The sequence below is a fragment of the Sinohyriopsis cumingii genome, chromosome 12, assembly GCF_028554795.1.
Source record: "Sinohyriopsis cumingii isolate HCF-2022 chromosome 12, ASM2855479v2, whole genome shotgun sequence".
Lineage (NCBI taxonomy): Eukaryota > Metazoa > Mollusca > Bivalvia > Unionida > Unionidae > Sinohyriopsis > Sinohyriopsis cumingii.
This window is the reverse complement of record NC_142972.1, coordinates 73,425,430-73,569,608: the sequence shown is the minus strand read 5'-3', so window position 1 is coordinate 73,569,608 and position 144,179 is coordinate 73,425,430. Positions and strand designations below refer to the sequence as shown.

Sequence of the window (144,179 nt, the reverse complement as noted above, 5' to 3'; positions counted from 1 at the left end):
AGAACTTTCTGATACAAGGTTTAAAATCTGTATATGGTATTTTAAAATCAGATGGTTCTTGAGAAAGGGCCATTTTAGCAGCGCGATCTGCTTTTTCGTTACCTTTAATACCAATGTGGCTAGGTAACCAACAGTATATTATATTGTGGGAGACACTCAGCTCGGTATTTTTGACGAGTATGTTTTTCAATAATGGGTTCTCCAGTTTTCTATTGTGTAGTGACTGAAGTACTGATAGCGAGTCGGAGAAGATGATACAGTTTGAAATACGATTCTTTTCTATATGCTGCAGAGCAAGGTCTATTGCTCTGATTTCGGCTGTAAAAATTGATGCTCCATTTGGTAAGCGAACTTGCGTTGTGTGATTTCCACAAACAAAGGCTGCAGCAGCCTTTTCCTCATCCTTTGATCCATCAGTGTAAATTCTGGTGTAGTTTTTAAATTCGGTGAGGAGTTCATGGTAAGAGTTGTGGAAGATAGAAGGGTTTGTTTCGGATTTTTTTCCATCGTGTAGCGTAAAACGTACTTTTGGTTGTTTAATTAGCCAGGGTGGTGTTTCGGAGATGGATGTTTTCTGAATTTTTGAAAGATCTATATTTGTAGTGTCAAGGCTGGATGATATTCTAATGCCAAAGGAAGGTATGGCGTTTGGTTTATTTTCGTATAAAGTTTTGTATTTGGGTTGAAAAACAGCCGAAAAAGCAGGATTCAGAGGGTTTGATTTTAATTTGAGAGCATACTGTGCTGAAAGCATTTCTCTACGATGCGATAACGGTGGTTCATTCGCCTCAGCTAGAAGGCTTTCACACGGGGATGTTTTAAATGCTCCCAGAGCCAGTCTTATTCCCTGATGATGAATTGGATCAAGCATTTTAAGATACGATTTTCTGGCAGTACCATACACAACGCAACCATAGTCTAGTTTGGAGCGAATAAACGTTCTATATAAATTCAGGATGACTTTTCTATCAGCACCCCAGTCAGTGTGTGCTACTACTTTAAGTAGGTCAAGTGCTTTTAAGCATTTGGCTTTCAAGTTTTTTAGGTGTGGAATAAAGGTCAGTTTTCTGTCAAAGATAATACCCAAAAATTTTGTTTCCTCAACAACTGGAATAGGTGTTCCGTCCAGCGTGAGTTTAGGTTCATCGTGGTGTCGTCGTAATTGACAGAAATGCATACATACAGTTTTTGATTTCGAGAATTTGAAACCGTTCGTACTAGACCAATTTTGAATCTTGTTGATATTTTGCTGTAGTTGTCTTTCAATTGTATGCATGTGCTTTGACCGATAACATATGAGAAAATCATCAACATATAGTGAGCAATCCACACCAGGAGTCAAACACTTGGTGATGTTATTAATTTTGATATTGAAAAGTGTCACAGATAAAATACTGCCCTGGGGCACACCCATCTCTTGCTCGTGCAAATCTGAGAGAGTACAGCCCACTCGTACCTTGAATTCTCTGTCGGAGAGGAAGTTGGATATGAAAGAGGGCAGACGGCCTTTTAGACCTAGATCGTGCAGGTCTTTTAGTATCCCGTACTTCCATGTTGTGTCATAGGCCTTTTCTAAATCAAAGAAAACCGCTACTAAATGTTCTTTCTTGATAAATGCATCGCGAATGAATGTTTCTAGTCTAACCAGATGATCGTTGGTGCTCCGTCCATAACGAAAGCCACTTTGGAAAGGAGATATTAAATTGTTAGTTTCCAGGTACCATACAAGCCGAGAATTGATCATTCGTTCCATTGTTTTGCACATGCAGCTTGTGAGTGCAATAGGTCGATAGTTGGTAGGATCTTCACTATCTTTACCGGGTTTGGGAACTGGTATTACTGTTGCTTCTTTCCATATTTTAGGTAGGTTACCAGTAATCCATAAATCATTGAAGAGTTTTAAAAGAGATGTTAAAGATGATTCTGGAAGATGTTTTAAAAACTGGTAATGTATTTTGTCAGGCCCAGCGGAAGTATCATGGGCCTTGTCTAAAGCCTCCATAAGTTCTGATAGTGAAAACAGCTGGTTGTAGCTTTCCGAGTTGTTGGATGTGAATTTTAAACGTGACTTTTCTTTTTGAGTTTTCAATTTTTGGAAGGCTTCGGAATAATTAGATGATGACGAATTTTTAGAGAATGTATCAGCAAGAACATTTGCTATGTCACGTTTTGAGCTAAGATTGTTATTGTTCACTTTTAGATGTCGGAAAGAATTGTGTTTTCTCTTTCCGTTTATTTTTCGGATCGTGTCCCAAACTTTCTTAATTGAGGAACGAGAGTTTAAAGAGGAAACATATTTCATCCATGATGCTCGTTTACTTTCTTTGATTGTGCGGCGAGCTTTGGCCCGGAGAATACGATATTTACTTAAATTCTCGGGCGTCGGATGATTGTTAAATGTTTTCAAGGCTTCTCGGCGTTGCCGTATGGCTTCCTTACATTCCTTAGTGAGCCAAGGTTTTAGGGTTCTTTTACAGTTTGCTGAGGACTTGGGGATAGATTCTTCTGCAATGTCGGTTAAAATAGATGTAAAATGCTGAATGGGGTCGTTAACATTGAAAACTGTATCCTCATTCAGCCTGGTTTTACAGAGTGTTTCGAATTTGGCCCAGTCGGCCTTCTTTAAATTCCATTGTGGAATTACTTCATCAATTGTAGAGTTATGATTTACAAGAAATATTGGGAAGTGATCGCTACTGTGAAGGTCATCAGCGACCTTCCATTCATAGTCCAAAAGCAGCGAAGGAGAACAAATTGTCAAATCGATGCATGTGTATGTACCCGTGCCTGGGTGTAAATATGTAGGTGTTTTGGTATTATATAGACACAGATCGTGTCTAGAAATAAAGTCTTCAACTTTGTGACCTCTCTCACTTACATGATTCGATCCCCATAAAATGTTATGGGCATTAAAATCCCCGAGTAAAACAAAGGGTGCGGGAAGCTGTTGAACAAGATTATCGAGGTCGTTTGGTTCTAGGTTAGTGTTTGGTGGTAAATAAATAGAGCAAAATGTAATCACTCGATGTAGAGTGACGCTTACAGCAATGGCTTGTAAATTGGTGTTTAAAGGAATGAAACTATGAGGAGCTCTGTTGTTCACAATAACAGAAACTCCTCCTGATGCCCTATCAACATTTGGAGAGCAGGTGTTAAACAGGGAGTAGTTTTTAAATGTGATGTTGTCCGTATCTTTCAAGAAGGTTTCTTGAAGGCATAGTACCGCAGGATCATGTTCGTTTAAAAGCAGGAGAAGATCATTGTAATTTGCTTTAAGTCCTCGACAATTCCATTGTATGATAGTGTTTTTCATTATAAATTTAAATTAAAGATTGTGGAGCTAGGTTAGACCTTTCGCAGAGGGAATTTGTTTTGTTATTTCTCTGGAGGAAGTACGGGGGTGAATTTTTTGTTTGTAGGTCTGGAGTTCCCTTGAGCGCATGGAGCAGATTCTTCTGCATCCATGCTCTCGATGTCTCCAAACCTGTTATAAAGTTTGATGGGGTCATCTGACCCCTTCTGTTGCCTGTTTCCATGAGATTTATTTTTGTTTTTTGGTGATTTAGTTTGTTGGGTATTGCTGAATGTAGTTTGTGTAGATGCCGTGTTTCTCTGTGATTGGTAATGAGGGGTGTTTGAGCTTGGTGTTGAATCGGGTGCTTCTGTTTGTGTTTGAGCGTCCTTCGTTGTTTTAGGATTGCTCTTCACTACAGTGGAGAAGGATGGGCCAGGATGGGCTGTTTTCGCCTGTACAAGTTTTCTGGCTTCTGGATAGGGAATATTATTTGTGTATTTTACCCTCTGAATTTCCTTCTCCTGTTTCCAGGTATCGCAATCCTTGGAATTTGCGTGGTGCTCTTTTCCACAGTTGACACAATGCGGAGTTGCTCTACAGTCAGCTTCCTGATGAGAATTTTCTCCGCATCGGCCACATATTTGGGTTTTAGAGCAGCGGTCTTCGTGATGGCCGTATTTTTGACATTTGTAACATCGAAGGGGGTTTGGAATGTAGATGTCAACCTTCACTTGCAAGAAGCCAACTTTGACCACTTTGGGTACAGTTGGCTTATTGAAGGTGAGTACAATGGTGTTGGTGTCCTGCAGGTTATTATTACGTTTGATACGTATTCGACGGACTGCAGTGACACCTTCACTTTTCATTCCTTCGATGATATCTGCGTCGGTGACTCCAGCCAAGTCACGACAGCGAATCACGCCTTTGGACGTATTCAGTGTGGTGTGAGCGAATGAGGTCACTGGAATATCGAAGAAAGTTTTTATTTTCCCGATATTGTCTGACTGACCTCGTCGCTCACATTCCACGAGAAGGCAACCCGATTTCATTTTTTTGACGCTCTTTGGCGTACCAATCAAACCTGTAATTGTTTTCTCAATCACAAACGGAGAGAGTGAAGCAAGGGATTTTGCGGCATCTTTAGATTGTATTACCATGAAGCGTGGAAATGTGTCCACACTACATGGTTCGTCGTCCGAGTCAGATAAAGTTTTGGTACGTTTATTTTGATTTTTTTTGGAAATATCCATTTTGGCTAGATTAAAAATTCAGCACCCGTGCTCCCCACCCGCCAAGGAGCCCAACAAGGGGACACTTTTCAAGTGTCAGGGATACACAGATGCCATACTCAGTTGATAAAATTACCTTTGAATGACCCTGAAGTCGCCAATTTCTAAGGTCGGTAAAATTACCCCCCGATTGACCCGTTAAGCCACCGCCTTCTAGGAAGCCTTCTAAGACTTGGAAAAGGGAAATATAAAGGAAAAGAATATAGGGGCAACGGTGGTATCAAGAGAGATACAAGGAGAGAGAGAAAGAAGGTGAGAAAGTTAATAAAGACCTCCTAGGGCTCGGCGTGACCAGCCGATTTGTCGGAACCGGGCCCATCCCGACCACCCGTCTAAGAGAAGTAGAGGCCAAAGTAGTGTGTTGCAGGGAACTGCTCAACTACCAGGATCCTTTCCTCCCCCGACACGGGACGCAACCCACGGCAAACAGGTTGCCTCTACTTAGTCGCCTTTTACGACACGTAGCGAGGCACGTCGGGCCAATTCTACAACCCCGGACCCGCAGGGGGAGCGTTAAAAGAATTAATAAACATTAATCAGACTACAGCCAGATAAAATACAGTGTGAACTAATGTGTGAAGTACTTCCAGAAATTCCTATGAATGATTTTGGGAATAATGATGTGAAGACCAGATGATGTGATAGTTGCATGTAGAAAGATAGTTCGTGACACACTCAACAACAATTATTTCTGTTACATACAGTAATGTATTAAATTTACATGTACCATTGTGTTATCGCCCAGCAGATACTTGACTGCAAAATATCGACGTTGAAATTCCAGGTAGCATTAGTAAACAAAATCTTGTGTTAGCCTTATATTGGTTTAGTTCATGTGAGTGTTGTTGAGAGCGCGTTAATGGTGGACAAAACTCCATGGACGCTAGGCTATGCTCTAGTTATTCATTCATCACAAGGATTTACTATTTCGGATGTTAATATCTGGATTGGTGATGATCTTTTTGAATGGTCAAATTTAGTTTATCTCGCAGTGTCTCGTGTAAGATGAAAGTCTCAGCCGTGGAGAGTTATCATAGATTTCACAGATAATAATAATCAAGCCGATAATAATGGTGATTATGTAGTAAGAAAAAAAATAGCTAGTTAAAACAATGTGACCCCAAAAATGCTACTTTGATCTCTTTACTGAATATATCAAGACGCTAAAACAACGACAGAAAATTCATTGTGCGAGCTGTAACACAGCAATCTTGTGTCAGTATTCATATAATAATCCAAGACAGTCTACCGTGGATAGAATTGATAGTAGTCTTGGTCACACACGCGAAAATTTGATCCTGATATGTCTTGAATGTAATCGACGTCGAGCCGCCAGTTCACAAACGTGGAGGCATTGGTAATTGTGTATCCTCAGGAATTACTTGTAAAAATTCATCATTGGGAGCAGTTGATTCTAATCTGTAGATTGCAGGTCTACCCGTAGATTTTACAACGCTGGAAGTTTTGTGTGGTTACACTCCAAATGGGATCATTTGCTCTTTTTTGCTATTTTCAAGTTCACCAGGTTCACATAAATATATTAAAGTAACATTACCAAGAACTGGTTGTTTTGAGGAGTCATGTATGTCGTTGTATTGGTAAAAAAACCCAAATTAATCGCATTAATGGATTTCACAGAAATTGCTCGAGTAATTTCATTATTTAACGCAGCTGTCACACTTGATAGTCTTGCAACCCATTCACGATATTCTCTAGTCTTTATGAACTTTGTTCATGCATATTTCCTGCGCATGCTGATATCCAAATAACCATTCATCAAGTGTCTGATTAAATCGTTCAACAATGACATGATCGCAATGAATTGTGGTACGTCCTCGTCTGATATTGACGTTATGTTTTTTTCATCAGAAATAATACTGCACCAAGAAATTTCTTGCCAAGATCAACATGTAGCAGCTGTGGCCATCGTAGACCAGCAAGTTGATAACCGCAGATGCAACGTCAGTTGCTGTTTTAAATGGTAGTGGTTCTGCTTCTTTATACTTACTTGTATTTTCATTTTCGTAGGAAGCTTTATTTTCGAGAACGGACTATAATTACCTTTTGTAGGGTTAATCCCCCCGCTTTATGTGTCCCTTATTATGTCGAATCTGTTATAATTATCAGATATTCCAATATTTTTCTTGTAAAGTACAAGCCAATGCATCGCAACTAAATTTAGAGAAATATGCATTGCGTCTTCATGATTCAATATTAATACTGGTCCAATTATTTTCGGAACGTATTCAAATCCATATACTCCTTAATTTTATAATGTCATGTCTGCAGCTATGCCCTAATTGCTCCTGTTACAGTGGTAAGGTCACATAATGCCGTTGTAGGATTAATAAGGGATATTTTATCATTCGTTTATTTTACAATTGATAGTTTTAACATTACGGTGACTTAAATATTACACCCTATTTATAATCAAGAGTTAACATTGGATAGAATCAATGGGAAATGGCTTACACAAGTATACATTTTGGCAATCGAAAACAAGGATTTTTGCTAAAAATTAAATTACAATATCAAACACATCTATAAATTCCATCTATAATTTTAAAACTTGGCTTAACGTTAGATATTAAAACTGAGAAAATGAAAGCTTGTATGTGGAAATTAAACTTATCTAAGTTTGTTTTCTTCTGCAGATAATAGTTTCAAGGTAAAATGACAAAAGTTTGTTCTGGGAATTATATATGTGTACTGACTCATTCTATCAGAGAGACAGTGTGTATGCCTGTATAAAAGAAACCTAACGATTAAAAACCCATATTTGTGACGTACTTAACACATCATTTATTAGTCTCAATCGTTATTGAAAAGGTCTGGAGACGTGGATAAGTGACTGTAATTTATTACACTATCCAACATGAATAGCAAAGCAAACTTCGGGAACGCTAACACTCGAAAGTATCGTGTATAATGTTTGAATCTAAATGTTCTCGACAAATATTCGGTACCAGCCTAACTCGGAACATAAAAAGAAAAAAAGCGTAATAAATACCACATATCTCTCACAACACAATAGGTGGGTGTAACCTTCCTGAACAATTACTTGCAACTTCATTTCAGTCCATATAAAATATCTAATATATGTTTCTTCCATAAAGTATCTAGCTGATCGCCTACTATACTAGTAGGTAACTAATATAATCCTAGTTCGCTTTACCTATTGTGTATGGATGCTTCTATCCTCGTATATATTACCGTATAACTGCTTTAACTTGTTTACCCCTCCTGTAAATACGATATGAAAGCTGTTTTGTTGTTACCCAGTGTATGTATCCGTTTGTTGGAGGATTCTCCCTACCCAGCTCTTCTTTATTTTCTCTCCTCTACCTTCATATATCCACCACATGCTCTTTTGTCACCTTTCACCGTACCACGTAACGCATTATTTGCATGATAATAGCTTTGTTTGCTTTAGTTAATACAATTTAAATACTAATTTTCCCCAATTATCTTAGTTTTTTAAAGACGTAGTATGAAAGTTGAGCTTTTACTTTTTTAGTCCCCCTTTAGGGATATATTACCCGTTATCGTCTCTACATACCCACATTCCATATCTAACCCCTAATTGACCGTTCCCTGTTTCGAAGCACTTCACTTACAAGTGACGTGAATGAGTCAGTCATGAAGGGTGGAGTCGAAGCATCAAGGCTCTGAAAAAACAACACAAGAAAATGCAGAGGTTAATAAACGCTTTCCAGAATTGGCTGCTGAAGTCAAAGGAAAAGAAGAAGTGGAAAAAATGGAAGATCGAGACACCGAGGAAACACAATCATCGTCTAAACAGCGGTCATTGATGCATTCACCGATAAAAACTTTTAATGAAGAAGGTCGGCCGTAGATCAAAAGAGACCCCTTCCGTGGAGGTCTTATAATTCCCCCAACTGGAGAGATTTAGTGGTCAAAGAACCATTAAAGGATAAAAAGGGTTACAGTCAAGTGGCTATGCAATTTACTGGGGCTAAAAATGCCTTTGCAATGTGTTTACTTATTATAAAATATACTTGATTTGACACAAACTGGAAAAGTAAATATAACACTTAAAGCGATACAAAATGTATGTATCTCCTGCACAAAACAGGAGACTATTCTCCAGCTTTTAAAACAACCACGACAAAAGAATATCATGGATATCCACTAACCTCTGATACTCCGATATAAAAATGCTCGGATCGACCAGTATTTACTCCTTAAACTGAGGCAGAAGAATATTCGTATCAAGCAGTTCGGACTCAACCAAAACGGAAGAGGCATTCACCAGTAAAGGGTATACGCATAAAATATGCAAAAATACAAGAAGAAGAAGAACAGCATGCGCCTACACATTTATACATTAGAAAACTATTAGAATAGATCTAACAACAAGTGAAAAATTTAGGCACAGCCACCGATACAAAGACGTGCGTCCAAACAACAAGGAGAGGGCCTTGGTGGACATCGTGACCCTAACGGCCTTATTGATGAGTTGGAAATACTTGTGGGTGCAATTCGTGCGGGCAATAGTGCACCCCAATATATTAATTAAGCTACAGCGATTTCTCGCCGATTGCTATTATAAACAGAATCACGTATCATGCGATGAGGCATACAATTGTTGAACATATCCATGATATATACAAAACGATAACAATTTTGCAAATATTGAGACTGTACGCATGAAGAGGCTCCGCGTCTTACATAAAATATATTCGTTAGTGCAACATTTGGTTGTGCATGCAGCCTAAAGTGTTACCTCATTGATTAGCACATCATCCACGAAATCAGAATTCAGTGTGACATTTGCATGCACATGTGATCGGTGGTAAATCACGCACACTTGAGATCGAACTTGCATCCTCTCTAGTGTAGTACAGTTGACCTAATATCCGATCCCAACAATTTGGTTATCTGCCTGAAGCTGCCACCGGACCGTTACTGTCACTCTATTGAATGACCCCTATGGGTCTTACTACATATAATTGATCAATGAAGAAATTCGACATGGGTGACCGGCAATGCATCTAAAATTGATATACCTGTGCACAGGCCATCACACAGTAGTGGCTATGCAATATAATCTTAAATTAATGCGGCTGATATTGCACGGTCACCAGTAAGACCAGTTTTAGGTTGCCTTGGCCACATTCCGGATGGTAAGAGGTTTTGTTACGTGTGGGATATCATATCGCACCTGATAATGTGAGAATTACCTTAACAAAGCAAATTAATTTAACTTGAGACGCAATTAGTGGTAGTGATTAGAGCAGGTATGAATTGACATGCATAGTCACAAAGTCCACAGCAAACGTAAGGGATGCAGTATTGAAAATACCATTCTGATCATTTAACTTGAGACGCAGTATTATAAATACCATTCTGATCATATGAACAGTTATTTAGAAGAAATGTTCGTATCATTTGGATAATGGAATTGTTCAGATTATGACCAGTGATCTCTGGGGTATACAAAAATAGCACATAAAAGTATACTGATGGCAACGGATATCACATGTCTGACATATACGTACCATTTTCTGCGGAAAAATACTCAGTTCGTGGGGAAAAAGGAAATGAAGGTCTTGTTAGAAACGTCAGAACCTCATATTCAATAAGCCAAAACGACGAAGAATTTTTATTTCTGCTTCGTGAATGTGTTGTAATAACCATATGTTTCGCAATTTTCCGCGTTAACTTTGTGGATACAATGTTTCGGATTTAGGCTAGCGATAGACGGCGTGATACTGAGTACATTACATAACTGGGGAAGCATGCAAGTCACCACGCATAAACACATATTTTTAGCTGGTAATAAGAATGGCAAAAATATACTTACATTTTTGCATCGTGAATTTCCTAAAAATGTGATTTCTTCATTCTGCAGATCCTAAATATATGTGATGGGTTCTTGAGGCTGCTTACGCATTTTTCGAAATTGTACTGTAATTTCGACTATGTTCCAAGCGCATTCTACTTAGTGCACTCAAAATGAAATGAACGTGAAATTCCAAAGCGTCTTTTTGATTATTACAATTGAAACAATTCTTATTTTCCCACATTATGATCCCAAACACTCAATGACAGAACAGAAACGCACATGTAGATGAGACAAAACATGTCCAAGGCACCCTGCTCAAATCACAGATACATGCAGTTTCTTTGTCAGATGCAACTTGTTGATTTGCCGATACACAATTTACAATAATTCTACTTTCAATATAACATTATTCATGTTCAGTGTTCCAGACAAATTACACATGTATATCTCTGGAACCTAATTGTGAATTTTCATTTGGCAGTAATGTAACTTGCATAAATTTAATCTTAATTACAATTGTATTGACCTGAAACTGATTGCGAAGATATATATATATATATATATATATATATATATATATATATATATATATATATATATATATATATATATATATATATATATATATATATATATATATATATATATATATATATATATATATGTATATATATATATATGTATATATATATATATATATATATATATATATATATATATATATATATATATATATATATATATATATATATATATATAGATAGATAGATAGAGAGAGAGAGAGAGAAAGACACACAGACAGACATACAGACAGACAGATAAATATATAAATAGATAGATAGTTATATATATATATATATATATATATATATATATATATATATATATATATATATATATAGTCGCAGAATTGCAACCGAGTGGGTATTTGGACTAAATGAATAAGACAAACACAATGTGAGAAAGATGGAAATTTATGAATGAATATATAAAGATATATATATGATGTAAAAATACAATGAATCTCTCACGCTCTCAACATACGATTTACTCAGATCACTCTACACAACATTCATTCATCGAAAATAAACCAAAAATATTAAATCAAAATGAAGTACAGATCCAAGAAACCTCATGGACTGCACATACGCTTCAGACAGTATTTTACACAATAAGATATTCACATAATCTAGAATATGAATTCTATTAAGATTCAAAATAATCTTAAGAACACAACTAAGATTCAAAATAATCTTATGAACATAACGAAGATTCAAAATAATCTTATGAATATAAAAAATGCAATGGAACATCAATTGATCCAAATGTATGCTTCTAGACCCCTTGTACAGTCGCACGATTCCTTGGGTTGAGCCACACTCTTATCGACCGCTGGCACCCTTTATGAATCGACCACGAGTACAGTCATACGTTACAAGTACAGACAGCATTCAGCACTTTTTCTAATTTGCTACGTCTATGTCCGTGGCACAGACATACATACATACATACATACATACAGCAGCAGGGACGGCAAACAGACCAGGTTTGTTCCTTCGTTTGAAGCCTCCTACCAAAGAATTAGTTTTAGAAACCAATGTTTTCAAAATTAAAAACTTCTACGGGACGTCATTTTTGCCCCAATAAATAACGGTGACACCACATAGATGTTCGCGATGTCGCTGCGATACATGAATAAAAATTTTAAAATATCTGGTCGTGACCGATCCGTAATTTTTTTTATTATTATAAATTAAAATTATTAGTATATTAATAATGACGTGTCGGAGAACCACATTCTGCTAGACTAGCACGAGAGCGATTAGAAGCAATAAAAAATAACTTCCTGTGAGAGAATCTGTCAAGCGAAAAATAAGGGCCGTTGAAGATGCAAAACAAGGATTTACTGAGTCAACTGAATTATTATTTAAACCTGTCACTGCAACTACTGAGCGAATTCTACTTGGAGATGTTAAAGATGTTGATGTGAGAAAGCGAGGTATTCTTCCAGTATTAAAACAGATTGAAGAACAAACTCGACCTCAGCCTGCACGTGCACCTGTATCTCAACCTGTACCTGTAGCTCAACCTAAACTTAAACTTAAATCTAAATTTAAATCCAAAGTTAAATATAAATCTAAGACTGGACGTAAACCTCAATCTGAAGTTGAAATTGGAGATGAAGAAACACCCGAAGATGACACAGAAATATCCGAAGATGATACAGAACAAGCCGGTGACAGGGTTGCTGCGATTGAAAAATTTACCAAAGATAGCATCAATGGTATAAGAGCGGTTAAAAATATTAACGATCTAGCTAAAATTACTATATCGACATATAAACAACGAGAAGAGGTTTTGAAACCTGAATACGCCGATAAATCCGTAGATAGTGAAACATGGTACAGGTGGATATTTTATGTGTATTATGGTGTTAATCGGTTCAGTAATTCCGATTCTAGATTTATTAATTTTCTTGATAAGATAGATGCAGAATATAACAAATTACAGCGATCTCAATCTTCTACGTTACCAAGGCAGCAACCTACACCACAAGAATCTATTCAAACTTTTAACTTTTTTACCGATGATGTTCTTGATACTTTTGAAAATAGAGATACATTAATTAATACTGCTGCATTTGAATATGAAGATAGACATAAATATGTAAAACCTGAACACATGGGTAAAATAAGACCTAATAATTGGAATCTTGCACTATATTTTGCTGCTGCAAGAAAACCCATTGATGTTAAAGATCTCGGATACAAAGAATTTGCAAAAATCGTACATGATAGAAAACAACAACCCCAGCGACCACAATCTCCCGAGGAAGAATTTCAAGATGCACCAGAGGAGGAACCTTATAATTTATTAAAAGATCTTGGTGCTACCGGTAGCGGTTATAATTATGTCTGCCCTGATACTGTCATCAATGACATATCACGATTGGAGGTTCTCATTGGGGGAGAACGAGCTGGAAATAATTCATATGAAATAATTAACGAGGCAACTGATATTTGTCAGCGATTATTTCGCTTCTGCGTCATGGATGTTCACATTTATAGAAATCTCATCGATGAAATCATCGACGATCACAGCGACTAGTTGTTAGATAATTAATTAATTAAATAAAATGATCGTTCACAAACATCATCGTAAATCAGTACCTACTCGAGTAGTAAATGCTCGGTTGCCCATGTACAGAGTCACCTACGGAGACGGACTTGGTGATGTTGTTAAAGGATTCATCACAAGAATAGCTCCTAAAGCTGGATCGGTTGCAAAACAATTATCAATGAAAGCTATGAGTTTCGTTCGTGATAAAGCCGCTGCTGCTGCTAGTGATATTGCCAGTAAAGCTTTTAGCGCCGTCAAGGACAGAATAACAAATTTGATAAGCAGAAAAAAAAAACTGACATTGCTCCGGTTAAATTACCTAGCACTATGGTGATGCCTAGCGACGTCAGTAAGGTAATAAATGGATCAGCAAATCAAAAATTAGCAGAATTAGTGAATCAGGAAGCCAATAAAAAACTAACAGAATTAGCGAATCAGGAAGACAATCAAATAATAAATACTAGTGCGATATCGGGAAGTGGTCATCGTTTTAGAAGACAATCTTTATAATAATGTTTGCAAGGACATCCAATGATGCATTTGCCATGGATTAATCTATAAGTAAAGATACGTCGGTACATGATTATCAACATTACTCGTACGAAGCAGTAGCACCAAATAGTAACAGTCGAGTTGAAATTCAGGTTCATGATACAACCAGGTATTTTCTACCATCTGAGCCATTTATCGAGGTTGTAGGTGAAATTGTAAAAGTCACACCAACTGGTAACCCTCTCGTTGACACGTTCGCAGATAATTTCAAAGTAGGATTTGTCAACAACGGTATCATGGCGTTATTTAAGAGCGCCACATACATGATTGATGGAAGAGAAATTTAATCAATTAGCGATAATGTTGATATTGCTACGACAATTAAGGGCCTAGCTAGATATTCAGATGATTTTGCTAGATCAGCTGGTCCAAGTATGATGTTTGCCAAGGATAATTCTGATCATCCTGATAATGCACAGTATGTTCGAAGAAAACCAAAAAAATCTACTAATGTGGCTGAGGAGGCTGATTCTGAAACAGCAGTTATATCTGCTAATGCCAATTTTAATTAGGTTTTGCTACACGTAGCGGTATGTTATCAGGTGCTCTTGAAAGATTCTCGTGTGCAATTCCATTATCTCACATATTTGGATTTTGCAGAATTTTTAAGAAGGTAATTTTCGGAGCCAAGCACACAATTGTTTTTTATCGAAAAGGTGATAGCAATGATGCAATCTGGCGAGAGGGTGTTGATGATGCTGCTGCTGATGCTGCTAGTAATGGTAAAGTTGTATTATCTAAGTTCACCCTGTGGATGCCAGCAATGACTCCATCAATATCGGAAGAAAGTAAATTACTCTCATTTATGAATCAAGGTGGTAAATCAGTAATGTCGTGGTTGATAACAACCACCGATAGCAGTACCCCTAACAAAATTAATGGTAATTTTACTTGGCACATGGCATGGCAGCAAGGTGTCTCTGCACCAAGATATATATTTGTTGCTTTTCAGAATATTAATCGGTATCATCAGCAACGTAGTCATATGATATTTGATCAATATGGCGCCAGCGAAATATCGTTGCGAATAAACGAACAGGAACCATCTGAGGAAATATCGGTAATTTTTGCTGATTATTCAGTGGTTCGTGTATATCATCGGTTGTTGAGTTTATGGGGCGAGATCAAACTGTTGACACTGGATTACAAGTATCACAGTTAGATTTTATGAAATTTTATCCGATCTATTATTTTTCACTAGAACATCTTGATTTGGTAAAACAATCTGTCGTTGATATACATTTTAAAGCCAGAATAACTAATCCGAATAATAATGATATTAGAGCAGTTGCAGTTATACTCAGTGATAGAACTATGATTGTTGAAGGTATTAGCGGCCGAATGAGAGTCATTGACGCCCCAGTAGAAAAAATGTGATCTAAATTTAAATCAATCGTGTAATTATAATGCCATACGATTATGATTGTGTGACTCTGACTCATGGTCAGATAAAATAACTCCAATCAAATACAATAAAAATGTGCGGAGCAAAATTAACATTAAAAAATGCTCAAATTCATGGTGGTCCAAATAAATTATCGCTAACTAAAACTCAGCATAAAAATTTTAATAAAGCCAAATCAGCAAATACTGGTGTTCAAATTGATCTTTCCCCGAGCGCCATCAAGGATATGATTAAAATAGGTGTTTTTTTCCCGCTTATAGCTGGGTTAATACCAGCATAAATTGCAAAAGCAGCAATTGCCGCCCCGATAATAGCAGCAAAAGCGGCCGCCGCTGCTCCGCTAATAGCAAAAGGCACCGTATTAGGTGCTGCTGGATATGCAGGTAGCAAAGTAGCAGAAAAAATAACTGGAGGAAAATACGGTAAAAAAAGGACACGGACTAAGGTTGCCAGGTACGCCACCACAATGGTACGGAAAAGACCTTCGACTACCAGGAACACCAGCGTCATGGTATCCAAAAAATTTTCCACGATAACGCCGATGTCAAAAAATTTGATTTATCTAACGAAGCTAAGAATAGGAAAGTGAAATTCTTCAGAGACGTATTTATGCGAGATCAATTACCAGCTCAACCAAATCCTGACGAGACAGGAAATATAAATCTCGATGACAGTGTTGGTTCTGGCACACACTGGGTATCATACGCGATAAATCCACGTGAAATTATTTACTTTGATTCGTACGGGTTAGCGCCACCGCGTGAGTTTCTAAATTATGCAAGACAGTTATATGTTCCAATTTGGTATTCAACGTTACCGACGCAGACCCTAACCGATCCTCCAATATGTGGCAGTGAAGCAATTAATGTCCTTGATGCAATACCAACGTCAATAAAACCATACCATATAGTTGTACGTAGGTAGACGTCTGATAAATTAAATCAATCGCTGATAAATAATGTTGATATTTACGGAAGATCTCTATCATCGCGAACACTAAAAAAAACTCCCGTTGATGTTGATTTGTCAAAGTAAGCAACAAAGGACGACCTTAATAATCTATTATCGGTATCAGGAATAGATCCTGACGAGGTTGTTATTTTTCAGGATCAACATGGAAAATTAAAAACGAGTAACATCAAATTAGCTGATATAATTCGACGAACCGAGTATAGCAAACACGTGAATGATTTTACTAGTATTCAAGAATCTATTATACAAATTAATGAAGATGCTAGACGGGTTAATGAAAACGCCGCTGAAGCTGTCAAAAACACCGCTGAGGCTATTAGAAATATCAATGAGGCCATCAAGCAGATTAATGTAACAGCCACGGAAACTACCACAAGAGCCGATGAAACTATCAGAAAGGGTGATGAAAACGCCGCTGAAGTAAATAAAAAATAACTGGAATTAATAAAAGAGTCGCTGATATCAGAACCACCGTTGATGTTTTTGAGGGAACTAGTGTATTAATTCCAGGAATTATCGAAAAAACTAGCTTTATTAAGATCCCACCAGCAATAACATCATCGCAGGTCAATACTATGATATTTATCACAGCAACTGGATCATCAATGTGGACACCAGAAAATAACACTCTCAAATACACTGCATCAGTTACTGGCGTGTACCGGTTATACGTTTTTTCCAAAACGAGATTTAGAATTTTAACTAAAGAGTACGATTGGAGACATGCCTGCGATAAACAACTCGGCTCTTTAACTTTACTTATGAATAAAGACAAAGAAGAAATTTTTACATTGGACCACGAAAGATTATTACCAATATCGTATTGGTGGTGCATGGAATTTATCGCCGAGTCACCTCAATTATTTACACTATAAAATAATAATGAAAGACGCGTCCGAGTACAGATACAATCAGGCACGCACGTGGCAAGATTCGTTAAAAAACATCATCGACACGTACACGGCAAAAATAAAAAAGTATAAGCGACGATTAGTTATCATTGACGTAGTTGTTTATTCGGTATCAGCAACTGTTTCTGGCGCCGGAATAATATTATCCGCGGTAACAATGATAACATCCGTCGCTGTCACAATCTGCATTTCCGCGGCAACGACAATCGCGGGTGTCCTTAATATTATTGCAAAAAAAAATTATGCTCGTGCACAAATGAAAAATTATCCTCGGATGTGCTTAAATTGTAAGCTGCAACAACCGCGTACACAAAATTAACTTCGCTGCTGTCAGAGAGTCTCAATGACGGAAATATATCTGATTTTGAATTTTCGAAGATGATAAAAATTTATAATCAAGCTGATATTAAAGTTACAGATAATAATAATGTCGGAATTAATGCAACAGATTGTGACAAACACAGCCCAGCGCAGAACAACAATGATCTCCGTAAGCTCGACTAATCCAGAATTTAACATTAATTTTCCGACACCAACTTCCGTTGACGAAATCGCGCTATCACAATTGCGAGTTTATCATAGTTGGCCCAATATTAGATCTAAATCATTTGGCGGATTATTATCAAATAATTCATTTGTTTACGCTGATAAAAATAAACCTAGTACCGATGGTACTCCCGGTACTCCAGATTGGACGGTTGTTGGCTTACCAACAGGTAGTTATCAAATTGATGAGATTAATAATGATTTATCATACAGAATAAAAAATATAACCGGAGATAAAGAACCCGGAATAAAAATATCCGCGCACGAACCAACGTTAACATTGATTATTAAGATAACCTCACCGTATGTCGTCGACCTTTATGTGAGTTCAGTAAGAACCGTTCTAGGTTGGCCTGTAATTCAACCACCAGCGCCACCAGCGCCACCAAAACCTAAAAAATCTGATTATACTTCAGACAGGTAATCTTATCATGATAATATTCCAATTTACAAAAATGATTTGGATAATATAAAAAATATACTTCAAGTAATTTTATCTTCAGAAAAAAGGATGACATGATGTGGATTTTATTAAACCTAATAAACAAATTAATTATGATTTTAAAAAGGTTATTAATTTGCTTGATTTTGTTGACAATGATCATAAGATTTATCTGCAACGATTATTTTTAATGCAACAAGTTCATTATGTAGCGAGATTATCGAGTACGTAGAAATATTAAATCATATTGCATCCGACATAGAAAATTTATTCAGGTAATAATTGATGAAAAAACAGACAATACATAAAATATTTTAGACGCGTACTCGTTAACCGAGGCGACGTTGCCGAATTACAAATTTTCCGGTCATAATGCTGACAAATAAAAAAAATCCGTCAGCGACACCATTGATGAGTTATTTTCTCAATTACTGGCCGCGTGGAGAAAAACATTACCGCCACCAGCTATACTTGAATATAATAATGATCAATATGGGCGCGGACGGCATATTTCACCAGGTGTCGTAAATATAACAAACGTCGTCGCGGTTAATCTTAATTGTGACGTCGTCGAAAACAGCTACAGCGCAGACGCGTCAGTGTCAAATCAGGCTCAGCAGGGATTTATTCTTTATTCATTTTCACCCAAAGAACCTCCTGGATTTTTAATTATACAAGAACCAATCAATCCGGTTTATATACGATGCCATAATGGTTTGCTATCGAGAATTAATTTCAGATTAACCGATCAGTCTGGAAATCTAATTGATTTACGTAGAGAGACGCTAAGTATTAATTTGCTAGTAAAATCTTAACATCTCGACATGAAAATAAACCAGCAAAAAACGGATAGAAAAACGGCAAATACTAGCAAAAACATCATTTTTTTAACTCTCACAATTTTGTTATTTTGAGGGAGGTAATTTCAGCACAAATAAAAAATAGATAAAAATCAGTAAAATATTTTATTTTTTTTTACTCTCATTCACCATTTTTCTTAATTGTCTCGCTCGGGTATTAACCACTTTTCTTGCTTCATATTCGTCAGATAACTCTGAACTGATTTTCTCGATGGCATTAGATAAAGCAACAAAATCTTTAATTTGTGCTTCATTAACTGATGCCAGCGACTGATACATCGCTGACTGAATTTTCTTCGTAAATTTATATTCACCTGGTAGAGCGTATCTACCCTCATGTTTGTTCTGTGCGAGTGTTTCAAAGTCGGCGATGATCTTCTCAGTATCTAAATCGTCCGATAATTTTATTTTTTTGTTTAATTCTTCGATTGCGTCAATTACATTATTGATATTTTCTTCGTTTATTATATACAAATATCATGTTTCTAAAAGTAAAAAAATATAATAATTTTGATGTAATTTTAATTATCAAGTATCAGAGGAATATAATAAAATTCGATCCATTCTCTCAATTTGTACGAAAACGCCGACTTTTTGTTGTTGTTGTTGTTGTAGGATCTAACGCCATTTTTCAGCACAAGATAGGCTATACATGGCGGCCAGTATAACTGGTGGAGGAAGAACCCTGGAAAACCCAGGGAAGAACCACCGACCCACGAGAAGCTACCGGCAGGCTTTCCCACGTATCAACGTTAGCCAAGCCTTGGACTCGAACCCACGCAGACAGAGGTGAGATGGCAGTGATCCGTAACGCCGACTTGGTTATTTTATCTGCAACATATTGAACCGAGCGTGGGTTAATACCAACATATTTTCCAGCGTCGCTCATAGATGTAGATATCATCTCCTCACCAGTTTACACGTTAACTGATTTTACCGCCTTAGGAACTTTTGAGCATCTACCAGTATTTCCTGATCTGCAATTTTCACTCTGAGTTACGACCCTCAGATTAGATAATTTATTACTCATTTTATCTCCATCAACGTGGTCAATTACAAGACCATCTTTTATTGGTCCGTTAAAACACTCGTACACAAATCTGTGGTTAAGATAACTTTTCTTCTCGGGATTTAACGTAAATCTGAGATAACCAAATTTACTAACAGTACCAACTGGATTTTTTGATCTGCAATGTCTAACCACGCCATCGCATGATGCCTCGTAGTTATCAATGATTGGATGTCTCCTGAATATGGAATCCATATACTAATTATTATTTGTCTAAATCAAAGTTTGCCTGAAAACCTATTTAGATAATCCTCTTCGCATTTGATGGCTTTGTGACTGTCATTATTTTTTTTGTTGTCATAATGTCTTTTAAGTTCTCGGTAGCGTTTTCCACCACAGCGTATACACAGGCGAGTTTTTCCTCGTGTACCAACGTTGCATTTTATACATCTGATTGGTCCATAATTACCTTGACGAACAGCCTGAATATGCTTTCCGCAGAATTCACTTTTGCACGATTTTCCACAACAAGTCAACGAACCAACCAATAGCCAATTGCATCGATTCATTATTTATTTAGATATTTGTCTAAAATATAACATGAAATTATTTGACCTTGATGAAGCTGAATACGATATACCTGACGATGATAAGGCAAAGAAAGAGTTTTTCGACGATGGAGCGGTTCACAAGTGGTCAACTTGGAAAACAAATTCGGTCGATAATACCATGACCGATGCAAGAGTAAAAAAAAAAAAAATAATTGATTATATTATTGCCAACCACCGCGATGAGAAATTTATATTTGCAATAAAATTTATCGCGCAAATGTCTGACGAAGTCTGGGTTTTTCGTGATAAACGTGATCCTGTAATTGGTGGGAATAAAAACGTTTGTCTGCGGGTAGCAGGCCCGGATTATTAACTGGCATAGACAAACCGTATTATGCTCGATCTTATCCTGTAACTGCGGTTGTTTATGGAATTTATCTGCTAAATAATAAACCAGATGTTAAAAATCTATCATTGATGAAATTATCTTCGGGGATAATATGCGTAGCTGAGCGAGTAATGGAACATCTAAAAAAATACAAACGTGGATTTGGTCTGACCGATTTGAGATTAACGAAAATAAATACTTGGGCGAAATCAGTTGTTAATGACGCATCAATAAATGACGTCGCCATGTTGTCGAGTAAATTAAAATTCCCAATAACAGTGAAAACATTATCGGGAGAAATTTTATATGAGTCAGCGTATAAATCCAGAGGAGCACCAATCACAATTGTAGATCATAATTCTCACGCTTGGACTTCCGAGTGACAATATTTCCTCGAGATCGTGTTGTTAAATTCTATTGTGAAAATTCTACCGTAAAAAATTTTACCGCAGAAAATTCTACGGCTGAAATGTTTGATTTTATTTACAAAATTAGTAAATTCGATCCGGTATCAGTGTGGTTATTTCGCAGCGAAGATAAATATGGTCAGTTTGTGCGACCTAACGGCGAAATATATAGAAATAAATTACTACATGGCTCAATGAGGGAATTAGCGGAAAAGTATTCAGTAAATTCCGAGCAATTATTAGTTGATTGTTTTACTGTTCCATCTGTCGCTGCTCACGATGCAAGGGAAAAAAATCTTTGGAAACCGACTCGAGGTGAATTTCTCAAAGATGTCCAGTCTAGTTGCGTCGAGTATGGACATGGCGGATTATGGAACACTAAATATGATCACAACAACATGGTATCCGTTGACATGGTTGCATGTTATCCTGGAAGTTTTCTAGGATTAGGCGAATGTGCTAAATATTTTGCTCAATTTGGACATCCCAGCAGCGAAATGACGCGGGTATCAATTAATGGTCCTCTGCCAGAATTTCCAATAACTGGATTTGCTCGTGTTGTATCATTTGAATTTGCTGAAAATCTTCACAAAATTTGCTACGTTTGGTTTGGTAGACATTCTTTAGAACGACGTTGGGTTCACACGGCGTTGTTGCGATATATGTTAGATTCAGCGATGTTTACCTCGTTGATAGTTAGTGAAGCAATTATTTCGTATAAAAATCAGGTTGCCAAATGATGATGACTAAAAAACAGCAAAAAATTTAGGCAGAAAAATAATCGGTAAATTTACCCAAGGTGGCGCCTACGATCATCAACGATATCATTCTAGATTAATCATGGACGATGTTGAATTAGATTTTATAATTGCTGATACAACCAGGAAAAATATATTTTGTAACCGAGAAAATATTTATCTCAATGACGGAACAAAATTAGGTACCGTTGTCAGTTACATTGAAGAAGAATCTCCTCAGTACACTCATTTAAGATCATCGATGTTGGCGTATGTGAGTATAAATTTACTTTCAATGATAAATAAATTTCCCAATTACGCAGTTAGAGTAGCAACTGATTCATTTTACATCGACGATAAGTACTACTCGTTGTTGGAAAATTTAATCAGCGATGGTGCATGGGGCACTTGGAGGATAAAAAATGAGAATATTCTCGATTATTGTGAATCCGCCGACGTCGCGGACAGTGATGAATATCATCGCGGCACAATATCAGAAATTTCTTCATCGCCGTGTGTGTATGATCCAATATCACGACATAAATGTGTCTACGTGAATGGGTCGGGTAGTTCAGGTAAAAGAAATGAAGCAGCGAGGAGTTAATTCGTGTACTTATCACATTTTTTTTAAATATAGCGGTGGTACGTGGACTTCTTCGCGAATGGGAGAAAAATATATTAATAAAGTCACCATTTTCGACGAAATTTGTGCCGTCCCGTTAGAAACGTTAAAACTATTTCTCGATTGGTTAATGTTGAAAACTACCGCTATAATAATGTGCGGCGATCATGGACAACCAAATCCAATTGACGGTGAATCTCCTCATGACTGGTTGAAGAATTTTGTTGATTATTATGAAGAAGTTGACACCGATTATAGATCCCTTGATGCAGCGTTGACTGAGTTTAAAAAATTAATTCGATTACAGCCGAATAAAATTCAATGTGACATAATGAGAGAAGTAATTAGCGAAACATCAATGAAAAACTTCTTAAATTTATGGACACCGGATCATTTGATAGTTGCAAGCAGAAAAATAGTTCGTGATAATCTTCAACGAGAATTATTTCAACTACAACTTGGAAAATTTCCATTATTACCTGTACCGTTATGTTATCGACCAGCAGATACTCGACGACAAAATATTGACGTTGATGTGCCGGGACAAGGAAAAAAGAATTTGGTGTTAAATGATATTGTCGCCGTTGATATCAACGCTGTCGAAGAAGCACTAAATGCAGAAAAATCTCCGTGGAAACTAGGGTATGCAATGACGATTCATTCATCACAAGGATTAACTATTTCGGATACTCATGTTCGGATCGGTGATGATCGCATCGAATGGTCGAATTTAGTTTATTTAGCCGTATCTAGGGTTAGAAAATTATCTCAGTTGAGACGAATTGTTCTAGATGGGATGATAATTAACGACGAAACATGTGAAGATATAATTAAGAAAAAATTATCTGGTTATAAACAAAATGATAAAAAAATAATCGTGAATTTGACCTAGATGTCGATGATGTAATGTTGCTAAAGAAACAACAAAACAATCATTGCTCGGGTTGTAATTGTATAATTTCATGGAAATATCAGAAAAATGATCCTCGACAATTCACCGTGGACAGAAAAAATAATAATCTTGGTCATACACGAGAAAACGTCACATTGGCGTGTTCAGAATGTAACAGACGTGTTATTTGAGTGATTTAGGTGGCAACTGAGTATCCGCGGAAATTATTTGTAATTCTTCGCGATTAAATCCACGTTGAGGAGTTAACGAATCAAGAACATACATTGCCGGTCTTCCAGTTGACCTTGTCACGGTGGATATTTTATGTGATGTAACGCTCCAGACGGGATCCGTCGCTCTTTTTCTGCCACCTTCAGCTTCACCTGGCTTGTGTAAATATCTCACAATGATACTACCTAATACCGGCCTAGTTGAAAAATCACGACGTTTTATTGGTATAATTGATTTTGTGGTTGCAACGGCTGGTCTCATATTCCTTGTTCGTGTTATTTCGCTATTTATCGCCCTAATTACATCTGGTAATCTTTTTACCCACTCGTGAGATCTTTCGTCGGTAATAAATTCCCGTGCATATTGATACCCGAATAATCGCTCAGCTAGTGTTTCATTAAATCGCTCAACAATTGCTTGATCTCGATGAATTCCAGTGTGTCCGCGCCGTATATTGACGTTATTTTGTTTCATTAGCGATGATACCGCACCCAAAACTTCCCTGCCAGGGTCAACTTGAAGTAAATTTGGCCACACTAAAGGTCCTTGTTGATAAATTCTGCTAAATGCATTTGCAACTTCAGTAGCTCTTTTAGTTATTAGCGGTTCTGCTTCTTTTTATCTACTTGCAATATCAACTATCGTTAGCACATATTTGTAGGTTTTACCGTTAACGGTGTCATGTGGCAGAAACATAATATCGGCTTGATGTACCTCATTAGGTACGCTGACGTCAAAGTGTGCATGTTCAATTCGTTTAGGTTTCGGAAGATAAATTTGCCAAACAGCCTGCCTAGATAACCACGATGTTGCTACGGGAATCTTTACATGAGCAGCTTTGGCAAGTTTGCTAATTGCTGCTTTACCTCGCCAAAATCCAATTGGAGAATAATAAATCGATTCCATACTATTAATTACCAGCACCGAATACTAATTTGCTTTTCATCGCAGTATTAATTAACCAGCTAGTTAATTTTTCTCTGATAGATTTTCCGGGGATAGAATTTAACGCGTGAATCAAATTTACGTCCGCGAGGTGCCTTTGTTGTAAATCTTTGCTTCGGTAAGCAATATCATGAGTGAGACATGCTTGATCAATGGCATCTACTGGATCTTCGTTTAATTTTGGTTTATCATCGCTGTCAAGTCTAATATCAAGTCGAGTACCAGGTCCAAAATAGTTATATCCTGGAAGATGTTTTTCTCCAGGATACTTTGCCCAGAAAGTACCAGGTAATTTTGCTAAATTTGCAGCGATGTCACCACCGTGTTTCATTTTTTTTAGACTTTATTTTGGCCAATTTTGTTTGTTTTGTCCAGATGGAACAAATCTAAATTTCTTTGTGCCACATTTTGCACATGCACCTGTCATTGCTGGTCTATTATTGCGTGTAACGAAACGAGTCACCCCTATCGTTGAAGTAAGCGAGCGACATTGTACACAATATAGAACCATGAGTATAATTATATTATGAATGTAATTGATTTTTCCGCCACAAGAAAACGTGAACAAGTAAATCATCACGCGGCATTACCAAATTCCATTAGAATGATAATAATAGGCCCATCTGGGTCTGGTAAAACGCAGTTGTTGTTAAATTTGATAATGCGGTGGTTGAAGTGGGACAAGTTATATTTAGTTGCACCATCAGTTGATGATCAGCGATGTTATGAAGTACTAAAAGATTTTAACGAAAATGCGTCATTGCTAAACGAAAATCACGATAATGTTATTGAATTTATCACTGATATCAATGAAGGACCATCGGTTGATGACCTTGACGGGTATTAATAATTTAGTTGTGTACGACGACGTAATGTTGGACAAACAAGCAAATCCAGCGAGGATATTTTCACGTGGTCGACATAAAAATACCGACGTTATTTATGTAACGCAGAGATACACGCAGATAAGAAAAGTAATTAGAGATAATTGTAATATTTTAGCAGTATTTAACGGCGTTGACACACACACGCTAAGGAATATTCATCAAACTTGGTGTAACGGTGACATGGATATAGTTAAATTTAAAAATTTATTTAGTCGTGCTCAGTTGACTCCACATGGATTTATAACGATAAATTTGCATGATCCACGAACACGATATCGGATCGGTCTCGACCAGATATTTTAAAATTTTTATTCATGTATCGCAGCGACATCGCGAACACCTATGTGGTGTCACCGTTACTTATTGGGGCAAAAATAACGTCCCGTAGAAGCTTTCCATTTTGAAAACATAGGTTTCTAAAAATAATTCTTTCGTAGGAGGCTTCAAACGAAGGAACAAACCTGGTCTGTTCGCCCTCCCTGCTGCTTACATACGTATCGACTCCACGTAGCATTAAATGTTCTGGAAACTCCAGATAGCTCTAAGCAACTTTAGACGGCTTCGGACAGCTTCATACCGCTCTAATCAAATTCACTGTCACATTGACAATCACACTTCATAGACACAATCACATCGACAGTCACATTCAGTTACAATAACAGTCAGCTACAATAACAGTCAGAATCAGCTTCAAACACAGTCAGCTACAAACACAGTCAGCCCTATGGCTGGAGAAGAATGGAGAGTGTATACTCCTTGACGTGATCCAAAAACGACCAGTCTGGTTTTAGAAATTGGTCTTACTTAAATCCATAGGAGAGTGAGTACAAGTCAGGGTGGAATACCCGTGCATATCATGTTAGTCATGTTACCTCGTCACAAGTAATCTCTGTCGCTAGGTACATGTTAATACAGTCGCTTACCTGGAAAAACACATTCACCCTAGATAACGTTGTACGCATGTACAACGAAAAACAGTCGAATAGTTTTAAGACATAACCAAGTTATTTCTTTGCCTAATTCTGTGACACACACACACACACACACACACACACATATATATATATATATATATATATATATATATATATATATATATATATATATATATATATATATAGAGAGAGAGAGAGAGAGAGAGAGAGAGAGAGATAGATAGGTAGATAGATAGATAGAGAGAGAGAGAGAGAGATTGAAAAACAGTGAGACAGATAGACATACATACAGACAGATAAATAGATATATAAATAGATAGATAATTAGATAGTTAGATAGCTATCTAGCTATATATATATATATATATATATATATATATATATATATATATATATATATATATATATATATATAGATAGATAGATAGATAGATAGATAGGTAAAAAGAGTTGTCTTTACTGAAAAATATCTTAAGGGATTAAAACTTCATAAAAGTATACTATTTTCGGTAATAATTTACTGTTTTTATGGTAGGTGGTATTCCTTAATTTTCATGATGTTCTATGAATTATTTATTTTCACTCTAATATATACAAACCTACCTGCAAGTTAATATGACTATGGATGGATGTTTTTCCTTGGATACAATTGTCAAGCAAGAGATCATAAAGGTGTACCTCAGATGAACCAGTAACGGAAACTTTCAGTGAATAAAAGTGTACTCTATAAAGGAAATATATGAAAGGTACGCATATCAGTTACGTTTTACCACAGGTCAATCAACTTTAAAAATCATTTGAAACATTTTGAGACATGAGTGTAATTTATCACATCGTCGTTGCTAACATCTGAAGTAGAAATTAAACTTGACGAATGGCATCTTAATAGGAGAATTGTCTAAATGTCAGATCCCATCTATTTTTAGACATGTGAGTAACATACTATATTATGATTAGAAGTAAATATGATAAGTAAATCATCAAATTGCGAATATAATTAGCGCTGTATTGAAGTTTTCTTACCTTACTTATATGTAAAGGAACATTGCCGAAATTATTATGGAATTGTAACGTCAATAAGTGGCGGGGGTACCAACTTGATTGGAGTCGTTCCAACCTGTATTTGGTATTTGACAACTCAAACACATTTGGGAGAACGTGCAACAGATGTATGCATATAAACATTAAACTGTCACGAGGATATCACTGTGCATGTAACATGACATGTTTCGTTAAAATCAGTAAATAACGTTTTGAAATATTTAAGTTTTGAAATATTTAGTGGAAATAACATCTGTCCAGTTAATGGATAGTATTGAGTTTTTTTTAAGTGATAGAAGAGATTATATAGATGTGAGAAGTGCATCCATCTTGTTTATTGCAGATTAGTGTTAACGTGTTGCAACTTGATTTTGAATAAATAATGTCTGGAAAATCACGAAACACATTTGCACAGCTATTGTGATAGGTTTTGCTGCACTGAAACTTATATTTTGAATGATTTGTTGCCAAAGTTATATTATGTATGAATGTGTTATACCTTATGTCAATTATCAAACAACACACATAAACAAAACTGTATTGATTGAAAATAGTATATAGATTTATACAAAGCAGCTGAATTTTACTTCAAAACAAAGAAATATAAGTTATGAGGATGACAGGTAAATTGATAACCGTTGTTTAAAATAATATTCGTGTTAGTTGTCATTAGGTTGTACACATATGGTCTTCAAATAGTATTTAAAATATATGGATACTTAAGCATAATGTATCACCTGCAATTGTTAATACTTAAGGAATAAAATACCTTTGAAAAGTGGTAAGATTCAGTGCATCCGGATTAAATGTCAAATCCAAACAATCTTAACTCAAGTATGGGGCATGCTTTATGAGAGCCATAAATAAATTGTAACAGTTTGGATCATCGCAGAGGGAAAAACTGATAGTACAAGCAGAAGCTATAATGTGACCATTAAACTTTGCTCAGTTTTCAATGAAGGTCAAAACCTGATGTAGAAATTACGAAACAAACCATATCTTTACATGAGACTGGTGGGCAGAGATAATTCTGAACAGAAGCCTGATAAACTTTGTACAATTGGAAATTAATATGTATAGGTTACTGCATTTGTATGGGAAAATATGAACGCGTTTTTCGAATGGAAATACTGCACGACCTTGTGAGTGCAGTATATCGATCCGACAAAACGAGTTCATATTTTCCCATACAAATGCATTAACCTTTTTATTATATACTCATTTTTTAATTCTACCTAATGATTAATTATGTTAACAAAATACGCTACAAGAAACAAAGTAACCGAATGCATGCCGTATTCCAAACTAAATACACAAGCGCAGATTCATCATTTCACAACAATAAAATTATTACTGCGCACATAACTCCGCCCAGATAAATTTGAACTTAGTCGCGCGCTCGAAATAACTTTCGAAAGGAGATGGCATGTCAAGTTAAAATTGAAATTTGGAGTCAAATTGCGAATGAATGAACATTGCAATAACTTTTCCATTTGATCTGGAATGAATATATTTTGGTATATTTTTCGATTCTACAATATTTCGTGATTATGCACTGGATTTATATGTGACAATTCCACACGAAATACATGGAATTGAAGAAGCGGTGAGGTGACATCTGCAAATGTGTTTCTGTTTCTGGCATTGAATGTCTGAAATCATAATGTGGGAAAAATATGAAGTCTTTTAATTGCAATTATCAAAAAGACGCTATGGAATTTAATGATTATTTCATTTTGATTGCAGTAAGGAGGATGTAATTGCACTTACATTCGAAATTAGAGTACAATTTCAAAATGTGTAATCAAGATTAAGAACATTTGACATGGCTCATGTAATTCGGATTTGCAGAACTAAGAAAGTACATTTTGAGGAAATTCAGGATGTAAATCTGTAAGTATATCTTTTTGCCATTCTTATCACCAGCTAAGGAAGACATTATATATGCCTTGTGACTTGAATGTTATTTGTAAGGACCATTTCTTGCGACTGTTGTATATCTAGCCTAAATCCGAAACCTTCTGTCAAAAAAGTTAATGCCGAATGTGCCAAATCAGCGGGTATGTGGCCGTCCACGAAACATCTGTTTTATTTCATTAGGAAACAAATTTAAACCACCACAACGTAAAGCGCCTACTACGCGAGTGTGCATGATTTTTTTACAAATCAAAATTGCTGGCTTTTGCGTCCATTGTTTGTTTACAATAGAAAGAAGTTCCTTTATGCACGTGAATGCAATATGTGTATTTGCACGCGAGTTCAGTATTGGGTAATATTGCACGATTCTGACAATGCAAAATTATCGGAGAAAAAATGAGCATATAATAATATATAGTTGCAAACATACACTTATTAAGCTTACTCTGGAGTCTTTATAAACAAAACAAAACATAACCAATATAATTATGTAGAACTTTTAATAAGCTCGAACTTTGTTAATAGCCTAAAGCGTATTAAAATGATATCATTAGAGACTTGAGTGTATAATATATATATATATATATATATATATATATATATATATATATATATATATATATATATATATATATATATATATATATATATATATATATTAGGTGTTTATTCTTAACTTCTGCCCATCATCCTTACCCAGGAACTGTTTTTTTCATAACTTTGAAGTGTAGTTCTCGCTCTGTAGCATGAAACGCAACTACCGAATCAATTGACCTTTGACTTTTATGCCTAACCGATGAACCTCAACCTAAGCCTTTGGTTATACGATGTTTCCGTATAGGAAACGTAACGTATGACTCAGAAGAAGTTTGTTTTCATAAGAGAAACACTGATACACTAATATATATATAATTTCGAAACGTTAACATATTGATGCGTATATTATTTGGATAGGGTTTATACTTATACATAATCATTGCATCATTGTACCAAACCAATGGAAAGTTTCCAGAGTTACATAAACGATTAAATCACTATTTCGCTTAACTGAGTCATATAAAATTATAAATGATACTCAAAAGATGTATGCTTTTTAATCCGTATTGGGTAACTCTGGATAAATCAGTCGACTTATGAACTGATTTGGAAGAACAACAACATAGATATGGCTCATAGTACAATTAAAGGCGGGAACTGGCATTATCTGATATTTTGCTCTTCGACGTCAAATCACTGATGTTACCCGAGTCTGGGTTGAGTGAATTCAGCGACCAAGAGAGTGAATACGTCACTAACGATAACTAATATAGCAACGATTACTACAGTTGAAAAGATAGTTTTAGCATTTATATAATGATGAACCACTTCCCAAGTCCAAACAAAGAACAACTATAAATATACCAACAATTCCAAACATTTGAACTTATTGGATTGGACGCTGCTGATGGTAGTTTCAGTGGGTGGAGCGGATTGATGAATCATTTGAACTCATTTGAATCGACTTCGACTTAAAATATATTTTGACATTTATATATTTACAAGACACTCGTACATTGTTGCAGTTTACGACAAATGAAGAGCTTCCTCTTCTGTTGAATGATGTCAGCCTTTTTAACCAAAATGTGCATGTAGTTTCATTTTGACTGATAGAAGTCGTGTTACCCACTTACACAATTTTTCAGCTATTCGGAAGAACAATTACGGATGTCCACATAACGTTGTTATAATTTATGCAACTAAATCGTTCAAAATAGCCTGGTCGAGTATATATAGTGTACCCGGTATGATCCTGTACCTTTTGTGTTATTAACAATGCAGCAACAGGTGAGAAAATAGCTGAACGGATCAATTTGCATCAGCTTTGACCATGATAGATGTGAACCGGCATACATACGTTTACGAGAATCTCCTGGACTTGCTGAATCTTCAGACGTCAACGGTTTAGCTTCTTTGTATCCGCTGGCAGCATCTACAATATTTAACGCGCACTTGCATGTACTTCTTTAGACGCGATCTTGTGGAAGAAACAAAAGATTATCTTGATGAATATCGTTAGGTGTTTTAACACAAACCATCCTCGAAAAATCTTCTTCAGTGCAGCTAGGTAAATTTGCATAAGCGCTTCTTCGGCCATCAATTCTCGAGCAGCCCCCTTATGTGACATTTCTTAAACAGCAGCTTCTCCTTTCAAATAGCATAAAGGACTGGATAAATATCAAGGAATATAAATTTCATCAGGTTATTTGTTCCATTTTCCCCCATGTTGTTTCTCTATTATAACAGTAACATCAACGCCAACAAGTGCTAGTTATAAACTCATATTGGCATTTAGCGCATTAGGCCAATTTTTTTTTTCTCCACATCGAATACTAGTTTAACTGATCAGAGCTCGACCTTTGCGATTGTGAACCTGCCTCGGATTTGCAGTACAGCATTGCAAGCGGCATCGCACATAATCGGAAGATATGATCGTGTTATAAAACAGGTGATAACCATCCGTGGCATCACAAAAGAAAAAACTCTCCGTCATTGACGTTTCTGTCCATGCAGTGCCCAAACAATCCCTGTTTTATAATTTAAAACTCGACTGTTGTTGAATACAGTTTTGAGATAGTTAACGTAGGATCAGTTGTGTATAAATTTCCCGTATGCTGACAATCAACCATGCAGTGATGTATTTAGAATTTACAGTTGAGATGCAGCCTCCGCCAAAAACGAAATCATCCACTTCTGGTTTATTTTCCACAGTGCTTGATGACTTTCATCCAAATGAAGATATCATTCTGTTATTTGACGAAATGATGTATAAACACAATGACAACCTCATGCTAATATTTCCAAGCGATTGCCACAAAAGTACAGAGGATATCTATATCACCTAGAGATACGTACACTCGCCTAAAGTGATTTGGGACGACTGTAACTTGTTGATGATGTGTTTTGTTGATTACGCGTGGTAATAGTTTCATAATATGTTTATGGAGCCCAACCAGGATCTGTTTAATTCCCTTACTATTTACTTGACTGGTGGGCTATGCTAGTATCGAGCTAGTTTTTGCACCATACTCTAAATAATTATGACAACTGTTATGACACAATCTGCCAGTTATGTTGTATGGGGATCGACTCCATACTGCTTCTTGCTATTATCAAAATGTATACGCTATGATATAACCAATAACAAAGGTGTCAGAGATATCTTACAGTAGAGACAAGTTGCACGGGAAGATCTCATGTAATGTTAAACTAACATTGCCCTGAAACATAGACATTGCTGAAGGGTAAAAAAATGAAAACCACCTTGGTCCGAATGAAAACAGAAAAAGTAACGGGTCCTGTTCTAAGACAGCCAAGTGCGCCAAAGATGTTAAGAAATCCACTAGAGCCACACCGAAGACTATCATGCGATTGCCATAGGCGACTTTGGATGTCAAAAAAAGAAAAAAAATAAATCCAAGAAGGCAACTGAGAAATTAGAAAGATCGAAAGAAGCGCAAATACACTTGCTGAAAACATTAAAGAAGCAAGTAGACATCTTCCAAGGCCACCGCCAACAAAGTCACCGAATGAACATTTTACTGAATTTAGTCGTCAGCATATTTTTTTTAGAAATGCCATCCTTGAAGGTCATTTTTGAACCTGCAAGTGGAAAGAACTTGCGGCCTATCAATCGACATAAAATGTACGAGCCAAGAGGGTATTGAGTGAATTTACTTGGTTTTAACCCTGCTCTCGCAAATTGAATCTAATAAACTTGCTCGGCAAATGTTTAATGGTTTATGCAACGACTGTCCACCTCCACCACCAACCGAAGAGCGGAAATGACAGCCCATCCTGGACCTGCATGTACAAGCAAACCTAAAAGCAAGAGCAACAGCTATAACAACTGCCACATGCAGTTGCTCAAACATTTGCACCCCTACGGGGACAACAGTCCATACTTCTATTCATATTTCAAACTTAAGAAGCAGAAACCCAAAGGTTTAAAGGTAAAAAAGAAAGACGTGGTTAGAGCCCAGATAAAAGAAAGCATGACTGTTTGAAGACGTCGATGATTTATACAACACACATGATGAATTTTGAATTACATTCTGTTGTGGGCAAAATTAATACTGTAAAAGCAATTTGTCGCTGCAAACACAACCATGAGCGTTTTCTAGATTATCACGATCTCATTAACGAAATTAGAATTTAATATCTCATTTGTATGCCAATTACCACGGGAAAAGTTAACACACTCGAGATCGAATTAGAATGGTTGCTTGTTTATTTCAGCTGGCCGAATATTCGATCGCAACTATTTGGGTGATTTCCTATTTTCGACAAGGAACTATTGCGTGTTTTCGTTAGACAGTGGCACCACCTGGAAAGCTGTTAGAGTTTCTCAATTAGTCATCAATTAGTACGATTCCGCAGGACAAACGAATTCTAAATACAGGATCAGACTTCGGCAAGAATTATATATTAGTCGCGATTTCCTCAACAGATGTACCCGTTGATCTGATATCAATTATCCATTCCCGTTGATAAAATTAAGGCAGGTTGACACATAGTCATTTTACCTTGTACATCAGGACGAGCACACATTATGCCTCTACGTTGAGACATTGGAAATACAGTGACTTACCTTTTAAATACAATGACAGTGTTGATATTAGTGTGTGTTGTCAACTCGAGAAAACCTGTTTATTGCGATATTATGGACCAATCCTTAGCGATGTAGTTCATGGCTGTTTACATGTGCATCGTAGGTGCACAAAGTCCTCTCTTAGCGCTCTGCACCAAAACTAAAAACACTGCAATGCCAGCAGTTGATAGTATCACATGCGTCGTTGCGGATCAGATGAATAATCTAGGATTAGAAGCGACTCAATGAAATCGCGATGGACTACGCATATTAGTGACATTTGCACAGGTTCCAGTTATACTAACATCAACTTAAACAATGCTAGTCTCTCTGAGTGAATTCATCAACGAACCCCATCAATAACGTACAGCTGATTAAACTACTCCAAATCTGGCAATGGGTGGTAGTGGATTGTCTGCAAAAAGCATTGCACGAATGCAATAGTTTATGAAACAATAACAAAATTCAAAGATGCCCACAATTCCTTATTTTACATGGACACTACTGTGTTGTAGATTGTAGTACACATACTTTCCATTATTATTTATATCAGGTTATGGCCCCTAATCAACCAGATACATACTTACAAGTGCAGGACAAGTTAGTTGTTTTTCTTCCATGCATTCCTTCTTGGAAATCAAGGGAAACAGGGCAACGATAATGATTGCGGTGCCGATGTCAAGGTTGGATTTGTCATGGAAGGCATCATGGCATTGTTCAGCAGCGCAAGTTATTCCATCAATGGAAATAATAACGAGGCAACTCTGGACAAAGTTAACATTTGCCAAAACACGTAGTACACGCAACACGGTAAACGTCGAATGCATTGATATAAGTTATGCATATTTGAAGCGTTTTTGAGACAGTGTCAAATCTGGAGGTCTAATATTGATTCCCCACCCCCTCTGACTTTTCGAATATACTGCGTCTATTTTGCCTGTTGGCCTCCAATCGGTTATTCTGGCCGAAGACGTTGATATACCACCTGTGCAGTTTTTATTGCTCAATTTGCTATGATTTTAAACCACGAAGCATCAGTTTGTTTTTCAGATATAATAGGTCTTTTCCCATTCCGAAATTACAGCAGGTTGGCCTCGTGTGCCTTAATCTCCTGCTGTTGCGTAGCGGGTACAGGATATGTTTCCTAGTAAAAAACTTTCAATGAATAGAGGCGCTCCTATTGGCCATCATGTCGATCCCATCGAAAATCATTTCTGCAAAGTACTTTCCTTATTTGTTTTCTGCTCAACTTGATCATCTCCTTCGTATAAGACGACTAAATAGTCATATTGAAACAGCGGTTGTCGGTGATCTTTACACTGATGACATACCTCAAGGAATACATGTTCACGTTGCAATGTACACCCCAACGCCTCAATTCCGGCAGTACTTGTACACAAATGTGTCATTCAGACCCCTTCGGTATGCACTGTTCAATACGCATTCATCTGGTGACAATTTCTTCTGTAACTATGAGCGCCATCTCGTCAAAGCGCAGATCGGCAGTGGCAGATATCCTAAAATAATATACCAACTTAGTGATATGGCTATCCACTTTTTATTCTACACTATCTGCTAAATTGTGCACATATATCCAGCTGCGCCAACAACACGATGCTAAACTTCATGTGGCCATTTTGTATAAGGTTGTTGCCAATAATGTCCTGTGTACAACGTGCAATAGCAATAAGAACTGTCAAAGCGTTTGATTCGAGTCAGTACTTATCGATCGCGGCGGAGAGGTTGTCTGCCACAACCAACTGGGCTCTTTATGGTTGCTCTGCAACGGCTGACAGCAACTGTCTGACTGACCTCTAAAGGCGCTATTGTATTACCCTCCTTGGAGCTGACTGCATGCTGTTTGATAATATAATTCAAACAAGAGTGGCTCTTTAAATGCGTATTTATGTCTCTCACAGTTAGAAAAACCCTTTTAAATTGTTTTCTTGCCTTTCTTTTTCTTTTTGTAACTTTAGTGCTTCCTTTTTGACACCACATGATGGTAATATTTTATGACCAGCACCAACCCCACGTTGTCATCGCGGTAGGATTTTACATCCCTTACTGATCTAAACATAATGATCGCTGCATTATACACCAACGTTTTCCCCAGCATGTCACTGTTTTTCCCAGTTGCAACAGTATACACTTGATTACATAATATACTCTTTTCTGGTTGAAGCATGATTCTTTAATAAATTAAGTTTTAAAAATTGCAGCACGATCCATCCTTCTAAGGAAGATCGAGTGAGATGGGTTTCGTATGAAGGCAGGAAGATGTTAGAATGCGTTAGAATGGGGGAAATGGCTCGGACGGCTAAGCGGCATCTCTAAATTGTAATTGTAAACTGTCTAATTAATTGATGTCTGTATAGTCTGTTCCCAGCTCTCAGGGATTCGATTTCTCCCACTTTCCTTTTACTTCATTTCATACGAGTCCTCTACAGTTCTCAGAGGGCAATCGTTTTGCTATATCTAACCTAGGTAGCTCAATGTCTGGCAGATGTTCGAATTAGAATATACTGTGTTTGTGTTCCCGTCTTTGTCGGCACACATATTCACGATGGTAACTGTAATGTTAATGGGATGGGCGTAAACATGGAATATGCAATGAAGTGGGTGAATTTTATAGCTAGCGAGTGGATGGGCCTTATTGTAAAACTTACAGTGTGAACCGGTTTCGCGTGTGTACGTGGGAAGATTCGATGATCATGGCCCATTTATATATTTAGCTTTTAATTTTTATGAGAACTAATGCTCATAGGTAAATCATTTTGTCTGAGAAAATATGAACAAGTGTTTTCGGATCAATACTACACGAAATTTCGGACTGCCAGTATTTGACCGAGAAACGAGTTCACGTTATCCCATACAAATGCGGTAACCTTTTTATTATATACCCATTATCTTATTTTACCTAAGGCTTACTTATAAAATAAATAAAACAACAGTAGATTATTAAATACACAATCACAATATTAATGCGCACATAGCACCACTCATCGACTTTTGAACTTAGTCTAGCGCTCGACATTAGTCTAAAAGAGAATTGTCGTTTTGGGCAGGATGGACCATTTTCATTCAACTGCATGTATATTTCCGTTATGCCATTGACTGTTTGGAATTATATATTGGGATACATATGAAGATTTTCAATTTTAATTCTGAAAAAGATGCTATGAAATAGCACGTTCAATTCATTTTGTATGCAGTAAGGAGAATGTTATTGCGTTTGGAAATGTACTGGATATTACATTTAATCAACCAAATCGTAAAGCGTCTACTACATCAGTGTACATGATTTGCTTACAAACTAGTTCATAATACACTATAATACTATTGGGCACAGGTGTCGTGTTTTGTTTAATTGTGTTTACAAATCAGTTCATAATACAATATGCTACTAATGGGCACACGTGCGTGCAATATGAAGGTGTTCAATATCGTATAATACTGCACAATTTTGAAAGCAAACATCCTACGAACAGTAAAGACAATGTGCCCCTTTTCTTACATAGAAAAAGGCTGAGGAAATAAATACATAAGTTAAGGTATAAAATATACTATTCCTACATCACCGACCTCGAGACATATAAGTTCTGCTTTAACAGCCGATGCGTATTAATTTGCTTTACTTTCATCAAATGTTTGCTTGGATGTCATGCTAAATTAATTTTTAATTTTGTTTCATGTTTATTTTTATATTTGTTACTATTATATTTCTGAATTAAACGACACAGTAACTGTCTTCGAACTATAAAATAAATCGAGAGCTACCATTTCGATATACATGAATACCCTGATTGAACAAATATATTATCGATCAGAAAATGAGAACATATATTGACTTGAACGAAAACATTCAAATCTTGTCAGTAAATAACTTAACGCAAACGATAGTTGTTTAATAAAATGGAAATAGATTCATGATCAAAACAGAAGGTAAATAAACACTATAATTTTAGAATTCAATATTTTACAATGTCGCATATATTATTTCATTGCTTGGCTGCAATATATCCGCAGTTTGCCCTGCTATCTGATAGTGGGTAATACGATACCGGTCTGTATTCTATTGAAAATGCACTTGCGTGAGTTTCTACAACGATACTGAAATATTCGGTTTGAGGTTATCTCAGTCCCATTTTGGTCACATGCACCGTGCAATTTATCATCAAGTTTCACATGGTGTACACAGACAGCATGTAGTTTGGTATAATAATATACCGTTCAGGATTACCTGTATGCAGTAATGCTACTATACTTTGCTAACTTGCAACTAAATGGAAACATGAACGTAAAAACCAGTGGGAACTTTCTTAAAACTCTCCTTTTTTAATTTTCTTAAATGACATGACCACCCCTTGTAGATTGCTGTCTTGGTTTAAGTGACACATACATTTGTATCTTATTATCACACAATCTGCTTGAAAAAAAAGACTTATTAACAGCGATTATAAAAAACATGTAACGAGTCTAGATTCTTAATTCTTTTATATATATATATATATATATATATATATATATATATATATATATATATATATATATACATATAAAGAGAGAGAGAGAGAGAGAGAGAGAGAGAGAGAAAGAGAGAGGGAGAGGGACAGAGACAGAGAGATAGAGATAGAGACAGAGGGGAGAGAGAGACAGAATCAAAGAGAGAGAGAGAGAGAGCGAAATAACCACGTTCTCTGCACAAAACTGTGACTTGCTCGGGATATGTCACGTTCCTGAAAATATTTGGTAATACGTGGTGTTTTCAGACGCAGCGGGTCTCCTCATCATGTGAACAGCGTTGCCGGGATTTAAAGTAAACCTGACATTTATATCCTCGCTTTAATTCGTTTAGCACGTCAACCAATTGCTGCAGTTTTATAACAGGTTCCGATATTTAATTTTCTCTCTTGAAATTTCACTCTCTAATTATCGAGTTATTGAATTCATTTCTGATGTGAATTACATAATATACGTTTATTATGATGATTTGAAAAACTTCACTGTGCGTGGTTGTCTCTTGGAAGAACAGTTCGATGTGGACAGCGCTGTATTAAAGATTATTGTGGACAACACGCTCTTGTAATTCGCCGTGGAGAATGCCCTGTCTGATATACTGGTTATGGTATTGGAGTTAAATCAGCAAAGAAACTGTACCGAAATTGTTATGGTGATATATTTCGTTGGATTACATGGAATAATGCCCGACTAGCAGCCGCTCAGTTGGCCTAAACTGACAGTTATTTTGAATTTTTTAATTAAATAATTATAGTTTATTATAGTATAGAGGACGAATTTGTGAGATTATTCCACATCACACCTGTACTAATTAGATTCTACTTTGTTCGGATAATTTCGCACCCAGTAAGATTACCATATCGATTTATTTTTCACGAATACATCAACAAAAGTCGAGTTTCTTGATGATGATGCAGCTTATGTGTGGCCGACGTGGTATGTATTTGTTGTTGCTGTTGTTGAAAGGTTTAACGCCATTCTTCAGCACACGATAGGCTATACATGGCGGCCAGTATTAATTGTGGAAGAAGAAGCCGGGAAAACAATAGAAAGAACCACCCACCCACGAGCAGCTACTGGCAAGCTTTATAATATTACACACATTGGCCGAATCGGAGACTCGAACCCACGCAGACAGGTGAGATGGCAGTCATCCGTAACGGAGAACACTTTAGACCACTCGGTCACTCGGGGCCCTCACGTGGTATGTTGAGCAGCATCTAACAGTTCATGATGCAACAATGACAGATTCGCGTGCAGCTATGGTCATATATGTATTGTCACCGGCAACTCATGATCGTATCAGAATTAATTGATTGTTGATTATCGTGATATTGGTTAAATAAACCGAGATAAACACGAACCTCAGATCACGAAATAAAGTACGGTTGTCACGATATAAAAATAGTTTAACATTGCCGGGATTATTAGTTGTGAAAAGAGTTATCAGTATACCGCGGTTGTGTATGGAATTTATAAATTACAGCCCTCAATCAAAAACAAACCTGCACCAATGCAAGTCTGAGAGTTAAATTGTGCTCCAGAACGAGTTATCGAGCATTTTACAATTATAAATAATGGATCACCGTTGACATCAAAACATCGTGCTCCTATTAATCAATAGAGTAACCATTTTTTTTTTACTTGATCAACTCTCAAGGATGTGACTACGCTTGAAAGTAAAATAAAATATGAAATTAATATTGAAAATCATCAGCGGTGATATCATCTACGATTCCAGTAACTATATCAAAACGGGTGTCGTGTGTATTTGGTTTAGATTTGTAATGCAGCTTTAACAATTTTCCAGTCATATCGCTACGGTGTCTGCAGTGTGTCAGTTTAAGGTGATGCCTAGCACTGGAGCATAATGCCGCAGACATTGTTGCATTATGTCCCATCCAGTCACATTATCCTGACACCAGCCTGATCAGCCCTAACCTCTTAATGCTGAGCGCCTAGTGACGCAGCCATATGTACCACTTTTAGAAGTCTTTGGTATGACTCAGCTGGGGTTCGAACACACGACCTCCCGCATCGGGGGCGGACGCTCTAACCACTAGGCCACCGGAGCGGTAAAACTGGTGTCGTCGAACTCAACGAACATAATGAGCATTCATGTTTATCCACGCTAACGTTTCCGAGATGATGGCGAGTCCAATTTTGCTATGGTGATATTTGTAAGGCTATCCGCGATATAGTCAGAAACAATATAGCGTCGGGGTGGTTGTTTCAAAATTTGATTTCGATCAATTTGTACTACCGTGTGGTACTTGTTACCGAACACAAGTGCATGATCAGCTAAGATCAACAATAAAATACACACACTATGAAAAACTAATCGATGATTTAACCAGTGAGTCCTTAACGGCAGAGTCGGTGGTGTCTCATTTTGCACAACAAACTAACCAATGGCATACAGCTCCAAATGTGTTCAGGATGATATTGCGCGATGATGTGAAAATTATGGACATTGGAATCTCTCAACTCAACATAATCCAACCATGTTCGTTTAGATCGATATGGTAACGTGTTATCCAGCAAGTTTTCTTAAACATGGTGAATGTGCCCCATGTTTGGCAATTCTACACATGAACTTTTCAGGGTACCCGTTAACAGACTGTTGCCTGATTTCGATTTAACAGGATTTGCATTATCAATAGCTTTGAATTTGCAATTAATGTTCATCCGTTCATTCATGTTTGGTTTGGCAGTTACTTTAATCAACCGAGCGACGACGGGTCAGCGAAAAACCAACGAAGATGGACTCCAAAGGTGTTGTTGCGATTTATGCTTGATGTCGTTACCTTAACAAAACTCACAATCACTGACGCGATTATGTGTCACTAACACCCAAAATCATCCTTGATGCCTGTCGCTGTGTTCGACAACTTCACTTTCATCGGGTATGTTAAGGACATCATTCGAAAGGTTATTGGTAGATTTACCATGGGTGCAGCAGCGGATTATTGGCATCAACGACACAGACCCTATTGTGATCCTCCTGAACTATATGTTATCTTCACCAAAGCCACCAGCAAAGGAACGTTTGCGGGAACAAGGAAATAAATCTTCGCCTGACGAAAATTTACTCGAACATATTCCTGTATATTACGATGGAGATTCTCCGCAGCACAGACATCTAAGAACATTGATGATTGTAAACGTCAGTATCAATGTCCTTTCGATGATAAATGGATTTCACAGTGATGGTGTTCGATAAAAACTTTTAGCACTGACACAATTCAACTTATCTGTGCTTACGTTAGTAAATCGATGTTGCTGTGTTGTACACGTGTTTAATCAAGATAATGTATGTGCCGATCCACTAACTAAATCGCGAACAAATCAATAATGATGGATAAACACATAATCTCACAAAAAACGACACGAACAAAACCATTAGCTCTGCAACGCTGTCTAAAAATAATTGTAGCGACAAAAACAGGCACAATAAGACCTCTCTGTGTGCGCCGAAGAATTGTTTAAAGGACGTATCACTGCAACTAAGGAGATAGCTGCTGCAACCGTGGGAACATAAACAACTCTTGAAACTCTACCCAAAGAAATACTAATTAAAAACCAACCACATAAATAAACTGCCACCACCGATAGCTAAAGCGACTGATAAAACTCATGCTCAAATCGAAGATGTTAAATATATTGTTGAAAAAATGTTCAAACCGAGATTAAGAACCAAGTATTTAACCAGATTGGTTACTTGCAAATTAAAGGTAATCCAGTTACAGTTGCTGAGATAGGATACAAAAAACGTCAGCAGTTGCTTAAACCAAAATATAATACTATTTTAAAAATCAAGAGGATTCATTTCGTATACAGAAAGTGTATGGGTGTTCCTAGCGAGAACAAGATATCGCCGATGGCAGGTTATCATAAGTTATACCGTTGTCACATATATTAGGGTTTTCCTGAAATATCCTCTAAGTCATATTTGGTGTTAACACACACAACTGATCTTGTTCTTCGTGGTAGCTACACCGAAGCAATCTAGCATATGGAAGGTACTAATGCAAATTCAACGGTTGGGCTCGAAGGAACAGTAACGTTGACAAAACTGTCGTTGTGGAAAAGCGAGGACGACACCCCCATGATAGAAGAATAGTTATGTCGTGCGGTGGTAAATCAACCGTATGTGGCCATTAATAACCGCCGACGAGGTCGGAGGAACTGCAGCTAGATTATTCACATGGCATATCTCAAGTCAACAAGGAGTATCAGCGCCCAGGTATGCGTTCAGACGTTTGAAGATACATGACGGTTCAAATAACATATAGGAAGCACAATGGTGTTTGATCCGCTCCGGGAAGCGATGCAACTCTGCGAATAACGGAGATCAGGAGCCATCTGAGGCAATGCCACTATATTTTACTCAAAGCCTTGCCTCACAAGCATATCACCGACGGATGTTGATTATGAAATGGGATCATAACGTCGACACCCGATTACAAATATCTCATCGAAATTTCTGAACGCTGCACCACATTTACACTATTGAATAGATGATGTGAATTGTATTAAGACAACCCATCGGCGACATGCATTTCAGAGCTCGCATTGGTGCGCTGACGACTGGAGCTGCTGGATATAGAGCCATTGCTGTAATAATGTCGGACAAGACAAAGACGATGGAGGGTGTTCTTGGACTAATGAGAGTCAGTGACTAAAATGTTTTTCCACCCGGTACGATCAACTGTTTGTACCAAGTCTTATTTATTCTTTAATTTAATTATCATTTCAGTACATACAATGCACAACCAAAACTCGTAGCGCGTGGGTTTCCAAGATGTCTGGCGTGCCATCTTTGGCACACGTGCCTTAGTTTGCCGACACCTTGATATGCGCTCTTAGCGCGGAAATACGTCATTTTGTAGTCTAATAGACGGGTTAATGTGTATTGTGCCACAGCAGGGATGATTGTGGCATTGATCCATTTTCTCTAGTAATGACCTTCTTATACCGACAGTTACTATGCATCTGCCTGATGAACAATTATTGCAGTTTATCACCGAAGACGACCATACTGGTTTGCAGTAAATTATTAACGTTATGATTTTGTAGAATATTCTTTATCGAATGCAATGGCGTTGAAATATAGGTACCGATATACACTATACCGATACAATTTTTTGGAGTCTCAATTTCAAAATGTATTCGTTAAAAAATTGAAAACGTTTTCCAAGCATATTACTTTGTAACATGTACCATTTTGTCTAAACACAAGAATATATATTATAATGAGTTAATTACGTCATTTGAGACGCGAACAGTAATAGCAAAGTATTGTTCATAGCCATACATGGCTATGAACAATACTTTACTATTACTGATTTGTTTCGTTGCATAATCTATAACCTTTTAATAATCTACAACCTTAAGTGAAAATGTTTGGCAAATACAATTCTGTTTTAAGCATTTGAATTACATATTCGAACAACCTTTTAAGTAATGAAAGAGATTTACCCTTGGACGTATGAGCAGTGACGCACTTCATTTTTATTGGTTTCGTTTCTAATTCTAAGAAAGTTATTGGAATAATACATTTTGGGTTTGTATTTGCTTAGGATTATTAACGCCCACTTGAATCAGCCGCGAGTTAGCCTGTCAAGGTGATATTCCCAAAGTGTTTGAGGCTAATGTTGAATAAATGACGCACCATTTCAAATCCGACAGTGTAACACATTATATAATACTTGTAGTGACTTATAGCCCGCTACATTTGATTTCTTATTGTTTTAAAGTCCAACGCGTTTAAAATGTGGACATATCAAGCGATCTGAATTTAAATAATAACTCCATAATTGTAATTACTAATGCCTTAGCTGTAATTTCGAACATGTTAGTTTCTAACCACTAATTCGCCGCTTCTTTGACATGAGGTGTCTGTATTACTTGGTTCCACATAAGTAATGGCTACAAACATCCTTACTCTGAACATCATAATGAAATACTGGAATTTGTCAGTTTGAAGATAAATTGGTAAATTGGTAAAAACAAATTACAGTGAGATGAACCTAAGAGAAAGCACAACAACAACAAGGCTTAAAACATTACCCTATTTAAAATTGATTACCCATGCGAATCGTTCAAATTGTCATTGAGTAACTTTTTATGAACTTTTGTTGGCGGGTTGTGTATTCAGTGTCGCCCTTGCCATGTACAATGTACAGTGTATAATTGTAGTAGTAGTAGTATAAGCTGTAGATGTAAAGTAAGTGTGGCTGTGTACCTATTGACATATATGCCTTATCATGTACAAAACTAATTGCCTTGGACGGCATATATCTCTCCCAGGTTAACATTTTAAGTCTGCACAATACATTCCTGATAAGACTAAATATCTGGCTGGGTTAGGTCAACTTCTTTGCTGCGACTAGTAGCTGTGTTTATGCACTTGCAAATTTCTCTGCATTGATTGGTCTTTTCTTTTATTACAACAAGGCGTCTGATTGAGGAGATTATGCAAGTAGCATATAGAAGGGAGCGGAACAGTTAGCTCAAGACGCTTGCAGTGCAAAGGATTTATAGACGTTTTGTAAGTATCAGTCTCTGTATATGATTTTAAAACAAAGTGCATGCATTTGGTATGGCATATTTTTAAGATCAATACCAGTCTTATTACCTGAATGTAGAGGTCTGTGACTGTCTATGGGGTCAGTGCATGACGACATAAATTAGTAGGTACCGCCAAACCAATATATAACAGTCTGGGACTGGCAAAATTAATATTGTATTATATTCATTAACGCATTTGACTGCATCTATTTTTGAAACACTAAAGTTATTACGATAATCCGTGATGAATATATGGGTATCGTAACGACCTCTTGATGAGAAGGGTTCGCGGTCGAATCCTGCACTGTTTGAACACGTAGCTCAGAGTGAATTCTTTAGATACAGTAAATTTTAACAGAAACAAATCGTACAGTAAAAAAATATAATATAGGCAATGAAAGGAATCTTGAACAATTCCTGAAGTCTACCTGCTCGGTATATTCATCATATCTCTTTATCAGGTGTAGTAAGTAAATGGGAAAACAAATAAAAATTATGAAATATATGACAAGGCCTGGTACTTTAATTAGGTGTCTGTTAGTTGTAAATGACATTCCTTTTGTAGAATATTATTGACTTTACATATCGTTTCACTCTTGAAGTAGTCAGATTGTAGACTTTATTAATTGGAAAGCAATTATGTTCATTTCCTGCCAATGTCACGTATTTTCAAATTACATTTACATGTTCTGTTTCATGCAATTCGACATACTTTATAACAACGTATCAACATGAGTGAACAAATCTATTTCTGAAATAGATTCAACAACATATACACTATTGGGTTCAAGCATTGTTCATATTCTATTGTATCAATACATATTTTATATGTTTCAAATGTTTCTAATTTAGGTAGACTTTTAAACTTTATCTAATATTTTTATTAAATCTAAAGAGACTATCTAGGGTCTCAAAAGAAATATAACATGTTATCTTTAAAATAACATGAACGACGTTAATGGCGCAAACCTCAAATGCAAACCAATTTAGTTGCTTCATGCATTTTATCTTGTTCCTTTACGTTATCATTTTGTCACTTAGGAGCTAAAAGATTTGCATGTCATTAAATTTAGAATACGCTTATTTTATATTAAAGGGCATCATTTAGGGTCTAAACATAAAACACAACCATTCTTTTGTATAATCAATATCTTCAGCTGTACGGACTGCCCAATATATGTTAATTGCTCTGTTTTATGCATTTCCTAAATTATTTGGCAATTAAATTGTGTTTGGTATATTTTAAAACCTCAATATAGTTTATTTTGATATCAGAAGTTTTAAAAAGGAAATTTAAACTGAAGGATAGTATCGACGGTCTTAATTTTAAGTGTAAACATTATCTTTAAATAAATTACAGCTCCGAGGTTCATACATCTTTCCATTTTTCTGATTCGCGAATATTTTCAACATTCATTTATCGAGTAATATCTGTTGTTATTTAATAAGTTAGCTAATTTTCTGGACACGGATCAATTTTTACAAAATCATATTGTTCAATAGGGGACACTTTTTAATGGTTATGTCACTGACAAAAAGTAACAGACATAATCCAAAAACACTTTTCCATGCCCGGCTTTAACGTATAAGTTGTCACAGGAGCCTCTTTAAGTTTCGTTATTAATAGGTTCAGTTACTTTAAGATATGTTTTTTGCTGATGTCCCTAATTCCAATGAACCAGCGTTAAGCGAAAAAGATTGCGACGACGAGTTTTTCATTATATCTTACTTACAATACTGGATATATGTGCTGAATTTGTCAGATTATCAATTTATAATGATCTTAATTAGCATAAAACTTAATTGATTTCCTTCATTTTAAACCCCGGTAATATTATATGAGTGATGTGTATGTTGTTATCTAATTAATTTATCACATTTATGAAGACAAAAATCAGTGAAAGCAGAGCTGTCTTATCGCAAGGGAGCGATGTCCACGACATATTTGTATTATTTATGCACGCGATGTTGCGTAATTGTTTGTTGAGGTAGGTGGAGAAAAGAACGGTGTTTATGCAACAACAAGAAAATGTGGAGACCAGCTTGCTAATCAATGTTTATAATTCATGCAACCTTTGCCCAACGATACTTAGGTTTCGTCCAAATCTGTGTCAAGTTAAGCATGATTATTACAACTTGCTTCTTTCCTTTTCAATGCTTGCTGTTTGACTAGAATCTTCATATATGGATCAATTAAGAATTTAATTGAATTAACAAGTTTTTACAAAATAAATACCAACTTTACCTCATGCATTAAGCTCAATTACATACTACTTTCTGATCATAATTCCACACTCAGTTTAATACAAATACAAAACCTTCACTATGGCAGTAGCGTTATATCCTAATTTTTAACTAATTGCTTACACAATCTGGGAAAATTATTTCGTATAAAAGTAATGTCATTTCACTAAGTTTCGGTTGATTCCTTCGACAAAAAAGTTCTTATTTTAGGAAGCATTGTGTCGCTAAGATTTTTGTACGTGTGCTGTCCATTACGAGTTTGCAAACACCACTATATGTTTTCCACAGGTGCGTTAGTGGCCCACAGTTGGCTACCTGTACCTTTCTACAACACATACATATCGGGGAGGATCGCAGCAATGCATTTGTGATTAACGCCTGGCGCATGTACACGTGCATGACCGTACATGTCGACCAAGCACTTCTTGAACTAATCTAGGTGTTCCAAGGGAGAATAATGACTCAGGAAAAAAGTGAAGTGACGCGACTTTGGAAAATCTTTACATATGTGCCAGTTGTTCATACCGGTGCATGTATGACCACAGTATGTGATATGTATTTTTGACTTGATTGTTGAGTGTTGTTGATTGATTGTTGAACCTTTCCATAATTAAGGCTAGCGTTTTGCTGTGTATCTTTTTTGTGCTCATGTTTGTAAATTACAAATATGTTGTTTCTTGATATTTATGTACAAGGTATAGGTTTTGTTTAGAAACTTAGACTGTTTTGGAAGAGAGTTTCTGGCACACAAGATTAGGATTTATTTAAAGTGTTAGTCAGCACAATGATTCATTCCTCATTAAGTTCAGTCTGTAAAATTGTTTTCTCTTGTTTTCAGATTCATTTGGATATAATCATTTATTTAAAAATGAATCGTTCAAACTATATATTACTTATTTACGTATTGGATCGAAATACGTTTTTGGGAATTGATTCAGAAACATTCTGGGTTATATTATTGTAAGACATCAAACTGTTGGCACATCAATATATTCAAGACTAATGAAATTTAATACTTGAATGTATTTGGACTTGTGATATAGCTTTCAGAATTATTTGTTTTTTAGTTCATAATACGTACATTCCTCTCCATGTTTGTGTATCTTAGATAAATAAATATAGTTGTTGTTTTTCATAAACTGCTTAGATTCGATTCTTCATTTACTTAATTGAAGACCATGGAGTAGAAATATACTTTGAAGGCTCGTTCTGGATCTAAATCTATTTAAATCAAATTCTCATCTAAACTGGAGAATTGTCCTTTAAGTCCTAATAAGGACGTATAGCAACTTTGGAAATGATGATTTGATTGAACGTTCCAGATAATAATATGATCCCTATGAAGTAACGACTTTTTTAAAACAGCAAGAGAAAACGAATATTTTCATTCAACGTTTGTTGGAACATAACTGTTTGGATCCTAGTGGTTTGGGTTTAATTGGTAGGTATGTATCTGGTTCATTGGACATTGAAAGAAATGTAGATTAAAAAAGAAATAAAAAAGATAACAAAGGTTCACCTTCAGAAGGAGATTATGGACTTACAAATTCAGCATGAGGTAAAGGAGAAATAGATACAAATACAGAGAGAGGAAAGGGGAGACAGGGATAAACAAGAATGGCACATACATAAGGAGAGAGAGAGAAAGGAGAACACTGCAGAGAGAACAGAAACAAATGCAGCTGCAGAGAGACAGATATGGAGAGAGAGAGAGAGAGAGAGAGAGAGAGAGAGAGAGAGAGAGCAAGATAAGAATTACAGTTCAAATAAAAATAATTAGAATTGGCAGGCAAAGAACACACAACCCATTTACATGCAAGTTCCAAATTTTATGTTACCAGCAACATTTGATTAGTAACCCTTTTCGAAAAACAAATAGTAAATAAAGCCTTGCCTTATTTTGAGAAAAGTTTTTAATATTTGTGAGCTGCCCAAGAGAGCAATGGACTTTATTATTACAAATTATATTTAATGGCATGGCTTTTATATCCAGACTTGATTGTCTGTAGAACAAAGTGCTCATTTTGATGTGGTTAAAGAATGTATACTGATGGTTATGAGTTGGTACATGAAACATAGCGACAAAGGTTAATGACTCGTATATACGGAACTGGACAAACCTATGTTGAAATTGCCCGGGAAAATAAACATCTATTTGATAAGAGGTGTTCAGGCAAAACTGTTGATAACCTTAGACAGATCATATGAATGGAAGAGTCCAAGAATTACATCAATAGTAACGACAGGACTCATCTTGATTAGATCAATATGGAAACTTTGTAAAATTCTGCTCGTTCAGAAGCTGCTTATTCGTTGACTAAAAAAGTTTCATTTGTCAATAAATTTTCCTCCCCAGCAGTGTTTATATTGGTAAAGAACCATTACAGTCACTAACGGGTACTTCCAAATCTAGCTTCTGATAATACGAATCAGAGGCCTAAATCAAACGTTACATGCAGTAATTGAAAGAAGTAGCGGCAACATTGTATGGCTCTTATAGGTTGATTAATAAGATGCATATAAAGCTATTACACATGCTTTTATTTCTATGAAATGATTGCTACATTTTCGTATTGAAATAAATACATTTGTTGGGTCAAACATTCGTCTGATTGTAGTATGTACAATTATGAACCATTCGTTTCGAAAGGAAGCGTATCAATTTGTGTTGATTCTGCCAAGCTTATCCCTATTAAAATATTAATAGACACATGAGCATCTCAGATTTGACTTATATAATGTACTTAGCCTTTAAATGAAAATTCTTCTAGTTAATGTATACTTGTTATCATGGATTAGGATGTATCATTGTTAATTGTGCTCTGCACTGTGTCATTTGTAATCAGATTTAGTCACATAACCCGTAACTGTGGTAGTATTGGCTTCTTGACCTATGTTTGTTTTGTAAAAAATGCTTCCATATGAGATAATTGAGACCACCTGATATACCCTCTGTTGCCGAATGATCAGTGAATAGAAAGCTCCATCACAGACCCACCAATGAGTCGCTTCGGAAAACATGAGACTTACAGTAATATAAAACTAAAACTATAATTCAGACGTTGCATTGCTAGTTATAATCATGCACACTATCTGGAAAATTTTCTCTTAAATCCATTTCACTATTACTCGACCAATTTAATAAAACAACGTAAAAAGAAATCATAACTACAATGAAGTATTGGCTTCAAAGTTGCTTCATCGTTTCTGATAACAGTGCAGAAAATGCACATTTGACTTGTTAAGCGGCTTGTGTGTGCTTATCTCCACCCGATGATCTTTCGTTGTAAGTTTCGTTTGTCATTGGAATGTTCACACATTTGAAGTCTGCTTGAATAAACTATGGGATTTCCTTCCTTTGCTGCACCAATGTAAATGTCTGAACTATCTTGCCAGTTTCCGGCCTAATCATATATAGCGACTTTGTGTCGACAGTCATGTTGGACAAATAGCTGGAGGAGGAGTGCTGTAAATGCATTCATGCACCGTATGAATAGTAGTTTAGTTTTCTCTCACTGTATTTCTTACAGCAAAAATCAAGATTAGCATGCTGCCGAAAAGTTCGGCTTTGAACATGTGTCGATAGTAGTATCGGCGGAAGTTCATTACTCGAAAAAAGCAGATTGACAATGACATTAAGACTGAGATGTTGCAACGTATTGAAGTTAGGATCCTGTACAAGAAATTATGTTGCCAAACTCGAATTTGCCTAGGTGCTCTTTGTGTTTTTGAAGCTGATCTGTATTATCCCTCGCACGATGCAGCTCGGATAAGATCGTCCATTCAAAGCAAATGTTGTCATCGTTTCTCATGGTCCACGTTTGCTTCGGCAAAATCGATTAATCGGCTTTACTCCGGTATGACACTGTCGATCGCTGTTGCCAACACGCGAAGCGATCCAATGCGATTTTCAATATTCCTAAAAGTGTATTCTGCCTTGGTGTACGCTTTTGCATCGATGGTTTTCCAATGCTATTGAAGTGTTTCTTTGCGCAACCTTATCTAATTGCTTGATCTTTTCCATTTTTGTCTTATGTCCTCATTTTAATAATGTTTTACATGTATAACGAGAATATAATTTGGATGCTAATAGATGATAGGATTTCTTGAAGTCCATATAAAATATGAATGCGTTATGGTAATTCGAAAGAGTAAACCAGGATTTTGCAAACAGAAAACTCTTCATTTTGAGAATCATGTCAAACTTCCTTTACAAAGACGACTAGAATTTGCATCAGTTCGGTATCGCCCCAAATGTGGGGAGATACTCCATCACTGAAGGTTTCGCCAACTTGAATGATTCCATCCTTTGCAAATTGATTCCAACACCATAAAACGTTCTGGGGAACTTGCATATGTCCGGTATGGTTTTGCTTCATTTTTTTTTTTTGACGTGTAGTTGGAAAATACATTTTAATAATTGCGCTTTTCTGCTTCTGTGTCGTTGTATTTAAACCTGGAATAATGTTCCTGTGATTCAAGCAGAGACTGTTGACACATCAGTACATCGCAGGCTATAGCAGACACATCATCGCCTTCAACTGTGGAGGTCTTTGAGACTTGAACTGAGTTTTGATCAGAACGTTTTATTACTAAGACTCGTGTCTTTAATTCTTGGAAATGTTTGGATTTGATTCACAATACATTAAGTTCCTTTTTCCTCATTCTTCAGTTAGTGTTCTAGGGAAATAAATTATTTGTTTCATTTTACAAAGCTTGCTGTGTTCATTCTTTTGTGTTACTTATTTTAAGAGCATAGACCCGTGACAATGTCTTTCTGGCTCCAACTGAATTGATTTTTCATTAATCTTCAGATTAAGTTTGATTATTCACACGGTATATGTCTGGCCTCTTTGAGGAATCTGCATTGCGAATTTAGGTGAAAAAACAATTCAACCTTTTAGTGAAGTTACAAAGGCACCAATGATCTTGCAATCTAATTCCCTAATTAGTTACGCTCATAAATAATATTTTAAAATAATGATACGTATTAATTTATGAAACTTTGGACACCTTATTTTCATTCTCTGTAATTTTCTATTATAATATCGCAACTAAATGTTAACAATCACCACTCTGAGAGTTCTTATTAAAGCATTTATGAGATATTTTTGGCACGCTGCTATCTAAGTATTTGCACTTCATTTCTTACAGACATGTTCTACTCAGCATTAACAACACTGATGTTAAATTATAACCCCGTATGAACTGCTAGGGTGCCAAACTACACCCTGGAATACTTTGAATTTGTGTCCAATGTTAGCAATTCTCAAAATATTTATGTATTCCTGTTATCAGGTTCAGTAAATGACATTGATAATACATTGTCATGTTTGACTCATGGTGAGAATATATGCAAATAGACAAAAGAAAACAAACAGACTGTACACACATACAGAGAAAATTGATACGATATCAAATGTAAAGTGTAGCGAGAGAACATTAAATTCTTAACACAAACATACAATCATAAGTATATACTATCACACCTTAATAACTTAAAAGAAATTTCATTGTTTTTGCCCAGTTTTAAAAGCATATATATGTAATGTATCTCTGTTCCTTTTCCATACATGACCATGACGTTAAATTTGTATTACTGTCATGCTATCCCAAACGAGTGATTTTATAAGGCTAATAGAAAAATATAACTCGAAAACACTTGTATTTACAGACTCATACAAAAATAAATTTCGAAAGCACCACAGAGGTTTTCTTGTTCCTGTTTCTTGTCTTTGTTATTTTCTTCACATGAACGGATTTCGTTCCGTTTTTTCTGCTTGTCTTACTTTGCTAGCACGGGTTTCTTATTCCATAGCTTCTTCGTATGCTTCTGAAAAATCCCGTTTTCTCTTTTTGTATCAGTTTATAAGGATACTCTGAGACACTTATCCTTCATCTTGTCAATAATACAAGCTATCTTATCTTTCGTCTAGGAACATATTGTTTCCTTTCATTGAAAGTTCATTTCTTTGACGTTTTTGGCGTTCTGCAGAACAGCGTGAGTTGGGCAATAAATCTGTTCCAACATTTAGGATTGTATGGCAATTATATAAATTTTACAACAGAATACTTTTGAGAATTGTATAAAAGCAATGATCCTTTATTTAAAATGTATTTTAGAACTTGTTAAGTATTTATAGACTGATAGAAAAGCTGACCTGCAACTCCGGAGCGCTTTGGTGAAAGCAATGAATGCACTTGGCTAGTCAGGCTACATTCTCTTATAGTATGGCATCGAACGCAAATATGATAGTATGACGGTGTATCTATGCAACTGTAAAAGAGTCTTACATTTAGTATTGGCTACATGTGCTTAAATATGTACTCTACCCTCCATCTCCAAGACCGCCTGCCTCAAGTTCTGGCGAGGTCATCACAGACCAGGGGAAACAGCTGCAGCTCTGGGTTGAGCAATATCTCGAGCTCTATGCAACGCAAAACGTCTTCACCTACACCGCCCTGGACGCCATCCCTTACATGCCAATCATGGAGGAACTAAACACGCCGCCCACCCTGGAAGAGCTCAAAAAGGCCGACGACTAACTCGCTTGTTGGAAGGTCGCTTGGAGAGACGGCATCCTGCCTGAAGTCTTCAAAGACTTTTTCAGACTATCACTTACATATGAGCGATCTTGACTATGTTGACATATATCTCCTCGCTTATACAGGCAGTAATGTACAGCAATGCTGAACAAGTTGTATGTCTCTGGTGTATCATTTTCTTCATTTTCAACTTTCTATTTTCATTAACACTTCATATTTCGATATCGAAGACATTTCATTTTGCGAATGTTTATATTGTGTGATCAAATACAACAATCTCATTCTCTCTCACTTGCTCATCATTGTGATTGTCGAGTCAAAATCACAGCTGCCAGAATTTAACCCTGCATAAGGGCTACGATTACAGTATAGCGTAATCGTAAGGCATCTGATTTTAAAACAAGGAATTGAAGACGAAACCGTAAAGCAATGACTACATTCGTCATGTCTAACATAACAACATCACAATCTGTGGTGAACAAACGCCGAGTCAATTACAATCGATCACTTAATATAAATGACAAAGAAAAAGTGTAATTTTAGAAAGAATGTTAATATTTAAAACATAACACTTGCAAACCACAGAGCACACAAATGAGAACATACATACAAAATGACTTTGTTTTTGTAGTTCAAATATATTCACTTTTCTTAGTGCTACTGTAGGCAGAACCCTATTGATATGTTTCCATATAAATGTCGGAATAATGGGATCTATTAAATGCAAATAATTTATGTTAGTTCGATAGTAACGATACCTTCCTGACACATGCATCTCCTCTCTCTCACACCCTCTCTCTCTCCCTCTATGTATATATATATATATATAAATATATATATATATATATATATATATATATATATATATATATATATATATATATATATATATATATATATATATATATTTATTTATTTATTTAATGTAATTACAATGGTTTCTAAAATATATCACAAATAAGCCATAGTGTGTCAAAGTTACATCAGTAACTATTCGTTAATGTCGTATTGTATTCCGGCAATGAGACAATCTCTCTCTGCATCTCTCTCTTTGCAACAATTTTGTTTCAATATGTTTTATCAATGTTCTTCAGGCATCCATCATAAAGGAAGGAAGGGAGATGGATGATTCGGTAAGCTAAATTTCTTGATCATATGCTATCACTATTCAAGTCAATTTCGTGCTCAACATTACTTGTGTAAATCTAATGGTTCATTTCCCATTTTGAAAATGCATTCTTCTATCAGATATGCTATTATTTCGCTGAGAGGTTGTGACGACTTTCCAAACTTGGTTGTAAGGGATCAGCCAGTATATAGATGAACAGTAAGCATTCTGGCTTGCATTGTTTAAAGTCTACTTTGATACAGATTTGTAAAGAATTCGCTCCAAAATAGGCAAGTACTTTCACAGACTCATAAGCTCTAATTTGTAACTTAATAGCAAGGGACATTACCAGAGAAGAATACACAAGGTAGCAATGAAAATTTATCATATTTTCTTAACTCGCTGTTTTTTAATGTTGAATGCAACACTAATTATCGAAATAAAATTATTTTAGTCGACGATAAGCTGACATTATTAAAGTTGGCTGAATATTGCAGATAATTCATAGGCGCATGTTCTTAGCGTAAAAATAAATCTATATTGGTAAGTTGGTGTCATTTGTAAAAAGTAATATCCTTAACTTGAATTTAACTAATTATCTTATTGCTGTATAATAAAATTGTCTGATAAGTCAATTGATCGACGTCATCTGGAATTCATTTATTTCAATAATGCATTCAATATAATGACTCTCTTTGTCAACACATGGGAAGACGCGACTATTGACAAACTATGTTTAAGTGGAAGGAGTTACGACAATACGAGGACAGTGTTGGCAATAGTTGTTTCAAGTGAGTAGGGTTGCTTTCCATACCACATAAAAAGGTATGTAATTCATTATCACAATGGAGTGAAACAATATCTAAGAAAAAGTCACCAGACAGCAGGGCGTGACTGTCTTTGTCGACTTAGTTCCTTGATATTCCTTCAACTCCATGGCATTAAATAGAAGCTCAACATCTTTGACGGCTATTGAGGAGCCAATCTGGTCTAGTAGCCGCTTATATAAATGCTCGTTAAATAACATATGACCGAATATTCGTATGCCAATAAGACGTCCGTAACCTGCAAACTTTATGATGCTGTTATTATTTGGAATGTAAATTATAAAGATTGTGTTGGATTCTGATCAAGATCATACGAGGCTATGAAGCGCTATGATCCCGATTGTTAGTGTCTTCCTCAGAACAAAACCTATAAGGCAGAAGTTCCTGTGTCTATTTGAAAGGAATTAGTTATACATAATCTAGCATCCAATTAAATAATTCTAGACTATTCTTTCAAAATGTAATGAATTGATAGCGAAGAAGTGGATCCAGTCATAGTGCAGTGTTTAAAGGACCAAAAGGCTGAGTTAAGTCACATTTTGCAACATGGGGGACTCATAATTTATGAAAATGAAAATGATTTTAACACTCAAATTAAGGAGTACTATACGTAAGGAGGGTTCATTATCAAATCAGCTTTTATTCCCTCCTAAACGAGAATTAGTTTACAAATGGAGAAAGCAGGAATAAAAACAAAGTGAACATTTCACACTGATGATTTCGGACGGTAACCAGAAGGTCACTGATACATCTGAAACTAGCATAGATGAGGACGAAAACATAGACCGGAACATAAAAATGGCATATTAGCTTTGCAAATAACTCTCAATTGTTTTTAAAGAAACGTTGAAAAAGGTGAATCGTTACAGTGTATGTACATTAAAGAAATGACTTTGCCTTTAGAAGTAGTACTTATAAGTAAATAAACATGGTGGGATCTGATCTGGGAAGAACTGATTTCGACAAATGTTTAGTCTTCACCCTGATCCTAAGCCCTAACCCTTAGAATGTAAAAGCTCATTGATGTGCTAAAGGTGCTGTTACAGCCAAGTACCTAATCAATATTGCAAGTATAGATAAAAAATATGTGTATATTTCCTTTGACAATATTTTTAAAAGGTTGAGTCAAAATATTAACATATGTACAAAGTAAATATTATGGCAGAAATATAAATCCTTAAATGAGTTACATTAACACTTATAATATCCTGGTTTCTTTAGGTGATAGACAATGGCAATACAGATACCACTGATCAGACGAAAGATGTTAAAACCGATGGGTCAGGGCAGGCAGCTGTTCAGGAGAAAGGTGCACGTTTCTTACTCTTTGATTTTTTTACTCGCTTGCTAAGATGTTATTGTTGTCCTGTGTTAGCATTTGGTGAGATTATGTTGTCACATTATACGGGGCTTGTGGTCTTACCTAGTTTACGCTAGACGCACATGGAAGCAAGTGATTTTCATTCCTGCCAAATGGAGCAAAGTAGGTGGAATATATATATGCAATATATTAATTATGAATCAAATAATATGAAAGCTAATGACATTACATCTACACTGTGTGGAATGTTACAAATTTACATAGTTCGATTCAACAAAATTATTTTATAACTTTGCAAAACATGGCATCCTCGAAAATAAGTTACTCTTCACTTAGTGATAAATATCAAAGATTTAGTACTGCTCTCCTACTTGAAATATTGAAAAAAAGGGAATGATCTTTTTGCTGGTTCTATCAATATACGTATAACTCCAAAGTAGTATTTGCTCGTTAATGGAATATACTTGAATGTAATTATGAACATTCCTTAAAGTTAAATGAAATTTAGGCTGGAATGCCTTAGTTGAAACTCAATGTTAGATATACATACATATTAAATATGCACATAGGTTCATTAAAAAAACACGAAAGTACTATGTTACTATACGCAACAATTATATTTTACTCATAATACTAATATAAATGTGGATCGTTGTAGGCTATCAACTCAGTAAAAGGCAAAGCCAATCATACGTTCTTTCTTTATTTCGGACAAACGGCAGCCATTGGAGTTAATACCAGAAAAAATGCTGAACCATTCAACTTTAGCCAACAAAAGGTTATTTGTCATATCCTTGAACAAAATATCCCGAAGATTTAAATAACTTTCTTTTCATAATATATTCGCTTCCTACCAGGCATCCGAGTACTTATTATATTTTAAAAGCATCGGTTAATCTAAATGACATTTTATTGACCATTTGAAATTTGATTTTGCCGTGATCCAAACATATGAACGATATATACATACGGAACATGCTCAATATATAAGGAAAATTAAAACCTCATTATATTAACGTTTTTTTTCTTAATAGCAAACAAATTTCACTCTAGAATAATTCCAACGGTTTTCACCTTCTCCAACATCTGCTCATATATTATAGTACATCATATGGATTTCTTAAACATTTTTTATACCAATTTTATGGCTTCATATGCAAGTATCATTGGCATTACCTCTCAGTTTGTTCTTAAGATAACCATTACCAACTTCGTGGGCATATCTGCATTGATTAAATGTGTTTGTACGAGGACAGTACATTATAAAAGGTCGAGTGAAAAACGGAATCTAATCAGAGATGAAAACTTTGATATTAATACAGATGATTAGATAATGAAAAGAGAAAAACACAGGATAGTAGGGCTGGGATGTGTTACAAAAGAAGATATATATATATATATATATATATATATATATATATATATATATATATATATATATATATATATATATATATATATATATATATATGATTGCTTGGAGCTGTGAATGTCAACGTTTGACAGTTTGTCTAATACCGTTGTTAGAAAACATTCAACGTCAATCTATATATAGATTGCGTATTGCGCCTAAAATGGCTTGAAATGGTAATTAATAAAAATGGAATTTTGTGGAGGACTCATTTGCCAACCGGCAAGGGTGTGCCGTGTAATTTACCTTGTTTGTATTGTTTCTGTATACCAGAAAACAGGAAGAGAGATATATCATGCCAGTAAATCTGTGCCAAGTGTTGCAAGAAAGCAGAACTTGAAGATACTCGTATATTTGACCGAATAAGTGCTTTATAAATAAGGCCTAAATGGTTATTAAACTGTGACGAAAAAAAATGAGACGACGTATCTAAAGTATACCCCTTAACTATGTTTCAGTGTGCTGTATTTAGCATTTTTTAAACGCATTTTCCAGAGAAAAATTGTGTTGATGTCGGTCCCCTGAAGGACGCATCTATTGAAAGCTAAAATCATATCGGCGATAAAGGGCATCAGCGATTGTGTTAATTATGCCTGGCGCATGTATTGCATTGAATACATTAATTTCAGGCAGAAAGATAATAATTTTCTGCGTGCAGCGTATGATTTTCTATTGTCTTTGAAAAGCTACCTGTCTTTCGTTTTCAACTGTGGCTTGAGATTCGGTGTGGATGTAGATCCATCTATTAGCCGATAGTTCTTCCAACTGCATGCATAACTTGGTACACTTCTGGGCTAGTACTATTTTGATATGCGCGGGTTTGATCATCAAGACCGTTTGATTCGTGTATCTATAGGACCGAACAGTATCCCATCTAGCCAGATTTATATATGCAGTCCAATACGTCAGAGAGCTGATAGGTAAAATATAAACAGTTACATCGTGTTACAATTGTATAAAAATCATCAAATATTCTTGCATCTCATTTGTTAATCTAATTAGGACTTCAGTAAGCCGTCTAATGAAGCCTTGTTTGGCAAAATGTCCCCCCCCCCAATATACAAATAAAGTAAAGGATTAGTACGATTGATTGCAACTTTCTTGTCTTTTGGCCACGATTGTATGCTATATTTAGTGACTGACATTCTTATTTTATAATGAACATATCAAATAGCTACAGTTTCTTTACGATGTTCGATTATACCTTAAGATCATTATTAAGTTGAGGTAAACATGTCACGAGACGTTACGTTCAAGGTCCATTTTTTAAATTAAGAATGTTCTATATCGAAATTGTTTACGAAGTTGATGGGGAAAATGAACTTCACTGTTTACATCAGAATCACTCTTCGCGATATCAACATCCAAAGTGGAATCAGTGCGATAGTTATGTTTAGTGTTAGTTTTAAACGGTTTTATTCATTTTAATTATTTACTGGAATTTTCTGACTAAATCACTTTTATGGGGCTATTGTGAATTCATTCATGGACATTCTGGATTATATCATTTAGATACATCAGGACTGTTAGAACATCAACACTACCCCGGGCTATTGACTTATCAGTACATTAAAAATTGGAACTAATTCAGAACACCATTACAATTCATTGGGAACTCTATACGTGTCTTCACTTTTTATATCATTTTTAGGGCTGTACTGACAACAATATCTGATGACACTGACAATTTTCTTATATTTCTTCAGATTATTAGTAATAAAACAAAATCCTCCTTACATTAGATGCATGCACTTTCATCTTTTTATTTTACTTACTGCAGTTCACTTTCATCTTTATTAATGCCTCACTTTATTAGGCAATTTAACGAAATAAAATTAAACATTGTTATCTTATTGACAGAAGACGATAAACCTATTATAGGAGGAAAGAAAATTATTGGATCTGTTTTGGGAAACATTTTTAAAGATGGTCCTATAAAACTTCGCACAAGAGAGGATCGCGACAAGTTGATGTCAGCTGATAAGACGACGGAAAGTAAGGTGGGTTGAAAAGGTGTTTTTAATATCCCATCAAGTCAATACATGTTCTAGCAAATATATAGGTTATGCCATTATATTTGCAGATACCCAAAGCACATTTAAAGTACAGAATGGCCCAAATGAATATATATATATATATATGTATATATATATATATATATATATATATATATATATATATATATATATATATATATATATATATATATATATATATATATATATATTAGAACCTGTGTCATATATGTGATCAGTGTTGCATAATGACCCTTGTGCATGTTGGAATACGAAATAAGAAGCATGAACATTTTCAATGTACTCCACTGTATTTTATACTATGAACTGTGTTTACTAAATATCTATTCATTAACTGTATTGAGAGCTGATATGAAATTTTCAATGGGACAAACCAATTGCCACTAGAAGAACTGGATCGTTCACTGGGTTTATCTTGCGTAGGAACACTAATGGTTTAATTTCCTTTTATTTCTTTTTATTTTGTATTGCGAATACTGTTTTTGTTATATTAACTGCCCTTCTAATGTATTGCACCCTTTTGTAATCTGCATTTGTATTGCATGTAATTGTTTCGCTTGTCATTGATTATGAAAAATATCATATCTTTACCTTTCTTCTTTCTTCCCTTTTGAACAATACTAATTTTCCAATTCCGATAAATACATTACGACTTTAACGATGGATTCTAGTCACAGAAAAACCTTAGAGATAAGTATAAACGTTACAATTTACATCGTTGATGTGTCTCGAACAATCAAGTCAACGTAAGGGATGGTCCTGCAGCTGATGTCCATAGCCTGTCTCAAAATTCGTTTGCTACGAATATGGTGGTTATGTTCTAGATACGAGTTTGATCAAACTTCAAATTATGTTAGATATGTCGAGAATCAGAAAGGTATATATATATATATATATATATATATATATATATATATATATATATATATATATTGATGAGATGACTTTTAAAACGATTTCATGGGTGTGTTGCCAACCTTGAAATGAAACTGATGTTGAGTAAAATTTAAATAAGGGCTTATGTGCTTATTATACTTGAAGTATTATACATTGTCCAGCATCCATACATATTAAAGGGGTGATTTCCATCTCGTTAAATGAGGTTATTTTCTCTGAAGATCATAGTTCTGATACGATTCTGACTAAACTTGGAAATCGGGCCTATATTATCAAAATTGTCGAACTGTGTAATATGGAGTAATGTGAATGCATATTAATGAGGTGATATTAAGCGTGATCGACTCGGCTTTTTCAATTATGAAGACATTATTTTTGTTTCTATCGTACTTAAACTCGGTTTGGATTATCAATTTCTAAGAGGTGTATTTTGTTTACAGAGATTATTGCGGACTTGGCGGGTATCTTGCATCGCTAGTACTCAATTTTTTACCACTCCAGAAGTCATATTGCTGATCCTGTCCTTGTCACATTTAAAACATGGGCTTACATTATAAAGCTCCGCAATGAGTTTGATGAACACCCATTATTCTGACATCGACAAAGTAATTAATTTTAAAGTTCAACAACTATACAAATGACATTAGTTCAGTTTGCTTCCTTCACAATTTTGGTAAGATGTTTTATTTATCAGTATTAATAGCCCTGCTTTAAATTTTGTACAGAAATATGACAGTATATCCATATATGGGTATGTTCACTTTTAAAGACATGTTTCATTTATGTTATACCCAATGGCTAGTTACCGTTTTCAATAGTGAGATTTGTAGTTAAATGTTCATGAGTTCAATTTACACCCAGGAGTTCCAAAGTCGGTTGTCTTTTAAAAGGCACGTCGCTCTCATTTGCTCGTAACGAAATGGTCAAGAATGTGCCTGACGTGCCGTTAAAAGCGAGCAACCAGACAATCATTGAAGCATATATAAAGGAGAAATATATGTTAAGTTTTAAACAATGTACTATTTAACCAATATTTACTTACACTGTTAAGAGTGGTACACACTAATCATTGCGACATAAATATGAATGTATGAGTAAGATGCAGTAATACACGAACAGTATACTTCTATTTATTAGGTGACAGATGTAAATAGCAAGGACGGGACGTTTGTACAGGACTCACCTAGGACCTTTTGGACAAGAATGTCTGGTAATTGTATAGATGGGCTTGGTGAGAGAGCTGTAAATAAGATAGGTACCGGGAAACACTTATGACCTTTCTTCTCTTTTGTTTTATTGGTTTAGTTTCTTCTATTTGTCCTTTTTAGTTTTTACCCATATTAGCAAGGGGAGATAATTGTTTCTGCTACTTATGGGCAATGCTGTCATACAAGAATCATGGGTTATCTTATGTTTCTTCGTGAAAATGACTTGTTTCTCCTGTCAGAACAAGGGCAAAATAGTGGGAAATAAGTACAAGTTAATGCAAATACGTCCTTAAGTATAATGTTTAAAAGTATCCTTACGACAACTTCTTTGCTAAAGCATTATGTCCAGTACTATGAAAAAACACCCAGTTCAGAGTACGAAGGTATTACATTTAATCCAGCAAAATGTTACATGATTTTGTCATTGCAAAAAGTGTAACCTTTAATATAATTTAGGATAATTGGTAATAGATATCAAGACCGTAGCCCATTCATACTACATTTACCAGATGGAATATGTAATAATTATACTTACTTGTACTTCCGATAAATATAAAACATTCACAGACGTATAATTTGGTAGCCATTGACCTAATAACGAACGGAAATATACTCACGTTCCCAAATTGTATGTGTGAATTGGGAGGAATATTGTGGTTGAAACGGAAAAGTAGACATACGTAATTATTCACGTTTAGATGCAGATTTATTAAAATCCACACACATACTAGCTAGAATAAGTCTTACTTTACTCCTTGACGATGAAAACTGACAGCAAAACAGTTATGCTAATCAAACTGCTAATATAAAATATGGTGTGATAGGATATTATTTGAATAAAATGCATGTACGGAAATTTGAAAATAGAAATCAGATATATTAATAATCTAAAACAATCGAACATTCTTCAATCTCATTCTTGAACAAAATGTCTTTAGTTTTCTACTAACTGTCCGTCGTCAGATACTCTGTCCATAAGGTCATCCCTCCATGAACATGTTAACCTTTAGTAGCCATTATGCAACCTACTTGTAAACGTTTGTAGCGATTTCAAATTGGGTGTTCCCACGCCTTAACATTTTGGTCGTATTCAACACTGAGAGCGCACACCACGTCAGTGGGAAACCATTGACACATGATAACAAAATGAACTGAATTACTTAGAAAACATGAAGAGCCCCCGTTTGTATAATAAGGTTAATAGTTGCTACTTACATAGCGTCTTAATTGGCAAATTACGTGTGTCTTCATTTCTAAGTCTTAGATGTGTTATCACAACTGAGATTGAGACATATTTGGAAGGCATGCGGTAATGTCAATAGCGTGGATACAATTTGGATATTGATACGTGTGTATGATGTCTTTTGTCCAGTCATCTTTAATTTAATTCCACATTTCAGTGTCAACACATATGATTTGTTAATATTGATCTTGAGTTGAACTTGTTTGTGGAAATAGATTTTTACTAGGCGACGTTGATGGCGGTTGGTCAATTGATGTGGCCTGTAAAGTGATCTCAGTACATGGACAGCATTACTCTCTCTCTCTCTCTCTCTCTCTCTCTCAAACTCTCTCTCTCTCTCTTTCTTTCTCTCTCTCTCTCTCTGTCTCTCTCTGTCTCTCTCTCTCTGCGTGTATGTATTGTGCATAGTGCACTGTTTCATTTATTTGTATTTGTCGTATGGACTTGTTCAATTCATTGAGTGTGCATCTCATGATAATGTTGTAATGGTGGATAATTAACGGCACTTTTAGCAGGTACTTGGCTTTATAATGCCGTATCCATGGCTCGTAAGTGCCACAAATGGCGATATAGTCATACCATTTACCAATCGCAATAAAATATATATTTAGTGTCAGTTTTCTTTGTTATTTTCTGCAGCGAACGCTCATATAAAAAATAAGCCACTCATAGCAAGAAGGAAAAAAAATATCGGGGATGGTGTGGGCAACAATGGTGAAAGTGGTCCAAACAAACTACACACAGCAGGGGCGCCTGTGGAACCAGTGTCATGTGATACGCCAATAGAAAAGAAGGTGTGTTGTAAGGTTATGGGGATAGTATATTTCTAGTGTACCATCATTATAAATAATGTTCTGGCAGTTGCATGGGGTTCTGACCTTATTTGGTGTGATTGCATAGATAGCGTCATAAAACTTTGAAGGCTCTACCATGACAACATAAATTATTTAAAATAGGGAATTTTTATTATAATCACATACATTATCGCTCCCAATAACCAGTAATTAGACGAGACTGACCATCGGGTAAGAGTGCATAGTATAAAGAAAATAAAATAAACTCTTAATCTCTAGAACCCTGTTGAATCATGCACTGTTTTAATTTTTTCGTAAATACAGTATTACTACTTGTGGCTGACAGGTATGCACATTCTTGAACGAGGATGTTGTGCTTCCGTCCGTCCATTCATCCATCTCAAAATTGATGTAATCGGACGCTTGATCACTGCCTTGTAAAAATAGCATCTCTGCTTACGGGACACTTGTAGCCAAACGTTATATATAGAGTCATAATGTTTGCGATATATGTTGCATCAAGCGCTTTGGGTACCTTCTAGGGGTGCAAAAATTGAGTTGATAATATGTAATAAAATCAGACAATTGTAATGATCAGCCATTGCAGTTGACTTGGTGTGTATACTTTGTTAATACTCATCCCCTTTTGTTTTATAAACTGAATTGGCAGGTCAATTAAAGCGTTTCCTAGAAACAGACTTATGGCTTTCAGTAATCGTGTTTCTTTCCCCTACACGATTCCACATGAAAAGATGGCGCCTATATTCTGATCACCTCGCATTCGATAGCTAATTAGTTTTCTAAAATGCAAATATCGCCTTGTGTATTTTAAAAATTACCTTAAATTCAGTGCAACATACTGTAGTCAACATTCCGTTTATAGTAATTATTTTGCCATCATCAGTAATGTACTTTTTGATATTGGATTATCTCTTTGCATTGTGTTCTACAAAATGTGTTTTTGTTGCCAAATTAGATGTTAATTTCGTCAACCAATCATGGTCATACTTGGCATTGAGGTTTATGGCACCAATGTAAGTTTTGATATATGACTTGAGATCCAGAGATTTCAATCAGTCGTCTTGCGTTTGACTTCCTGATCTTGATTAGATATCTTTTTAGAAAACGTGAAATATGACTTGTATTATAAGTATTCCTTATTTTCCATTCATTTCTTTGGGTACATATTTTCGATGTCTTCAACAATTGTGATATAAATTTAAGTATTTTAAGCCATAACTGGGGTAATATATGTTTAACCAATACCAAGAGAACACATCTCAATAGATATGAACGCCCTATCTAAACCTTGCACTATATTACGTGTTAGACCTCCCTCTTTAATTAATATATCATGCACGTCCTCATGTACTACACCCTTATTGTCAACAATGTTACTCTAACGCAGCATATCAATATCGACGGTTTAAACCTTTACAAAACGTATAATTGATCTGGCTAGTCGTTTGCCAAGTCCTCTCTATATTATGCTCGACATAGCGATCACAGATGTACCTTTAATGTACGCTTTGGTTAGATTGACTGTACACACAACCCTCCGCCTGTAAATATTTCCACACCCTATAATAAAGTCAATGTCGACATCTCCTGTATTATGTCAAAAGTTTAAGCCTTTTTCATAACATTCAACGTTAAAGGTAGAGTTATATTATTAATTACAGGCTTTTTTTTGTGTTAGATTAAGCTCCGTATTAAACTATTTACCGAATGTGTTGGCTTCCTATTCGTACTTTATATCTAGATAGAAAGGCAGATCAGAGAACTGAAAGTGTCTCATTAATTTCCCATTTTTAAAATGATTAAGAAGTATATTAATCATATTATTTTAACTGGAAGACACACTTCATTGCTCAAATAAAATCATTCGCTGAGTAAAACGTAAATGAAGAAAGTCATGCTTCTTAGCATCCGTCCGTCTACGGGAGACGATGGCGTAGCTCCAAAGTAAGCTTTTGTTTATCCTTCTTTCTAGCTCTGTTTTCAGCTTGTTTTATTTTTCTGTCTTCATCTGCGTTTATGTGTTCCTCTGCGTTTCGAACTCCCTGCCTGACAGCTAGACGCCAGCTGAAAAGGTTCTTTGCAAAGCTCTCCCAGTGGTTGACATTGATGTCTTCATATCAGTCTTGCAAACATCTTTGTAGCGCAGATGCGGTCGTCCGGTTGGTCATGCACCTTCTGCTAACTCCCCATATCACAGCCTGGGTCCATTCTCTTGACATGGCCAAGCCAGCGAATGCGCCTCTCGCTGATAATGGAGAACATGCTGTTCATGTTGGCGCGTTCTAGAACCTCAGTGTTGGGTACTTTGTCCTGCCACTGAATGTGCTGTATTTGCCGCAGACATATCAGGTGGGAGCTGTTGAGTGTCCTCCCGTGTCTTGCATAGATGGGCCATGTTACGCTGCTGTAGAGAAGTGAGCTGAGCACGCAGTTTTTGTAGATACCCAAATTGGTCTTCTCGGTGAGGTTGGGGTTGTTCCAGGCCATCTGGTTAAATCTGGCCATCGCTGCTGCTGCCTTTGCAATCCTTCCGTTCACCTCAGAATAAATGGAGAGTGAGCTGGGGATGTTGGACACAAGTTATGTACAGATCTCGACAACTTCCAAGATGTACCCATCGATGGTGACAGAGGGAGGGGAGTCTGCGTCCTGCGCCATGACGTTCGTTTTCTTCACACTGATGGTCAATCCAAATTCCTTACAAGCATGGGAGAGGAGGCATACCATATTCTGTGTGTGATGTCAAGGCTGCATTCACGGATGAGTACCTCTGCGACTTTAGTCTTAGCACGGAGACGGGTGATTTTGAACAGCTTGCTGTCAGCCCTGGTATGAATGTACACTCCCTCGCTGAAATCCTTGAGTGCGTACTGGAGATGGCAAAGAGCGTCGGCGCAAGGACACAGCCTTGTTTGACTCCGCTAATAACTGGGAAGGCTTGCGATGTTGCGCCATTGATGCACACTGTGCTGTGTATGTTCTCGTGGAACGACATGTGGACAGCAAGCAGACGTGAGGGGCAGCCGAGTCCACTCCGATTAACCAGGTCGAACGCCTTCGTCAGGTCTATCAAGGCAACGAAGAGGGGCATTTGCTGCTCGCGACGCTTCTCCTGCAGCTGACATAGTGAGAAGATCATGTCTGCAGTTGACCTGCCGGCTCGAAATCCATAGTGGGACTCTGGATAGACGCGGGAGTCTAGGATCTGCAAGCGCGCCAAGGCAACAGGGGCGAAAGTCTTTTCGACGATGCTAAGGAGGGAGATGCCCCCGTAGTTGTTGCAGTCGCTACGGTCTCCTTTGTTTTTGTACAAAGTGACGATGATGGCGTCAAGCATGTCCTGTGGGATGTATCCCTATTCGCAGCAGAGGCAGTGGAGTATGTGTTGGAGCTGAAGCAGTGCTGGTTTTACGATATGGATGACTTTAGGCGGAATGCCGTCGCTTTCAGGAGCCTTCACATACGCAAGGCAATTGAGCTTTTCCTAGCTCATCCATGGTTTGCTGTGTGTCTAGCTCCTACATGACAGGCATGTCTGCAATGGCGTACATGGCAGTGTCAGTGACATTGTTTTGGGTTGCATATAGCTCGAGATAGTGCTCAACCCATCGCTGTTGTTGTTTCCCCTGGTCTGTGATGACTTCGCCCGTCTTGGACTTGAGGGGGGTGGTCTTGTTGCTGGGGGCGGGGGGGGGGGGCTTGTCGCCTACTTGATACCCTCATAAATTCCTCTTGCATCCCCGGTGTCGCAGTTGTCTGTATACTGTTGCAAATATTCATCAAGTAGGTGTTGGCACAGCGGCTGGCGGTCTTCTGGGCGTTGTTTCTTGCAATCATGACGGCTTGTAGTGTTCTATGGCTAGGTGCAGCCTTGTGTGTCAAGAGGGATTTCCTCTTTGCCTCAGTCACGTGCTCCATCTCTTCCCAGTTTGCCTCATACCAGTCGACATTCTTTTGCACCCTCTTCCCGTAAGCTGTGATGGCTGAGTTGCTCACAGAGTCACGGATATGGGACCCCTTGGAGTCAATGGTGTCTTCAGGTGTCACTTTGGTGAGGGCTTCCTGCAGTTTGCTGATGAAGTGCTGTGTTTTATCTGGGTTGCTTGAATATCAGGTGTTGATGCATGGGTGACCCTTCTTGGCGTAATGCAGCTTTTTGGGTAGTATTCGCACCTTGCTATTCACGAGGGAAAGGTCCGTATCGCAGTCGGCACTGTGGTAGCTGCGGATGAAATGGACACTGGGCAGATCCGCACACCTGGTGATGAAGAGGTCTAGCTGGTGCCAGTGGCGTGAACGTGGTATCTCCATGACACCGGGTTGATCACCTTGCATTTGAAGAAAGTGTTGGTCACACATAGGCTGTGGAAGCATCACATCTCCTGCTGTGTCTGACCATTCTCGTTGATCTTGTCCCTTCCATAAAACCCGAGACAGGTTGACCAGGCCTCATGGTCAGCTCCCACTTAAACACTGAATTTTCCTAATAGTAAAGGCCTTCATTGTTGGGATTACTGGATATTGCCTGATTCAGAGCCTCATAAAACTTTTATTTCTCCTCGTGGGTGGAGCAGAGGGTTGGGGCGTACACGCTGAAGATGTTGACCGGGCCAAAGGATGCTGAAAGCCAGAGGAAAATGGTTATCTCATTACCTGATGACGGAGGTTCAATGAAGGCGATTATTGTGTTCTTTACGGCAAAGCCTATACCATGCTGCCTAGGTTCATCCGAGGGCTTCCCCTGGCAAAATAACGTGTAATTGACTTCCCTGATGGTGCCGCTTACAGACAGTCAGGTCTCCTGGAGGCAGGCATGTCGATGTTCAGTAGGGTGAGTTCTCTGTCAATGACGGCAGTCTTCCTTGCATCGTCAATTTGCTTTTGGTCAGCGTTCAATCCAGGACACATGGTCCTGATGTTTAAGGTTGTAATACGAACAGGTTAGGTCCTATTAATTCTTATTTTAGTCTTTCCTGATGCAGAGGTTTGTGTTCCACTTGTCGCGATGGTTCTGTAAGCTCCACGCACCCAGTGAAGCAGACAGGCCATGTCAGGCCATAGCCTTTCCCATGAGTGGGTATAGCCACAAGGCAGCATAGGTTTGGAATCGGAGTTTTTTTTCTCCTTCTTCAAGGTGGAACAATCAATATTATCTACGTATTTCCAAACAGTTTCGATCCATTTACAATAAAGGATTACTTTCAAAAAGTACTTACATAGTTTTAATTGTGTATTCTGATCCCACTATGTTATATTCATATTTGTAAATTACTGAGTTAATCTCAACGTGTTATTTCCTTTGGTAATAGATCATATTATTAAACCCTAAATGAAGCTGAACAAATTTGTTTTTAATTCCTTCCATATTTTAGGAGCAAGAAGGATCGAAAGATGACCCATGTCTAAACAGTATTTGTGAAGTTGAACAGGGGAGTGACTTTATTGAGGAATGCCTTGACATGGTAGTATTAACATAGATGAAACTCATCATTAGAATAGGTTTCAAGTATAAACATCGATTCATCCAGATGAAGTCTAAAACCATAATTTTCTAATGTTGATATCTGTCAGATTTTATGTACGACCTACATAGAAACGTTCTTGTGATTGAACGCACTGAATCTTTCATGAATAGGTATCACACAGATAAAGTGTATATTAGTTTCCAAAAGTGCCACTACACGATCAAAGCATTGTCCTAATTTATTAAATTTCCTGTTAGTTTACGTAATTTTAGGAGAGGAAAATAACTTTTGAATGGGATATATGTAAACGCTTTTGTACAAATAGATATTGTTCAGCGATTACAGTCATCATTATAACTTTGACATTGAATCAATTGTGTAAGTTTTTTTACAAGTCGAATGGTGTGGCCTCTAAAATGACTCACAGTTATACTACATCTCTTAATCTAAATACAATAAATGAGATATGATTAGAAATAATAATTAATAATTTAAGATACAACCAGTTTAAAAGAAATAGAAAAGCGCGTTCCATATGTTTCAAGATGACGCTGTTGATTTGTTAACGCGTTAAAATGTCAATATTGTTTTCGTCCAAAGCATTCAATTTTTAATCCATCTTTTTACAATTGTTTTATTGAGTACTTGTTTGAGGTTCTACATGTAAGAGTAAATATTTACCTTCAGACCAATCAAGGTGTTGTCCGCCCCGAGGCAGCTTGCATTGATAGTATGAACTACGCTGATGTAGCAAATCTGTTGACGAATTTAAACATGAAGATTACATCACCTGAAGATGATAAACTTAAACTAAAGCAGCGCATGTTCAGTGGACAACGGATTCATTCATTTAGTCAGAAGGTATAACATCTCATTTTCTTCATAAGGCAATCTTTGTGCATTTTAACTAAAACTAAAGATGGAAAAAATCAAAAGCGCTTAAACGAAATGTGATAAAAAAAACGAAACGAATTATGAAGAATACTTGTAGTTTTTTATATTCACTTGGCAAAGTAACCCATTCAATATAATTTGCATTATATTGAACCCTTGATTGTGTCGTCTGTCTATAAAATGATTACAACTTATATGCAACCGTTATTCAAGTTAGTCTCCAGCTGAACCAAATCATACAGTTAATAAAGTAGGTATGTTATTTTTTAATTATGTCCTAAGTGTGATTGCTAATTGTAAACAAGTTTAAAATGAATTTTAAACGTTTAAGGCAATCATATAGCAGCTTATTTAATTGCATGAAATACACTTGTGTACCGCCTTCATATCCAGCAAATTTTATGAAAAACCTCTGGCATTAGCTGTCAAAGTTGATGCAGTTGGAAAGAACAATTGTTGCGCACACACGCTGCCTGGTTTCACATAAAAGAAACTGGACCATCTACCGTAGTGATGATTAAGTATTCATATTAAAACTGTGCAACTGGTACCAAAAGTTTTACAACTGTTTGTAACTTAACTTATGGCTAGTGAATGTCCACTTGCCCTTTAGCCCTAACATTCTTGGGCCTCTGTCCTAATACTAGTACTTGTTATAACTACAAAATCCTTTGTCCTACACCATCTAGGTTGGTGTTAATATAACCTTTATGAGTTAAATCTGGCAAATTATCTTTCGCGCCTTCACATTTGTGTGAGAACAGAATTGGGTCAGTTGTCATCAAGCTAGTTGACATAAAAATCCCTGACTATTGATCGTCAAATTGGCAACTTTACAAAACACCTGGGCAAACGTGTTCATAAATTAACGACTGTTATGGACCTTTACAAAGGTGGTTAGGTGCTACACTGGGGGAGAAAAAGAGCACCTCTTATCGTCACAACATATAATGTGTTTATCAGCATGCGTATATCGCACTGTGACAATGTAGACCACGAGATTTAGTCCGGGTTGAATTAGATTACGCAATTTAGGTTGATCTCATCTCAGAATGTCCACTTTAACAATGCTCTTGCCGTTGCCTCTCGGGACGTGTAAATAATGAACGTCCAAAGGTATATATATGTATAATTATGCAAATAAAGTGCGTAATTGCCATTTAAAGTTAGGTATAATCAAATGCTAAAATGTGCCACCAATTACTGACATAATATGTGTTGAACCCTTACATGGCCTGTATGACTATTACTATAGTGCCGACCATATCTACATTCCGAAAGTCTCATATATACTTTCTGAAAATGCCGAATGCTCATTCCATTACCATGCGATAAGACATGTAATACTGAAAAGAAAATAGATCCAAACAAATCTGAGACAAGAGGCAATACGAGTAACATTCCAATACGCCATGATTAGATGTACATAATGATGAAAGAGTTAAAATGAGTGCAGAAGGAAAATTATGTATATGAATATCAACAGGACTCATCTCACGTACTTTATATTAGACAGATGTAATTATATCATGCATACTTTATATTAGACAGATGTAATTTCTATATTTGCTTCCATGCACAAACTTTACAAAACTTTATTGAAGTATCTGTTTACTTTAAAAAATGTAATAAATATGTTTAAATTTAAATTTTAGGCGAACAAGATTACAATTCAGATGAAAACTTTCCACAACAGAGTCACTAATATATTTCAGGATCAAATGTTAACCGAAAAAATCCATTACTTCACTTTAAACTAGGTCTAAATCCTACTATAAATATCGACGTGGTAAGAAATGCAAAATCTTAAGATGGTAAACAATTTCCAATTACAATTCATCAAATGTGGGACAACAAATGATAACTTATTGTGACTTGAGCACTTAATTCTCTTCGTAATTATCAAACACTCCATGAGCAATTCATTCTCTATTCATATATTTTTCTCTATGGTTTTATTGTTGCCCTTCAATTGATACTTAAAATTAATATTTCATTTATTTACAATTCATAGATTTCTTCTATATTATTTCAAGATTATATGGAATTTAATTCAGCAATGCTATATGTTAGATGCTGGGTCTAATTGCATCATCTTTTAAATCTGCTCATTTCTTTTGGTTTCTTTTTAGTTGCCATCCAATTATATATATTCTTTCACTTCGAACCTAATGATTCGGGAAAAGCATTTCGTCCTTGCCTACTGAATATAGTATTAAATGATAATATTTAATGTAATGCAATATATAATTTCAACGTTTTATAGTATGATTATTTATCATACATTATTCACTTAAATTAACATTATATATATATATATATATATATATATATATATATATATATATATATATATATATATATATATATATATATATAACTCAGACGATATTCTATCTCTCATTAACGATAATACAGAATAAATTCCTAAACTTTAAAACTATTGGATAATTTTATCACAGGCAATGAATTGTAACATATAATATAATATACGTTAAATTTGTACATGCTTATACGGTTTTTATACGATTTCTTCTGTAAATTGGACTGCATATTAACATGTCACTTCCGTATTGTGACGTATTATGATAGTGATAACATCCACAGCTAATCAAACGGCAGTAATTCTAAATCGCCATTGTTATAGATAATGCATAGGTGGGTTGTAACATGATAACCGGGTTAGGGTCAGATTATAACGCAAAGCACCAATGATGGTAACAAAAATACAATGTTTATTTAGGAATGATTCATTGGAAAAGAGTATGTTCAATTCGTTCTCATACAATATCTAAATGTTGGAAAATTAGCATAATATGCACGAACCAGATAATGTAATGTAATGTAAGAAAATAACTTTAAATATTACAGAGCTTTACGATACAAAGTGATTTCACGCAATGAGATCAAATGACTCAGGTAGAAGTCAACAAATTTCACACAAATAATAATACATGACATGGATCAATTCTTTACTCAAATAGCAAAATGTTGCATTTCAATCACATAGTGAAATGTCTGAGTTGTTCATTCAGATAAATAAATATGATATATCGTCTCAGCCCCAACGACATGTCTGGAATTTGAGGAGCTACCACCAATGGTCCTCCTGTCTGAAAAAGAACCGTTCAATCTTTTGTTCTCTGCAGACCCGTTAATGAAGCTTCTTCATGACAACGTCGTCTCCGTCAGCAGCACATTGTGTATAACAGAACCCAAATTAGCCAACGGCTAAAAGACACCTTCACTCCGATGCATATATTGACTTACAGCATATCACTCCTTCACTCTTCCAGTACAACGCTTGGCTACCAGTAAAAACAACCATCAGTAAATCACTGGTCAGTCAATCAATCAACTGAAAATATATCCAAATCCATGTGCTACAAAATACACTGTACTGTATAACAACATTTAATGACATTATTGACTGCAAACTCGAGTTAATTCATTTATACAAATTATATTATTAAAACAACACAAAACGATAATAAGTTCACGAGTGAACCCTGTGTCTGATAAGAATTTAACAGTAATAAATATCCTTTAAAAATGTAACGTTATTTAAATCGTTCTGTTAAATCACATGCAATTACATTAGGAAATAGATTTTAACAGTGCAATATACGAAACAAGTCAAAGTTAACCAAAAGTGCAAAAATAAACCTGGTAGTTCAATACTTATATCCTATAATACAAATGGAAACTAATATATAATTTACATATCTATACAGCTTGAGATCGCTAGTCGTTAAAGTAGACTGCTTGCTGACAATACTTTTCCTAATGTGACATTTTGCTCTACGGTGAGGCAATTTATACACCGAATATGTAGCCCTACATTTTCTGTGCGCTTGATGAATATCGGTTTTCCCATCGTATGCACTTCGCTCGTGCAGCATATGATGAACTGAACTAGCGGTTACGGTGTAATACTGAGGAAGGGGAACAGCTCCTTCCAGGACAGACTTTATTTTTGTTTAACTGTTATGACCTGAAGCACCTCAGTCATCAGGATTCACAGTCTGGTTATTAATGGTCCAAAATCTGTTTCATATCAGACTCAAAGTTTGCATTCCGACAACTGTTGTAAGAAACTTTAAGACTAAGAACAGTCGACTAGGGATGATTCGGATTACCTAACGTTGTCCACGACCCATGCAAGCAAGCCATCATGGATGAACGAACAATATTAATTAATTTATTTCTTGGTTATTGACCTAATTATCTGTACATACACACGTGCACTCTCCCACCTCCTTCCACTCTCACCCCCATATATATATCAAAAACCATGTAACATGTTACAGGTAACATTGTACACGATCACAAAAGTCTTGAAAACTGTATTCTATCATTTGCTCAGTTCATGTCAGCGTTGAGTAAGTGTTATTTCTGTTGCTGAAATTGGTAGGTTTGTTACTCCAAGCTTCACCGCTCCGGTGGCCAAGTGGTTAGAGCTTACGCCTGGAATAAGGGAGGTCGTGGTTTCGATCCCCGGCCGAGTCATACCAACAACATACAAAATGGTACCAACAGCTGCCTTGCTTGGCGCTCAGCATTAAGAGGTTTGTGTTAGGACTGGACTGCATGATGTCAGGATAATGTGAGTGGGTGGGACATCATGTAACATGTCTACGGCATGATGCCCGAGTGCTAGACATCACTATAAACTGCCACACTGCAGACATCGTAACGATATGACTGAAAAAGTGTTAAAGATACGTTAGAAATCCAAATCACACCCACACATCCACACACCAAGTTTCATAAGTGGTGTAAACAAAACAATCATGAAAATTAAATGTTTATAAGTTGTCTTAAAATAAACAATATCAGATGCCACAATCTTTGTCTCGAAATAGTTGATTGCTTGTATATTTCAGTATAAACATGAATTATGGACTCGTATGTTATTTGAAATTCATATGATCTTGTAGTCGTGGCAGATCTGCTATACACAAAATCATCATTATGGTCCTTTTTCTCTACATAATTGTTATAAACATCGTCTTTTATTCCCCTTGTTTCTTTTTTTTTTGGTACTCAACGGCCTTGTTTTCTTGCCGAGATATTTGCCGTAATTAGGTTCGTGTAGCTTGCGTTCTGATAAAGAAATGTCTCAACCACAAATATCGATGAAGTTAATGCGATTTGCTTCTGGTATGTATTGATGACTGTTAAATGTCAGTGTGGCATTCACAAACGTTCTACTGCAAGTATATAACAACTTGAGTTTATGTGTATATGTTTTCAATTCAAGATTTTAATACATTTCTGGTTTACATGAAAATTATACTGATTAACTAGGAATTGATTCTGTGATAAAATTGACTAGTTTAAATATATGTGTGTGTGTGCGTGTGTGTGTAACGTGCATGATGTTTTGTTTTCAATTTAATATTTGGGGGTTTGTCTTTTTCACCTGACGTCAACTACTGAAAGTCAATACATATGTCTGTATCTGAACTAGATCTTGTTTGCTCGAATATATTGATCCTATGCTTGCTAGTTGTCGACGTCGATATAACGCTAGCTTCAGGATTCACATCAAAACATATAATTTCCTTCATTGTAACACTAAATTAATCTGCTTCGTTTTGCCTACTCTACACCTATTTTTTACATTTTTAGTTTGCATCCACCACTTGTTATGCGTGTCATTTGTGGTAGTGTACAATTGCTGACACATCAAATTATCCCACCTATCTCAATAACTAAATTTTAGTTACTCATTGACGTTATAATAATAATTCTTCGAAATATGTATATGCATTCCTGTACCAATGTGCTTGATTTTATATCATGGTTTGAAATCTTTAAAATTAACATTTCTTTGTTAATCTTATATGTATTCTTCGTGATTCAAGTATGAATGGCTGTTTTATGACTTTTAGAGGTAAATATTTTGTCCTGAACTTTAATTAACTGCTTGCATGCTTGTGTACATTTCGCGATACATTCTTGTGAATAAAAGTTGTAAGTCTTTAAAATGTCATGGTGATGGAATCAACATCTATTGAACAAAAGTTTGGTTTATTATCTTTTGAGTTGCATGTCTTTTTCGCATTGTTTTAATGTGGTTCTAGCGAATTTCATATTCTATTTATGTCTCTTTTAATATCTTCTTTCTCATGACATTTAATACATTGGCATTTCCAGATATTCGTAGATGATCCCGTATCACATGTTTTATGTCTTTTGGCTTTATTGTTTCACTGCTATATGTCTAGAAAAAGTTTCCCTATTGATACAGGAAAAGTCCTCAATACAAATATTCATTAAATGTTCAGTTTAATTCCCCACTTTCTAATCCGATGCTTGTATCGTATGTATCATGTTATACTATCTATTAAGCACTTTACTTTTCTGTGATCCTTGATCCATATCTGCTCTACTATCTAGTTTGCAGAATGTATGATTCTATGTTTCTCAGCTGACAAGATACAAACTTTCATTCTGTTAACTAATATCGGAATAAAATTAACAACATGCCTTATGATATATGTGAATAACTTACTTGGAAAACATCAAACCAAATGAATATAATTATTACTTTTTAACCTGGATTATATGTTAAGCTGGAGTTAAAGACATCACTGAATCGCTTTTAATATCATGTTATTAACAACAACGTTCAGTATTCCTTATTTTCCATTCTTTTCTTTGAACATATTTCCAATGTGATCAACAATTGTGATACAAATTTAAGTATTTTAAGCCTGAACTGGGGTAACATATGTTTTACCAATACAAAGAGAACACAACTCAATATGTATTAACGCACTATTTAAAATGTGCACTATACATTGCGCGTTAGAGCTCACTCTTTAATTAAACATCCTCGTGACAACATCTTTATTATCAACAATTAATGTGTTATGACAATCGTTTATCACAATGTATTCGATAACACCATCAGTGATACATAATAATTTGAAGTAATTGTTGAAAACGCCAATCATACGATTAAATGTCTCATTATTAGCGGGAAACATTTTTTACGGTCTCTAACATATATCGAAACTCTCATGTCACTACACACAGTCCTCTCATCAAAACATAGTCTTAATTCATATTGAAGGTAGGACTAGTATAACATTAACTCATCTAACTGACATATGGTAATGAATGACATATACCATAAAAGGAATCCTAACATTAGTCTGAATTCCGAACAGAATATGATCAATAATAAACTTGATTAGTCTCTTCGTCGTATTGAATTTGACTTACATGGACCTTTTCTTCTTTCAGTATTACTATTACTAAAACAAAATCTGTTGAACTAAATGGTTGTTTTAAAAATGCTTGTACTATGTTAGGTCATTTTCTTATAATGACGTGCAGCAATGTAGACTTACTGCTTACACAAATTTACTTTTAAACCTTTTCACAAAAGATTAAAAAGGTACTGAATGAAAAAGTGGAGAACTACAAACGTTTAAAGAAGAAGCTGCTGGAACTTAACTCCGACATAATTGCAACTGTTAAGAATGACGCCTTTAAGGAGAATATGAGTGAGGTGACAGAACTGAGGTTCCCACACTATGAAGAGGAGTTAGAATCAATTAGGACAGTGCTCCAGGACATGACAGAGGACTTTGAAATTGTTGTGTCTGGTATGTCTTCCTGTTTTCTAGATATGCGTGACAGATATAAACTGAGGCTACGTTATTATGTTCTTAGTTGCATCATCAAACACATGCATAATTCTTATCCCCAGTAAATCGCTATCCGAAACCTTGAAATGGAGTTATTTATTATATACTATGGACTGTCACAAATGTACGAAATCTTGTAAAAAAATATGATAGAGCAATAAAGAAAAATTTAAAAGGTATCTATAAATTATCGCAACATATCGAAATCTCCAAAGAAGGATTTTTTAAAATGTATTTTGATGTATTTACAATATGTATTTACAATATGTAAATCATTGTAGTCACACAAAAGAGAATATGGACTTGTGCATTTAATCTCTAAATATAGCAGAGAATCCGAGTGTATTTTGAACGACTAAAACACAATACCGATCAATATTATTACTCTGTAAAAGTGATTCCACTGTCTTGTTTAAATATCTCGTTTCTTATCATAATATACACATCCTAATAAATCGACCACTTTGACCTTGCAAGTTCTGACATCTTTGGTTGATATTTGGCATTAGCGATTCACATTTGACTTATCACGTTTTGTTAGTCATATTTATAGCACATACCAACTCGAGGTGGTAAATCATTCGTGTATTACTGAAACAAACCACGTAGTTGCAGCACATCATCAGAAAGAAATATGGTAGTAACAAACAGCAATGATATGTTAAATATTTGATATTACTTTTAATATTAGTTAAGATATATATATGTATATATATATATATATATATATATATATATATATATATATATATATATATATATATATATATATATATATATATATATATATATATATATATATATATATATATATTTATTTATTCATGTTGATCTCAAAAATAATCTTCATTAGATACTTCCAGCATCAAATACATTGTTCATTTTCAACCATTTTGTTGTCAAGCTTTGTTTATTACGTGAAGTACCATTTCAGTACATTGATCGATTTTCTGTAATCCAGGTGTCGTTGAAATATTATCTGCAACCTTACGAATCATGTTCTTATTACAGGCGAAACAAGTTCGGGAAAGAGTACATTTCTAAATGTACTTCTAGGAGAAAAGATACTGCCATCGCACCATCTGCACACAACCGCAAGCTTGTGTCGTTTACACAATAGTGAGAATAGAAGGATAGAATGCATCGTGGAAAATAGAATTATCGACAGCATAACACTGACTGCCGATTCCAGTGAACTAAGAGAGAAGTTAGAATCAATAACAAAAAAGTTACTTTCAAATGACGGAATGGATGAACCCCTCAAATCCATTGACATATATTGGCCAATATCCTCATTGCACGTAAGTTATTGCATTGTTGGTGTGGAAACATGTGTGATGACTTCGTTAGGTAGCAGACGTGCGCTTAAGGCGTGGGTGCCAACAGCGTCAAAGTATTAGCATGTACTAAATCAGTGATAGATGTAAGGAGATGCATACACGTTCGTTACTTTGCGCGACTTTGTGTACACACACACACACACACACACAAACACACACACACACACATATATGTATATATAATGAGGACTTTGTATAGCGCCTAATCTTTAGAAACTCAAATCAATTTACAACATTAGACGACACGTGACGAAAGATATATAATGATATGATTACCAAAGACAAACATCATGAAATTAGAAAACAGAAAATATGCTGAAAATATATAGGTAAGTAAATATTATTAGGTCTTTAAGTCTGTTCTTGCAGTCGAAAGAGGTGAGATTTAAGATGTTCTTGAATGAGAATGTGGCTTTGTGTTTAGCTTCAGTAGGCAATGTGTTCCAAGCTCCTAGGCCCTAGTATGCAAAAGAACTTTGTCCATATGACTTTATTTTCATAGAGTGAATAATGAGTATACGAATGTCAGAAGAGGGGCGTAGTTATCTTGCTGGTATGTGCACATGGCTGAGGTCGGATAGGCATGTTGGACTGGAGGCCGTCAGTGAAACGTAGCGCAGAGAAACAATTTTGTGCTTGATTCAGGATCGAAAGGATAGTCAGTGTAGGGTACAGGACATGGTGTGTGTGCTTTGATTGGGGTACTCCAAGGATGATCCGAGCAGCAGTAAATACATTTATGTTATATATATATATATATATATATATATATATATATATATATATAAAGATAATGGAGATGATGCACAAAAAAAAAAATAAGGACAATAACAATATCAGCAACAACAATACTACTACTGCTACTAGTATTACTACTACTACTGCTAATAATAATAATACTATTGTTCCTTTTATTTTAGCTTTTATTATGTCTTTATCTTGTCCAATATCTATAGGCAAATTACATGTAGATTGTGTACAATTATTACGTTATGTGTTTAATTATTGTCTCATTTATGTCGATGCCCCCGAGAAAGCGCCCTGGCTCAATTTACACCAGATATATAAATTATCCTTTCTAATGTAAATGTTGTTGGCGAAATCATTTATATCACGGAAACACTATGCTTGATCTTTTTATATTTGGTTATAATTTAAAAAAAATACAAAATCTATGAAAATTCATATTTCTCTTGCTTTTGTTGTTTGTATATTTCAAGCTTTATCTTCTACCTTGAGTAAGAGATCTATGAACGTTTATCACTTCGCACTTTTATATCTCTATCATCAGTAGCGCTATTTTAGATATAAAAGCAAACCAAGATACAAAGATTGATGTAAGCAGTCTACGTTGGCGTATATGGATAAATGATACCAGGATTCATTCTCCAAAATATTGAAACCATTGTCAATAAACAACATAAAATATGAATTGCTATGAGAGACACCAAAATTAGTAAACTTAAAAACACTTAAATGCCAATGATTATATCAATAAGGACCTTATTTTAATTGTAGGTTAATATTACTATATTATTGTTGAGTGACAAGATGCATACTTATTTTGCACTTTTTGCTGATTCCTTTAGGAAAATGTTGCGCTTGTTGACACGCCTGGAATTGGTGAACGTGATGCTCTGACGAGGCAGGTTATTGAGTATATTCCCAAATCTGCTGGGCATATTTTCATCATTGATAGCTCTCGCGCTGGCGGAGTGCAAGATTCTGGGGTACATGTCACTCTAACTCTCTCGCTTTCTCTCCATCTCTCTGTATATATATATATATATATATAATCTGTAGTCATTGCTGCATTTTGTGTCCGTAAGGTTATTGTTCATTTTACATCGCTAGGATTTATTAAAGAATACGAGACTGTCCATCTTACGAATACAGCAAGACTGGATTCTCCTCTCCTTCCTAATCTTACAATGAAGAACCTTAATGTTGTTCTAGGGTTTAACGCCATTTTTCAGCACAAGCTATACATGGCGGACAGTATAAGTGGTGGAGGAACAACCCTGGAAAACCCAGGGAAGAACCACCAACCCACGAGAAGCTACTGGCAGACTTTCCCACTTACCCAGGCTAGCCGAGCCTTGGACTCGAACCCCCGCAGACAGAGGCGAGATGGCAGTGATCCGGAACGTTGAGCGCTTTAGACAACTCGGCTTCTCGGGGCCACTGAACCTTAATGTAGTTTTGGTATCAATGCGCATGTTTTCGTAACCAACATATTATCCAAATATCCACACGTTTTGATATTTTAATGTAGTCAATTTGCCAGGAATGCAAATTGACGTTAGGAAAATCTATACAATATAAGAAATTCATCACAAATTGGTCGGGGAAAATCCAAGTTTAAATACGATGATCTTTGTCCTTTTCCTTAAGATATAACTAAATCAACATTCATGTTTATACTCAAGCAACATCTCAATGAATTACAAATAAAGTACGTATACGAAACCGCCTAATCAGAACTTACATACTGCAATGTAAACACATACACGGAAACCAAAAGTGAATATTAGTTTACTGTTTTCCATTCATGCTTCGCAATTACGGGAATATTCCGATTCTGCCAATAACTAGGGCATGAATACAAGTTTAAAGTTGTTGTGGTTAGGCAAAGAAAATAATATTCCTGTATAGTTAGTAATGCACGAAAGGTATAGTAGAAATAAGTAAATTCAGATATTGTATTTAATGCATCGAAACGTACTAGTATCCTTTTTGTAAGCCAGAAGCATTCAGCACTATTTATACTTACAACCGTAATTCTGCAGTTAATAGCCAATTTGCATTGATATGGAACTGTGCCTAGTGGGGTATTTACATTGCTAGCACATGGTCGAGACACAGATTTAGGTGTTTTTATTTAGCTCTTGTCAAGTGTTATAACACATTAAATGAAAAGATTTGCTTTTATCTGATGGTATACTGAAAACGAGGAGGACATACTGGTAAGAAGTGCTGTGTGTAAACAGACCAACATGAAGACAGTGCGGATATTATGTTCATGTTGCTAAGGAAACTGCGGATTATTGCCTAAGCAGGCATCCCATGTATGATTCATCATTTTAATTGGCATGAACCAAAAATGCTATTAACCTTGGAATTGAGCATATAAGGAAGATTTGACATGCGATCTATATTTGAACACAGTCAGTAAAACAGCCTTTAAAACGGAGGAGGGGGTGCGTCAATTTCAGGATATTTTCATTGACGTGTTCTAGATAGGAAAAGGGAAGATTATTTCCTAAAAATCTCCTCTCTAATTGTCAATTAGGAGAGAAAACAATGCAGCTCCCGCATTCTATATTCTCACACAGTACGTTGACGCTTCCAATATGGATATGTAGATGAGTCCCCTTCTTCTTCTAAATCTCTGGATGCAATACTCCTTTGAAATGATTGTAAAATAACTTGCATTGTTGCATTAATCGATTAAATGCCTGAAATATGCAACAGCAAGTACTTCAACGAATAAAGATATAATATAATATAATATAGTATAGTATAATATAATATAATATAATATAATATAATATAATATAATATATAATATGATGTAATATGATATAATATAATATAATATAAAACAATATAATATAATATAATATAATATAATATAATATAATATAATATAATATAATATAATATAATATAATATAATATAATATAATATAATATGATATAATATAATATAATATAATATAATATAATATAATATAATATAATATAATATAATCTTTTCCAATAAACTTACTAAATAAAATATATTACATTTTAATATAACATCACTTAACATGCAATAATGGAATTATCTGAATTGCCCTCCGAAGACCACACTTAATGTAAGATGACATTGTGGTTTTATATACATCATAACAGCTGATCTGCACGTACATTTGTTTTGGAAGCTGCTCCCCTCGTTTGGATCAAAGACAAAAGAGAGAACACTTAATAACGTGGGTATGACATAAAAATCAACATAAAAGCAACAAACTTACTTTCCCCAGATTATAAACAAACAGTGTGATCAGACGACTGTTTTATGTGTGACTGGGTCTATTATATCAATTGCTGTATGAAAAAAATAGGTCGGACGTAAGTCATCATATGGAAAAGACAGTGTAAGCCAGTGACTATTAATTTACTTTTCCAACACTCAAGTTTATTATCGGTGTGGTTGATTGTGTGTAGGTACATGTCGTATGGTGACCGTCGTGCCAGTTTGTTTGTACACGAAACGAGTGTCTGATCAAAAGTGCACTTTTACCTGTCTTTTCTTATGCTACAGCTTAAAACACGTACCCGCGCATCCACTCCACCCCACACAACCACCTACTTGTTATATATTATGCGCCCAAATTTGCAAACTAATTTCATATTTTTCGTCGCGTGAGAACCATGATGTCGTGTAATACGATAGTCTCAATTTTTTAAGCAAATATGTCTGACCATCTGTTCTAAGGGAATACCTAGCTAATTGATGAAAGTCCTAATGAGTCTTGAAAATACTACTAAAGTTGAAGCCTCAGTTCAACTAAAGAATATATGTCTGTCTAAGTTTCAATCTGCTTTACAGACCTTGTATTCGTGCCGCGTATATACTATATTATCTAAAATACAAAATCCCTAAAATACCTTTTACCTAAATTATTAAAATATATATTTAATTATGTGTAAAGAAAATTATTTTATTTTATATATATGCTATGGCCTAACACGGTCTGTGTAGGTGCTTTAAACCCTGTACATTTTTATGTATTATTCATATTCATTTGAAAGCCATCCACCAAGGTTCGTATTATCAGGCATTCCCCGTTTAGACAACACAATTGTCCTGCAACAGTCCCGATATGTATAAATGTCTACATTTTTCCATTCTTCCAATCTAGCTAAAGCTTGAAAAAACTGAAAGAATCTGCGAAAGAAAAGGCAATCTGACATAAAGAGTTAATTAAAGTATTCAATATTTTAGCTTTAAATGACATTCATTCATTTCTGATTTAGAATTAAGAGCTGCGTCTCCAATTTCAGCTACGGAAGTGGCTCATAAATATTTTGTTTCTAGGGTCTGCTCATACATTAGTGGTGTGATACATTCATTAAATTCCGTTAGTGACTAATCTAATGACATCATTTGCATTGGCACACTGGGTGATCCTAGAAGGTATGAAGAGAGGCCGTCTCTCATTTTTGAGGTGATGTGAGAATGAAAACAATACATTAGCTACAAATAAGGCTCATATGAATGTTGATCAGTTTAGGTAGCGTTACTGATAAAAAGTCCATACCAGATGGAGATGAATTATAGCTACCATTGAGGGTTATATTATTCAGCATGACATCATTAGAATTTATGTTTGAAATATTATCTTTTCGTTTTTGATCTGTAATTATCAGAATCACTTTAATTTCTAGTTCTCTTAAATTAGTTATCAGTTAATGATATTCACGCCTTTCTGAGAGCATAAGATGATCCTTTTGCAAATTTATTTCAACATTACACTCAGAAGATTTAATATCAGATAAAACATTTAGCCATCAGCATACAAATTAGAAACAATAGTTCATGTTTGCAAAACTGAATCATTGATAAACCTAAATAGCAATGACACTAAAGAATATCCACAAGTATTATATTATTTAAGACAAACATTGTTCATGGCAACTTTTGTTCTTCCCTTTAAAACCAATTGAATGCACACTTATACAGCTTTAAAAGCCAAACACGTAATGACCAATTATTCCAATCGTAAATTAATCTTTTACGACCTCAAGAGCAGACGTCTATTTTCAAGTTTGGTGATACGTTGTCACTCATACCAAATCGGTAATTAATTATTTTAGCAAACATAACACTGCCTACTATAAAACAGACTGTGTTCATCTACTTCCATATTGCGGCGTTGTGAACACATTTCTCAAAACCTTTGACATCACTATTACGGTTAATATTGGTTTTTCTTTGCCCACTACATTATGGGACCAATGTATATCGATACTCGGATGCTACGTAAGTAATTTATCTTTGGTTATTGAAGGTAGATTACAATAGTTTAAAGGTAGTTTACAATAGTTTAAGTGGAAGTTGACGAAATTTGGAGATTTGTCCTAATACAATACCATTTATGATGCATGATTAACACAACGTGACCTTTCGTATCACAAGCATCATACATTTCAAAGTGAGGGTTCTGATTGTTATAAGTATGTTTTCATGCTCAGTGCCTGTAGAGATTTCAACATGTTCCAATTGTTAATAGTGACATTTGGCCAGATCATTATGAATATTTGATACCAGAAACTGCCAACAGCCCCAGTTCTGTTGTTTTTCTTCCCATGGCTATTTTGTCCTTTGATAAGGCAACTTTTTTAAAATTAATTAATATCCCTTATCTGTAACCCTTACTAAAACAAGAGCAGAGTGGTAGATCAGATAATTATGTAGCTGGGCCTTGGTACAGTAAGCAACATTGATTTTTAGTTTTGTAAAGATTTTAGCTTTATTTTACACAGCATTGTACTTCCCGTACTTGGTGTTTGTGTGTCCTTAGAACCCGAAGGTTAAAGATTGGTGGCAGCGGTACGCATTCCAATACTTATGTGTGAATTATTTGGAATTGTTCAATACGTTGTAATTATGATTGATAATTTTGAAAGCTGTTAATTCAGCTAATCTATGTGTGATATTAGCAGTGACTGATTGTATTGTGTGTTGATTGCTAACTGCAATGTGTGTTCCACTGTAAAGGGTGTATACGTGGAAACCGATACATTCGTAGATAATAGGCTAGTCCAGTGACTGTAAATACACTGATAGAACATACAGTACGTACTTATTGTTTGTCTCAATGTCGGTTGCTGGTGACGTCGAGGTGGACGAAGCAACGGCTGCTTCAGGACGACCACGAAGAAAAGTGGCAACACAGACATTGATGGAGTTTAGAGATATTGAGGTTCCGGAGTATGACGAGGAACTTAACCTTGTGCGAATGCAACCATCCAAGGAAAGAAAGCGATAACTTAGTGCAAGGAAAAAATGAAAGAGAATTGGAGTTAAGACAGAAGACGTTTGAATGTGAAATACAATGAGAGAAGTTAATATTAGAAATGAAGCGTTTACAAATTGAGTTAGAAAAATGAAAAATATAAAGAAAAAGCGACGGAAAACATCTTCAATTCCATTCAAATTGAAGCTTCAGGTATATATGACCATGAACAAGGAGAAGATATTTTGACATTCCTAGCTTGAGTTTGAATCAATTGCAAAACATGCTAAGTGGTCTGACCAGTTGAAAGTAGTACAGCTAAGGAATCTTGACACGTGAGGCTAGATATATTGCAACTCAAGCTTGTGGTGATTACCTGAAAATCAGGACAGGACTGATTGATAGCTTTTGGAAATAAGCCACATGAACACCTTACTGCGTTGGTGAGCGTAACGAATAATACCACCGACACGTTTCGTGGTCGGATGGTTAGGATTGATCAGCACATAACGCATTTCATGGGGATCGGGACCCAATTATTTGTCTTCGTAAGAAATTCTGTTTGAAAGCATTGCCACAAGACCAAGCACAGTGGATTATGAGGAACAAGTACTCTAGTCCAGTTATAGATGCTGTGAAAATTATATTGCCACCAATGTACAACAGCAATGACAGAGTAATAAGTTTCGTCAAATGTAAATGTAAATTGTAGCATGACAAATATTCATAACTTACAACAGGAAGCGAAGCGAACATCGACGAATGACCAGTCCAAATAGAATGATATGCAGTTTTATAGCTGCAAGCAATGGGGAAATATTGCATGGTATTGTCCAACAGATGACAGGAAACATGGTGGCAACCCAGGAAGTTTTGTTTTCTTAAGCCAACAATGGGTCAAAAGGCTGATTTCGGAAATAGGATGTGGAAATGGTATCGAAATCATGTTTGTCAAGAACAATGGGTCCAAATTGACCTCAATAGGAGAAGATCTCGTCGACGAGAGTTGCATGCTGGAGGCGCTCAACGTTGCGTTATACACAGCAGTGGGTCAGCCATTTACCGCACAGTTGGCTAGGGTAAATATCGACAGTACGTATTACAAGGACAGCTCAAGTCGGTTTTGTTTCAATTTTAGTCGCTGAAGCCATTTTTGGGATCGATATACTAAGAATAAAAGAGGCAGATGTTGTTTCGAGGTCAATGGTGAAAGGACTCGACAATATGCGGACTGTGGAAAATACTTACTAATGTGAGGTTAAGGCTAATAATGAACTTGTCAACAACAGCAACGAGACAGAATATACTAATTAGCCTGATGACATTGAAGTTGACAAACATACATCAGTGAATGCGGACATCTTGTCAAAACTACAAATTTCGGATATTTAACTGCAAATTATTAGAGCGAAGTCCTTTTCTACTCGTTAAGATGCGGAGGATGAGCAAATGACAATCTTCTGCGAGAATGAAATTTTGCGGCGTAAATGGCAATATGCTGAAGGTTCATATGGAGGGGAGCAAATTGTTGTACCAGCAAGTGTACACTGGCTAATGATCGACCCCATGCAGGTCACTTGGGTTTGGAGAAAACAAAATATATGATTCTCCATACGTTCATCTGACCTGAAATGTTTTCTGATGTAAAAAGATATTGGACATTGTGTCATGAATGTCTAATGACACCAACACGAACTGCAGGTGAGAAAGCATCAATAGTCTGCCCACCGGCGATAACATAACCATTCTCAAAAATTGCAATGGATATTGCAGAACCGTTACCTAGAACAAAGTCTGGACACAAATACATTCTGGCGTTGGTTGATGAGGCAACGAGGTATACTTAAGCTTTTACTTTAAAGGATATAGAGACATTGCTACGTGTAGCTACGGCACTGATTGAGCTATTTAGCCGTGTTGGATTTGAAGGGTCATATTAGCAGACAAAGGGAGGAACTTCACTAGCACCGTATTGAAATAGTTGTATGACTAGTGGGTTTCCGTGGAGGTACAACAACGCCTTATTACCTACAATCGAATTGGACAGGTATAACGTTTGAACGGGACATTGAAGTCAATGTTGAGGATGTTCTGTACATACAACACTACTGAATGGGATGAGATGTTACCATTTTTGTTGTTTATATAACGCGATGTCCCACTCGAGGAAACTGAATTTTCACCCTTTGAGATGTTGTATTGTTGGTCAGTTAGGGGGCCATTGCAGATTTTACAAGGCCTGTGTACGGGAGAGGAGGATGTAAGGAAGTCAACTGTGGAATATGTTGTGAAAATGCGTGAGAAGTTGGCTTATATCGGAGCTTTTCTCGAAGATAATTGAATCGCAAAAGAACATCTGGCATTGTATGATCGTCACATGAAGACAAGAGCATTTAGACCAGGGGATGAAGTCCTTATTATACGTTATCAAGTTCTTTGAAATTGAAGGCACAGTGGCAGGCATATTATCGTGTGGTCCGAAAGGTAAACGATGTTAACTCTCAGATATATGTACCCGGTAGTCGCGGTAGTTTAACATACCATGTTATCAGACGAGAACGATATTATGGATATTGATTTTTCTCCAAGAGCAGGTGACAATGATGCAGATGTTAAGCTGTGGATCATCTTGTCGAGGGATGAACGAGAGGGTATTATTAATCTTTGCAACGAATTTCAGGATGTTCCAGCAAAAAGGCATGATCGAATAAACATTTTAACTCACAGTTTCACGACAACTTCGTAAACACCAATTAAACAACGGAATGAGGTGAAAGCAATATTGGATGAAATGCAGTAGCAATGCTTCATTTAGCCCTCAATCAGTCCATGGAGTTCGCATTGTGTACTAATTGACAAGAAAGATGGAACTTTCCAGCTATGTGTAGTTTACCGCAAGCTTATTAATATCACCTTATTCGACGCGTATCAAATCCCACGAATTAACGATCTATTTGAGAAGATTGATTATGGAAGTTACTTGAGTCTGATAGATCTAACTAAGGGTTCCTGGCAATTTTATCTAGCTGAAGATTCGAGGAAAAAATATGCATTTGTGACTCTGTTTGGGCTTCCTGAATTTAATGATGTGCCCTTCGGTATTAAAACAGCACCCACCATTTTCGCCCGACTCATCCACATACTGGTGTCCGGAATACATAATGTTGCAGCATATTTTGACAACATCATTGTGTCAAGCAAAACTTGGTCAGAACATACACAATCTGCTTATCTTGCTGTGACACGTTAAAGCGCCAGTCTGGGGCAGCTGATATCGATTGCCTCGTGCATATACTTTGAAGAGGACAAATTAAGAAATACGACAATAAAATTAAAGAAATGCGTGAGTTTCCATAACCATCAACGAAAAAGGGAACACGCTCATTTCTTTGAATGGTTGGTTGCTACAGAAAATTCATCAAGAACTGTGTCGTAGTAGCTGTACCACTATCTTCCATGACACAGAAAGGAAGACCAAATATACTCGTATAGACTGAAGACGTCGTCCGATCCTTTAAAGTTTTCAATGATGCTCTTACTAAGACCCAATTCCTTATTACACCGAATTCAAGCAGGGAATTCATCGTGCAGACTAATGCTAGTGACACAGCAATTGGTGCTGTTCTAAGCCAGACAATGGACAATGTAGAACATGCGGTGGTCTATATGAGTCGGAAACGTCTTCCGCGAGAGCAGAAATATGCAGCGGTTGAGAAGGAACGTCTTACGATCGTGTGGGCAATTGATTCATTAAGACATTACCTGTCATGGACAATATTTGAAATCGTGACTGACCACAACCCATTGACATGGTTAAATCAAATGCAAATCAAGAATCAGCGTCTAATTGGATGGTGTTTGGCACTACATACTTAGAATGTTATTATAAAACACAGAAGCGGCAAACAGTATGGGAATGCAGATGGATTATCACGCATGTAACTGAAGTATGTAGGAATTAAACGACAAATGATACTCGCGTGCGTAATCACTTCAACGGTGCTGAGAAACCAACTGGAATAGTTCAGGATTCCTGGATCTTTCAAATTCCAGTGTGTTTTGCTTTTGGAGTTATAAGGAATTTATGCGGATATAGACGGTAACCAATTTGTTGGATTTCCCCTATTCTGGATAGTCACTGATGGAATGTGAGACAATGTTACGGAGGCTCTAGGCTCTATGCATTTTAGTAGTAACGTAAGCTTTATGCAATTTATATCATTTTACTGATGAATCAAGCCAGCCAGTTCTTTTTAAAAGAAATATATATTATTGTATCGAAAACTACGTTCTCTTTTAAAAGTGAGGTGTTATAAGTATGACTTCATTATCAGTGCCTTTATCGAATTTTAGCAGATTATACTTGTGAGTAGTGACAGTTGGTCAGAACATTAATCCCAGCAATCCGGATAGTTGATACCATATACTGGCGTCAGATCCAGTTATGTTGATCTTCTCATGGCTAATTGAGCCTGTACTGGTCATGCTCTTCGATAAGGCACAAATGTTAAATTAATTAAGATTACTAACCTCTAACCCTTACTAAAACGAGAACAGAGTGGAAGAGCAAGCACTTATGTAGCTGTTTTTTGGTACTGTAAAAAACACTGGTTTTTCGAATAGTGAAAATGTTAGCTTTAGTTTATGTAAAGTTATTGGACCCATACTTGATGCTTGTGTGTCCATTAAACCAGAATGTAACACTGATCAAAACAGAACTATCAATCTTTGTGTGTAGATCATAATACGCAAGTTATTTGCAACAGTAAAATATTTATTTGGTGCACGCCAAATGCACAGAAGAACGATAACAATAACTAACGACGTATTCTACAATATACCCTTAATACGTTCCCTCTGGCACAAATTCTACAATCTACTTACCATTAATGTCGTCACAAATTCAAGACCTATGTAAACATTTATTACCGGTAAACATGATCACCACCCCATTTGGAAAAAAATATATTATTACAATAAATAATCAATAAATATATTCATTACATACACGACACATATCTAATGGCAACGGTGCCATTTTTAGCTGTTTAGTGAAAGGAAAATTATTATCGATACAACAAATGTGAACCACAATTGTCATTCAAATCCTGGAATCAGAAGGAAAATATGGTGACAAGAGTTTCGTTGTGAACTAAAATAACGAACAAACAGTTTAAACGTGTCAGAGTCAAAATGCTCCATTGATAACAGAAAATAACAATTTATCTTCTCAGTGTGTGAATCAGATGCGCAGTGTGTACGGCAAATTCCTGGTCAATCAATATAACCGAACACATACAAAAATGTATGCTAAATCAATCGACAGAAAACAGAGAAAAATATAAAAAAGCAGCAGGTTGAGTTATGGAGGTTTGGGTAGAGTTGAATATCATCGCAAAAATAGTGCACACAAATTATGACACAAAAGGACCAATGATATGGTGTTCACAGAGGAAGATGGCAATAACATTAAATTCGACATTGATATCACATGACTGAGAATATATAAATAACTGAAAACAAATTAGCAAACCAAGACCATGTATAGGGGTACATCCCATAATGAATGCACCTGAGAGTTTATATAGCTCAGATACAAGGAATTTTTCATTCCGTACTTGTCCGGTTATGATAGTCATCTATTCATCAAGATAGTGATTAGCATTATACAATATATGGCAATATAAATCATGCCGAACAAAAGCAAGAAATACATCGTATTCAGCAAGTATTGCATAGTTCCTACACTTATCAGAGAAAGATAATAAATAACAGGACAATTCGATGTGCTGAAATGTTTATATTCACCGAATATTATATATTATAATTGTCTGTAATGTTTGATTTAATAGCTTCAACATACACTGAAACAGCTTAAACATATTCAGTGAAAATATTTGACGAATAATAAATGTACCTATATGTGTACATTGATGTATTTGAAAGGGTTTAATGAAAACATATATAACCAACATACAGATTTTACTGATCATCATCAACATTCAAATACCATTATCCATTACTAATGTGTCCGTATTACTAAAGAACATCTCAAGCGGAAACCTTAGCAGATCGAAATGATTATTACATCGGGAAATATGCTTTACTGTTTTGTGCTGTTTCCGCGTAATTCATAAATGTATGAGTGAAAAATTGGCAGCTAAACCCTTTTCACAATTATAGTAAACCCGGTTTAGTACATGATTCAGCTGCATTCGGGACTAACAGTTATATCCAGATATATTTCGTTTACTAAAATGATGTATATTCATTGCAAAAGAAAATAATTGGTTATCAGAAGAGCACAAAGCTGAGAGTATCAAACTGTTGAGACAAACTGAGGCAAATGGTGGTAAGAACGATTCATTTTACACTATTAAATAACAGTGAATTCGGCAAATAGATGGATATATTATGGATAAAATATAAACTATTCACTTATATTAAACTGTTTTTAAACCCAAGAAATATTTTAAATCAGAACCGCAAGACATTGCAATTAAGAAAAACATTTTATGGTGGTTTTATAGTTTAATATTTTTCAACCTAGTCAAAGCACGGTTAATAGAAGTTGAAAAACAAACATAATGAAAAAAATTGATTTTGACAGTCTGCTACGGATTCTTTATACATTCATTTTAAGACAGAAGACCATCACAATGGCAATAAAGATTTCATCGTATTATGTGACGCACAATGATTATCACTCATACATAAAGAAACAATGTTTATGGATGTGTATGGCTTAATGTCTTAGTTTCATTCTTTCAGGACCGTCTTTTTAAAACAGGAATAGAAGAAACATAAAAGAGAATTTTAAACAAACTCTACAGTAATAATTTGTTTAATCACACAGAGAATTAACAGGAAGTGAATTAATTCGGGTCATACAATCATTCATTTTGTTACATCATAATAAAAATGTAGTTCTAGTCATTGTTTCGAGAAAAACAATTTTTGTGACTGAAGCGTAACTATTTTAACTTACGAGCATGTACGAACATGTATGTGTAATTCTGTTGCAAAATTTCATTTCGTGGCTCTCTAGTTCAAAATGTGTGCAATCCATATGTGTACACGATCTGTGATAAGACCATTTTGAATAAATTTATTCCCCAATACCTTTCTGATTACTTCTCAAATCATGTATGATGCAACAGTTATTATTATACAATTCGTAAACATATCCGTTACAAAGGTGTTTTTCATATTTACTATAGTTTATATATATATATATATATATATATATATATATATATATATATATATATATATATATATATATATATATATATATATATATATACGGCTTATGCCCTCTTGTCTAAATTAATTTACGCTTTAAAGACTACCTTAGTATCCATTTTAACGTCCAACGAGTTAGCTATGCGCTGTTCAGTTAACTATAATCCAGTTCAACACCAAGTAGTACATCCCCCTTACTAAACTTCATCCGTTCGAAATATCAGTATACAAATTCAGTATAAAAGTCTACTTTGTTAATGCTAGCACATATCCTGTGGAACTTGTTTTCAGCTAGTGCGATGCGTGGTTATTTGGTTATTTGGTTTTTTGCATGCATATATATGTGTGTGTGTGTGTGTATGTATGTATGTATGTATGTGTGTGTGCACTTGTATGGTCAGCCAGTGTAGTCCATTTTTAATAGCTCCATTCTAAACTTTCACTGTTTTGTTTATTTTTGATTATTTAATGTAAACTATGGTGAATATTAACTATCCCATCTACTGTTTAGGTCACTGTTTGGTGGGCTTGAATCGCGGTAGAGAAAACGTTGAGTATATGTCGAAATAATTCCTGTATTTAAAACATTGTTTCAGTTCACATATGTTCTCATCTATCAACTATTTTGTTAGCTCTGTCATTACCATCCGTTTCAAGAGTACAAACACTTCCTGCATTTAATAGCAAAATGTTCAGCACCATTAACTGTAAATGGATAATAATTTCATGGATTTTATATTCACAAAAGGAACAAACCGACATTAAACTATCATCTCTTGAATAGGATGATAATGACAGAGCTAGCAAACCTAAATATGGTACCAATTACACCAAACGCCAACGGTAAGTCGGTATGAGCATTCTAATGGTCCGTATCAATCTTGCGAACATGCCTATGTTGTGATCAGCATTATCTCATCATGTCCTTAAGTAAACGTCAAAGCATTGGATTTGGCCGGGGAAAAAAACAATATAGTTATGTTTGTACATCAGAGTTAATCTATTAGAAACGTAAAGAAGACATGTGTTTCATAGAGATACTACAAATAAATATATTTTTACAGATCAGAAAATTGATTGAGGCGATAGCAGTATCTGCCTCAAAAGATGACCATATAAAAGACCTCAGCAACGCTATCTTCGTGTGCAACAAATGGGACCAGGTCAAAATAGCGGAAAGGGATGTCGTGCTGGAGAACACCAAACAAAAATTAAGGAAACAATGCGGACAGTTGGGCGAATGGCAGATTGTGCTATTTAACGCTGATCTGGTGAGAAGTTGAATTTTGTAAAATTTATTATCAAACGTGGATGACAACTTTTAATAACATTGCCTTACATCCTTGTCATAAAAGTGTATTTCAATGCAACATTAATCATTTTATCCTTGTAATATATACAATTTAGTATGGATATATTTATAAAATAGTCTAGGGTATTGTCTGGAGTTGTTGTCAAAATATGTGTGTGGAGATGTCTTAAATGATTTATACAGGATGCGTTCTGTCATTATTTATGGTAAATTTTACCCAAATCAAGACAAGTGTTTGAAGGGTGTAATCACATAATTTTGCGAGCGATTGTCATCTTCACCATTGTAGCTCACCTCCGATACCGCTCCTGGATAATAGTGAGTAGAAGAAAAGTCGACGTTCCCTTTTGCAATGTGATGGCATTTTTTATAAAAGAGGTTTAAATATCATACAGCAAAATGTGTTCTGCAATCATGTATCATATCTAGAAAGCAAATTCTAGCGTAACTAATGCTGCTTAAGTTTACATCCAAACATAAGCGGAAGACACACTACACTTGTGTATGAAAATGAGGTGTTGTTACGAGTCTAAGCTCTTAAAATAAATAACATAAGAGAGTGAAATACAACAAGCTTGGTACAATTTAACCAATAATGTATTTCCTTAGAATACAATGTGAAAATGAGAAACAGAGAACTTATGTATTGCGAATTGCGTCCCAAAATGATCCAATAATTATAAACACAAGTCCTGATACATTAGGGTACTGAATACAATTCAGTAAAAGTCCCGAAGAAATCCTAAAAGCTGTAATCGATGACATTTCTGTGATAGCTATTAAAGTGTTGATGTGTCAACGGTTATTTGTTGAATCACAGTAATTTAATTCCAGGTTTTGAATTTGTTGTAACATCCAGTGAATATTTTTATCCAAGAATTATATCAAAGCAATTGTTTATGTTCAGGGAAAATAATCACTTGTATTCAATAATTTGAATAAAACGATTCCAGACAAAAACTACTGGTCACAAAAATTAATATACAACTTGAAAGTACTAGATGTTAAATCACGAATGACGAAGTCCTCACAATCACAACATTATATAATTCTCTACTTGACCTCAGGTCACAATTAACATTTTCAAAAAAAATATCTATAGGAAAGAAATAAATCCTTCTACAATGATCCCAATGTTTACAAATTCAAAACCATAACCATTAAAATTTAGTTAGGAAAGTCCAAAAGCCTGACCAAAATAAACATATTTAGTTCTTCTTTTAATAAATATCATGAAATAAAGCCCATACCCATAAAGGATACTTTCGCTATATATTAGTTATTTTCATACAATAAAACAAAAACAATCAATCAGGTCAAGAAGATATGAACTCAACTTTAGACAAGGTAATGTCCAGCATTCTATGTTACATTACAATAACATTGTAATGAAATTTAAAAACATTAAAACTAACAAACAAGCAATTAAATTATATATACATAACATTATCCACCTATTTTATGTATTTATGATCTTGCTTTATTGTCGCGTGCAAAAATCAAAGTTTACAAGTGTCGTTTTTTTTTTGTTTTGGTTTGCTACGTTTGCATTTTCAACAAAATAGGCAGGTATATGTAATGAATACGCAGAAAGTCTTTCCTAGCGTTAACGTCGTACTATGAGATTCACAAACAAATTAAGTGAATCTAAACCCACAGAAGCAATTGTTTTCTTTTCCAAGATTGAGATGGTTTAGACGAAAAGTGTCTGAACTTGTAGAAACTGAATAGGTTTATTCGTGACTGAGTAGAAATTGAATAAAAGACGATCACTAGAAAACAAACAAACGTTTTCGTTAATGAAACATTACACAACTGGAGAAAGGTGTTATATTTCTCAGACAATGATTCATACAAATAATATTTTAGTATAATATTGGTTCATATTGCTAATGTTTGTGACATAAACAAATAATTGCACATACAAAAGGGTGAAGGGCATACTACATTTTTCAAGTAAAATCACCAACATAATACTAATGGGGTTTTAATATAATATGTGTTGGCATATAAACACACAATCACGCATACTAAAGGCGGGTGTTACTATTTTATTTTAAAAGCAACCAGTATTATAATAAACATACAACTTCACATAAAAAAATGTTAGTGTATAAAGTTGTTTTCATACAATCAGAAAAAAGCCTTAACGAATGAGGTGTATTATATTTGATCATGTAACCAAACTATTACACCTACAAAATGAGTATTTGTTTATTGAAACAATCATTTATGTTCACTGAAACAAACACATAGACACACAGACACACACAAAGACATTTTGTGTTATTTTGAAATATAAACACACACTTAAATATGCATATGGGGAAGGGGATTATTTGCTTTCAAATAATTATTTTCAGAATGCAAACACACAAGTACAAACATACAAAATAGATGTGGGGTATAGTGTTTCAAATATTTACCTTCAATTCCGCAATTACTCAAATCATTTCCGGAGATCATTATATTTGTTTCGGTATATATACTTAACTGTTTTATTATTCTTTTAATTTTCATAAATATTAAAACACTTTGCACATCCATTTTATGATTTTCACACAAACACAAATTTACGCATACAACTGTAGTCATTTTTGTTTTAACACATCGCATCGGTGCGTCATAGATTTGATCCATCATAACTGCTCACTGTCTTCTGATCTTTATATCTCAAATTCTGGTCTTCTCAATCAAGAATCGCCGACAAGTATTTCTGTGATCGTAACTTCAAAACTTCGTCCATGGACGTTGAACCTATAGGACTAAATTGTCAATATGGCATTACCACACACCATATATAACCGACTGCCTCTATGCATTATATTTGATTACGATATTTTCAGCATTCAATTTAATAATGCGACTAATTCGCAGGGGAATTTGTCATCATATTTAAATCTGATCTTATATACGAATGATTGGGCTTGGATATTTAGCTCTAACGGATAAAACTTATAATAATTGCTCCCTGACATATTCGAGTCAGTTACATAACATGTACCATTGCCACTCTTATGCATATTCTTAATATTAGACTGAATGACAAAACACATCTTATGTATGCCTAAAATGTGGTCCAGATGCAATAAGAATCAGTTTGTTTATTTATTTTACTACTGATGCATCACTAGGTGAAGAGTCTTTTTCTTTCACACATCACAGCCACTGGCAATAGTCAAGCCCAAATATGTTGTCTCCCCCTATTTACACACACTTTTTCGTTTAAAATCTTGTGTTTGCATAAAAGCGATTGGCATGACCGCAATTGCTTTTATACATAACGTCCGTTATGTATGAACACGTATCCTTGTATGAAAATATGCATCTCTGTGCAATGTATATTAAAGTACACCAAAATGTGTGTGTTCAGAATGCATATCTCATAATACACTGGTCAACAGTGAAATCATTACTGACTTGAAAAGGCCCTAATCTGTAGTATTTTGGTGTGCCGAACACGAATATAACCGTGAAAAATTTGTATTGGCTCTCGTTTTGAAGATATTCATATACCTCATTTTCTATGTTTCACTGTGTAAATTTCTCCAGTAGGACTGCAGCAACATCCGGAATAATGATGTAACATTGCATAATACCATCATGCTCACATCATCCACAGTTGATTGCATCATTTTCTGATGCAATGCAATACTAATGCCATGCGGCTGCTGAAGTAAGTTGACGTCAGCAGTGTACTATACATGTGTAGGCCTATTATACTAATGCCAGGCGGCTGCTGAAGCTGACGTAAGCAGTGTACTATATAAAGCCCAATCAGATAGGTTCAGCATTTAAAATATTTTAGACGTTGTGCGAGACAGTTCAAGCTACTGTTACATAAAACTTATTATTTTATCCATTTACGTACAATAAAGAACAGTAATGCCTCGAAAGTGTGTTAATACCGCGGACAATTTTTGCTATATTTGTGGGGAAGTGACATTTGCCAACCAGAAGAAAGTATCAATTCTCAAGTGAAGAAGGCATATCATCTTTACTTCGGATGCAAGGTTGGTGACCAAGACAAGCCTTGGGCTCCTCATATATGCTGTGCTACATGTACAACACAGCTTTCACAGTGGTTGAATTGCAAAAGGTCATCAATGCCGTTTGCAGTCCCAATGGTGTGGAGAGAGCCAAGCAACCACCTAAATGACTGTTACTTCTGCTTGGTTCCTCCTCTTTCCGGCGGAATAACGAAGCGAAAGAAGTCGAGAATAGTCTACCCAAACATTCCGTCTGCATTGAGACCAGTTCCACATGGTGAGGGACTTCCTATTCCAGAACCTCCAGCAGAATATTCTCTTGATTCATCTGACGAAGACAAAGGTGAGTCGACCTGTTCTTCTCCTGGTCCATCAGCATGCAGTGATCCAGATTTTCACTGTGGTGCATCATCAACCCCACACAGAATAACACAGGAAGATCTAAATGACCTGATTCGTGATTTGGACTTATCAAAGAACAAGGCAGAATTGCTAGGATCAAGACTCCAACAATGGAATCTTCTAGAAGAAGATGTCACAATTACTGCATATCGAAAGCGCCACCAGCAATTGGAGCCTTTCTTCAGAAAGGAAAGTAATCTGATATTCTGTTCCGATATTGAGGGCCTCATGAATGCTTTAAAAATCACTCATGACCCACAAGAATGGAGACTATTTGTGGACTCTTCGAAACTGAGTCTCAAGGCTGTGCTTTTGCACAATGGAAACATTCTTCCATCTATTCCAGTAGCGTATGCTGTCCACATGAAAGAGACATACGATAACTTAAGGCAGCTACTGAATTCCATTGAGTATAACAAGTACAGCTGGCACCTCTGTGGTGATTTGAAGGTAGTTGCCCTTTTAATGGGACTGCAGCAAGGATATACAAAATACATGTGTTTCTTATGCGAGTGGGATAGCCGAGCAAGGGAAATGCACTACATGAGGAAGGAATGGACTCACAGGCAGAATGTAGCCATTGGAGAGAAGAATATCCAACACCCAGCTCTGGTTGAGGCTCAGAAAATCTTGCTACCACCCCTTCACATCAAACTAGCTTTGATGAAGAACTTCGTGAAAGCCATTGACCGGACTTTGCCAGCATTCCGATACCTGCATGAAAAATTCCCTCGACTCAGCGAAGCAAAGATTAAAGAGGGAGTTTTTGTGGGTCCTCAGATTCGAGAGCTTTTCAAAGATGACCGGTTCAACAACTTGCTGGAAGGTGACGCGAAACAAGCATGGAATGCTTTTCGCCTAGTTTCTACAAACTTCCTCGGAAATGTTAGGGCAGAAAACTATAAGGAACTAGTAGAAGACATGTTGATGAAGTATAAGAAACTTGGCTGCAATATGTCTCTAAAGATTCACTTCCTTCATTCCCATTTGGATTTCTTTCCTAGCAACTGTGGTATTGTTAGTGATGAACACGGCGAACGTTTTCATCAAGATATCGCAACAATGGAACAAAGATACCAGGGAAAATGGTCCACTACAATGCTGGCTGACTACTGCTGGACACTCCTCAGAGATGCTCCCGAACAGCTGTACAAGAGACAGGCGAAGAAATCTAAGATGTAGTCAATGACTTGATTTTTTATAGGTAGGCTATTACAGTTGACCTTTTACTATTGGAATGCATTTCGTTATGTAAACATTAATTTCTTGCAGATTACAAAAAAACTAGAGCCAATTTTGCAATTTGACTGTCATATTCGTGTTCAGCACATAAAAATTGATAAGAATTGACTAATTTTATTTCAGTAACATGACTTTTGTAAAAATTTGTTGTCCAGTGATATCTAATGTTGCAAGGTTCTTAAAGGTATGGTGTTATATTTCAGTTCTAACAATTATGAACGAAACAGGAGACACATTTGTTTCCAATATATTATAAATAATGACGACATTTAAGACAGTCGAGACAATAACATCATCAAATGATTATAACAGGGAAGCGAACAAGGATTCGTGCACAGAAGTACAAATAGTTTCCCTTGGAATCAGCCTTTGACGAGAACCCGATATTGTTGGTTCTCGCGATCATATAATATATCAACAGCCATTATTTTATTTTTGAAATTGAATAAGTGGTTGAATGGGCAGTTATTGAAATACACTATATCCACAAATTACATCGAATACATTTGAGATTTATACAATGTTACCTTACATAAATAGAGCGTGTGAATTAAGGAAGACTGAAAGTCATTAACTAGTTTCCCACCTCTTTCGCCACATTCATATGACCTGCTGAAATTGATTTTTATTAAAGGTGATATATATTTGTATTTGAACCCAATGGATTTGGTCTTTAATAAAAAAATATGTGGTCCCAAATTATTATGATCATTTTACAATAAATAGTAGCATCAAAGCCAGCTGGAAGAATTTGTAACATTGCTTTTGTCTTTAAAACAAAACAAAAAATGAAAGTTATATGTTATGATGATAGAATCAGACATAAAATACCTGTTTTAGTTACCTTATCTTTTCTGAAAAAATATTTTCTTTACATATATCTACCTAGCTCTATGCGCAACAATTCTAATTTATCATAGTTTATTATTTATACTATATGTACTTGTAGCTTAAATGATAGCAAAACGATGATTGAAATCTTCCAGGAACTGAAGCTTCTAGAGTGGAAGGCCAATCCAACGGATGATTTCAAAATCATGCTGACAAGCCTGGAAACTCTGATGATTCGAACAATAGGAACCCGATTGAGAAACACGTACCGGTCAGGAAAGTTCTACACCACCGGTTGCTTTGCTTATAACATTTATTTTTATTTTTTATTTTCATCATCATCATCATAACCATGATATTAATACTTTTAGTAAATTCATGGCTCATCTAGAGCACCATCCATATTTGTTTATATTGATGCGACTCTATTGTCTTAAACAAAGTAACAGATGGAAGCAAAAGCCAAAAGAAAAATTATTTTTTGATTGACTCTGTTTCCATACACTATTGACTTATATACACATCCACATTTATCCAAAACCAATAGCGTTAAAAATGGGTAAAGTAAAATGTCATCCTGAAGTCAAGATATTTACAAAATTATGGTTCCATTCTTCAAGGTAAACATTAATATATACATATATCCCCAAATCATCTACCCACGGTATGGTTACTTGGTAGCGGCCGCGAGATCATGCCCATACAGCTTACCATGTCTAAATTGGAAATTGAATACAAACCCGAAAACACAAACAACAAGTCTAACCACTATAAAATGTGGTGCGCTCCACACCTGCTAACGTGTCTCCAAGGTCCACATCACATGTCTATAGTTTCAGGTTTACGTTTATCCTTCACAAATTAAAGCTATTAAATAATTAACTTTGCAGGAGAGCTTTGCAACCAAATGATGTTCTTAACTTAGCGGCGTGTTGCGTATCGCGATCAAGATCTCGGTCGCTGATCAATGTAACGTATTTGTTCTCTTTCTGATCTTTAGTAATAGTGATTCTCATTGCGATATAGAACTGGAACTTATGTATATATATCAGCGCTGTAGTTATACAACATCGTTAGAAGGCTTGAATATATACTTTGTCATGAATGTTCACTTTTATATGACTTTACAAAGCCAGGTGGAAGTATTAAAAGGCTTCTGAATTTGATGAATGAAATAGTGTTTATCACAGATGCTAATCTGTTAATATTAGTATCGGAAACCACAATAAATATGAAGCATGGGATGCGTTTTCGTATTGCCAACATTCGATCAATGGAATCGAAGACGAAGAGGTTATTATAATTGGAATACATTCGATATTCATATCTGACGAAGGCACCAGAACAATGTAATTTCAGTAGTAAAGTAATACAAAAATATGGTGTGCCCTGTTGCACAACGAAACCTACATTGTAAATACAGTTTGATATTTCATATGTATTTTAATGATAAGCAAAATTGTTATGACATAATGCTAATAACTGTTTACAGCACAAACTAATTTTTTTATCATGAATTATTTTTAACAGACCTGGAACCATGCTTGAAATAAAAAACAGTATTATACGAAAACTAAAACACTACTATTTTAAGGTTGGATATAACACACTTGTTTTGCTGCTTATATAGACATTGGTTAGTGAATTTTGCAAGTATGATCAAATGTAGTAAGTACCTAATAATTACGTATCTTATGATACTTTGAACATAGGTTTGATTTTTTAAAATTAAGATTTTAAACTTTATATTGAGCCCCAAACCCTTCCAGACCTAAATATCTCTCATTGCGATATATGTTATATGCAATATACTTTGAAGTGCCTCTCTTTGTCCTTAATCTCGTAATGTAATCTTGCGAAAACAAAACTTTCACCATTCGTACGAGTCTGTATTTGTTCAACAAATGCCAACATAATTACACTATAGCCTTGCAAGATCGATACCTACATAAGCCTCAAACCTCTACAATCCAAAATAGTATTGTTCCAAATTGTCTTTGGGTCAGTTGTGTTTTAATTGTCAGAAATTGTAAACCCTAATAATTTCAAAACGAAACAACACTATCAGGGTTAAGAGTAGACAATTTAATGGTAAATCTTCATTGCAAACATGGTTTTCAATGCAAGTTCGTTCGAACCTCCATTTTCATAAGGGCACCAAAAGTTTATTGCAATAGTAAATCCTTATGCGTTATTGTTATAATAATCAATATTGTAGTATACATATATTTAATGCATACTTGGGATGACATATTTAATAATCGATTCATAGTGATTTTGCGTCGAAAACTCTATCGCCAAATATTGCTAGAATTTATGTCTTGAAGCATATTGATGTGTCATGTAAGTTTGTTGTAGTAAACACTACTCGAGTAAACTGAAAAAGTAAAGAAACAAAATATAATCGTCGTCCTCCATTGTTTGTATTAGTCAATTGTATTGCTATACTGTACTGTATTGCTATACTATATTTAATAAATGGTTTTAGTAAACGGCCGATGGATCCACTTTAAAAAAGTAAAGTTAAGCGCACATTATTTTCTTGGTGACCACCGGTGTCTTACTAATGGTATAGCTATTGATATGTCAAGCGCACTATGAATATACATTGTTCTCAAATGATTATAACATTTGATAATATTATTACAATGGTTTTACGTCCAAAATTGTGCCAATACTTATGGTGACAATAGTGGTTTTCTTACTATATATTCTCACGATTTGCTTCTGCTCCAAAAAACGTACAAAATAAACACACGCGCATGCTTTAATAAAATATAGAGGTTCAATACTTCGTCATCTTTTGAAACGACCTGATTATTATAATTATGCCATTTTCCACTTGCAATAACACATTTTAGCATTTTTGTCACATTATGGTAATAATATATGATGTATTAGTAATTCTTGTCCAGACCAATCATATACATTACTGTAATAATAATACGTAAGTGGATTACAACCTCCAACAAAATTGATATTTCATCCCCGATTTCAGTCCTTCGACATAGAAAGGTTCATTACTACCACGTTTTTTAAGGTCACTGTCATTAATCATATGTTGGAATCACTATTGCCAGATTACATTACTAACTGATTACGCCCGAGATAGTTATTATTTGTACATATTTCACGGACATACTTTCATTTATCAAACTGCAATGGTAAACACGTTTTGCAATGACTATTGTCATTCATTTGCATACCTGGTAAATACACTATTTGAATATTGACGAACGTTAGTATAATAGTGATACAGCAGTGAAACTCATTTGTTTCACTACTTGGAAACTGTGGATCACATCATTGGAATTGAGATATGATCTTCTAATCTCAGTGCATTTGCGTGGGATATTGTATTGGTAAACTTGCATATTGGTGGCCCCACAGCAAAGCAGCATGTTGTTTAGATTGCACAGTAGGGACCAATAATATGAACTTATTACAATAACTTATTTCTGTAACGAAAGGAATTGATTTGTCATCTTCTCAGCTTCCTAAAAATTAATGCAACGGTATCTAATATAGATGGAATGATTATTTGAATATGCTTGCATTTGTTGATTTCTAATTTGAAAGCTAATGAGATTTCCTCGGCTCATGTTTTTGATTTTGCTTTATAAAATTAAACTGTTTATACAATAGTGGTTTCCATTGAACATAAATCTGAACCACTTTGCGAGATAGATAAATATTCTTGCGATATGAATTTAGATTTTACCTCATCTGGAACAAAGCAGTGACGTATTCTGACAATAGAGGTACTTACAGTCAAAAGTAACTTGTATGTTGCATTTTATTGTTTTAGTTTGAAAAACTGAAGTTTTATTTTATTTATAAACTAATGATCCACATTGCACAGCGATTGCTGGTTTCGTAATACCTTATCATCCATTGTGAAACTATGTCACGTCCAAATATATTGTTTACTTCTAAGGACACACATTGGTAACAAGTCAGTTCTGCACATATTACCTTTGCATCCATTTTGCAACTATGTCACGTCCAAACATATTGTTTACTTCTAAGGACACATATTGGTAACAATTCATTTCTGCACATATTTCGTCTGGAAGAGAAAATGATTATTGACTTACCATTATCACAGGCTCAGCAGGTAGCAAAATGTCCACGCCAATAATTGATCACATTGAAATTGAGATCATTATGCCAAAATATATGTTCTGTATGTGCCTCAGACGCATTTATGTTTTTATACTTCATCTTCAGATGGCTTCACAATTTCGCAATGGAAGTGAAGGGATTACTTACCGTACAAATGAGTGCCACGGAGCTGTCCAAAGAAAAAGTACAGCTGGAAATTAAACAAGCAGGACTATACCTTGATCTTGCTAACAAGGAATTGGAAAAGGTATGCATATTATTAAACATAGTTAAAATTGGTCGTGAATACAGCGAGGGCACTGGGACCAATGAATGTAATGACTATAGAAACATATTAATTAGAGGTGTTTAAATAAGAGTCATTTGGATTTATATATCACTTGATATTCATTTTAAACTGGATTTGCTAAATGAATAATAACATTTATATTTCATGGTTGGTTATTACTTCTCTTACTATTACATTTGTTTCATCAAAATTTAAGTATGTATCACCTCATCTTGATAATTATTTTGAAGGATTTCAATGTGTCAATGGGAATTCCCCATCACATTTAGAATCTATACAACTGATAAAATGAAAATACATTTAATCCCATTTTAACTCAATTCACACTTTTTACTACTGTATATGAATGGTTATGTATGGTGTGACCGAAAGAACAGGAAAACTATTAAAAACAAAACGCGCGACTAAGGTCTGAAATAAAACCTCTTTAATGAAATAGAAAAGCCAAAAGCCAGATATAACGATTTAAGTATGAATAATTGCAAATTCAGATCTCAAATATACATATCGGATACCACTATCATTTATTCTTTATTAAACAGTTATAAGTTATCTTAAAATAAAAAAAGAAACAATCATCTCATGAGTTTATGCAAGACAGCCTAACGCTCATATAAATCTAAATCTATTTATGTGTTCATTTTCCGTTGGCACATTACTAACACATTATGCAAGAGCTGGTTTAATATGTTTACCTGTTTGACATATTTGTACAGATCAAAATAAACATAAAATGAATCTCTTAACTACACGTACACATGTAGAGTGATGAAAAATAACAGTTGTTCCGGAACCTCTTCTTTCCTCAGTATATTTGTTCTGATTAATAATTTAGCGAAACCTTTGAAAGGGCAAATTAATTCGTGTGGTTTTATTTTAGGTGATCCATATTGGAGTGAATATGGAATCAAAGCAATTTTAAATATTACTGATGTTCAGTCACTTGGGAAATTTTTGAAGACACATACGGACTTCAGTGCGTACTCATTAATATTAACGACATCGGCAGCTCCAAAACTAGGGAATAAGAGTTGAAGTTCATAACTTGTGGTGTACTTTGACTCCATATATTGCAAATGTGCGAATAGCAACACATTTTGGTGATTCAAAAAAAGAAAACAACTCAAGGAATCACTGTTTTTGCTATCCGGCTTTACCATATATACCCCTAAAGCGACATTTGAAAATGTTACGAGCATTCGTTGAGTCTTGAACTAATCATTTCTTCGGGTTAACATAATACAAGGACAAACTGGTGTTTCATGATGTCTTGGAAAATATGAATTAATAGTCCAACAAAAACCCCAAAAGAAATGTTTCGTATGTCCTTGTTCGCTTGTTTCGTTTTTATTTCTATTATTACTTTTCTCCAATTTTCTTTCTGTCTTTGGGACAACGCAAAGTACTAAGCGAGTCATTATACCACCATTACAACTGTTATGAGGAACAAGGAAGAAAATATCCGTGATCAAAACTATTTTCATATAAATGAAAATATAATAAAGAACATCATAACCACCATTGAATAACGATATATGCAATGATTTGTTGAAGTAGAAAAAACAATTATATTACCTAGTCTTGATGCGTCCGATATTTGATGACATTGACGTGTCTGGCAACAAATCGTTTTTATTGGTTCAAATTAAGATCATTATAGATTTTGTGGATAAATGAAACAATATTAATGCTATTTATTAACATTTGAATAGAACTAGTCTTGGATTTTTAGTATGCGACTGCCGAAGTTAGAACAAGTAAATGTTTAAAATTTGATTTCATGCTGTTGCGTCATCTAATCCAAGTTTTAGTGATCGTCCAAACATTCAACTATCTGGCCAATCCGTTTAGGAAACATCATACATTGTGTTAGCCTGGGTTTAAACACACATATGGACAGTCACATGCTTCCCATTTGCGTCGAGAGAACACACTGTGATAATCAAGCGTATATAATGAACGAAGTTACCTTCTTTTAAATTAGAGTATCGACTTGAATATAACGGTGATTTGAATAACTCTTCATATTTACTTAACAATATATAGTGTTTCGATTTCTCTGTCAATTGCGAGTCCGTGACATGAAACTAGAACATATTCATGGAAGATTGAGAGTAAATGAATATTCGATATTAAACAATCCAGAGAATCCGGAAAAGTCAATAAAAACTGATATCACATAATGATTTCTCTAAAGAAAACATGATGGTTTATTACAGGTAAGTAAGAATGTACAAGAATGTACAAAACTGAGCCGGGTAATCAATTAACGCGTTGAGGAAAGGAGCCGTCATTTTTTTTCTTCTTATACTAGTATATTCCGCAAGTGAACTAACACTACACCCTATAAAGGTAAAAGAGCACAAACAAACGGTTTCTCCATCCCTTTGTTATTTTGGACATTAATGAAGGACATCAGCCTACATTTGGTCCTAAACATTTATTATAGTTCTGAAATAACATGTTCACATTATATTTTAGAGGTAACGTGTTCGCACTTATTGTCGTGATGTTTGTCGTTAGAAGATGTAATGATATATCCAGGAATCTGTATTCGTTGCAAAAGGTTTTGCTCCATTCTTTTACATATGTCAGAGATATCGCCAGTTATTTCCATCATTCAGGGGAATACAGCATATGATAAAATGTATGTGATAGGGTACTTCAATACTTAAAAAAATATATCGATATCATCTGGAGAAAACACAAAGGCATAAAAACTAATTGCTCCGCTTAAGCAATACTTTGTATCAATATTACTCTTACAACTCGTATCCACAAGCAACTCAAGGCGCAACTAGTCGCAGTGTTTTAAAAGAAAACATCAGGATTTCAAATTTCAATCACGGGGTTTGGTACAGGACGGATTATACAAGCATGTTTACTTTTTCAAAATTCCTTCAGTTATTCCTATTAGTACTGAAAAGTAAGATAATAATAATAATAATAATAATAATAATAATAATAATAATAATAATGATAATATCAATAATAATAATAATAATAATAATAATAATAATAATAATATTATTATTATTATTATTATTATTATTATTATTATTATTTCGTTTTTTCACGAAAGGTGTGATCTTGTCATATTGATTGACTAAATGTGCAAGCGTTATTTATTACAACTCATCATGCCCTTTGGAGATAAGATTGATTATTTAAATCTTGCAAAATGATTGTCATATGTTTCAGAACGATAGCAGATATGTCCTGCTCAGAGATGACATTTAGATGAAAAGTAATGTGTATGTGTGTGTGTGATTTGGATTTTCAACGTAGCTTTAACAATTGTGCAGTCATATCGTTACGATGTCTGCAGTTTGACAGTTTACAGTATTATCTAGCACTGGGGCATCATGCCGCAGCCGTGTAGCACGATGTCTCACACAATCACATTATCCTGACACTTGCCGACCAGTCCTAACACTAACCTCTTAATGCTGAGCGCCAGGCGAGGCAGCTGTTAGTACCATTTTTGTAAATCGTTGGTATGACTCGGCCGTGGATCGAACCCACGACCTCCCGCATCCGATGCAGACGTTCTAGCCACAAGGGCGCCGATGCGGTCAAATGAAAAGTAATTAAAGTTAACCGAAATAAATATGCAGGTATTCAGATAGCTATTATTATTATTATTATTGTTATTATTATCATTATTATTATTATACTTTTGTGTAGTGCAACGAAGTTGAGGCAATGATTGATCAAGAAGCAGAATTGCTTTTACAAGGGCTGGAAGAGTATTTAAAAAGTTCAGATGTCCAAAGAAAACACTTCAACTGGACGAACTGTGCCCCGGACCTGAGTAAAGTGGAAGAAGATGGACCTGCACTAATCATCGCACGGCTTCAAGATGCCATTATGGAGTGGGCAACGGCAGAAACTGGTCCATTAAAGCAAGCATCCGTCAGAGCATCATATAAATGCAAGGAAATACAAGCTGAAATTGACGCAAGAATCATGAACTTAAATAATCTTGAATTCGGTTTCAGCTTCTTAAAAAGTTCAGGCCGATCTGACAGCCGTAGTTCAGATGAAAGTGACAACCTCTTTGGCAGGGGCATTGCGATTTGTCCTTCCTCAAATCCCATTTGGATAACTGTTGGGCTTGTTGTTCTTATGGATGGTATCATTCCAGTATTTAACTTGGCTATTAATCCATTTGCTCAAGGCAAGAAAAAAAGCATCGCAATCATGACTAAAATGACAGAAAATGCTATATATACACTAAAATCCAAAAATCATCTGAAACAATTCATAACTTACTCATTTACAGTTCATTATAGCAAATGGCTTAATGAATTGAAAGACGACGCTGAACGTATAACAGAATCAACTCGTGTCTATATGTTACGTATAGAGAAAGACTTATATATGAACATGGTCAGACTACAAGTGTTCAAGCCATTGCAAGACACATTACAAAAATGTTCTAATAGTTTACACGAACTAGAAAAGGACATTTAAAGACCCCACCTATATCCTTGCCAATGCCATGCATGATTTTACCCGTTATATTATCACAAGCTACGTCAAGCTGCATTTGCATTTTTGTGTTCAGACTGGTACTATATTTTATCTTTACATAGAAGTTCCAACGCATAATTGACGTTTGATTATCTACTTTAGTTTCCTTACAAAAATGATACAATACGTGTGTTTAAAACTGCGAGGCAAAACTAATCTAACGCCGGAAATACAAATTAACATCGAAAGGCCTACTAACATCTTTCGTCTTTCTAATATGATAAAATTCAAATTTGGTGCTCATATATTAACATTGGCATTTCAAGCAGCTTGAACAGTGTGTCCTAACGATGGGAAGTAAATTATGTCAATACAATACTGCGCATAGCTCTATGCCAATATACTCGACATAGGCATATCAAGGCACAATATGTAGAACTATGAAACATTGGGGGCGATTCATCGGGTCGGCAAAGCAAGACACCGTAATAAGGTTCCGCTCTACAGATTACATTACGCATTTTCATTTAAATTACGTTCTCTAACACTGTTGTCAAAAATAGTGATTGGTATATTCACCTTTAAGGGTTCTACTTATTACTTGCATAACTAGGCCACAAGGACCTATACTTCATTCTCGATACATGGAGCTTAATGCTGTCTGTTTTTCTTCGTTAGCTCAGCAGCACTACTACCCTGACAATATAATGTGGCACAGTCATAAACCCGGGTTTATTCTCCATGAAATATACTGCGCAATATCAGTCACCTGTAGGTCACACAACACTATTTGTCCTGCTTTAATGACTGTTAATGTTCTGGATAAAGGTTATGCAGTATAGCAGTCGACAATATTGTGGTGTGAAATGTTTTCTTTATATCTGTCACTAAATTCCCAACAGTAGTAGATTTCATATATGTAATATAGAATCAAGCACCCCTAGTCTTCGTCTAACCATACACAACAAGCTTTTCTCCAACCTCCAGGCTTGGTCAAGGTGATCTATGAAACTATATGTTAATATTCTTGGAAGGTATTGCATCATGCTTAGTCCTTGGAATAACTAACCTAGTTATTTCATATTTGTGTATCATTACTCTAATTCTCATTCTATATCAAGATTATTTAAACATCAAACACGTTTATTAAATATATTTGAGCTTGATTGTTTGTTTTTTGTTTCTATGTTTTTTGCGTTAAGTGTTTAAGGTCCAAAGCCTTCAGAGGGTAAACATATGGTAATGATACTTGAAAATCATCATGCTTGCTATCGTTGCTAACCTACCTTTTTCTGATTCTAAGGTTCGTCAGTTTGATTAGAAAATGAAAGCATACGTAGCGGGCTGATGAGCAGGTACATATATTGTATTGGAATCTATTGATTTAAGTAGACTGTACGAGTCGTTTTGTTGGATTCTGGTTGGCTAATGTGTAGTATACAACACATATTACCTGTTTTAACGAATAATGGATACGGATAATGTCTTCTTGCAGATCTAATAATTAACTCTGTTAATTCAAAAAAACTGCACCACATTTTAACTATGAAAATGTTTTCAAAATAGTTAGCTTAGTAAAGGAGATAATTATAGGTATTACGTATTTATACACACTTTATCCTATGTAGTATCTTTATTAAAATGTACATTTTCGTTTTAAAATCATGTTTTGGAATTAGAAATTTGATTATAATGAACATGTTTTATGTAGGCTCCCGAGATCAGGTACATATGTTGTCAAACAAACCACATCATCAAACATAATTATAATAAGCAAAATATTAGATGAATTAATTCACTAGCTGCAAGGTACATATGTGAAATGAATGAGTACAATGATGAAACGAATGAAGGATAAATACATGGATCGTAATTAATGGATTGTGTTTGTAACTTTAGACCAGACTTCCATCGGGCAAGGTCTAATCTGTTTATCAGCACAAGAGGCAATTTACTTTGATTCTGATGTGAGATACTAATGAGTTCTTGTGCAGTCTTTTTTAAAGTTGACAGCATTATATATTGACAGGTGCTGTTTAATGTAGGTACGTTTAACTTGGTTTGCTAAATACCTACACTGATTTGGCACTTGTAGTTATTTAAACATAGTTGACTGTTTTCCGTCACATTCTTTAAATACGATCGATATATTGCTTTGCGAAAGACATCATGCGGTAAACGATTACTATAATAGACGTTAAATGTGCATTTTTATGCTTGTATTTACTGTTTATTTTATTTTTTTGAATACTTATGTTTGTGAATATAAGCTGCATTAATGTTGGAAATGCAAGATAGACAAGATATAATGTAGAATTGAAGAATACAATACTTATATTATTAGGTGATTACATCAATGAAATACAAATAAAAAAGTAATCAGGTCAAACTGAACTATCAACTCTGTACAAAGTCAAATCCAGTAAACAATGTTACATTAAAATAACAATTAATGAAATAAAACATTTAAAACTAACGCAAAAAACAACTAAATTAAATATAAATCACACTTCCCCATGAAAAATACAATATATTTATATAATAAAGCTTTAGTTTTGCTATAAGTCAATTATAGATGTGGTTTATAAATGAAGAACTTTAGAAGAAATCTTACGAATGGCATAAAGTATACATGAAATAATATATTTATATACAAGTGAAATTGTATCTGCTATTAAATAATTGTTTTCCTTGATGTGACTGGTGTGTCCTCTAATAATAAAATCCACAGAAATAATCTCGTATTTTTATTTTTCGTTTTCCCGATGAAAGTAAGGAGATTAATATCACAAAGCACCATGATCGGAAAAGGAGCAGAACTAGCGCAAGCTTCAAAAAGTTATAATCAAAGCCAAACATTCCTACTCGATTGTTGAATAATTCATTTGGTGTTTATATAATTTCTTAAACAAATAGCACACTGAATGATAAACGCCATTTTTATCTTCTTGAATCAATACAGCTCCAACCCCAATATCCCTTACATCAACATAAAGTAGAAACGATTGGCGGATACTTGGAGCTGTAAAAGCTGGTGCCCTTCTACGTATGGCCTTTAACTTATCAAAATCCGCTGACATTTTTCTGACCAATGAGACTTGGTTTCCTTGCTCAAAACTTGTTCCGGGGTTTAGCAATTATGGAACAATTAAAACCAAGTGCCCAATAATATCCAGCCATACCCCAAACTCGCATCAGTTGCTTTATACTGTTAAACACAGAGTTCCGATATAGCCTTGACCTTAGGATATATAGGTGTAACTTGTCCATGTCCCGCGATATGTCCTAGCAATGTTAGATGAGCAAGCCAAAACTCACATTCGGACAAATTAATTATCAAACTTGCATCAGTGGGTAAGTCAAAGAATTTACAAATTATCTTCTTTCCAGGTGTCGTTGTTGATGATGAATTCATCTATGTAAGCATCACAATTACGTAGTACAGATGGAATCATGTTCATTAAACGTTGAAATTTACTTGGCGAACCCTTCATCCCACACGGCATCACTTTATGTTGATAAAGTCCATATGGATTCACGAATGCCGAAACTTCCTTTGCTCATTCTGTCAGTCGAATTTACCAAATCATTTGAGAATGTCAAATATGGTGACATACATTACATTTCCGATTTTATCAATGCTGTCATCAATTCTTAGTAATAGAAATGAATTTGTTTTAGTCACATTGTTCACCTTTCTTTAATCAAAGCACATGCGAAACGTATTATCCGGTTTCGGAACAATTATACATGTTGTGTTCCAAACACTTTTACTGGATCTGTTAAATCATTATCCAGCAAATACAGAATTTCTTTTCTCAAGTTTCCCTGTGCGGGTGCTTTTGCCCAGGTGTGGAATGTACAATTGCAACGTAATGGTATATTTAATTTTTTGTTGTAGGGAAATATGTAAATCAGTGCTCATATTCAACTAATACCTGTTTAAGTTCATTCCTTTCTTTTTTGTTGCAAAGGTGAAAGTTTCTGGTCCCGATTCTTCATAATTTCTGAATTCTTAAGATTTGTTACTCTAAAATCAGTAGATTCCGATAGAATTACTTCGCTAGAATACAACCGGGTGGGACAAATACCAATAAATTCATTACATGATTAACCTTGTAATCCTTTAATTTATTTACCTCACTGGCGTACTATGTTTATAACGTAACTCATTCATTTTCTTCTTAACTTTGTAAGAACCGTAATACCTAATCTTATATAAATTTCGACGGATGATCATGAGATACAGAACTCAAACGTTTTCTTCTATGTAGTTCTGCCGAACCATAGCTTAAATTTTTACTTGGATTGCTTAATGCCAAATTCATGCATAACTGGCTGGAAAGTTCCGGCTATATTATTTGACGCATGGGCAGATTGGACAGATTTGGAAAAGCTAAATTAAGTACAAACTTTATCACTTCTTTTACTATTGCTTTAATTTTAATGTTCTCAAAATGAATTATCTCTGGGAAACCGTTTGAGGAACACATTATTGTTAACAAGTATTGGTAACCTGACATGGTCTTAGGGTAGGGACCAGACAACCTACCATTTTGTCTCCTAAATAGTCTCCAAAATGCAGAAATATATTGCATATGAGCCTTAGGTATCTTCTGATTGGGGTTTCCTACTTTTTGACAAATAGGACAAGATTTACAGTATTTGCAGGCATCATTTCTAATATTTGGCCAATATAAGTGATTCAAAATCTTGTGATAAGTCTTAATAATCCTTAAATGACCAGCCAAATGAGTTTCATGGGCCAAACTAAGAATTTACTATCTGCATGGTAGTGAAACTAAAATTGGATTGTGCACTGACCACTCGTCACAAATATATACCTCGGGAGATCTCCATTTTCTCATAAGAATCACAATTTTAATCAAATAGCAAACATGCACTTATGTGGCTTCCGTTTCACTAATGGCCCTTTGAAACAGGCATAATAGCTGAGGATCATTTTCTTGTTGGAGGACAAGTGATTGTCGTTTGTCACCCTAATTAGACTAAAGAGAATGAGTAGTTAAAAGATGATCACCGTGATAAATACCCTTTGATTCATCTAAACAAGGAGTGAAAACGACCTGATAAAAGACCTGACCAAGACATGTGTCAGCTAGCTAAATGAATACTTTCCTGATCATCATCATTCTCAAGAACTTTCCTTATCATAGCTCTAGTAAATGCACACTTTGGGCATAAATCAGGAAACATTTTTTCAATATGTTTGATTTTCTGATCCAAAAACTATTCTCAGTTACGAGTTGATTAACCACAAGCTCATTTCCAGCTAGGGCATTGCCTAGTAATAAATAAACTCCCTCCATGGGTAAAGCATACTGTTCCGACTGTGGCGGTTTTTACTAGGTCGCCCTGGTCAAATGCTGAACTATTTTATATTGTCGAAAATTATTATTATTATTGGATTGGCTGAGCATGTACAAAGAGTTCAAAATAGTGTGTTTGGTTCATCCTATGCCGCACGTGCGAAGTTCTTTCGATGGAAAGAACCGACTACTTACATACACGTATTGCGATATCGTCTGTATATAAATCGATCACCGTAAGACAAACTATTTACATTACATAACGTCTTTTCCGTGAGCGGTCCACTGAAAAAATTGCACATTGTTTCTTTACAGCAGAGTACAATGCCGCCTACGCAAACAAGTGGGAGCATATTAAACAGTGTACTACAAAGGAAACGAATCTGAACTGACACAGAGTAGGATTCCATACCACGGATACAGGAAATATTTATTTATAAAGGAAACGACTCTGAACGAACATGGACTCGTATATTAGACGATGGAAATATAATCAATACTACACTAAAACGAATACGACTTGGAATGAACACGGTCTATGATTCAAGACAACTGATGCAGAAATTAGTATTATGATACTGATTCTTTTGGGGTGATTGATTAACGTCTCGCGATACTTTTGCAATATACACTACTTAACCTAGAACGGCAAGTAAACTGTTTATATTTAATCAGTACATTACAATATATATATATATATATATATATATATATATATATATATATATATATATATATATATATATATATATATATATATATATATATATATATATATACATAACTTCATATACATATCGAAACAGGAAACGACTCGGAATGAACATTGACTATAATTCAGGATAAAATATAAAGGACGTTTCATATGTTTGAAGAAATATATGTAAAGGTATACTCCTATGGAAATGACTCTGAATGTACAGGGCTATGATTCAATAACAGGTTGCAAGAAGTATAACTGAATAACTAATCGAGAGATGCAACTCATAACAAAACTAACAATACAAAATGATGTATACGATAAGTATAATATAATACTAGAGATGAATACAAGTTGAGGATACAAATCTAAACATAATTAACAACATATTCTGATGTATATGGCACTATTTAGATAACGAAAGGTAAAAAATGATGGATGAACAGACAGACTTAAAAGCTTCTCAATTTTAATAATTACTGAACTACTGACTACAACTTTCCTAGTCTATTTGCAAGCATGCAAACACCATACAAAATATCTAAATGATATCGTATGTTAGCCTTATAATTATTTAAACGTTTCTTAATATTCTCAACATAAAAGATCTGCTACCACGTTACCATAACTTGGAACTTGAATTTAACAAATGGACCACACCAGTAAGAGGCAATTTGCCAGACTTTCACTAAATTTATAATAACCAAAACCACGCAAACAACAAACAAACTTGTGCATTATAAATATTTACTTATTTACACATTTGTACTTAAGACATGCTTTCAAAAATGCAACACTATCGCGCAATGCTATGACTTAAACTTCCTGAATATATCTAAACATTTACCATCAATAATTCATGTCCATATATACTACACCGTTTATTTTTCCAATGTTATAATCTGAACTTGTTCAATTGGTAGTTATTTATATAAACTATTTATTATCAATGTTATAATTTGAACTTCTTCAATTGGTAGTTATTTATATTTAACTGTTTATTACCAATACTATAACTTAAACTTGATCTTCTTGAATTCATATTTGTATATAATTACCAAAGATATATTCGCCCAGAGTGGCCGAGTGGTCTCACCTATGTCTGCGTGGGTTCGAGTTGAGGATTCGGCCAATATGGGTATGTGAGAAAGCTTGCCATTAGCTTCTCGTGGGTCGGTGGTTCTTCCCGACACTTTCCAGGGTTCTTCCTCTACTATCAATATTGACAGTCATGCATAGTTGACCCCACAAAGGAAACCAAGAACAACCAATACTATAATTTGAAGCTTCTTGAATACTTAGTGCACATCAAACTTGGAGCACATGTGCTAGAATGAGCAGCTACTAGCTCATGCAATAACTGATCAACTCTAAGCTGAACGCCGAGTGGTCTAAAGCGCTCCCGTTACGGATCACTGCCTTCTCACCTATCTGAGTGGGTTCGAGGTGAGGATTCGGCTGATATGGGTATGTGAGGAAGCTTATGAGAAGCTTCTCGTGGGTCAAGGATATTTCCGAAGTTTTACTTGGCTCTTCCTCCACCATTTATACTGGCCGTCATCTATAGCATATATTGTGCTGAAAATTGCGTTAAAACCCTACAACGATAATAATAACAACAACAACAGCCGCGACCAAGTCACAATACGTTACCCATATCTTATTTTGAACCAGTCGGATAGTAGCATTCGATGAAAAGTTTCATCAGATATAGAGAACATGTTTAACATAAATATCAACTAAATTTTGTAGTCAATAAGCACGGTTCGCTATATGCTAGATATTTGAAAACGTAGACATATTTAAACATATCAGTGTGGTACAGCTTTTACAAAAAACAAATAATACTCACCAGGACGAAGGGATGGTACAGTATATATACTCCTTAAATTAATACAGATAAATATAAATGGCGTGTTAGTCGTGACAATTTATCCTTTGCAAAAAGCTTAAAAGCTTGGGATCTTATGTGTTGTCCAATCTACATCCAGACTGAATTATGAAGGAATACGTTCTCTCTTTTGCACAAATACGAAAAGTACAAGAGAACGTAATGGGACATTAGCAGAGGCATTATGTTTATAGTTAATTAGTTATACCAGCTGTATCTTATTATGTCACTCTCTGTTATGATGGTTTAATGTGGTGAATCCAAGCTGATCATATACACATATCGTGCGCTTTTTCCCCGGGGTGGGGGTAAATGTTATGCATTATCTGGATTACATTGAAATATGTACAATATAGTGTTGTAGTCAAAGCAAACAAAGTCCCAATTAGACACAATGCGTACAAAATGTAACAGTGCAGGACAGCCAAAAGAGCGCTGATGTGGTGCTGGTTCCATGCAGGGATTGCAAAATTGCCAAGAATCACTAATATATTTGATTATAAGAATGATTGATTGATTGTTATTTTTGCGGCGCACCATCACAGTTAGGCTGTTTAGCTGAAAGGTTATTTGTATAATTATTTAAAAACGGAAAACATTCTTCTCGCGACATATATTATAATTACTTTAACCAAAGGATTGGCTGATAAGAGCTAGACAATGTTGTTTTGCCTATTTTAAGTTTGATCGGTTATCAAAAATGTTTGCCTGTTCGATTTAGACTGCTCTAATATGCCAATTAGCAAAGATGTCCACCTGTCGCTTTCATATGTTTGACACCTTTGGCATGGAAGGTTTGTATAAAGTTGCACCAAAGCTGGCCAGTCAGGACGATAGTTTTAAGACTGGCATTGATAGTTTTCGACCTTCCACTGTCATGGTGTGGTTTAACTTCACCGACCTGCTTTTTAGGTGTACTAAGCATTCCAAATTAAAATATATATACTAGACTTGCTGGGTACTGATGTGTAATTAGGTTCGCTTAGTTTCTCGAAGAGGTCGATTCATATCTTAACGTGCTCTTTCCAGGTATGCGTGTATCAACGCGTTCAATGTCTGTCAAACATTTGCTCTTAAGACGAACGGACGATGCAACGAGCTGACCAAAACGAAGGTAAGGCTTTAAACTGGTAAAGACATTTATCAGTTACGAATACCGTACTTCAAGAATACAACAAAACTTATGACTTAGAGAGATTATGTTAGGGAGTTTAAGAACATTTTTATTACGGTACTAAAGTGGTCTAATTATTTCAAAATCGTTTACAACATTCTGCAGAACTATGGATGCAGGTGATATATAATAATAATATTGCAAAGGGTTGTAAATGCAAACCAAGTGAAAATGTTCAGTGTTCTGTAAAATGGAGGTATGAACATGGACTTAGCTTAAATTTCCACAGTATTTAATAAGTAGCGGCACATCAAATATATATAATTGAGCTAAAACTATCAATAAAAAAAGGAACTATAAAATGAGCTAAATGTTTATTTTCGGATCTGTTGATACCGAAAATGATTGCGAAGAACCAAATATTTTGTTTATACATCTGAATCATATCTAGTAAATAACCTTAAATATACTTAATGATTAATGTAATATTATAAATGCTGTTCTTCTTTCAAAGACTTGAATAATTTAGCGCCATAGTATGTAACAGTTTGCAAAGGATATTATCAATATATATAGATATGCGTGTGTGTGTCATTTGCATTTTTAACGTAGCTGTAAAAAAATTCAGTCATGCATTAAAAGAAACACAAAAAACAAAAAACAAAAAATCTAAACAAACTCTTATATAGCGATAAAGCTGGGCCTGGAATATGATGAAGTAGATACAATTCTTTAGATAATGGACATATTAAAAAAAGATGTTAATACGAAAGTTGATGACGATTGTGATCCTGAGCCTAAGCATGAACCTAAGAATGATTCAAAGGCAGCGTCTGAACTGAAGTGCAATGGCATCATCATGATGCATGTAATCACAATATGAGGTCTAGTCTGAAGCAATAGAACACTCAGCTCCCCCCCCCCAAATAAAAACGTAACCACATATTGAGCCGCATGCTGATGCAGACTCCCGCAGCCACAACCTGATTTGTTCCGCAAATCTGCATTGATGAGCCTGAGCCAACGAAATAGAAGATGGATGAACTCGGTCAAATTATACATATTCAATACCAATCAGCGCCTTTACATAATAACAATACCAATGCTTGGGTCGGATATAAAAATGAACATGATAATCAAATACAAAATGATGACAAAATGCAGCCCAGAAGTAAAATTCAACCAAAAGGAGACATCCAACCAGAAGGAGACAGCAGCAGGGCGGCGAACAGACTCTAATAGGTATACCCTGAAATGTCATACCCTGGAATTGTAAAAAAAATATTACCTATATTTGGTACCAACATGGAATCGGTCCGCCCTGCTGCTGTACAGGTTAAAATATGTTATCAAGACCGATTCGATATCTTTTTCGAGGGTCATGTAAAATTATCGTTATAAATCCACATGGAGATAACTGAGCTTGACTAAATAGATTTCTGAATTTAATAATATCCATGTGACCGCTGCAACAAGTTTGGTGGATATTTCTCAACGTGTGTGTATCTACGCCATTAAATACAGCTAGAATATTACAATTATATCTAATTACGAATTTGTGTTTATCTCTGAGTAACATAAATAACATTAGTATTTTATATCTTCCACGAGAAAATCTTCTTGCAGGATTTGATTGTTTGTCTAACATCACATCGTCATACACAACTAAATTATTAATAAGTCCATGAATATGATGGTGCTTCATCAATATCAGTAATAAATTCGATAACATCATCGCAGTTTTCATTCAACAGTCTCGCATTTTCATTAAAATCCTTTAATACTTCATAACACCGCTGATCATCAACTGATGGTACTAATAAATATAATTTATCCCATGTGAACCATCTCATTATCAAATTAAGCAATAACTGTGTTTTTCCACTATCAGATGGACCTATTACAATATTCTAATATAATTCGGTAGCGCGGCATGATCTTTAACTGGTTCTTGCTTTTGTTTTTTGTAGCGGAAAGATCAATTACATTCATGATATAATTATATTTATGGATTTGTATTGTGTAAAATGTAAAGCGCTTTCCCAGACAACTGGTCTAACTACGGTTGTAACGCGCAATACAGATCAGCTGCTACAGGTACAAGTACTCGATGTGGCACAAAGAGGTTTAGATTTATTTCATCGGTCAGGGACAAAAGCCAGTTAAAAGAAAGTCAACAGGAAAGTCAATTAAAAAAACAAAGGTCAGTGATATTGCAGAACAATTAGGGAAATTACCAGGAATTCCTTGGGCTAAATATCCTGGAGAAAAACATCTTCCAGGATATAATTATTGCGGTCCTGGAACCGACTTGATATTAGACTTGACATTCATGATCAACCAAAATGAAACGAAGAACCAGTAAATGCTATTGATCGGGCATGTTATGGTCAAGATATTGCCTATCTAAGTAATGATCTACAACAAAGGCATCTCGCGGACGTGAGATTAATTCATACATTACATTTTATTCCTAATAAATCCATTAGAGAAAAAATAGCTAGTTGGTTAATAAATACTGCAATGAAAGGTAAATTAGCATTAGGTGCTGGTAATTAATATTATGGAATCAATTTATTATTCTCCAATTGAATTTTAGAAAGGTAAAGCAGCAATTAATAAACTTGCTAAGGCTGCGAAAGTACAAATTTATTCCGCTAAATTATGGTTATCTAAACAGGCAATATGGAAATGTACCTGCCTCCACCTAAACGAATTCAATATGCACATTTTGATGTTAATGTTGGTAATGAAGTTCATTCAAGGTGATATTATGTTGTTTATTACCGCATGATATTATTAATAAAAAAACATACTAAAACGGTCGTTGATATTGCAAGCAGATATAAAGAAGCAGAACCATTGTTAACAAAAACTGCCATTGGTGTAGCAGATGCTTTTAAAAGAATTTATCAGCGAGGATCTCTACGGTGGCCAACTTTACTACAGGTTGGCTGATCCAGGAAGAGAATTTTTATGTGCGGTATCATTTTTAATGAAACAAAATAATGTTAAAGTACGACGAGGACATACTGGATTTTATAATGATCAGGCAATTGTTCAACGATTTAATGGAACACTTGTTGAGCGGTTATTCGGATATCAATATGCGAGGGAATTTATTCAGAATATGAGATCATACGAGTGGGTGGCAAGATTACTAGATGTTATATCCGAGCTAAATAATGAAACAACCCGAGCGTTAAATATGAAACCTATTCAAGCAATTACAAATAAATACATACCAATAAGACGATGTGATTTTTCAACACAACCAGTATTAGGTAGTATCATCATGAGATATATAAACCAGGTGAACTTGGAGGCGGCAGAAAAAGAGCGACTGATCCTATTTGGAGCATCACAACACATACAATATCCGCCGTGACAAGATCTACTAGTAGACCAGCAATTTATATATTTGATTCACTTGCTGCTCAACGTGGATTTACACGTAAAGAACGACAATTAATTCCTGCTGATACTCAATTACGACCTGAATCACTCAAATAGCATCTGCTCCTTTACGTCGATTACTCTCCAGACATGTCAACGTGACATTTTCTCGTGTATGACAAAGATAGTTATTTTTTCTGTCTACGGTGTATTGCCTTGAATCATTTTTTTTAATATTTTCATAACTTTACACAATTACAACTCCAGCAATGATTATCCTGCTGTTGTCTCAACGACATAATAAATTCAACATCAATATTAAGTTCGTGATTATTTTTTTTTGATCATATCGTTTGTAGCTAGATCAATTTTTTCTTATTACATCGTCGTCGAAGTCATCATTGATTATTAATTTATCTAGGATCATTCTGCGTAATTGAGATATTTTTCTAACTCTAGATACCGCTAAATAAACTAAATTTGACCACTCGATGCGATCATCAACGATCCAAACAACTGTATCAGAAATAGTTAATCCCTGAGATGAATGAATTGTCATCGGATATCCAAGTGTCCACGGAGATTTGTCCATATTTAGTGTGTATTCGGCATCATCAATAGCAACTGTGACAATAATACAAGATTTGGTTTTCCTTGTCCCGATACATCAACGTCAATATTTTGTCGTCGCGTATCAGCTGGTCGATAGCATAAAGGAACAGGCATCATTGGAAATTGATCTCAATGTAACTGAAATAGTTCTCGTTGAAGTGTGTCTCTGACTATTTTTCTACTCGCAACTATCAATCATTTGGTTTCTATGATTGCAAAAAGTCTTTCATGATTGTTTCTGAAATTATTCTGCGCATCACCGTACATTAAAATTTATTCGGTTGTAATCGAATTAATTTGTTTAATTCGCTTAATTCTGCATCAAGTGATCTATAATAAGTATCAACTTCTTCGTAATAATCAACACAATTCTTTAACCAATAATTTGGAGATGTTCCATCAATTGGACTCGGTTGAACGTGATCACCGCACATAATTCTAGCAGTATTTTTTTAAAATAATGACCAGTCAAGAAATGTTTTTAATATTTCCAACGACACAACACATATTTCACCCCAAATAATGACTTTATTGATACAGTTTTCTCCCATTCGATCAGAAGTCCATGTACCACCGCTATATTTGAAAAAACTGATAAGTACACGAATTAACTCCTTGCTGTTTCATTTCTCTCGCAAGTCTATCTGTCGGCGTTAACACGATCACGTCAGAATTTTTAAATAATTATATTACTCGTGTTGTTTTACCAGAATTACCTGGCCCGTTAAGGTAAATTGTGTTATGTCTAGATGCTCGATCATACACGGATGGTTTTAACGAAATTTCTGATATTTCATCGAGATAATAATTATTCCTAATTACAACATCAGCTGATTCGCAATAATCGAGAATATTTTCGTTTTTGATTCTCCATGAACCCCATAATGAACCATCACTTACTAAACTTTCTAACAGTAATGAATGTTTTTTATCGATATAAAACGAATCCGTAGCTACTCTAACTGCGTCATTGGGAAATTTATTTATCATCGATTGTAAATTTATAGAAACATAAACTAACATCGAAGATCTTAAATGAGTATACTGAGGAGATTCTCCATCTATGTAACTAAAGACTGTTCCTAAATTATCCCCACACGGCAAGTAAATATTTTCTCGATTACAAAATATATTTCTCGCAGCAGTATCAGCGATTATAAAATCTAATTCAACATCGTCCATAATTAATCGTGAATGATGAGTTCGGTGATCATATGCTTCACCTTGAGTGAATTTACTAATTATTTTTCTACCGATATCTTTTGCTGTTTTTTCGTCATGTTCGGTTGGCGGCCAAACATCAGCTTGTTTTTTATATGATATAATTGCTTCACTAACCATTAATGACGTTAATATTGAGCAATCGATCATATATCCCAATAGTGCTATATGAATCCAGCGTCGCTCCGAAAAATGTCTACCAAACCAAATATAACAGATTTTATGGAGATTTTAGCAAATTCAAATGATATTACACGAGCGAATCCAGTCAAAGGAAAATCAGGCAACTGGCCATTTATTGATACTCGTGTCATCTCGTCATCGGGCTGTCCGAATATTTTAAAGTTATCAACACATTTGCCTAGTCCTAGAAAACTTCCTGGATAACACGCGACCATATCAACGGATATCATAACGCTGTAATTGTATTTAGTATTCCATAAACCGCCGTGTCCGTATTCGATGCAACGCATTTGTACATCTTTTAGAAACTCATTTCTTGTTGGTTTCCAGAGATTTTTTTCCCGAGCAGCATGAGCAGCAACCGATGAAACCGTCAAACAATTAAGTAATAATTGTTCGGAGTTTATAGAATTTTTTTTGCTAATGTTTTATCTCCATATATAATGATTCATTTCTGTATAAATCACCATTAGGTCTTACAATTTTTCGCTTTGCTGCTCGGAGCTTTTAAATAACCACACTGACACAGGATCGGATTTACTTATTTAGTAAATAAAATTAAATATATTTCCAGAAAAGTCTGAGGAATAAAATGTTACAACACGATCTCGTGGAAATATTGTTACCGCGGCAGTCCATGCATGTGAATTATGATCAATGATTGTAATTGGTGTTTTTCTTGACTAATTTACTGATTCGTATACAATTTCACCTGATAGAGTTTTCACTAGTATAGGAAATTTTAATGTACTTGACAATTCAGCAACATCTTTTATTGATGTTCCATTTTCCGCGACAGATTCAGCCCATGCAATTATTTTTCTACGTCTTAAATCCGTTAAACCAGATCCACGTTTTGTATTCGCAAAATATTCCATTACTGGCTCGGCCACACAATTTAACGAAGAAAATTTCATTGGAGCAAGATCCCTAACATCGGGTCTATTATTTAGTTGATAAATTCTATAAACAACTGCAGTTACAGGATATGATCGTTCGTAATACGGTTTATCAATTCCAGTTAATAGACCGGGTTTAGAATCACCAGACAAAATAGCAGTTTTTTCCACCAACTACAGGATCACGTGTATCACGAATAATCCATACATCATTATCAATCATTTGCGCGATAAATTGTATTCTAAAGATGAATTTCTTATTACGCTGATTACTACCAATATAATCGATTATTCTTTTCGTCCGCGTATCATTCATTGCATTATCAATAACACATTCGTGATGCATACTTTTCTATGTAGATGCTCCATCATCATAAAACTCTTTTTTGGGACTATTAACGTCATTTAGATCGTGTTCGGCATCATCAAGATCAAATGTATTCATGATATATTTTAGACAAATATCTAATATAATAATGAATCAGTGCAAATGGATAATGGTCGGTCTGTTGGATTATTGTAGAGAATCCTGTATAAATGAATTCTGCGGAAAACATTTACAGTGTATTCGTCGATTTTGCCCGGGACCAACTCCGTGCATGCTTTGTGGTGCTGAAATCCGAGGAAAAACTCGGCTATTTGCAGATTGTGGTGGAAAACGCTTTAGAGAACTTAGAGGATATTATGACGAAAAATAATGACAATGATAAAATCATTAAGTGCGAAGAGGATAATCTAAATAGGTTTTCATGCAAATTTTAATTTAAACAAATATTATTACTATATGAGCGAAGTATTTTTGAAGCATGCAATCATTGAAAACAACGAAGCATCTTCCAGCGGTGTGGTTGGACACCACATAACAAAACAAAAACCAGTCGGTAATGTTAATAATACTGGTTGTCTTATATTCAGTACTGGAAACAATGTATTCATGTCATCGCTTTATATACGAGTGTTTCTTCGGATTAATCAGAGATGGTCTTGTGATTGATAATATTGACGGAAAGAAATTAAATAATACTTGATCTAATCTAAGGGCTGTCACACAGAGTGAGAACTGTAATTTTTTAAACACCGGTTGTAATGATAAGAGTGCCAGAGCGATTAAATCAACACATACTGAAACCGGTGAAGAAATGATATTTCAGTCAATGTATTCGGCTGGGAAATATTTTGATATTAATTCAAGTTCGGTCAAACGTGCTGCAGATAAAATAGCTAATTCAGATTATCTTTTTTTTTACTTTTAGAAACATGATTTTAGCATAATGGATGTTTGAAATATCAACGATGTAATTGATGCTATTGAAATATTAAAAAATCGTTGAAATAAAATTATCTGATGAATTAATGATTGAAAAACTTATTTCTGATTTTGAAATACTAGTACAGAATAAACACGAAGGAAGATATATTCTACCAGCCGATTACAGATTTATAAAGAAAATTCAGTCAGCGATGTATCAATCATTAGCTGCCGTAGATGAAACACAAATAAAACAATTTGTCAATTTATCTCAAGCAATTGAAAAAATTAGATCAGAATTATCTCACGAATACGAAGCAAAGAAGATAATTAATACTTGCGTAATGCAATTAAGAAAATACTAGACGAAAAACGATAATTAAAACAAATAATATTTTGTTAGCTTTTACTGATTTGTATCTATTTTTTGTTGTTGTTTTCTTACGACTAGAGGTTGAAAATATCTTCACGATACAAATCTATAGATTGAAAATATCTACGATTTTAGAAGTAAATTAATATTTAATGTTTCGTCCCTTAGATCCAATAATTTCCCATACTGATCTGTTAATCTGAAATTCATCCTTGATAGCAGATGATTATGACATTGCAGATAAACCGGATTCATTGTTCTTGTACGATTAAATATCCAAGTGGATCTTTTGGCGAAAATGAATAAAGAATAAATCCTTGCCGAGCTTGAATTGATATTGCTGTGTCAGTGCTATAACTACCTTCGACGATATTATAACCAAGATTAACTGCAACTACGGTTGTTATATTTACTATTTCTTGTTAAATATACTGTCCGCCTCTCGTTTGGATCATTATTTTGTCTAAGTATAGCTGCTGGCGGTAGTGGTAATATTTTCCATGCGGCTAATATTTCAAGAAATAACTCATTAATGATGTTATTGAAGGATTTTCTTAATTCGGATGAGTTACATCCGGGAAATTTAAAATTTGGCAGCGACTCCGTTGTCAGCGAAAACGGGTCTAAATATTTCAGTTTATTTACTGATTTTTCATCAATTATTACATAAATTAATCGCTGGTGAAAATATTCCATGTTGGATGCGAGCTGATATAATATTTCTACGTGTTTGCGTTTGATATTCTCGTTGCATGAATCTGATACACCAAAAACACACTATTGAGGATACTGTCGTAGCAGCTGTAGTTGGTTTTTTATGTTCTTGATTAATTTCTTTAAAATATTCAGTAATATTACCTAGTTCAACAAATGTACCTCCTCTTGTTCCTGTCATTGGTCATGTTTGAACTGTCTCACTGTAAAAACTCCACAATATATCTTCTTTTCTTCTGATGATATCATTACTATCTAAAGTAAGACTTTTTATATCAAGTAAGTGTTGTTTGTAACCTGGATTAATATCGTGGTATGATTTGATGTCCGTAGTATAATCAGATTTGTTAGGTTCTGGTGGATGCGGTGGTGTTGGTGGTTGAATTTCTGTCCATCCTAGAACAGTTCTTATTGAACTCTGATAAATATCTATAGCGTAATCCGGTGATTCTATCTCGATGACCGAGGTTAAAGTTGGTTCATGAGCGGATAATTTTATTTTAGGTATTTTTTTGCGGTGATATTTTTTATTCTGCGTAATAATTCATCATTGATATCTTCGATTTGATAACTACCGGTTGGTAGTCCAATGACGGTCCAATCAGGAGTATCGTCAGGTTTATTGTTATTAGCAAATACAAATGAATTATTTGATAGTAATTTACCAAATGATTTTGATCTGATGTTTGGCCAACTGTGATACACTCGTAATTGTGCTAGCGCGATATCATCTACGGGACTTGCAGTTGGAAAATTAATACTAAATTCTGGCTTAGTCGAACTTACCGAAATCATAGTGGTTTTGTGCGGAATTGTGTTTGTTGCAATCTGTTGAAGTAATTCCGACATTATTGATATTTGTAGCTTTCATATCAGCTTGATTATAAATTTTAGTCATCGATGAAAATTCAAAATCAGATATAATTCAATCGTTGAGACACTCCGATAACAACGAGGATAATTTTCAGTACGTCCGTTGCTGTGTACAATAGGATTACGTACTGGGATCATTTTTCATTCGTACAAGAACATATTTTTTTGTTGCAATAATATTAAGAACACCTGCAATCGTTGTTGTCGCTGAAATACAGATAGTCACGGCTACAGGAGCCATCACTGTTACCACGGATAATATTATGCCGGTTCCAGCACAGCTGCGGACACTGAATTAACAATTACGAGAACAGTACTAATCGTCGTCGATATTGTTTTATTTTTCCCGTGTATACGTCAATGATATTTTTTCAGCGACACTTGCCATTCACGCGCATGATTGTATCTGTATTGAGATGCATCATTAACTGAGGTACTCATTATTATTTTATTTTATTTAGTAAATAATTGAGGGGATTCAGCTATAAAGTCCATACACCACGAAAACGATGTTGGATTTGTTGTCTTATCAGTTTCTAATGTAAATGTGTCTTTGATTCCTTTATTTAATAGATCAGTTAAAAATCCGAGAAACCTATCACTGGGATGTCGCCATTTATATTCTGCAGCAATTATTCTAAATCTCACAGAACTAAAGCATATAACTTGTAAACGCCTGTAACAGCTGCAGTGTATTTGATAGTATTATTTTCTTGTGTCCATGTTGAGGATCCACTGGATGTCGTATATACGATATTATTCACCTGTGATGAGGTTATTCAGGATGGAACTTTAATAAAAACAATTTTTTTTTCAATAATTCCAGGAATTAGTATTCGAATCCCTTCTGACGTGTCAATGCTGGTCTTAATATCAGGTAGTTTTGTATTCATTTCATCGGTTTTTCTAATATTTTCATTGATTTTTTGCAGTAGTAGCTTCATCGGTTTTTCTAAAACTTCTTCGGTTTTTCTAATATTTTCTTGAAGACATGGAAAATCATTCACGTGATTGTTATACTCGATCCGTCTAATTATAGCATTCAATTTTATATTACTCGTTTTTAATTTTCCGTGTTGATCCTGAAAATAACAACTTCCTCCGGATCTATTCCTGATTTTGCTAAAAGATTATTAACATCGTCTTTTGCTGCCTACTTCGACAAATCTACGTCGATCAGTTATTTGTTTAATGTTCGTGATAAAAGAGATCTTCCGTAAATATCAACCATGTTTTATCATTAATTTATTTAATTTATCAACGGTGTATTCGTGAACGTCTTTATGATATGGTTTGGTTGATTTTGATAATTTTATCAAGAACATTAATTGCTTCACGACCACATATTGGCGGAGCAGTTAATGTTTGTGTAGGTAACGTTGAATACCAAATTGGAGTATTTAATTATTGTGCATACTTTAGAAATTCCCGTGGTGGCGCTAATCCGTACGAGTCAAAGTAAATAATTTCACGTGGATTGATCGCGTAAGCAACCCAGTGAGTTCCAGGACCATCAATATTATCGAGATTAATAATTCCTGTTTCATTATGATTCGGTTGTTTCGGTAACTGATCTCGCATAAAACACCTCTGAAGAATTTTAGTTTTAATTTTTTAGCAGCATTAATTAATTCAGAATTTGACATTGGTGTGAATCTCGTAACGTCTGTGGGAAATTTGTTTGGATACCATGATGGCGGAGTACCTGGCAGTCTTAAGCCGCGTCCGTACCACGATGGCGGGGTTTCTGGTAGTCTTAATCCGGATCCCTTTTTTAATTACATTTTCCTCCTGTTATATTTTCTGCTATTTTACTACCGGCGTGTCCAGCAGCGCCTAATGCAGCTGCCTTTCCTAAGGCTGGAATATCAGCATGCTAATAACGCAGGTAATGCAGCGAAAAGGGGAAATATTCTATCTTTTTTAATCATATTCTTATAGCACTCCGGGAAAGATCAATTTGAATTCCAGTATTTGCCGATTCCGCCTTATTAACAGTTTTTATTTGAGTTTTAGTTAGCAATAATTTATTTGGACCACCACTGGAAATTTGATTATATTTTAACGTTATTTTTGTTCCACAGATTTTTGTTATTTTTGATTTATTTATTTAAATTATGATTAGGATTACTACCCATAACTACTGGTGCCGTATTTGCGGCAGCGGCACCATCTGCAGTTCTTGGTGTTCTCATGATATGCGGTTTATTATCATGATGATCAGAATTATCCTTGTAAAACATCATAGTCGGACCAGCTGATTTAGTATAATCATCTGAGCTTATAATAATTAATTGACTCAATTTCTTTTCCATCAATCATGTATATTGCACTTTTAAATAATGCCATAATACCATTATTGACAAAACCAAATATGTCATCGGCTAAGTATTGTATATTATCTGTTTTCATAATTTCACCCACAACTTCAGTACATCCTTCACAGAGTAGAAAATATCTGCTTGTATCATGAACTCGTCCATATTGATTTGGTGATATTGCATCATATGAATAATATTGATAATCTCTCATTGATTCATCTTTACGCACTGGTTCATCCATGTCAAAAGCTGAGTCAGACGTTCGTTTAAACATTTTATTATAAATTCGTTATCTTCTAAAGCGAAGACCACTTCCTGATATTAGACTCGTATTTATTTGTTCGGTTCCTTGATTTATTAATTATGTTAGGTTTTGATTTGCTACCTCATTATTTATCAACTCTGTTACTGTTTGATTTGTTGCATCATTTATTACCTTACTAACATCACTAGGCATCACCGAGGTGCTAGGCAATTTGACCGGAACCAGCTTAGTGTTAGGCGATTGTACCGGTTGTTTTTGTGTGAGCATGAAATTTTCTATTCTGTCTTTGATGGTATTGAACGCTTTACTAGCAACATTACCAATAGCAGCAGTGGCTTTATCACAAATACAATTCATCGCTTTCATTGATAATTGTTTTGTGATAGGTCCTGCTATAGGAGCTATCCTCGTGATAAAACCTTTAACATCATCACCGAATCCACTTCCGTAAGTAATTCTATATACTGGTAACAGCGAGTTTGTTACTCGAACATGTACAGGTTTACGACGGTTTTTGTGTACGATCATTGTATTTAATTATTTTTTTTTTATTTAACATCTAGTCACTGTAATCATCAACAATTTCATCAATGAGATTTCGATAAACACTAATATCCACGATACCACCTTGAAATAATCGCCGGCAAATATCAGTTGCCTCATTAATTATCTCTGATGAGTTAGTTCCAGCTTGTTTTCCTCCAATAAGAACTTCTAATCGTGATACATCATGGACAATATTGACAGGACAAACTTAATTATTTCCTAACCACTACTAGGTGCATCATCAGGGGATTCTTCTTCTGGAGATAGGGATTGTTGAAATTCTTCTTCTGGAGGCTGTGATTGTTCCCTCATTGTTAACAATTCATATTTTTTTTTATATTCTGGATCTCTAAAATCATAATTTTAGAAGCAAAATATAATGAAGGAATCCAATTATTAGGTCTTATTTTATTAATATGTTCCGGTTTCAGATAATCCTCTTTATCATCATAACCAAACGCAGCAATATTAAATTTATCCTGATCTTTAAAAGTATAAAGAGCATCGTCGGTAAATAGCATCGCAGGTAATGGTATTGCTATTTTTTTCTTTTATTTGTTGAGAAGGTTGTTGTTGTGGTAAAGAAAATTGTGCTTGTGGTTGCTGTGTTCCTGCAAGATATCTATCTTTTTCACGAAGAAACAAAATGTATCTAGGATCAGTTGATGGAGCCTGATTAAGTCCAAAACGTACACGATATATCAACTTGTACCATCTTGCACGATTGCATGATCGGGTTTTAAAACCTCTTCTAGTCGATTGTAACTTTTCTCAGCAAATTCACCTAAATCATTTATGTTTTTAATTGATTTTATACCCTTAATACTATCTTCGGTAGATTTTTCTGTTATATCAACCCTAGCACTGGCTTGTTCTGTTTCTGATGTATTATCGTCCTCATGAATGAGATCTGCATCATCATCTTCAGCAGGTTGAGTTTGAACCACAATTATATCAGCTGGAAGATTTCGCAAAATTCCTTTTTTTTAGTTCTTAATGCAGTTTTTTCAGTCTGCGCTGCGGCCTGTTTTAATACAGGAAGAATGCCCCTTTTTATTTCATCAGGATCTTTAATATCTCCCAATATAACTCTTTCAGTAGTCGTTGTAATGGGTTCAAATAATGATTCAGATGATTCTGCTAAATGTTCCAGTGCTTCCCCTCGTAATTTTAGTTTTTGTCTGACAGAATATCTTACTGGAAGATATTTCTTTATTGCTTCTAGTCGCTCTCGTGCTAATCTAACATAATGTTCTTCTCAAAAATCCATTATTATTGATATATTAATAAGTTTAATTGACAACAATACATTTACACAAGATATCGAATCGGTCTTGATAAAATATTTTAACCTGTACAGGAGCTGGGCGGACCGACTCCATGTTGGTACCAAATTTAGGTAATACATTTTTTACAACTCCAGGATATGACAATTCCAGGTTATACATATTATAGTCTGTTTGCCCGCCCTGCTTCTATGAGACATCCAACCTGCAACATGATTGCCAAAAATTATATAGAATGAAAAATATCATAACCTTAATTAATGTTAGCTATGCTATCCCTGTTAAATATTTGTGTTCCGCAACTGTTTTGGAACATTGAAATCGCAAATCCACTGCACGCGGAAGCTAGTATGAACGGCTTCAGAAGTGTGTTTTCTGTTCATAACTTTGTCAACTGCCTACAACAAACTTGTTGAGTGCACATCGCACGGTAAGACAGTTGTCCTTTTTCTGAGTCAAGAATAGACACTAAAAGCCATGCGACATCAGACAAGGAAGAGCTACATATACAAAGACTTAAATTCATATATAAAAATCACTACAGTACTCTGCAAAGTATCTGATCAGGCAATTGTGCGTTGTCTTTGTTGCTAAAATTAGACTGCGTGTAGGGCGAGTACCTCTTGTTCGCCTAAAATATGATGCAAACACGGGACGTCTCTAGTGTCATAAATAAGATGCAAACACGAAAGGCGATTCTAAATTATGGTTAATGGGCCAGTACTTGTGTCCAAGGACTACTCTAAGTGTTGTTTTCAGAGAACATACAGAGTAAACTCATTTACCGAGCTGTGGTCATTATGATAAACAATAATTCTTTGCATAGTCACATTTAACATGCTACGAGCATGAGTTCATGAAAGAGTGTTGCAGAAGATATGTGGTTGTAAATATAATGGATCTATGCACAGGACATAACCCAGTAAAAATGTGATACCATATATGCGTCTATAGACAGCATGAACACATTGTCAATTTTATTTGTAAATAAAGTGTGTGTTCATTGAAGTGTTTGACAGAAGGTCTGTGTCTGTAAACATCATAAGCACATTAGCCAGCTAATTTTGAGTAGTAAACAGCACCACTGGAAACGGAAAGGGAAGATCCGGGTCTATAAACAGTCTGCATCCATTAACTACTTAAAGAATATGACAGTAGAACCAGGACAGTATGCATCATGAACCTGTGGAAGCAAGCGACTGAATGTCTGGGTGTGCGAACAGCGTGAACACATTCAAGAATGATACATCATATATAGATCTGCAAACAGCATACGCCTATTGATGAATGTGACGAAACAGTTGGGTCTGTAACAGCATGAAACCCATATAAGTTGTCAGCCATACAAATCTATTTAAGAGTGTAACGTCAGATCTGGGTGCGTAAAGAGCATTGAACTCTTTAAAAGATATGCCCGTTAGATTTACGTATATGATTGCTGTAGTTGTGAACAACTAGGAAGGGGCTATCAGGAATAAGTATGTGAAGACTAGATGATTTGATAGTTGCAAGTATAAAGATATTTTGTGATACAATTCAACAACAATTGTTTATGTTACATACAATAACGTTTTGACTCTACCTATACCATTGTGTTATCGCCCAGCAAACAATCGATGGCAAAATATCGATATTGAAATTCCAGGTAGCATTAGTACACAAAGCCTTGTATTAAATTATATCGGTTTAGTTCCTGTGAGTGTTGTTGAGAGCGCTTTATCGATGGACAAAACTACATGGACGCTAGGATATGCTCTAACGATTCATTCGTCACAAGGATTAACTATTAGTTAATGTTAGTGTTTGTATTGTTGATGATCGTTTTGAATGGTCAAATTTAATTTATCTCGCAGGGTCTCGAATCAGATGAATGTCTCAGCTGTGGAGTGTTATCATAGATTTCACAGAAAAAAAAAATAATCAAACTGCTAGCAATGGCGACTATGAATAAGGAAATAAACCTATATAAAACAATGTGACAAAAATAAATAAACGCGACATTGATCTCGATGCTTAATGTATCAAGACACTAAAACAACGACATAATAATAATTGTGTGAGCTGTAACACAGTAATGTTATGGCAATTATTCAAATAATAATCCAAGACAGCCTAACGTGGATAGAATTAATAGTAGTCTTGGTCACACGCGCGAAGAGGTGATGCTGACCTGTCTTGAATGTAATCGCGTTGAGGCGCCAGTTCACAAAAGTGAAGGTGATGGTAATTGTGTATCCTCATGAATTACTAGAAATATTTAATCTTGGGGAACATTTGATTATAATCCCTAGATTGCATGTCTACGCGTATGCTTTACAACGCTGGAATTGTATGTGAGGTTACACTCCAAATGGGATCAGTTGCTCTTTTTGCCATTTTCAAGTTCACCAGGTTCACATATATATCTTACAGTAAAAATACGTAGTATAGGTTGTTTTGAGGAGTCATGTATGTCGTTGTATTGGTATATGTTTTTTTGTGATCGCATTAATGGGTTTCACAGAAATATCACGAGTAATTTCATTATGTAACGCAGCTGTCACACTTGACAGTGTTCTAACATATTCACGATTTTCTCTTGTGTTTCTGAACTTTGTTCAGGTACATTTCCTACGCATACTGGTGCCAACATAACCCTTCATCAAGTGTCTGATTAAATCGTTCAACAATGAGCTTATAGCGATGAATTGCGTTACGCCCTCGTCTAATATTGACGTTATGGCTTTTCATCAGAGATGATACTGCACCAATAAATTGCTTGCCAGGATCAACCTGTAGCAGCTGTGGCCATTGTAGACCAGCACGTTGATAAACACAGATACAACGTCAGTTGCTGTTTTAAATGGTAGTGGTTCTTCTTCGTTATACTTACTTGTATTTTCACTTTCGTACGATGTTTTATTTTCACGAACGAACCCACCTAACGTTCGTAGGCTAATAGCCCCCGCTTTATGTGTCCCTTATTATATCGACTTTGTTATAATTATCAGGGCATGAAATTTCCAATCCTTTTCTTGTAAAGTATAGGCCAATACGTCGCAACTAAATTTAGAGAAATATACTTTGTGTCTTCATGACTCAATATCAATAATGGTCCAATTATTTTCGCAGCGTTTTCAAATCCATTTACGCCTTAATTTTATAATGTCATGTCTGCAGCTATCCCCAGATTGTCCCTGTTACAGTGGTAATGTCACATACCGCCTTTGTAGGATTAATAAGGGATATTCTAACATTCGTTAGTTTACAATTGATAGTTTTAAAGCTTCTGTGACTTTAAGATTACCCCATATTCATAATGAAGGGTTAATATTGGATATAATCAACGGAACAAGGCTACAAAAGTATACATTTTGACAATCGAAAACAAGGAATTTTGCTAAAAATGTAATTACAATATCAAATACATCTATAAATTCAATCTATAATTTTTAAACTTGGCATATCGTTAGATATTAAAACGTAGATAAAATGAAAGCTTGTATGTAGAAATTAAACTTATCCAAGTTTATTTTCTGCAGATAATAGTTTCAAGGTAAAATGACAAAAACAAATTCTGGGAATTCTATATGTGTACTGACTCATTCTATCAGAGAGACAGTCTGTATGCCTGTATAGAATCGACTCTAATGATTAAACACCCACTTTTGTGACGTACATAACGCATCATTTATCAGTCTCAAGCGTTATTGAAAAGGTTAGGAGACGTGGATAAGTGACTGTAATTTATTACACTATCCACCATGAATAGCAAAGCAAACTTGGCGAACGCTAACAGTCGAAAGTATAGTGTATAATGTTTGAATCTATATGTTCTCGACAAATATTCGGTATCAGCATAACTTGGAAAATAAAAAGAAAAAAAGCGTAATAAAGACCATACCTCTCACAACACAATAGGTGGTGTAACCTTCCTGAATAATTACTTGCAACTTCATTTCAGTCCATATAAAATATCTAATATATGTTTCTCCTATAAAGTATCTAGCTGATCGCCTACTATACTAGTAGGTAACTAATATAATCCTAGTTCGCTTTACCTATTGTGTATGGGTGATTCTATCCTCGTATATATTACCGTGTAACTGCTTTAACTTGTTTACCCCTCCTGTAAATACGTTATGAAAGCTGTTTTGTTGTTACCCAGTGTATGTAGTCGTTCGTTGGAGCAGTCTCTCAACCCAACTTTTCTTTATTTTCTTACCTCCACCTTCATATATCCACCACATGCCCTTTTGTCATCTTTCACCATACCACGTAACGGATTATTTGCATGATAATAGCTTTGTTTGCTTTAGTTAATACAATTTAAATACTAATTTTCCCAAATTATCTTAGTTATTTAAATACGTAGTATGAAAGTTGAGCGTTTACCTTTTTAGTCCCCCTTTGGGGACATCTTACCCGTTATCGTCTCTACATACCCACATGACATATCTAACCCTTAATTGACCGTTCCCTTTTCGAAACACTTCACTGACGTCTTGAAGGGTGGAGTCGAAGCAGCAAGACTATCAAAAAACAAAACAAGCAAATGCAGAGGTTAATAAACACTGTCCAGAAATGGCGGCTGAAGTCAAAAGAAAAGAAGAAGCTGGAAAAAAATGGTAGATCGAGACACCGAAGAAACATGACTATCATCTAAATAGCGGTCATTGAAGCATTCACCGATTCAAACTTTTAATGAAAAAGTTCGCCCGTATATAAAAACAGACCACTTCCGTGGAGGTCTTATAATTCCCCCAACTGGAGAGATTTAGTGGTCAGAGAACCATTAAAGGATAAAAAGGTTACAGTCAAGTGGCTATGCAATTTAAAATGCCTTTGCAATGTGTTTACTTATTATAAAATATACTTGATTTGAAACAAACTGGAAAAGTATGTATGTATGTATGTATATGTATATATATATATATATATATATATATATATATATATATATATATATATATATATAAAGAGAGAGAAAGAGAGAGAGAGAGAGAGAGACATACCTACATACATACCTACCTACCTAACTACCTACCTACCTACATACATACATATATATATACATACAGACAGAAGACAAACATACATATATATTGATATATAGATATATAGATAGTCAATCTTAATTACAATTTTATTGATCTGAAACTGTGAAGATATATATATATATATATACAGAGAGAGAGAGAGAGCGACATAGAGATAGACAGACATACATACATGCATAGAGACAGGTAGATAAATATATATATATATGAATAGATACTTATATATATATATATATATATATATATATATATATATATATATATATATATATAGGTAGATATACAGAGATATATAGATAGATAGATAGATAGATAGATAGACAGATAGATAGATAGATAGATAGATAGATAGATAGATAGATAGATAGATAGATAGATATATAAATAGATAGATAGATAGGTAGATATGCAGATAGATAAATCTACATATAGATAGATATATAGATATATATAGATAGATATATAGATTGGATAGATAGATAGGTAGATAGATAGATAGATAGATAGATAGATAGATGAAATAGTTGTCTTCGCTGAAACATATCGAAAGGAAATAAAACTTCATAAATATTGTACTAGTTTCGCTAATAATTTACTGTCTGTATGACAGGAGGTATCCCTTAATGTTTTGATAATGTTTTATGAATTATTTATTTTCACTCTATACAAATCTACCTGCAAATTAATAGGAATATGGATGGATGTTTTTCATTGGATACAATTATCAAGCAAGAGATCATACATATGTACCTCAGATAAACCAGTTAGGGATACTTCAGTGTATTTAACTGTACTCTATACACGTATTTATTTGAAAGGTATGCATATTATTTACGTTTTACCTCAGGTCAACCAACATTAAAAATCATTTCAACCATTTTCAGACATGAATGTAATTTATCACATCGTCGTTGCTAACATATGAATTGGAAATTAAACTTGACGAATGGCATCTTAATAGGAGAATTGTCTAAATGTCAGATCCCGCCTATTTTTAAACAAATGAGTAGAATACTACATTATTATTATAAGTAAATAAGATAAGTAAATCATCAAATTGCGAATATAATTAGCCCTATATTTTAGTTTCCTTACCTTACTTATATGCAAAGGAATTTTGCCGATATCGTTATGGAATTGTAACGTCAATAAGTGGCGGGGGTACCAACCTGATGGGATTGATTCCAACCTGTATTTGGTATTTGACAACTCAAAAACATTTGGGAGAACTTGCAACAGATGTATGCATAAAAACATAAAACTGTCAGGAGGATATCAAAGTGCATGTAACATGACATGTTTCGTTAAAATCAGTAAATAACCTTTTGAAATATTTAAGTTTTGAATCATTTAGTGGAAATAACATCCATCCAGTTAATGAATTGTATTAAGTTTTTGAAATGATAAAAGAGATTATACGGATGTGAGAAGCGTATCCATCTTGTTTAGTGTCAACGTGTTCCAACTTGCTTTTGAAGAAATAATTTTTGGAAAATCACGAAACACATTTGCACAGCTATTGTGATAGGTTTTGTGGCACTGAAATTTATATTTTGAATGATTTGTCACCAAAGTTATATTATGTAGGAATGTGTTATACCTTAAGTAAATTATCAAACAACACACTTAAACAAAAATGTATTGATTGAAAATAGTATATAGACTGATACAAAGCAACTGAATTTTACTTCAAAACAAAGAAATATAAATTATGAGGAGGACAGGTAATTTGATAATCGTTGTTTAAAATAATATTCCTGCTAGTTGTCATTAGGTTATACACACAACGATTATTTAAAACATATGGATACTTAAGCGTAATTTATCACGTGCAATTGTTAATACTTAAGGAACAAAATACCTTTGAAAAGAAGTAAGATTCAGTGCATCCGGATTAAATGTCAAATCCAAACACTCGTAACTCAAGTATGGGGCATGCTTTATGAGAACCATAAAGAGATTGTAAAAAGCTTGAATCATTGCAGAGGGACAACGGATAGTACAAGCAGAAGCTATAATATGACCATTAAACGTTGCTTAGTTTTTTCTTACTTTCAATGCAGGTCAAAACCTGATGTAGAAATTACGAAATAAACCATATCTTCACATAACACTGGTGAGCAGAGATAACACAGAACAGGAGCCGGATAGACGTTGTACAGTTGGAAATGAATATTTATAGGTTACTGCACTTAAATGGGAAAATGTGAACGTGTTTTTCAAAGGGAAATACTGCACGAATTTGATAGTGCAGTACATCCATCCGACAAAACGAGTTTATAGTTTCCCCTACAAATGCATTAACCTTTTCATTTGCTTGTTCTCTCTAATGCTTTATTATATTAACAAAATACACTGCAAGATACAAACTAATTGAATGTATGCCCTATTCCAAACTAAATACACAAGCGCATATTCATCATTACACATCAACATTATTACTGCGCACATACATCCGCCCAGATAAATTTGAACTTCGTCTCGTGCTTGAAATAACGTTCGAAAGAAAATAGCGTGTCTAGTTAGAATTTAAATTTGGAGTCATATTGTGAATGAATACGCATTGCAACAACTTTTCAATTTGATCTGGAATAAATAGATGTTGGTGTATTTTTCAATTCTACAAAATTTCGTGATTATGCTCTCGATTTATGTGACAATTCAACATGATATACATGGAATTGAAGAAGCGAGGGAGAAGATATCTTACAACCAGATACATACTTACAAGTGCACTTCCCTTCTTGGAAATCAAGGCAAACAGGCCAACGATAATGATTTTGCGGTACCAATGTCAAGGTTGGATTTGTCATTAAAGACATCATGGTATTGTTCAGCAGCGCAAGTTATCCCATCAATGAAAACAAAATCGAAGTAACATTGGATAAAGTTAATATTTGCCAAAACATGTATTACACGAACCACAGTTAAATTCGAATGCATTTATATACGTTATGCATATTTGTAGCGTTCTTGAGACAGTGTGAGATCTGGAGGTTTAAGATTATTTCCCCCACCCCCTGTGACTTTTCGAATATACTGTGTCTATTTTGCGTGTTGGCCTCCAATAGGTTGTTCTGGCCGAAGACTTTGATCTACCACCATATTTCATTTCTGAATTTGCTATGTATATAAACCACGAAGCATCAGTTTGTTTTTCAGATATAATAGGTCTTTTCCCCTTCAGAAACTACAGCAGGTTGTCCTCGTGTGCCTTAATCTCCTGCTGCTATGTAGCGGGTACAATGAATAGAGGCGCACGAACTTGTCGATATCGCTCGTATTGGCATTGATGTAGATCCCCGTGAAAATGATTTCTGCAAAATACTGTCCATATTTGTTTTCTGCTCAGCTTGATCATCTCCTTCGCATAGGACGACTTAATAGTCATATTGAATCAGCAGTTGTCGGTGATGTTTACACTGATAACATACCTCGAGGAATAAATTTTGACGTTGCAATGTACCCCTACAGTCTTAATTCTGGCGATACTCGTACATAAAGTGTCATTCAGACCCCTTCGGTATGTACTCTTTAATGGGCATTTATCGGGTGACAACTTCTTGTGTAACCAAGAGCGCCATCTCGTCAAAGCGCAGATCAGCAGTGGCAGATCTACTAAAATAACATATAAACTTATTGATATGGATATCGAGTTTTATCCTAGACTATCTGCTGAATTGTGTGGATATATCCAGCTGTGCCAACAACAAGATGCTAAACTTCATGTGGCCATATTTTATGAGGTTACTGCTAATAATGCCCTGTGTACAAGGTGCCATTGCAAAAAGAAATGTCAAAGCGTTTGATTCGAGTCAGCACTTATCGATCGCCGCGGAGAAGTACTCTGCTACTACCACTTGGACGCTTTATGGCTGCTCTACAACGACTGGCAGCAACTGTCGGAATGACTTCTAAAGGCGCTATTATAGCACCCTCATTTGGAGCTGGCTGAAGCTGTTTGATAATATAATCCAAACAAGAGTGGTTCGTTAAATGCGTATGTGTTTCTCTCACAGTCAGAAAAAAACTTTTAATTGTTTTCTTGCCTTTTCGTTTTCTCTTTGTAACTGTAGTGCTTCCTCATTGACCCCACATGATGAGAATAGTTTATGACCAGCACCAACGCCACGTTGTCATCACGGTAGGATTATGCATCCTTTGCTGCACTACACGTAATGATCGCTGCATTATACTGTGACTAATGTTACTGGGGTGACCGGGCAGTAAACAGGGAATTTACAACGCGGTGGGTAAATTGTATAGCTAGCGAGCGTCAGGGCCTTATTGTAAAACACACAGAGTGAACTGGTTTCACGTGTGTACGTGGAAAGATGTGATGATCACTGCCCATTTATATATGTAGCTTTTAATTTGTATGAGAGCTAATACTTATATGTAACTCATTTATTTTGAGAAATTATGAGCAAGTTTTTCCAGATCATTACTGCACTACTTTCGGACTGACACTATTTATCCGAGAAACAGGTTCACGTTATCCTATACAAATGCTGTAACCTTTTTATTGTATACTCATGTTCTTATTCTACCTAAGGCTTAAAAATAAAAAATAAAAAATAATTAAATTATACTGTTATCCAAAATAAATAAAACAACAGTAGATTATTAAATCACAATATTAATGCGCACATAGCACCGCCCATCGACCTTTTAACTTAGTCGCGTGCTCGACATTAGTTTAAAAGAGAATTGTCGTTTAGAGCAGGGTGAGCCCATATTGACTCAACTGCA

General features: G+C 35.2%; 1 protein-coding gene across 3 annotated transcripts; it reads left to right on the top strand.

Moving 5' to 3' along the window:
• Positions 1-45,350: 45,350 nt before the first annotated feature.
• On the top strand, positions 45,351-117,370 carry LOC149786745 (uncharacterized). 3 transcript variants are annotated; one of them, XM_089977260.1, is made up of 15 exons: positions 45,351-45,461; positions 55,366-55,404; positions 57,428-57,515; positions 60,799-60,938; positions 63,009-63,081; positions 64,962-65,116; positions 70,510-70,599; positions 71,290-71,463; positions 78,899-79,118; positions 80,172-80,461; positions 82,090-82,230; positions 95,814-96,020; positions 102,681-102,796; positions 106,756-106,897; positions 117,061-117,370. In XM_089977260.1, exons 2-15 carry the CDS (start codon positions 55,393-55,395, stop codon positions 117,130-117,132), a joined length of 1,920 nt encoding a protein of 639 aa, XP_089833386.1. In that variant the 5' UTR covers positions 45,351-45,461; positions 55,366-55,392; the 3' UTR covers positions 117,133-117,370. The 3 variants fall into 3 exon arrangements, with proteins under 3 accessions (XP_089833386.1, XP_089833385.1, XP_089833384.1); XM_089977259.1 differs by lacking the exon at positions 117,061-117,370 and adding an exon at positions 110,627-112,581 and having other exon boundaries at positions 45,352-45,461; positions 60,802-60,938; XM_089977258.1 differs by lacking the exon at positions 117,061-117,370 and adding an exon at positions 110,627-112,581 and having other exon boundaries at positions 45,352-45,461.
• Positions 117,371-144,179: the final 26,809 nt, after the last annotated feature.

Bases quoted from the DNA above. Each gene is read 5' to 3' on its own strand.
- LOC149786745 (XM_089977258.1), top strand. The intron at 63,082-64,961 runs GTAATTGTATAG...TATTTTCTGCAG, and splicing joins CTTTTGGACAAGAATGTCTG to CGAACGCTCATATAAAAAAT. The intron at 82,231-95,813 runs GTACATGTCACT...ATATTTTTACAG, and splicing joins GCGGAGTGCAAGATTCTGGG to ATCAGAAAATTGATTGAGGC.